General features: G+C 58.9%; 2 protein-coding genes across 2 annotated transcripts; both read left to right on the plus strand.

Annotated features, from left to right (window-relative positions):
* The first annotated feature begins 8,473 nt into the window (after positions 1–8,473).
* On the plus strand, positions 8,474–104,232 carry CFAP46 (cilia and flagella associated protein 46). The gene is made up of 58 exons (XM_030334764.1): positions 8,474–8,561; positions 9,022–9,146; positions 9,364–9,495; positions 10,067–10,131; positions 11,797–11,961; positions 12,822–12,945; positions 13,412–13,506; positions 14,290–14,400; positions 16,928–17,027; positions 23,078–23,176; positions 24,910–25,100; positions 29,848–30,076; positions 30,211–30,331; positions 31,326–31,449; positions 31,627–31,757; positions 32,612–32,739; positions 33,573–33,706; positions 34,486–34,698; positions 36,158–36,323; positions 36,722–36,871; positions 37,242–37,349; positions 37,633–37,799; positions 48,083–48,214; positions 48,607–48,769; positions 53,976–54,060; positions 56,101–56,239; positions 56,571–56,754; positions 60,266–60,425; positions 60,725–60,930; positions 62,008–62,202; positions 62,846–62,995; positions 66,082–66,230; positions 67,023–67,121; positions 67,888–68,020; positions 68,765–68,911; positions 70,784–70,984; positions 71,072–71,178; positions 72,436–72,612; positions 73,744–73,879; positions 81,583–81,771; positions 82,447–82,635; positions 83,604–83,738; positions 83,807–83,986; positions 84,404–84,574; positions 91,346–91,443; positions 91,884–91,960; positions 92,457–92,587; positions 93,086–93,207; positions 94,055–94,134; positions 95,577–95,735; positions 98,790–98,863; positions 98,966–99,026; positions 99,097–99,132; positions 99,730–99,832; positions 100,891–101,003; positions 102,331–102,412; positions 102,952–103,088; positions 103,167–104,232. Exons 1-58 carry the CDS (start codon positions 8,513–8,515, stop codon positions 103,478–103,480), a joined length of 7,941 nt encoding a protein of 2,646 aa, XP_030190624.1. The 5' UTR covers positions 8,474–8,512; the 3' UTR covers positions 103,481–104,232.
* Positions 104,233–122,783: 18,551 nt separating this feature from the next.
* NKX6-2 (NK6 homeobox 2) lies at positions 122,784–124,237 on the plus strand. The gene is made up of 3 exons (XM_030335322.2): positions 122,784–123,186; positions 123,290–123,462; positions 123,773–124,237. Exons 1-3 carry the CDS (start codon positions 122,784–122,786, stop codon positions 124,025–124,027), a joined length of 831 nt encoding a protein of 276 aa, XP_030191182.1. The 3' UTR covers positions 124,028–124,237.
* The last annotated feature ends 549 nt before the right edge of the window (positions 124,238–124,786 follow it).

Here is a 124,786-nt window from a genome sequence, read left to right on the forward strand (position 1 = left end):
TCCCGGGGGTCCCATCCTGCCAGGGCCTCCTGGAAGCATCTCTCTTCTTCCCAGATGTTTCTGCTGAAAGAACTGGGCCGTGACCCAAAGACCTCTCTCCCCAGGGTGGGGCTGGGGCCATGCAGAGCGCCCCCCCCTGCCCCCCGCCAGAAGTGTGGCAGCAGATGTCTCCTGTCTGCAGGACATTTTCCACGGATGATGTCTGAGTTTGGCTGCTTCCTCCACCAAATCCTGCTGTGGGGACAGTGAGGGGAAAGCTGCAGTTCTGGAAGGTTCTCCTTGCCTTGTGCTTTGCGCACAATGAAAACCCCTCTGGGAATCCTTCTCCTGCTTGTTCTCATCCTCAGACCAGGGCCTGAAGGGGAAAGCCATCGGCCCACCAGCTCTACCGACTACAGTGGGCAAAGTCCTCAGGTCCCAGTGGGTGGGGGAGGCAGTGAGCCCTTCCCACACTGGAGACCCATCAGGAGAGAGGGCCCCCAAGTCACCTTCCTGCAAGGTTCTGTAAAAACAAGACAACAGGCCCAGACTGGAGTCGCTCACGCTAAGCCCCGCGTCACCAACCCGAGGCCTGATGACAGGTTAGGCTCCCCCAGAAATGGATCCTCACAGCAGTGAGGCGGGAACCGCCCAGCCCACGCGGGGTAGGTCATCTGATCGGCCCCCGCTGTCCCCTGAAGAAGAGCAACCCACCAACCCGCCTTTGGCTACTGTAACCTGCTCGTCCGCTCCTTCCGCCTCTAAGTTTTCCATCGCATCCTGCCCGTCGGGCGCCTTCCTGTCTGCTGGGTGGGACGCCGCCCAACTCAGGAATCATTGAAGAAACCCGATAAAATCCTTAAATGCACTCAGGTGACGTTTGTTTTTGAGCAGTTCCAAAAGAAGCTGCCATTTTGGGTCCAGGGTCGGTGGCTACGTGGGCGCCTGGTCTCCACGCCCGTGAGGGTGTGCGGGGCGGCCTGCGTTAAACAGGTGGAGAAGTTGTGTCTGCCTTGGACCTCCCACCGGAAACAGCGGGCGCGTCCCCGTTTCGGGTACAGGAGGGTGTGGGGGGCTGGGACTGGGGGTTCCCTCTGGCTGCGCCCGCTCGAGCCTGCTTCACCCCAGCTCTGTGGCTCTGGGCTCACAGGCGGATGGACCCGCGTGCTTGAAACACTTGAAAAAACTGCAGACTCCCTGGAACAGCCGTGCGGAGAAACCGCAGAGAAACTTCAAGATCAGCCACAGAACGGTACCAGGGAAACAAGGCCCGAGGCTTCTCCGCTGCAGCCCGGGGGCCACGCCAGGGGCTCACGTCCCTCCAGCCACGCATCTGCCACATTGCACAGCTCAGGTGACCTTGACTGTGACCACCAGAAAAATGCTCTGCAGATCTCTGCGCTGACTGTCATTGTCCCTGTTTCTTCGCCAAAGGAGTGAAGGAATCAGTGCCACAGACCCACTCGATACTTGAGTAGCAGAGCATGTTTCACAATTTGAAAATCAAGGGTTTTTTTAACACTTTATTTTTTTTTAAATTTGTTTTTTAACGTTTATTTATTTTTGGGACAGAGAGAGACAGAGCATGAACGGGGGAGGAACAGAGAGAGAGGGAGACACAGAATCGGAAACAGGCTCCAGGCTCTGAGCCATCAGCCCAGAGCCTGACGCGGGGCTCGAACTCACGGACCGCGAGATGGTGACCTGAGCTGAAGTCGGACGCTTAACCGACTGCGCCACCCAGGCGCCCCAACACTTTATTTTTAAGTAATCTCTACACGCAAGGTGCGGCTCGAACTCACAACCCCGAGGTCAAGAGTCACACGCTGCCCGGGCCGAGCCGGCCTGAGAATTAAGCTTTTAGACTACATGTCAGAAATTATGGGATCTGTAGTGCTCCGATGCAAGTTCATTACCTTGCTTATATTGACAAGAAAAGGTGAAAATAATTTAATGAGGCATCTGACTCAAGAAGAACCAAAACGTACCGCCAAGTTAAGTGACAAAAGGGTGGGGTAAGAACTAAAGAAGAAATTGATCAACAACAAATTGTAGGATCAGTAAATACACCCGAAAGCTCATTCTTTAAAAAGAGGAAGATAAAAAAAAAAAAAAAACCTGTTAGCTTAGCTAACCTAACCAAGAAGGAAAAAAAGAGACACAAAATAAAGAAATGATAATAAGGAGATAACCCTAGACACAAGGAAACGAAAAACAACCATAAAGACTATTTTGTTCAGGTCTGTGCGTTCTAAAGTCAGGGTGACATAGATGCTTTTCCAGAAAAATACAGGTGGACTTGGGAGAAGCCAACTATCACAGGGAAACAGTCGTCAAGTTTGTGACTCTCCCTCACTCACACTTGGGCAAGAGCACGCACACCTACGCGCACACATATACACAGCCATACACATACACATATACACCCCCCCACATACACACCCACATGTACACCCCCCCACACACGCACACACATACACACCCATGCACACACATATACACCCCCCACATACACACCCACGCACACACATACACACCCACGTGCACACATATACACACCCACGTGCACACACATATACACACCCCACATACACACCCACATATACACCCTCCCACACACACACCCACACACACACATACACACCCACATGCACACACATATACACCCCCCACATACACACCCACGTGCACACACATACACACCCACATGCACACACATATACACCCCCCACATACGCACCGATGCGCACACATATACACACCCACGCGCATACATATACACACCCATGCAACACACATATACACCCCCTGCACACACACACACACGCACACACATACACACCCATGTGTTACACATATACACGCCCCCCACATACACACCCACGTGCCCACATACACAGACCCACATGCACACATATATACACCTCCCCCCACATACACACCCACACACACACATATACACACCCCACACACATACGCACCCATGTGCACACATATACACACCCACGTGCATACATATACACACCCATGCAACACACATATACACCCCCTGCACACACACACCCACGCACACACATACACTCCCATGTGCAACACATATACACCCCCCACATACACACCCATGCGCCCACATACACACACCCACATGCACACATATATACACCTCCCCACACACATACACAGCCACGCACACACATATACACACCCACACCCACATACACACCCATGCGCACACACACATGCACACCCATGCACGCACACATAACCACATGTACACATATCCATGCAAGCCACATGCATGTGCACGCACCCACACACAGCCACGCACATCTACACTCACACGCATGTGCACCCCCCACACGTACACACCTGTGTGCACACACCCACAAACTCACCTGATCAAAACACACGAAAGAACATGTCCAGCGTCACCAGTGCCGGGACTTTAGGGAACAAATGAGTACAATGTTACGAAAGCAGTCCAAGAGCGTAGAGGACTCAAGGACGAGCTTCTGAACTGTTTGAAAAGATGGCACGGCCCCTTTCCCTACCAGTTTGGAGGCACAGATTCTCAGCAACTTGTCAGCAGGACCAGACCCCTCCCGCGGCCCCAGGAGGAGCCAGCCCGGCCTGGCCGCCATCTCGGACGTCTGCCCCGGGCTGCGCGGAGACAGACAGTCCTATTGTCCCAGGCGCCCGCTGTGGAGATACTGGGTGCAGCCCGTGCGGACGGAGACAGCGGGCCTGGGGCCCAGACGCAGGACGCGGTCCCAGTGGCCGAAATGCTGCTGTGAGGGACACGCAGGGGGCACCTTAGGGACCTCCTGCTGCAGGTGGGCTCGGGTGCCGCCCGGAGACCGGCCAGGGAGGCGCGAGGAACAGTGAGGGCAAGAGCGCCCGGAGTGCAGCGTGTCCCTACACGGGCGAGGCCGGACCGCTTGGTGGCGTCGAGCGGCCTTCCCTCGAGGCGTCTGGGGTCAGAGCACGGACAGGGAGGAGCACCGGCCCGGCAGGAGTGGACTTTCAGAAGGAAACACACTTGTTCTCACGCCAAACAGGGGAAAGAGCAGGTGGGGCCTGACCCGAATTGTCTTTACTAAATGGAACACCAGCCAGCAAGACAAGAACCTTGTGTCCCCGCCTCATGCTTAAGGCCCCTGTATAACTAGGAAAATGAGTTTTAATGTTTAATGCTCTAGGACTTGGAAAACCTCTTACTATACGATGTTGGGAGATGCTTCCTTGGGGGATGAATATTTTATAATCGCCGTGCACACAGTGCCAAGTGTCTCTCGGAATAAACAAAGACACGTTTGAGAAGTCCTGTGGGAGCTCGTAGCTGACTAACGGGGACTTGAGCCTTCCACCTCCGAGACGGTGCGTGATTGTAGACCCTGACGAAAATAGGGCGCTTGGGTTTCAGAATCACACCCGGGCAGAATTATCATACATCCCCCCCCCCCCCCACGGACCTCATGTTACCCCGTGTACGTACGTATACGTGCAAGTACAGATGCTTCATCAGGCTTTGAATTTCAAACTTTATCTACGAACACAGACACAATACTTGCCAGAAATCTGCCCTGCGGTCTGCACCGCATCCTAATCTTCAAAAGGTCAGGTTGAAGCCCTGCTGAGGACATCGCTTGGGAGTGTCCCAGGAAAAAGGAAGCAGCAGCAGATTTAACAAGAGAAATGTCTATTTCTTTTTCCCATAAGGCCTCGCAGGACTGAGTAGCTTCCCCACAGATGGGAGAGCCGGGCTTCTCCATCCACTGCATGGAGGTTACTTCCTCATGACACAAAATGGCTGCTCAAGCTCCAGTCCTCACAGCCATATTTCTACCAGCAGGCAAAAGGAAGGACCCATGAAGGGTTGCTCTCCCCTTGAGAATACTCCCCTAAAACTGCTTCAAAGTGACCAGAACCTGGTCACTTGGCCACACTGGCAACAAGGGAGGGGGGAAGTGAGGTAGGCTTGTGCCTGCCAAAAATCAGAGTCTGTTCCTGAGGCAGAAGAATGAGAGGAGAGAGCGTAAAGAAAGATGAACAGTACTCGGAGCAGCATGGACGTCCCACAGTCTGGGAGGCGGGCTGTCCGCGCTGCTCAGCTAACGCTTTAACATTGCTGGACGTTTTCCTCTTCTGTCTGTCCTCCTGGGCTCACCCAGTGGCAGCCCCACACCCTCAGGCCGGTGCCCACCCCCCCCAACATGGCCGGGTCACAGCCTGGTCCTGCTGCACAGGCCGCGGCCGCCCGCTCCCCACCCCCCACCGGCCCCGGGTCCCAGGTGCCCCCACGACCGCCCGCGGGAACCTGCAGGGCTGCACCGACCTCCCCTCCCAGAAGGACCCCATCGGGATCTCTCATCCTGGGGGGGAGCAGGTGGGTGGAGCTCATGGGGCAGGGGCCCTAACCTCGAGGGGGCCTTGGCCTCGAGGGGGCCTAACATCCTGGGGCCTCTGGTTCGCCCTCCTCCGTGCCCAGCCCCGACCGGCAGTGCTCCCACCGCGGCGGACCAGCAACCCCGCCACATGTTCTCAGGCGCCAGAGGCTGGCAGAAGCTCCTGCAGCCTCGCGGGCCAAGCGCCCGCTGCTGCCCCCCGCCCTGGTCCCGCCCGCCTGGCCTGGGGCCCCGCTCCCTCTCAGGCCAGCCTTCCTGGAGCCCGGGGCTTGGCATTCCTTTGGATTGGTTCGTCCTTGAGGTACAACTGAAGTAACATAAGATGCCCCACGGTGAACGGTGACTCCAGGGAGTCTGGTGTTGTTTTATTTTATTTACTAATTTTGAGAGAGAGAGAGAGAAGGGGGGGGCAGAGGGAGAGGGAGAGAGAGAATCCCAAGCAGGCTCCACAGTGTCATCGCAGAGCCTGACACAGGGCTCCATCTCGAAAACCGTGAGATCATGACCGGAGCTGAAATCAGGAGTCAGAGGCTTAACCGACGGAGCCCCCCAGGCGCCCCAGGGGAGTTCTGAGGGGAATACAGCCGGGTGCCCGACACCCCAGAAAAGGTGTGGACTTGCCTGCCACCCCTGAGCGCTTAGCCCCACCCTGATCCCCACGGTCTTTGGTTCCTCCTGCCTGTTCTAGAACCGGGTGGAAATGGACCCACAGAGAGGACTCTTTGACTCCTGGTTCCCTTGCTCTCCGCTGTTCAGACGCATCCGCCTCGGCGGTGGGGTGTCCCCGGCTCAGTCTCTTCCGTGGCTGAGAGGTGATTGTGCGAGCACCCCACAGTTTGTTTACTGTTGGATAGTTGGGCTGTTTCCGCTTTGGGGCTAATATGAACGCAGACACATCATTTCTCTTGGGGAAAGCTCTGAAAGTAAGATCGTGGGGTCGTGTTTAACTTCGTCAAAACCTTTCTGGTTCTCAGCGTTTGTACCATTTTACGCTCCCACCAGCAGCGTGTTAGGATCCCAGTTGCTGTATCTCACCGATGTTCATCATGGTCAGTCTTCAGCAATTCTCCTGGGCCTATAACGGTTTCTCACTTTGATTGGAATGTGCAACAGTTCCCTCATTACTCAGGACGCCGAGCCCCCTTTCGTGTGCTTACAAGATAACCCTATCTTCTACCGTCCTGTGTCTATTTGCTGTCTTCTGCCCAGGTTTTTTGTGTGCTTTTGTCTTTTGTTATTGATTTATTGGCTTTTAAAAAGATAACCTTGGCACGGCTCCTGTGTCAGGTGTACTTATCGTGAATTTTCTCTTCCGATCTGCAGTTTGCCTATTCATTTTCTTAACAGTCTTTCAAGGAGCACAGGTTTTCCTTCTGATGACAGATTTATTTTCTTCCTTTCTGGTTTCCCTTTTCGTGCCCTAGGTAGGAAACTTCCGCCTGCTCCAAGATGGTGTGATATTTTGCTTCACTCTTTCAAACATTTCCATTCCCTCTAAGCCTATGACCCCGCTCAAATGAAAGTTCCGGCCCGGCATGGTGCAGGGGCTGCGTGTCCCCATGCCCACCCACCTCCCAGGGGCTCTGGCATCGTTGCGGAAAAGGCTCCTTTGCCCCATTGAATCAGCACATCTGGTGCCATCGGTGGACTATGGACACGGGATCTGGTTCTGAACTCTGTTCTGCTCCACTGGCCCACACTGTCTTAAATGCTGCAGCCTTCCAGGAAGGCCTGAAATGAAGTGGTGTGAGCCCTCCAACACTGCTGTCCTTCAAGGCCATCTGGCCGCGCTAGTGGCTTGGATCACCCACAGCCTTCACCTTGCTAATCCCAAACGCTCTTTCGCAGTGCTCCTCTTACTGACCTCGTGGCCATATCTGACCGACCAGACCCCCTCCCCCGACCCCGACCTTGGCTCCCAGACCCGGCCCTGCAGTCCTCCCTTCCACCTCTCGGTCCGCCAGCGTCTCCCCTGCAGCGCTCCCTGCTGCTGCAAGGCTGGTCTGCAGCGCAGCTCCGCACCCAGCAGTGCGGCTGTGCGCAGGCCGCACCTCTGCTCAGAGCCGTCCGCTCAGCCCAGCCGGGAGCCTTCCCGCGAACGTGAGCTCGAGTACCTCGGCATCCCGCGTGCCCGGACGGAACGCCCACGACCTGCTCCGGAGCTGCCACGCGCCCAGTCCGCTCCTGGAGCTCCCGGCGCCGGTGCACGCCCAGGCCACCCCCGTAGCCCCAGGGCTTCGGCCTCCTGGCCTCTTTGGCCCCACCCTCGTCACCCAGACCCGCTCTCCTCTCCTGCCCGCGGCATGTGGGCGAGCCTTCACCCTCCCCAAAGACAGTCTCCGCCTGACCTCAGAAAACGCGGAGACCGGGCGCCCAGCGCCCCGGGAGGAGAGGGACCCGGCCCAGCTTGGCGCCCCCGCGCCCCCGCTCCCCCCTCCCCCCCCCCCCCCCCCCCGCAGCCCAGCCCAGCCCAGTCGCCCTCCCCAGCGCCCCTCCCCGCTCCCGGCCTGCACAGGTGCTGTTCTCGTCCCCCGGTGGCGAGCCTCCTCTCCCTTGCAGATCTCTGCTCACCCGTCCCGTGCTCGCGCGACCCCCTCGGGAGCCGACCCCTAGGCACGGCATTCACGGTTAGCCTGATGACCTCTCCCCGCAAGCCGGCTCCCCCGCGCCCCAGCCCCGACCCAGGCAGGGGCGAACTGCCGTCTGTAGGGTGGGTGGATGGATGGATGGATGGATGCGGGAATGAGCTACGGCAAGCAGGAATGCATTCCGGGGTCCTGTGAGCGGGGTCCGCCGCGGCTCAGGGCCAGACTCGGGGCATCCTTGCCGGGCGGGGACGCGGGGAGGCTCGGCTGGAGCGCCGTCCAGGGGGGTGGGCGGGGGCCTCTGAGAGGTGGGGGGGCGCGGGCCAGCTCGGGCACGCCCCCCGGGGCCGCGGCCCCGCCCCCAAGTCCTCGTCCCCCGGGGCTGGGATGAACGCACGTGGGATGGCCGCCCGGTGGCGATTCGCCTCCCGAGTAGTGTGGCCCCGTCGCCGACCCGTAGGACCGGTTCCGCGTCCACCTTGGTTGCTAGGCAACCGCCAGCCACTAGAGGGAGAAAGCCAACCAGCCGGGGGTCGCAGCGCCATGGACCTGGTCATCACGCAGGAGTTGGCCCACGCCGAGAGCCAGCAAGGTGGGCGGGGGCCCCGACCCTCCGCTCTGCCCCGGGGGGGCCCGGTCCCGCCCGGTTCCGAATTCCCACCTTGGCAGGTCCCGCGACCCCTGAACCCTCCCCACCCCAGCGCTGGGACCCCCGCGACCCTGGGGAGCTCCAGCAGGTGCCAGACCCATGACCCTGTGACGCCCTGGGACCCGCCGAGCCCCGCCCCCCCCTCCAGTTGCCGCGGGACACAGTGACCGAGTGAAACCCGCGCTTCTCGCCTTTGGTTGACCTGGGCGACGGTAAACCGAGCCGCCCTTTTAAAAGGAGGCGTTGTCAGGGCCGCTGCTGAGGCTCGGGCTGCTGGAGGGGGCCGGGGGCCGTGCAGGGAGGACCCCAGACCCCTCCTCACCCTCCCGCCCGTCCCCACCTTGCTCAGTGGTGCCAGGCGTGCTTTCCCCAGCCCAAACCCGCCTCCATGTCGACCGCCTAGATGCTGCCTCCCTGCAGAGGGCCTACCAGCTGATCAAGTCGGCCAACCTGGGGAAATCCGAGTTTGACCCCACAGAAAGCTTCAGCCCTGACCTGTTTGTTCTGTGTGCGGAACAGGCCCTGAAGGTACCTACTCCCCAGGGTCCTGGTGGTGGTGGGGGGGGGGGAGCCTTCTGGAGGTCTCTGTTCTGGGTTTACTGGAAGCGGGAAGTGGGGCAGGAAGGTGCTGGCTCCCTGTCGTCAGATCGGTCCTCCAGCCACTCCCTCAGGGGTTTGCTGGAGGGGAGACGGGCCGCCAGGGGCGGATTTCTGGGGCCTTCCATGGTGCTGTGTGGTCTCGCAGATGGGGCAGCCGGACGTGAGCGAGGACTGCATCCAGATGTACTTCAAGGCCAAGGGGCCGGTCACCCAGTTCCTGGGCCGAGCGCACCTGTGCCGGGCCCAGCTCTGCGCCCCCAAGTCCACCGAAAACCTGGTGAGAGGCCCCATGTCCTTTATTAGTGCGTCTGAGCGTGCCATCTTCCTGTGCACAACCTTAGCACGTCAGTGAGACAGGCCACACCACGTGCCCGTTGGCCATTCGCAAATCAGTACCTAATTGTCCCGCTCAGCTCCCCCCCCCCCCCCCCAAACCGCCAGGCTGCCTTGAGCCTCCTCGAAGTTTTACATCTTGTGTCGAAATAGTCAGGTCTCCCCCCGCTTCCAAAATGCGTCGGGCTAGACAGATCCGAAAGTACTCTTCGTGGAGAGGCAGGCGAGCGGCGTCGTGTTCAGCGAGGGGAAACTGGCCGAGTTTCCTGCTTCCGCCCTTTCCCTGAGCTCCCGTTGGACATTTGTGCGGGGGTCATGCCCGGAACAGCCGCCCTCGGGCCAGGCAGAGGGGAACCTGCAGAGAGCGCGCATGCGCCCCAGCCCCGCCTGCCTACACTCGGGGTGCCAGGCCAGCCTGTAGTGCGGTTTGATGGTCACCAAAGGGACCACGAGCCACGGTCGATGTTCTAGTGGCAGATTCAGTGTAATTGTGCATATTCTTTATGTCGTTTTAGGAGGAGTTTGAAAATTGTGTGACTCAGTATATGAAAGCAATAAACTTCGCGAAAGGAGAACCCAGGTAGGCCCGATGGACTCGGCCGTCTCTGACGGGGATTGTGTAAAAGGTACCAAACCAGGGGTCACCGAGCGCTGGCACCTGTTCAGACTGTAGGGGTTTTCCTGGTCCTGGTCTGTGTTTGGGGCGCACGTACGGCTGTGTGCTCGTCTCTAATGTGCGGAGCTGGGCCGCACAGGCGCATCGTCCCCCCCCCCCCCCAGCCTCATCGTTTCCTCTGTTCTGTGGTTTCTGTGGTCTGCACGTGACTTTTGTCTGCCTTCTCTCTGGGAACCTCTCCTTGGCCCGGTCTCCGTGGCTCCCTTACTTTCTGGGCCTCTCTGAGGGTTCAGCCGCAGGGTCCCCTCCCCCTGCTGCCTCCACTTACCTATCCCCCCCCCCCCCCCCCCCGGTGGATGGCCCGGGCCAAGGCCTCGTATCTGTGGTGATTCGGCTAACGCTCCAGCACCGTTTTCTGCTTAATCAGCGTTTCGGTTTGCAAGAACTACTCTCGAAGCTGTTAAGAACTGCTGTTCCTACAACCTACTTAAGTAGGATCCAACATTTAAAGGAGGTTCGGGTGTAAATAAATCCCAGATCCACGCACCCGGTGATCTAGTAGGTGCTGCTCACGGCCCCCTCTGGCAGCCCCTGCTGTGGGTGCTGGGGAACCGGGCCCAGCCCCACAGACCCTCCTCACTGGGGACGTGTGCTAAGGGAAGTGGGTATTTCAAGGGGACCGTGTCCTGGAACCGTGAAGCGGGAGTGGCAGGCAGCCTGCATCCAGGGCATCTTGGGGGCACCTGCAGACTTCCTGTTGGGTGACCAGCAGCCTTGGCGGCTGGCAGGACCGTCTTACCAATAGACGAGGGCGCAGCTTGGCAGAGAACGAGAGGGGCTCCGAGTCAGCCCCTTGAAGGAGCAGACAGCCTTGTTTTGTTGCGGTGCCCTGGGTCCTCCCTCCATCCGGGGTAAGAGCAGGCATCCACGGCGCTCGCGCACCAGGGGAGCAGTGTGGACCGCCGGGCGCCTGGAGTCTTGCAAGGCAGAGCCGGCCCCTTGGAGAGGCCGGAGCGAGAGAGGCAGATCGGCCGCTGTGATTCTCTTGGTCGGCACCTGCTTCCAGCCCTCAGGAGGAAGCCCAGCTTCCGGGGGTGTCCCTGCTCCCCTCTTCCTCCCCCCCTTGGCTCTATGGTGTGCAGGTTTGGGAGTCTTGCTCCCTAAAGGTTTGCTCTCCTTCTTCTGCCTGCTGGACCCTGCACCTGCACTGCTGTCCCGGCTGATTGCTCATCGCAGGTCAGGGCTCAGCAGCACGTTGCTTCCTCCAGCAGGCCTTCCTTGGTTCCCCCTCCTCTTGCCCGTTCTTGTCTACCCCTTGCGAACCAAAGGAGACCTTGCTGACTGGTGCGTTTGCACAGGGAGCTGGTCACTTTTGGGTTGACTGAATGAGTGAAGGGGTCTCTGGGCTCAGGAGTCACGTGGCGGGGTGACCATGGCCGGGGCTGAACTTGGAGCCACCAACCCCTTCTGGGCAGGGCGCCCGTGGCCACCCCAGGGAGGGCTCTGCTCACTCTGGCAGTATGGGCCGGGGGCAGCTCAGATGCCGCTGCTGCCATCTACTGGAGACGCCCGAAGGGGCTGGGGACAGCCTTGTGGCCTAGTCTCAGACTTCCTCTGCTCGGGTCGCAGGTATCACTTCCTGGTATATAACGCATCTGTCCTCTACTGGCAAATGGTGAGGCCGTTTCTCAAGCCGGGATATCATCACCATCTGATCTCCAGCCTCTCCCAGATCGTAAACGTGTTAAACCAAACCGAGGAGGAAGACAAGGAGTGGCAGGCAGAGCTGATGCTGTGAGTGGAGGTGGCCCGCCCGGCCTCGGGTCCCTACCCGACGGCCCCGTGCAGCCTCTGACCTGCTTCCCCTCCCACCTTCACCGGGTGGGACTTACACTGCAGGGTGCAGGGCATTGCTTTGGACTCTGTAGTTAGAAGTGCGTGTTCTGTGCGCTTGTCTAATGATATCTCGGGATGAAATCGCAGCGTGCTGATCATGCGGGTGTCACAAGCTGAGCGTTCAGGCTCAAAACGTAGGAAATGAAAGCTTGTGTCGCAATCCTGGTTCGTGGTTCTAAAAACTTCGTTCCATAACTATTAATGCAGTAGGCATTTTAGCAACGTAAACTCAGCCCGAACGGCCCTATTTAGGGAAGCACACGCCAAGGCATCACCACAGGGACGGCCCTGAGGAGCCACAGTGAGATGTCAGCACGCGGTCTTTGTGCGGGGAGGAGTGAGCAGCGGCCAGACTCACCCCGCGTTTGGGGAGTGCCGTGTGCGGGCAGCGGCCGGGTGGGTGTCCGCGAGACGAGCCAGAGGGTCTGCCCTGAAGTTGGAATCGGGAATCTAGACGCTTTCTTCACCCGCTTTATGGCTACGTGGGGAGCTTTTAAGAGAAAATCAATACGAATATGATGTTTTTTTGAAAAAAGCTTATTTTAAACATCTTAGGGAGTTTCGGTGCGAATATTCCCTTTTTCCCTCCTGCCGGGAGTAGGAGTGCTCTCTCGGCCCCGGTGAGCCGCACCGGGGGCCGAGCCGTGTGACTTCCTGAAGCTTGTGAGATGTGAAAATAATAAATGCATACTAACCTGGTTATTAGACACGTGCAGCAAAAAACGATTCCGTCACATCCAGCATTTTGCATCATCCAGGGAGCTTCTGGAGTGTTATCTACAAGCTGGAAAAAAGGAGGAGGCCGCGAAGTTTTGTGCCACCGCAGCGCCCTTTATAAAAGCTAACGTGCCCCGGAAATACCGACACATCTTTTCTGTTATGGTAAGCTGGCATGTTGAAAAACGGAGGCAGAAGTGATTTTCTTAAGTGTCATTTTCAGAAAACGGTGTAGACAAACAGCCCCGTCCACCCACTGAGAGGCACAAAGGCATACGCACAGTGCACGTGCGTCAGCAAAACAAAACAGAATCTTTTGCTTTCATCGTGATCTTTGAACACTTCACTCGCAGCACCACTGAATTAAAAAGGGTCGCAGAAGGTGTGTTGCGAGAAAGTCGTCGTAAACCCCAGCAACCTGCATGAGGAGCACCACCGACCACTCACTTCCGTGGGGAGACAGCACGGGTTGGCTGTGCACACCGAACATAAGCACAGTTGATGAGAAGACACTTGCTCATTCCAAATACTAGTTTTAAGGGAGGATGTATGTAACATAACAACGGATACCTGGACCTCTACCTAATCTTTTGTTTAAATCATTTAATAGCTCGATTCCGTTTGACAACAGGTGCGCCATGAGTTACTGGATGAGCTTCAGTTAAAGGAAGAAAAGAGAACCTCCATAAGCCTGTCTGTCACCTACCACATGAACGTGCTGAACGCGTAAGTGGTTTAGGAGTTGAGGGGCTGGCTGGTGTCTCTGTGCTGCCTGAGGGGCTGTGGCCGTGCCGGGGTGGCCGAGGCCTGGGCCCGGAGGACGGGACTCTGCATTGCCTCCCTTTACTCAGAAGCAGCCAGAGAGGCTGCCGTCGGTGAGGAAAGTGGTCTAGGAGGAGACAGTCTCCAGCTGGGTGCGACCGTCTGACAGGACCTTCCAGGGGAGGCGTGACATTTGACCCTGACATTGAGAAAAACAACAGTAGGGAATGGGTAAAACCCTGACGGGTGGGTCAGAGCAAACGAAGAGTGGAAATGTACCCGGGCACACACCTGCAACAGGGCTTTAGGAAGGGGGAGATCCACTGTGTGCGAAGAAAGGGCAGTGGGAGACGAGTGTGCGTGAGGGGCAGTGAGTGTGTGAGGAGCTCAGCGCGTGTGAGGGGCAGTGCGGGTGTGAGGAGAGGGCAGATGTCCGGAAGCGGGCAGGTTGCCGACCCAGGGTGCCCGGCAGGGGAGGTACGAAGGGCCAAGCCGGCCCACGAGGGAGCCATCTTCTGGCTCGGGTCCCGGCAGAGGGTCTGTTCAGGAAGAAAGCTTGCTCTGGGAGTGAGGAGGATAAGGAGTGTGAGACGTCCTCTTGGAGAGAGAAGGAACGAAGGAGGAGCGATTTTTCAGGCCTTCTGTTGAGTGGAAAACACAGGCTCGTAGACTTGGGAGTTTCTCTTAGGGTAATTTGAACAAACCTGACATGACGTCTTCGTTATTTAATGTTTGAATACATTCTAGGAAATTGGATAAAAATGAGTTACCTGAAGATGTCAACGCAATTCTGAAGAAGACCTATGAACACTTAAGTTATTACAATCACGAGCGCTTCCCTTCAATCAGAGAGGAAAAGTAAGTGTCTCCAGTTCCACACGTCTGTAATCCCTGCGTGAAACTCGCAAGTGTAGGAAATGTGAGAAGACAGAAAAGGCCGTCCTAAGTACCGTATGGGCCTCGGCCATTGTGGAGGGTTTCATATATTTCTTCCCACTGTCTTTTTTTGGTCTTGAGGTGTGTACTGTTTGGGGAGCATTCGGGACACGTAACTGCATATTGGACTCTAAATCAAATTTGACTTCTTTTTTTTTTTTTATTAAAAAAATTTTTTTAACGTTTATTTTTGAGACAGAGAGAGACAGAGCATGAACGGGGGAAGGTCAGAGAGAGGGAGACGCAGAATCTGAAACAGGCTCCAGGCTCTGAGCTGTCAGCACAGAGCCCGACGTGGGGCTCGAACTCACGGACCGCGAGATCGTGACTTGAGCTGAAGTCGGCCGCTTAACTGACCGAGCCACCCAGGCGCCCCCAAATTTGACTTCTAAGTGTAGGTGCCTTTCAGGTCACTACAGCATCTTACACCCCGCATTTCAGTGTCTCAGTTCTGTGCCTTCCAGAATCCTCTCGGTGCTGTTTGAGTTTAGGATAAGTCCCGGGTCGGATTCCCAGGAGTGGGTAGCTGAGCCAGAGGCTGACAGAATGAACCAGAATGTACTTTGCAGTTTATTCCCGCAGAGATGATGGGTTTGCTTCCCAATCCACTGTCACATTGTCACGTTGACATAAAAGGACGGAGCGAGCACAACCACACCCCGTTGGTGTGGCTGCTGCAGTTACCGTATCGCTTTGTGATCCGTGTGCGCGTCCCCTGGGATCACTGAGGTGTGACCCTCAGCCGTGTCTGGGCCCTTCAAAGTCCCGCTGTTGAGAACTGATCCCTTGATAAATCCCACCGATTTTCTCATCAACTCTGCACTCCGAACACGTGAAACATCCTGGCCATTGTCCACAGTGATTATTTACATACTTTTTCCATCCATCATTTGTTAGTTGACTTGAGGGTGTTATGGGTGGCATTGAGCCCCCCCAAAAGATCGTTCAAGTCCTAACCTTTGCTGCCGGTGAACATGATCTCATTTGGAAATAGGGTTTTGTGGATGTAATCAAGTCGAGATGGGATCACACTGGATGAGGATGGGCCCCGAGCACTGACTTTTGTCCTTATGAGAAGAGGGAGGTTTGGGGCACGGATGCCCCTGGGGAGGAAGGCCGGTGATGATAGGGGCAGACACGGGAGAGCCGTGGCCGCAAGCTGAGGAACACCACGGATGGCCAGCAAACACCAGAAGCCGGCAGAGCAAGGAAGGATCTCGCCCCGGAGCCGTCAGAAGGGGTGTGGTCCTGGGACCTCCATCTCGGTCTCCAGGCCTCTAGAACTTTAGAGATTAACTTGTTGCTGTTAGGCCACGTCATTTGGGGTAATTGGTCCCAGGAGCCCTAGAAAACTCATAGGCGGGGTCTATTTTCAGCTGCTACGTCACAACCTGTCACAGACATGGGGGCTTCAACAGTGCACGCCGATGACCTCCCTGTGCCCGTGGGACAGGGATCCGGGCACAGCTGCCATCGAGGTGTCAGCAGGGCGGTAGCGGTCTCTTCTGAGACCCGACTGAGCAGGGGCATTATCAGCGCCAGCTACGGATTCCGGACTAGCACGGGAAGTCAGCGCTGTTTGGGGTCTGGCCACGGAAGCGGCCTCTGCCCGACATTGTGGGTTCCTGTCGGTTAGAAGCGAGTCTCGAAGGGAAGGGATCACACAGGCCATGGGCACGAGGGTGTGGGGTCACTGGGCATCCTGAGGCAGCTTGTGTCTAGACGGGATGACCGGGGCCACAAGATGTCTTGGGTTCACTGTCACTTCGTGTATGAGCTCCTCCACTGCTCTTGAATTTATACAGAGTTAATGGGCCGGGGGTGGCCTGGGTATGCATTTTTAAAATGATTTTCATCATTTTTTTATTTCAAATTTAACATGTAATAATTGTAGAGAGTTTGAAGATGAATCGATGTCAAATTTCAACATGATCACGTAGGCTTTCACCTGCTTTTCCCATATAAATTGTGAACACCTTTCGGCATCATGAAATACTCTACAACGGAGTTCTCGACATGGGTTTTCAGACCCTCGAGGCGGTCAGTGAGGACACCTCGGGTTGTGTGAACCTCGGGTTGTGTGAACCCAGGCACATACTTTTGAAGGCGGACGCATGTGTGCACATGGATGTGTGGCGTCCCCTCCGGCGTCCTCTGCTAGGGCTGGGCCCTCCCTTGGGGGGTCTCACTACTCATATGAGCGGCCCCAGGGGAAGTTTCTAGAAATGGGTCTCTGGGGCACCCGGTGGTGCAGAGCTGGGCCTCCTGCTGAGCTTGGATCGAGGGGAGGGGCGGGTCCGTGTGGCCGGAGCTCAGGGAGCAACGAGGGGCAGCACATCAGGGGGCCGGGCCTGCCGGAGTCTTGGAGCCCCGGGGGCTGCAAGGTGAGTACGGGGTACGTTCCTGTCACCTCTGTCCATTCATTGCTCCCTTGTTTCTTGGTTTCCAGAATTCTTTTGCTTTTTGAACTGGCTCGTCTTTCCTTGACCTTGAAATGTGAGCAGATCTCCTCTGACTGCATCTCCGACTTGAAGAAAATTGACAGCCAAGTAAGTGACCGATGACTGTGGCACGCGGCGCCTGCTCCCTGGGATCTGAACACAAAAGGCAAAAAGCAGGGAGAGGAATTGGAGCGGCCCTCATGGGGAGGGTCTGGAAACAGGCGCCTGGTAAACGCCTCCCAGTTTTCCTCACACGCACGTCACGTCGCTGAGATGATGCGATGTTTGCATCACACGCTGTTCCCGCCGTCCCTGGCACCGACCCGTGTTGCCACCGGCTGTTTGCACGGTCCACTCGAACGGCTGCACCGTTATTTCGGGATATTCGTGGTCCGAAACTTACTCCTCGGCCGCGTTCTTGGACCTTTGAATCCTGTTATCTTTTGTTCTTCCATGAACATTTTGTGCCTGAAGATTTTATCTGCACTTAGGGGTTTCCCCCTAACATAAGGTCATGACGGGAAATTACTCTGGAAGTTTCACTTTCACGATTTGAAAATGCATATTGTAATATTGCCCTCCAAAGAAAAATTTACATTCCCGCCAGAAGTTTCTAAGCCAGCTTCAGGTTTTAACTTAAGAAACCACAAGGGCTCTCGCGCAGAGCAGAGGCTATTTAGCGGTGGCGTGGGCAGTGTTGAACACGGTGCCCGGTGACCAGCAGAGGCCGTGAGGGCCGCTGCCCGCGAGGGTGAGGAGGTTGGAGGGAGGATTCGCTCGCACGGTGGGACCATTCGCTCGGGTTGGGCGGGGGGCGGGGGGTCACTTCCTGCACTTTCCATTGAGCACCTGCTGTGTTTAGTCCCAGATTACCTGTGGGTCCCAGACACCAGCGGGTCCTTGGGAGTCTCCCTCCAAATAAAGCTCTAGAGTGCCGCCCCTTCCGCGGTGCAGAGAATGGGACACTCGGTTTGGCAGAGGGGAAACCAGTCATGTTTGTGGTTCTGTGGATCGGGAAATCGTTCTAAAAAGGGAAATAAAACTTCATTTGGACCTTGACCGGCTGGTAGAGCGTGGATAGGGCAGTGGGGTGGGGGTGGGGCTGGAGACCGCCAAGGCCAGAGAGCGGGGAATGAAGAGAGCGGACGTACCTATTTGGAAGCACTTCCGGGTTCTTTTGCGGGCTGTTCCTGTCTTCTGTGTCCACACACAGTGGCCCAAACTTAGCATCGGGATCCCACCGGCTTCCGTCACTCGCCAGCTGAGTGACACCCTCGGGGTATAGTTTTTTTCTCTGTACGGAGCCAGCAGGGATGAGACCGCTTTCCTGGGGCCGCTGTCGGAGTCCAGTGCCCTGTCTGTGGTGGGGGGGGTGGTCCTTGTTGCCATCGGCGGCTTCCTGCAAAGGTGGGTCACGTGTAGGCGGCGGGGCCCTCACCACCCTGCTGCCTCCGGGGGAGGTCCCTCAGGGACTCTCTCCCCGACTCTGCCCAGCCGGCCCTGCCCGCCCGAGCTCGGAGGTTTCCTCCCTTCGGGCCGCCTGCCGAAAGCGATCTCCAGCGAGAGGAACATCCCTCCTGGGGGGGTGTCATCTCTCCTGGTGCTGCCATCGGACAGGGTCAGCGGGTGCTATCGGGCCTGTGGCATCTGGAAACGTCCAGTGCCCGTTCTTGTTTATGTAAATTTTTCACTCAAATGAGGCGGGCTCAGCGAAGTGCACCTCAGAGGTCAGCGCCCCCTTTCCTCGCTGGTCTTTCCAACACCCTCAGTATTTATTGGTGCTGGATTTTGTGAATATTCTGCGTGTACTTGAAGTGGATTCCTTCATTTTTTTTAAATGTTTGTTCATTTTTGAGAGAGAGAGAAACAGAATCTGAAGCAGGCTCCAGGCTCCGGGCCATCAGCACAGAGCCCGACGCGGGGCTCGAACTCACGAACTGTGAGATCGTGACGTGAGCTGAAGAGTAGGGCACCTAACCGACTGAGCCACCAGGAGCCCCTAACACGGGTATTTCTAATATCACTTGAGAAAGGGCGCATTGTCCTATGTCATATGTCACCCCACTTCTCAGCGTAATGCCTGGCCCTGGAGAGGTGCTCTGCAGATTTTTGTTGAACAGATGGATGGATGTTAAGATCATTCCAGTCTCTCTAAAGCGGGCACGTTCAGATTCCCATGGTTTGCCAGCTCTTTCTTCGTAGGGTCTCCCTGCAGTGACGGGCAACGTGGTTGGGAAGTCACACGGCTGGGTCAGGCCCGGTCCAGATCCACCCTGGGTCAGTGTGGAGAAGCGGCAGCCGAGAGGGAAGAGGCGTCATCGGGGAAACAGGCAGAGCGAGGTTTCCGGCACTGACTGTAATGCCTGATGTCTTACTATCCTCTTAAGAGGAGAGTTAAACAAAAGTAAAGCAAACACAAACGCGTAGTTCTAGGTGATTGTTCAGAAATGAGTGGACCTTTTCTTAAAAGGGCGAAAGGATACGAAAGGGACATGGCGAAAGAAACGAACTTTTTCTGGCCAAGATGGAATAGAAGGCCCTCAAGCCTGAAACAACGAAAAAACCAAACAGTATGTGAAACGCTACATTTCAGGACCCTGAACAATAGATGATGAAGGGAAGCGAAACCAAGAGGTGGGGAACAGACGGGGTGGGTCTTAGCATCGTCCAGTTTACCGCCTGGAGAGTTTGTAGACTCGGCGGGCGGAGGGGAACACGGGTGAAGCCGGTGGCAGTCTACCGGTTGGAGGACGAGCTGCTGGTCAGGAGGACGAGGCGGCCCCAGTTCACGGACCGAGGACCAGAGAGGAGCCAACTGCACGAAGGGAGCTGTGGAGAGCTCCAGGGGCTCCGTCAAGTCTTCAGCCGCGTTCTGATTAGTGCCCGTGTATGAGGAAACTACACGAGCTGCAGAGAGAATCCCCCAAAAGGAGACCAGGGAGCAATCTTCAGAGGTTACACGGGGCTGAGAGTACTTCCTGGAGTGGAATTTAAAGCCATTAGACCTAGATCCTGGCTTCGTGGCCGCTTAACACACACGTGTGTCACACACAGCATCACCACTGCCAGCTAGCCAGTGCCCGGGCCCCCGGAGCTGCTGTCGCTTTGCAAGCACCCGCGACGCAGGCTGCCGCCTGGGCGCCTGTGCGTCGGACATCGGTGCCACCACCGCTACCAGGGTGCTCGCACCCCAGGCCGGGTGCCAAAAGAGATCCCCGTGGACATACCCTGTGGGAGAAAAAGGGATCGGGGGGTCCCCAGCAGCCTTCACCACCAAAGACTCCAAGAGACCTTGAAACTAGAGACCAGCAGCCTCGACTGTTGAGGAATCCTATAGTCTTCGCCGATGCTGACCTTGGCTGACGGAGCTGCACGGAGACCGTGACGCTGGGCCTTTCCTAGAACTGTAGCCGCCACATCCTGTCCACCCACAGGCGAAGGTCTTTCCCCACCAAAGTCTGGAAAAGATGACTACTTCGTCAAATGCAGAGACGTCAACACAAGGCTGCAAGAAACACAAAAAATCAAGGAAACGCGGCATCACCAAAGCAACACAACAGTGATCTGGTAGCCTCGTCCAAAGAAATGGAGATCTATGAATTGCCAAAGAATTTGAAACACTTGTTTTAAGAAAAGTCAGCAAGCCACAAGAGAACACAGATACACAATGAAATCAGGAAAACCACACGTGAGCAAAATGAAAAGGTCGATAGCAATAGAAATCATAAGAAATAATGAAATAGAAATTCCGGAGCTGAAGAAGACAGTGAATGCAGTGGAAAGTGTAGTAGAGAGCATCAGTAGCAGACTTGATCAAGCAGAAAAAAGAATGTGTAAACTCAAAGGTCATTTGAAATTACCCAGAGGAGGAGAAATGAAAACGAGTATGGGAAGCCCATGTGAATTATGGGACATTAGCAAGCGAAACAGTGTTTGCGTTATGGGAGTCCCAGAAGGCATAGGGAAAGGGGTGGAAACCTGATTTAAAGAAATAATGGTTGAAGTCTCCCCAAATCTGGGGAGAGATATGGTCATCCAAGTACATGAAGCTTGTTGGTCGCATAGGGTTCAACCCAGTGGGGACTTCACCAAAACGTATCATGATAAAACTGTCAGAAGTTTTATCATAGAAATTATTATAAAAGAGAATTCGAAAGCGGCAAGAGACAGTGATTTCATACAAGGGAACTGCCATACGGCTATCAATGGATTTATCAGCAGAAACCTCGCAGGTCAGGAGAGAGCTGGATGATATATTCAAAAACTTCCAAACAAGTATATTTAGAAATGAAAGGGAAATAAAAGGTATTCTCAGACAAACAAAAGCTGAGGAAGTTCATGACCGCTAGACTTGTCTTAGAAGGAATGCTAAAGGGAGTTCTTCAAGCTGAAATGAAAGGACATTAATTAAATATATGACAGTATAACGTTCACTGGTAAAGGTGAGCATATCGTCACGTCAGAGTATTCATTATTTTAATGGTGGTGTGTAAGTCGCTTCCCCTGGTATAGAGTTTAAAAGACAAAATTATTAAAAATAACACTACAATGATTTGTTAATGGATACAAAACGTTAAAAGATGTAAACTGTGACATGAAAAACATAAAATGTAGTGGGGGGTAGTGAAAAGGTAGAGTTTTTGTACGTGATTGGAGTGAAATTGTTTCAACTTAAAATAGATTGACATTACTATACATTTGCAAGGAGCTTTTTGTAACCGTGAAGCACAATGCACCAAAGAGTGAAAGAATCAAATCATCCCACAACGGAGAGCCATCAAACCCCAAAGGGAAGAAAAAAGCAAGCGAGGAAGAAAGAAACACAGAAGTGCAAAAACCAGCCGGGAAGGAAGATGGCAGTGATCAGTCCTTACCTGTTAACAATTACTTTAAATATAAAGGGTTAAATTCTTCTATCAAAAGAGACAGGGTACTGAATGGGTTAAACAACAAACCAAAACAGGCCCGACTGTGTGCCCACAAGAGACTCACCTCAGCGTCAAGGGCACATGTAGGTGGAAAGTGAAGACGTGGGAAAAGATACTCGTGTAGATGGCAACCACAAGAGCGGAAGTAGCTGCACTGATACAAAAGTCGAAAAACGTAATGAGACGAAGAGGACCGTCATATAAGGACGTGATGAAGGATGGAGATGAACAGCCTATGAACAGAGAGAGGGCGAGGTCTGGAAGGGTCCCAAGGGCAGGAACCTCTGTCCCTGTAGAGTGGAGGTGGCTCACCCTCCTGGTATATGGACGTGTTTGCCAACCTCGAGGCTCCCCGAACCCTGTACTGTTGGGACGTTATGGAGGCTTCCTCCCATAGGCGTGATGCAATTAGTAATCCATCTCCAGCCCCCGTCCGCTCTCTCGGGGGTAGAGGCAGGGCTGAGAATCCCAAGCTTCTAATCATGGCTTGGTCTTTGTGTGACCGGCCCCCACCCAGGAGCCCCCCCTCCCCCCCCGGGAGTCACATCTTTAGGAAAGATGCTCCCGGTGCTCTGTCACTCAGGAGATTACCAGGGTTTCAGGAGCGCTGTGCTGGGAACCGAGGCAGAGACCAATGTTGATATTAACTCACGTCGACACACCTACTAGAATGGCCGCAGTGAGCAGACTGACCGCACCAGATGTGGGAGAGGACGTGGGCGGGCTGGAGCTCTCTGTCCGCCCAGCCTCTGGGGACTCAGGGTGGCACACCTTTGGGAAAGCTTGGCAGTTTTGTAAAAAGTGAGGTAGACGCCGCCCCGACAAACCCCGGGCTCCTGCTGCGGCCCGCCTCCGCGTCCAGCGAGCAGGGCACTCTCTTCCTAAGCCGGCAGGGGTTAAGTCAAAGAAAACACGTTTGCCAGACTTTATAAGAGTTTATCTGAAATTGGTGCCATCATGTAAAAATTCGACGTCCAGTGAAATGGGCTCTCTCCCCCATGGTTAAAAAGGTAACCAAAAAAGCTGTTTTTGCTTTCTCACTTGAGTCTTTGCATTTTGGGGGAAAAAGGTTAGGTTTTTTAAAATATATATTTGTGTTCCCCAGAGGTCTTTTTGTTGAGTTTCTACCTAGTACGTTAATATCTTTAAATGGTTTTTGAAGTTAATGAATGTGTGTGATTTCTTTCACTAAAAACCCCCACGTGTACAAAAACTGTGTGTGTCCTGTAGGACCCTGGGAAGCTGATTGAAATCAAATGCTTGGAGTATGAATTAGAAGCTTTAGGACTCGAAAGTAAAGTTAAAGTCTACGTCCGAGCAGCTGTTGAGGTAAGTCCTTGAACAGGAGTCAGCGTCACTGAGCGGCTTTGCACGTGTCCTGGAAGGTCGCTGGCCCCTGGGTGAGGGGGACACGAGGCCAGCCTCCCGTGCCTCGGGTTCCCACCGGTGAACACAGCCTCCCCGGCAGGAGCCCCGCCAGGACGGGCTCCCCCACGGCTCCTGGGCCACCACACAGCAGGCATATCGGGGTCACGCAGCCTGGGCGGGGGGCGGGGCACGGAGATGAGCTCCCGAGAGCCCTCCTGCTGCCCGAGTGGCGGCGCCCGTCCCCGTAGCCCCATGCGCTTGCCCTTGGTCAGGCCTTCGTGTCCCTGTCATGGCTCTTTGCCATCCAGACCCCCGTCCAGGAAGGCAAAAGTCACTCCCTACCACAGCGTGGGGCTATCGGCCACGCGGGGCCTGGAAACCCGAGGGGCTCGGGGTAGGCGGTAAGGTCGTTGCATGCAGTGGGGGCAGGCAGGGATCTGGGGGTGGGGAGACGAGGGTGGCCAGAGGCTGTTGGGGGTTCAGGGATCCCCAAGTGCGTGGGGAGAGGCAGGGGCCCCAGGAAGGGCGGATCCAGGGGACGCCCAGGCGGGCGCGGTGCTCACTCGCGGTGACGGCCCCATCTGGAAACGGCGGACGTGGCTGCTGTGCTCCCCGTCTGCGGTCAGAGAGGAGGCAGCTGCCCAAACGTGGTGGTGACGTGAGCTTGGTTTCACTCTCCCATCTGCTGACTCAACGCGGTGGGATTTGGACCGGCAGCCCCTGCCAGAAAGGGAGTCCAGAGGTCGTTTTAGACCATTCTTTAATGAGAAATTTGCAGCTTAAAAGGAGAAAAAAAGCTGTCGAAACAGAGATTTGGAGCCTCGTGTTGATTGGAGCCAACGCGGGCACTCGTGGGCTTGGCTCCTGGCACCCCCAGGGAGCCTTCGGGCCAGGAGATCGGCGGCCGGGCGCGGGGCCCCGTCCCCCACACCCGCAGCAGGCTCTGTGTGGCGCCTTCATTGCGGCCCGGCGGATATCCGTTGCTCTCGGACTTGCCCGTGTGGCTCCTCTAGCGTTGACCCTCCTGTCCGGCACCTGGTAGGCGCTTGACAAACGCTGTGTAGGAGACGCTTTGCAGGGAACACTTTGGCCCCACGTGTGATCAGGAGATAGCAGCAGACGGGCGGTGCGTGTGGCCCTGGGGGCCGCAGGGAGTGCTGTGTGGAGCACAGAGCAGCTTCGGGCACCGGTTCGTGAGGCAGCATGAGGGGAGGCCCCGAGGGTGCTGGCAGCCAGAAGTGTGGGACATGGCCGAGTTTAGGACCCGTGGGCAGCCCCCGTGGGCTCTGAGCAGACGTGGGGCTGGGAAGCCGGTTCCACGCGTCTGAAAACGCGGGACCAGAGCCTGTCTGGTGGGAAGGGCACATGCAGCACGGAACAGGGGACGTGTTCTTTGGGTTGTAAACGTAACAGGCCGCGGGCCACAGGGCACGTACGAGGCTGAGAAGTGCACTTGGATGGAATCAATTCACGGAAGAGAACCTCATCCACGGGTGTGCAGAGGCCATTCCGGGCTTTTTAAGGGAGCATCTCGCAGACATTCTTACATCCCTTCTAGAAAAGAGGATGCAGGCCGCTGCCACAGACAGGCTCAGACCTCGGGTCCCGGCTGGCCCTCCAGCTTCCGGGCCTCGGGACCAGGCTCCCCACGCGGTACGTGGTGCTTCACGGACCGGTCGATGTGTTTTGTGCAGGCCCAGCTGAATATAGTACGGAGACTGGACATCACGCTGCAGCGAGCCGTGCGCCTGGGCGACCCCGGGGTCATCCACGTGGTGTGCACCACCCAGTGGAACACGTGTCTCCCTTTGCTGCAGCACAACCTGAGACACCACCTGCGGAAGCCGCTGGCCAACGTCGCGGACGTCCTGGAGAAGGTGGACAGGTGGCCTGCGTGTCTTCGTCCCGGGCTGTCCTCTCAGAGACGGGGAAACGTGGCGGGAGGGGGCCGGGGCAGAATCCCTCAACACCGGGAAAAAGATGAAACCCAGCTGACTTCCCCCAAAAAGGGTGCAAGCGGGAAACCCCACCCGCGTTAGAGAGGGCTTGTGCGGCTGCTGCAGGGATGGAGCCATCCGTGTGCCCCGCGCGGGGCTCGGCGGTCCCCCACCGCCCGCTAACGGAGAGCGGGCGCCCGCCTGGGTCCCGGCGCCGAGGGTCCCCGAGCCTGCAGGCACACCTACATCTCCACTATGCTTTCAGTAGGCCAGCCGTGGGAAGTGCTGAGAAGGCAGTAGAGCAGGGAGGGAGGGCGGGTGGGTGTTTAGGCAGGACGGTCCCAGTCGGTCTCCGAGAAACCGAACCCAGACAGAGAGACGGCCCGGGGGCCGGGAGGATGACACCCCAGGAGCAGAGCCCTCCATACACGTAGAAGGGGGGCTCATCAGTCCTCCAGGGGCGGAGGTTGTGCCGGGGGACAGCGTCATCAGAGGACCCGGCACAGAGGAGGTATCGCCAGTTGTCAAATGGCCACCCCGCTGTCGAGAACAGCCTGTGGACAGGGCGGGCGCCGGGTGGCACGGAAGCCGCCGTGAGCCGGGAGGGACGGAGCTGTGGGAGGTGGGCAGCAGGCCCACGGCCCCTTGCACACACCCCCGTCTTGTGCGTCCAGAGCTCACAGGGGTCTCTGGGAAGGTCACCTGGGCTGTGGACAGGGCGTAAACCCAAGGTGGCACCCATTTGAGAGCAGGAGGGCAGAGCGGGCCTTGAAATGCCTAAAGAGACAGGCCGGGCCACGGGAGGAGGACGCAGTCCCGGCCAGTGGTCCCTGGGCTGCTGCGGGGTGGGGGCGACCCTAGGCGGGCACGGGTGCAGGTGCAGGCGGCAGGGGGCGGGGCGGCTGGGAAGCACACGTGCCACATTCCCAGCGTCCTCATTTTCCATCAGTTCCCTCATTTCACAGGTTCTCTAATTCTTCCTTCTCTTTGGCCTGCTTTTAATTTTAATGAGTATATTTCTTATTTCCTATTAGCTTATTTTCATGTATGCCTGAGTTTAGAAAATAACTGGTGGTTTCCCCCTTTTTCTCTGCTAATTCTCCTAAGTGACATTGAGACCCCGCTGCCCCCAGTAGGACGCACGTGTGGGGGCATCCGCGTTGGCAACAGGCCCTTTAGCCCCGGATGGTGTTTCTTCTGCGGCTGTGAAGACGGTCATGTGCCTTTTCTCTCCCGTTCTTACTGCCTGAATCACGCCGATTGAGTTTTGGGGGTTGAACCAACCGTGCACGCTCTATGTGGTCCCGATCTTTTCACTCTTTAATGTATTGCCAGGTTCGGCTTCCTTCCCGTGATCTGTTAGAGGGTCTTATGCATATGTTCATGAGGACATCGGCCTGTGTTTTCCTTCCTTTGTCAGGGTTGACGTCAAGGTCACGCTGACTTTATAAAATGAATCGGGAAGCTAGGAAGTATTCCTTCTCCTTAGAAGGTTCTGGGCCTGGGGACTGTGCCGAGTGGCTGCTTCTGGAGGAGGGTTCCAGGCTGCCACACTCCCCGTGGCAGGTCAACGCCGAGGAGTCCTGGTGGCAGCTGATGGCATTGTCTGTCCTTGTTGAGGGGCTCTTGGCAGCTCCTGTCAGTGTCCCCTCAGGCTGACCCTGAGGCCAGAGTTCCCCTGGGTGCAGAGTGCTCAGCCCAGCGAGTGCCGGCTGGAGTGCGGGCCTCCGGCTCCGAGCCGCCTGGCCTCTGGCACCCCGTGTCTCCCTCAGCTTTGCTCGGCGTGGTCCCAAACACCGCGTCCCGCACGTTTGGGGTCGTGTCTCCTCGTGGCCTCTTAGCTGCTGGTGACCCCCCTGCCTTGAAGGCTCCAGCGTGTGGTGGTAACACCACCTCCCCGGATGCACGGCCTCTCCTTTTCCATCCTCTTAAATCCTGTCCTCTGTGTACCTTGAACGCGCGGAGCACGGCCTGGCAGTGTCGGGTGGACCACTGTCTGTCCGCCTTCCATCACTGTGACCCTCTGAGTGGTGCCTGGAGCCCCGCACCCTCTGCGCTCCGTGTCCTGCTGAGCTGGTCTTCGACCTCACGTCTTTCCGCTCATCCTTTCTCCTTCCTGTGGCTCCTTCCCTGCCTTCCTCGAGGTTAACTTTTAGAATTCTGTCCACTTCCTCGGCTGTACTTTGCGGGGGACGGGGGGGGGGGCGCCGCTCGAGGGCCAAAAATACGGGTCCTCGGGCAGCAGAGTCCGTGAGGGCACCCCGCAGGCAGGGCCCCCGCAGCCCTTCTCCTCCCTCAGCCCGCTCCCTGCCTCCGTGCCGTCGTGGCCGTGGGCTCCCCTCGATGTAGTGTGACGTCTCCCACGTGAAGATGTGTCCACTTCAGCTTTGCAGTGCTGTCGTCTGGTCTTGGCGGCCAGTGGTTTTCTTCAACAAGGAGAACGTTTCAGAGGGAAACGAGGGTGTCTTGGGTTTGCCTCCCTCTTGGCCGGTCCCGCTGGGTCTCTCCTTCCCACACACCCAAGCTCCCACCTGCTCGATCTCAGCCCTAAGAGCTTCTGCCGTGTTGACCTGAAATGGCTTCACCTCGTCCCCATCTTTGAAGAGTATTTTCACCGGTCACCGGATTCTGGGTTCAGGGACAGTTTTCCTCTTCAGACACTTTGAAGACGATGTCCTGCTTCTGGCCGTCACGTTCCTGAGGAAGACGTGCGCTGTTTTCGGCGTCATTCTGTGTGCCAGGAGTCTTTCTGCTGCTTCTGTTTTCAGAGTTTTGGTCGTGGGATTCCTCAGAGCCTTAAAGAACCCTCCTTGGGTTGGCTGCGATGCCCGGATATGTGACCGGACGTCTCAGGTTTGCGGAGTTATTGGCTGTGACTTTGTCCTTCTCACTCTCCGCCTCCTGGGACCTGGGTTTCGAGTGCACCCTCAATACTGCCCACAGGTCCCCAAGTCTCCGCTCGTTTTTACATCTTGTTCAGTCTGTCCCTCTGGTGGCTGATTTCCTTCCGCCGTCTCCTGTGTGCCGTGAGCCCTGAGCAGGAGTTTTCCCCTCACGTAGTCTAGTTCCGAGCTCAGGTACCTCCCGTGTCTGCATTTCTCCACCTCGCCTGAGATTCAATATCTGTTCTGTCCTTAGTATTGTTTTCCTTCAGGTTTTTGATATATTTGTACTTGTATTGTAATACGTGCATTAGTGGATTTATCTGGTAAACTCAACGTGTGGTCCTTCCCGTATCCTGACTGTGGGTCACATTTTTCTCGTCCTTGCTCGCCTGGTATGCACCGAACAGTGTGGGTGATACACTGCAGGGTGCTAGGCTCTGTTGTCCCGTCTGGGGAAGTTGGTTTCTGTTGGAAAGGCGTTGAGTTAACCACGTCTGGTGACGAACAGCCTCCTGGTCGTCCGGTCTCTGGTGCCACAGAGCCCCTCCCTCCTGTCAGCCTAGGACTCCAGCCGCCCAGGCTGTGCTCTGATGTCGCCTCCTTGGCACGGCGGCCCCGCGCTCTGTCCCCCGGGGGGCCGACAATCACGGGCTCGCGCCTGACGCCCCCCGGGGGCCGCGGCCTCGCTCCACCGGAGCCCCGTGCCGGCCGCCTCGCATAAGTGGCCCCGCTTTGTGGTTGCTGCGTGTCGCAGAGTCACTTACCACCGTCGGAGGATTGCTCACTTCTAAGTCCTTTCCGCCTGGTCCCGTTCCTCCGTTGTGGCAGCTGCGTGCCCTCATTCGAGTCACGGCCTCTTCAAGCGAGCCGTCTGCCAGGTCGTTCCCAGAGTGGGCTGACCCTCCGTGCGGCCCCCTCTGCTGTGTGTGGCATTGGCTGGCCTCGGCCAGCTCCTAAGGTGTCCTCTGTAGCCACCCCGGGACCATGGCCCTGGCTGCCGCCCGGGCTTGTAGAGAGTCTGTGGGTGAACCTGGTCCCCCGTGAGGAGCGCGGGCCCTCTCCCGGCACTGACCAGGGCCACGGGGCCTCCCTGCCTCCTCGTCCCTGAGGTCGTAGGCAGGCCACGTGGCATTTACGCCTCCATCTGTGCTCAGTTCGCGGGTCCCGTGGAACTCGCGTTCGGCCAAATCTGTTGGATTTGCCAATGCTGGCGTCCCAGGGCATGACCCCGTGACGTGGGCTCTCTGCCTCCCGTTGATGGAAAGGCTGTGAGGACCCCTCGCTGACACCCGTAGACACTGGCAGAGGTAGGGTGAGGGCCCATGGGGCACGGTGGCTGTTCTGAGCGCGGGGGGTACCCCAGCTGCTAAGACCCGAGCGGGGCTGCCTTCGGAGGGGCAAAGAGCAGGCTTCTGGCCGCACGCTGCGGGGGTGGGCAGGCTGCAGGGAGCAGTGGGCGTTGGGGGAGAGTGGGCGGTGCCCGTGGACAGACCAGGTGGCTGCAGCGTCCCAAGCTTCCCGAGCCGTCCCTGTGCGCCACCCGGCAGGCCTCACTGGCGTGTCCCAGGTCTGCCGGCTTGCTGCTTCTGGGCCTCGGAGCGCGCGCCCCAGCCGCTCTGGCGTCCGCAGGGCCCTCGCCGCTTGTCCCCCCGTCTGAGTCCTCCAGGCAGGCCGGGCAGGGCCTAAAGGATGCAGGAAAGCCAGGAGCAGCCGGAGGCTCACTGCGCGTCTCCCCCTGGGGCGTCTACCGGGAAGCCAGTGCTCCCGGGGCCCGCGTGACGCTGTGCTGTCCCCCCCCCACCACCACCAGCCTCATGGTCCTGCTCCGCTGCCAGGTGCACATGGAAATGGTGCACATCGAGGAGGACGAGGACCGGCTGGAGCCGGCCATGTGGCACCTGCAGAAGGCCATGCGTCTGGACGGCCTGGGCCTCTACCAGGACCAGCTCAGGACGGCCTTCAACCGGCTGTATCTGTGCACCAGGCTGTACCAGTGCCCTGAGCGTGCCGAGGACAAGGCCGTCGTGGCCATCGAGCAGGTGCTGTCATCACGGCCTCTGTGGGGTTGGCCGGGGGGCTGGGGCCTTGCGGGAGCCCACGTGCCTCCTTGGAACAGCCCGGAGACAGTGTCGCTTCTGGCGACGTGAGAGCCCGCTCTTCCTTCCTGCTGCAGGCCAAGAAAGCTGTCCCAAAAGACAGCGTCAGGAAGAAGCGGGCTCTCCTAGTGAACGCGGGCCTGGCCCTGGCCCCCGACACCTTCCAGATTGTGCTCGACAGCGAGAACGAGGCCAAAGGCAGGCTGGCTTTCTCTTCCAGAGCCCGGGGGCCGCCTGAGCCTCGTGCCGTCTTGAGGCAGACGCTCAGCCTGGCGTGTGGGGGCCACGCCGTGCCAGCCGAGGGTCCGAACCTTGACGTGTGCGGTCTGGGCCTCTGAAAGCACCAGTCTGGAGGGGGCATGGCTGCAGCCCCCCTGTGTCTTGCAGGTGGCAGTGTCCTCCGTGCCTTCACCTCGTCCCCGTGGAGACACAAATAAGGCCACATTCTGAGGTTCTGGGGGTTAGGGTTCATCGTACCTTTTGGGGGGCCCAGTTCGGCCCAGGCACATCACATTCTTGAGGACGGCGGCGGCTGGGTGCCCGGCTGGGGGGCCCCACCGAAGGCCGCCCCGAGGCTCCCCCAGCTGTCATGCCCCAGCGGTGGGGAGAAGACGGCTCTGGGACGTGGCCCTCTGTGGCCGTGGGGCTCACTGGGTGTGGCCGCCCTGGCTTTCCGCTGTGCCCTGCAAGTGTCGGCAGAGCCCTGAGGTGCTCCGATCGGTAAGAGCATTGCTGGCCGGCCGGGAGCCCAGCCGGAGAAGGCACCCCGGCCCTGCAGGGTGAGGGGCCCCGGGGGCGGGGGGCTGGCTCCTGGAGGCGGCTGGCGTGTTGGCTGAGAGGGGCACGGCATGTGCCACACGCTCTGTGCAACTGTGCCGGGCAGCCCCGCGCTCGGGGAAGCCAGGCTCTCCGTGGCTTGAGCTTCGTTTATCAAAGGGAGCCCCCGCCACCCAGCAGACCAGAGGGCCAGGCCGCGGGAGGGAGCGGGGGTGTCGGGCAGGGGCCGGCGTGAGGGAGCGCCCTCCGGAGGGGCACCAGCTCACGCCTGTCCAGAGCGCAGAGCCCCCGGGCCGCTGCGTGTGGGGGCGGCACCCCCCTGGCACCAGGGTCCCCGGGACGGAGGTGCGGCCCCTCCCAGTCGTGGGCCCTGGGACACCGGACGCCAGCCTTGCCCTTCCATTTCCGCCCGCAGTGTCTACAGGGAAGACCAGGGGCCGGTTCAGCTTCCTGTTCGCGAAGGCACGGCACCACATCATCAGCGTGGACAAGGCCGCCGGGCACTTGTGGCGTCTGGGGGGCGAGAACGCCAGGGAGCGGTGGGTGAGGCGGCGCCCCCGGCCGGGCTAGCGGGACACCCGCCCCAGCAGGGAGGGGCGTGGGCACCCCCCGCGGGCGAGAAGGGCCGTGGCTCGCGCGCCCCCACGGTGGTGCCGGGTGGCCTGTCACGAGCGACACGCGCACGCGCTCTTGTCGCTTGGCTCCTCGGCGAGCAGAATACAGATCTGGGCCGAGCTCGCCAAAGTCGCCCGGAAGCAGGGGGTGTGGGACGTTTGCCGGACAGCGTGCCGCTTCTGCCTCCTGTACGACGACGTCAGGGCGAAAAGGGCGGCGCGGCTGAAGAGAGGTACGAGGGCCCCCACACGCGCGCCCAGGCGCCAGCCAGGGTCGCATGTTCTCCGAAGCCCGGAGCCGGACCGTGCGGCTGCCCCTGGGCAGGGGCCGGCAGCCCCGATGACCAATGGGGCGGCTCCTGCCGGGGGCCGGGTCAGTGTGCACGTGCTGGAAGCAGGGGTCCTGCGATAGAAGGGACTCCCGAGCGTCACCGTGACCCGCCGGACCCTGTGCAGCCGGGCCATTGTCCCTTTGCTCTTTGGTCCCTCAGGGTCATCGGGGCTCCAAAAGGGAAGGCACCTGCTGTGAGCAAGAGAACAGAGGCCGCCGTGTCGGGCGCCTGGGGGCAGAGGGCAGAGGGCAGAGGGCAGAGGTGACAGTGAACGGGGGGGGGGGGGGCTGAGGTGGGTGGGGTTTTCTCGGGAGTGTGGGTGGAGGACGGCTCCCCACATCAGCACAGATTCTGGGGCTGATGGGTCAGTGGGCAGGTCCGGTGGACGGTCAGGGCACAGGCATGTGCCAGGGGTCTGAGGAGACCCAGGGCAGGGTTGCTGCAGGCTTGGTGGGGCCGGGTGCTTCTCAAGGGGCACAAGCAAAACCAAGAATGTGTTGTCGGGGACGTCAGTGACACGTGAGCTGCGGCTGAGCCGGGTTTGGGGACACGTTAGCCACCCGCCCAGGGAGCCCTGCACCCCGGGGGTGGGGGGGCCTTTCCTCCGGCCCCTTCTAGCAAAGACGCACCTCCCAGAGACCCCTGTCTGCCCCCGGAGCTGGGGGTGAGCCAGGAACCCTTGAGATGTTTTTGTTTCTTGGCTGCAAAAGAAGCACCACGTCTGACCAAGGCTGAGGCTCCGCTCTTTCCCCCAGGGAAGAAGAAGAGGGGCGGAGACAGCGCGGCCCAGGACGGCTGGGGCCACTCAGAAGTGATGTCGCAGCGGCAGGCGTCCCCGAGCCTGCTGCGCAAGTTCGCCGAAGTGGGGTTCATCAACGCAGAGGTGCGTCGCTGGTGGGCCGGCGTGGGCGCCTGTGCTTTGTGGAACACTGCCCCTGAAGACCCGCCTCCTGAAGGGACGGGTGCCGAGTAGGGGCGCCTTCCTGGTGCGCGAGGGCCCCGTGATTGCGTGTCCCCTTTCCTTAGAGATAGTTTCTGCATCGGGAGCCCACAGTCACGTGGGGACTACGCAGTGACCTGCTGTTTTGGGGGGTTGCATCGGAGTGGACGTCAGAAGCACTTTGAGCAAGTTGTAGCGGGGAGAGGTGTGCCATCAGGGGTCAGCACTGGGCCACAGCACCTGCACCTCCGCCCGCGGGGGCCACGCTCCACGGCACTGCGTAACCAAAATCCTTGGAGCCACGTTAGGTCGTTTCTCCTGGGGTCTGGGCAGCCGGGCTAGAGTGCGCTCTGAATTACTCGGGGACCGTCTGCTAAGTGCCTCCCAAATGCCGGGCCGATGCCGTGAGCTGGGGACGCAGTGACGACTGGGGCACAGCCAGTGGTGGCAGGGCCACCTGCCCGGCCGTGCCAGTGCTCTCGGCAGCCTTCAGTGCCTCTGCGCGCTCGTGAGGTGACCGGGGGCAGACGCGGCCGGGCGCTGGCCAACGTTGAGAAGTGACTGTGTCCAAGGAATGGCGTGACTTGTGTGGGGCTCGTAGAAGGAGCCGTCTCTTCCCGGGACACGGTATTTGTGGGTGAGGTGGAGGGAGGACCCTTGAGGCTGAGAGGACCACGGGGCATCACGGGGTCTGCCCACCCTGTGCCTGGCCGCGTGTTCCCGCCTGGCTCTGCGTCTGTGCCCTGTGACTCTGCCGCCCCTCGCTTCCTTCGCAGGCCACCGTCCACCTGCTGCGCTCAGAGGGCGTGCAGCTCAATGACCACCCCACCCCCCCGGAGGACCCGAGCCAGCACTCGGCCGGCTACACGCTCGAGTGCCCCGAGGACAACACACAGTGGGTCGTGTACCGGTAGGTGGCCCGGAGGGGCCCCGGCGTCCCCGGCAGCTGCCAGCACGGCTCAGCCACGGAGCGGGCCGGGTGGCCCAGGGAGGCTGCGCCCACACCAGGGGCGTGGCTGGTGTCATGCGTGGCCGGCGTGGCAGGATGGTTACTCTAGTGTGTTTTAGTAGAATCCACACTTTGGCTCCTTCCAGTTAGCGTATTTTGTTATTAGTAAAAAGGGGATACGATGGGTTGGTGTAAGCAGTGGGGTGTGGAAGGGGAGCGGCTTTCCGTGCGCTCAGAGGACGAGCTGTGGTCTGGGCCTCGGTCACGAGTGTGGGTGAGCAGAGCGCTTCACGTAGAACATCCCAGAAGACACAGCACGTGAAATGGCACGACAGAAACGCTCGTGAATTTGAGATGCTCTGTTAACAGTGATACCAGGGTCTCAGTTGTCTTTGATCTAAAACTAAGTATTTTTAAGAGAGAGTGTGGTAGTGTGTGAATATCGGCCCCATGTCGCAGGAGCCGCACACCGTCTAACTGCCCACCCGCTAACTGGAGGGGCGAGCCTCTGTCACTAGCGAACAGGCTCCCGTGGAGGCAGCGGGCAGTCGCAGCACGGGGACACGGCCCGGCCCCTGCGGGCGGGTCGAGGGGACGCAGTGGGTCGCGGCAGGCAGTCCAGGCCGGGGGCAGGCTCCGCAGACCAGTGGGCCACGGGCAGACCGCACGTTCGGGTCCCTAATGCCCGTTCGGGAAAGGTCTCGTTTCGAAGGAAGAGCTTGACGGGGTGCGTTCTGCAGGACCTGGATTGAGAGTCTGTCACGGGGCGCCATGGACAGCTGGCTGCGGTGCGCCGAGATAGGGCGAGAGATCCAGGAAGGCTGGATCGTGCAGAACGCGGTGGTCTACGTCCTCAACCACAACCGCCACCTCATCGTGGCCGGGAGGCAGAGGGAGCTCGTGGACGCCTTGGACCACCTCCTGAGCATCGTCAAGGCCACGGGCCACAACGGGTAGGTGTGGCTGGCGGGTCCCGCGTGCGGTCCTGACCCCCGGGGAAGGCTCCGTCCTGCTGCTCCGAGAGACCTTGATTCAGGCCCGGGGACTGTGGGGTCACACACGGGTCCGCCGGTGGGGGTGGTGACCCGGGACCCTCCCCGCCGTCGTCAGTGCCATCCTTCCGGGAAAGGCGGGTCTGCCGTTGGCTGGTGTCTGACAGTGATTGGGACGTGGGGACAGGGGGACAGGGGGAAGGCTGTGGGGGCACAGGGAGGGCTGCTCAAGCATCCCAGGCTCCGTTCACTAGCCGTGCACCCCAAGCCAGATGCTCACCCTCTCTGAGCCGCAGGGCGGCCCATAGTGGTGGAGGAAGGCCTCGGGCCCACCCGGCAAGGAGCCCCCCACCCTCACTGTGTCTCAGCACGGAGCCGGCCTGCCCCACTCTGTTCCAAACAGAATGATTCTAAGGAAGGTTTGCTGAGACCCGGATCAGCTGGGAAAAATGGAAGCAAAGAGCGACTCCTTTGTACGAGTCTCATCTGGTTTCACGGAAGGTTGCAAACGTGCGTCTGTGTTTTCTTACATAGACGGATGGGGGCCCGGGAGATTGCTGTTTTCGTGAGCTAAAATTGGAAATTTAAAAGCAAGACAGACCACAGTGTCACCCGACAAGGATGACATTTAAAGACTCTCCTTGTGTGTTTTTTGCTGGTTTGGTTTTTAGTCTGAACGATAAGCTTTAGGTTTTCTCATCAGATACCGAAGTAGATGTGCTAGGCGGGGTGGGAACCAGCAGGCCGCGTGCCGGTTTTCATCAGGGACGATTAATAACGAACACGGAGCCCGAGCTAGAGAGCCCCTCGCTGGGCAGTGAGCAGGCCCTGTGGATGCCCCTCTGATGCGAGCGCCCCAGCGGGGCTCCGCAGACGCCAGCCTCTCCCCTCCCAGCACTGCCGTGAGTTTCCATCGCAGATGGAGCTCAGACTTTGAGTCCCCGGTTCTGGATGTGCGGAGACCGTTTGCAGCAGTTTTCGACGTTTTGGTGCCATAACGTTGCCAGTGAGAAACGTGGGCGTTCTGGCCGAGGCCCATTTGATCTGTTAACCAACCGGTAGAAGTGCCCGGGCCGCGACTGAGGCCTGACGGACGCCCGGCAGCGGGCACGGAGGCCAGATGGGCCTCTCTGTCCCGCCCCGACGATGCCCCGAGGAGCCCGCCTGCCTGGCACGGCGGCGCCCTCTCGCCAGGAAGGCCACCTGTGGCGGGGGAGCCAGGCGTCACCGGAGCGGCCCTCGTCACAGCCAGCTTCCCCTAGGAGGCCTTGGAACAGCTCGGCAAACTGGCGCCGGGACCACCGGCGCCTGTCGTTGGTCCCGGCAAGATGGGAGCCCGGCAAACGCACTTTGTCACGGACTCGTCTGCTTGAGTCTGTGCGTGCGACTGTGTTCTCACCTGCCGGCACGCTCTTTCCAGAGACTTCACTCTGCTGGGGATGCTCTGCAACACTTTGGCTCGAGGCTTGATTATCAACTGGATTCCGACCCAAGTGCCGGAAAAATCTAGAAGACCCATGCGCCCGAACCTGTTTCACGCACCACTGGACTCAGGAGCCAGCGCTGAAGTCAGGACCGCGGTGGAGGTAGAGCCCTCGCTGCGCGAGGCTGGAGGGGAGGGACCCTCACTCCACTAGCGCAGGTGACGGGTGGCCATTAGGAGGTGAAACTGGCTAGGGTTTTCTACTGCCAGGAAATAGGGAGCAGGGCAAGGAGGGGCAGAGAACATGCATTTCTGTAAGAGGAAGACAGAGAGCCGGGTGTTGTCAGGGAGGGGAGGCGGCGGAGCCGGGCAGGTGGCAGGGCCAGCCGGGGGCCCCCCAGGGGCGCGTGGGGGCCAGGCCGCCCAGCTGCAGGCCTGGTGCCTGTTTAAACCCCCGCCGGTCTGACCACGAGCCAGGTCCACTTACTTTTACTAGTTTGGGTCTTGGCTCGGGCTCCTGTTCAGAGTTCAGGCTCTAGAACAAGGCCCCATCTGTGTTAGGTTTGCGAGTTCGCCCTGAACCTGAGCACCGGGACGGAGCCCGAAGAGGAGGTGCCCTTGAGCACCCAGCAGCAGCTCCTTGCCACCTGGGTGAAGGCCCGGCAGCTGCTACAGCAGCAGATCGGGCCACGGCTGGGTGCGGACGAGCAGGTGCCAGGGGTCTGGGGCGCGGGCAGCGTCTGGGAGCTCCCGGGGGCTCGGAGGGCTCGGCGGGCCGGGGCCTGCAGGGCGGACGCCTCCTGCTGAGGTCTTCCCTGGTCTCCCGCCTGAAGGGGGACAAGCAGGGACCCAGAGAGGAGAGCTCCCACAGACGTGGGCTCTGAGGTCATGGGCGGGCCCTGCCCCACCCCCCGGCCAGCCCAGCCACCAGACCTGCTGCCTCGTCACTGCCTGGAAAGGGACCTTGGAGAGAAACCGACACACCAATGGCTCTGGCTGTCGCCGCGATGCCCGCGTGTCCCAGGGCTCCGGGCCCCAGCGTCCCGGTACCCCCGGGCTGACGGGCGCTTCCTTCCCCCAGAGTCCCAACGAGGACGTCAACTCGGTGACCAGAGTTCTCGTTGCTCTGGAGATGTACTCCTGCAACGGGCTGGGCCTCATGGACTTCTCCGTGCCCCCCTTGGCCCAGGTAGGCGCCACCGGTGCCCAGAGCCCCCAGCCTGAGGCCACTCGTTCGGGTCAGCTGCTCAGACTCAGAGCCGGGGTCAGAGGGCCTTGCCTGAGGCGGCAGACTGGGTGCCCTGTCGCGGGACCCCGTCCTCACCACGGCGCTCACCTGCCCCTCGCAGGGTGCCCGAGCCATTCCACGTGGGAGCCACCCGTGCGCTTCCTCTGCAGTCGGCTCGGGGCGGGGACCCCGGGGGTGGCACGTCAGCCGCGCTAACAGACGCCCCTTCTCCCCTGCCCGGAAGGTGGTGGAAATGGCTTCCGAGTGCAACTGGTCGGACCCCCTGGTGGAGCTGCAGACCCTGACACGACTGACCCACTTTGCCCACATGGCCCACGACCACGAGGTCGCCATGGCCTGCTCGCAGAAGGCCATCCAGATGGGCATTAGGCTCCTGAGGATGTTTAGCCGGTAAGTAGCTGTGGACCGATCCCCCTGAGGCCAGGAGGGGTCACCGGGCCCGAGCGCCAGCCCTGGGTCATCCCAGCACGTGTCCCGGCAGCCGTGCCCGTGTGTCCGTGCGCCTCTGCCTGCCAGCTCCTCGTCAGCCAGCACGACGCCGTCAGCCACGGCTCCAGAGGGCCGGGTTCAGAAGGGTTCTGAGGCCACACGAGGCTCACTGGCCGTGAGCGTGACGGTCACGGGCACAGAGGCAGAAAGGGGCTCCCGGGTCACCATCTGCCATCCCCGACAGACAGAGCTTTGATGAACGTAGTTCTGAGTGGGCAACACAGACGTGCCACATAAATTCAGAAGTCACCGAGGAGGTGTCCCAGTGACAAGAAAGCCCTCCGGCCCCTGTCGCCCTGCCCGCTGCGGGCCGCTCGCTCTCCGGGGGCCATGGCTGCCGGATGTCGCGGCACGAGCTCCCGGACCCCTGTCCCCGTGCGGCGCTGGACGCCCGCTTTCCCTCACAGCTTCCGGCGGCTCTCGCGTTCCGACCTCCGATCGGGAATTGTGTTTCTGCGTCTTTCCCCTCGTTGTGAGTGTCAGGCTGTTTTAATTTGTTTCTACTGTGAGTTTTTTCTGTGGTGACGACCGTTTTCCTTGAGGGTCTTGTGGGTTATTTCCTGGAAACCACGAAATCACCGACTCGAGGGTATGAAGAAGACGTTCGTAGTGAGTCCGCAGCCAGGGTGGGCGGGCCGGACCCAGGCGTGCCGAATTGCCACGTGAGGCCGACCTCGGGCCGCGTCCGTGTCTCGGGCTGCCCGCTGTGGCAGCGTGATTGGCAGCGTGGGGGGGGGGGGTCTGTCCCCGACTGAGAACCCCAGGGACACGGATGCGTCCGCCATACCTCAGCGGCAGTTCCGGGGCCTGCGTGGGACACATGCAGCGTGTATTTGGGGGCCGACAAATGAATGCCACCTGAGATGTCTTAACACCGCCGGCCTCCAAGTGGCCAGGGTCTCAGATGCGCGTGGGGTCCCTCCGAGGACCCCGCGGCACCACCTCAACCAGCTCTCTGGTGGGTGCCACCGTCCCCATATTGCAGGTGAGGAAACCGAGGCAGGCGCAGGCCACGTCTGTGGCCGGAGGCCACCTCCCCGGCAGGCGGCAGAGCCGGGACCGGGCCCAGGCGTCCGATTCTACAAGCCCACGCTCCCAGAGACCCCCGGATGCAGCCTCTCGGACGCGGCCACGCGCCCATTCTGTGGGCAGTAGCACGCCAGAAACTGCCGGAGGAGTCAGCCGCGATCCCTGTGGGTTCACGTCCCTGAGACGGGCACAGCACCCGGCGACGGGAGCCCCCAGGACTCAGGGCAGCAGGAGAGGCCCCCTCCCGTGGGTAGGGCTTGGGCCCAAGTAACAAGGTCCATTGCTGAGAGGTAACGGGGAGCCTCGTCTCTGGCTGGTCGCCGTAACTTCCTCAAGAATCGGATGCGGTTGTGGAAGCCTGCGTTCTGAGGGCGTGCGTGGGTCCCAGCTGCCCCACGAACAGAAGACCGCGTCACACACTGCAGCAGCCGCCTTTCCACCGCACCCCTTCTCTCCAGGTGGGGTGGTGCGTGCCCGCCAGGACTTGCCCTCCTCAGACGGGACGCTCAGGCACAGAGGCCTGGTGTGGGGCAGTGGCGGGTCGAGGGGAGACCCGGTGGCTCTCGTGCCAGCCGGGGGGCTCCAGCCACACGGGGGCACAGGAAGCTCCCTCCGAGGGCTGCAGGGCAGGGAGGGGATGGACGCGTGACTGAAGAGTCCGGCTGAGGACCCCGGTCACCGGCCCGAAGTAGCAGGTGGGGTGAGACGGTGGCCCTGCGAGGAAGGTTGGGGTGGGTTCCCAGGACCGTGGGCCACACGGCCCGTCGAGACAGGGCTGCCCTCGAGCGACCCCGGAGCTCAGGGCAGCGCCTCCGAGGCCCAGGGGTCCGTAGACGCAGAGGCAGAGATTTCTGGAAGAACACCAGAGCCGTGGATGTCTGTCGGGATGAGGTGGGGCGGGACGAGGCTTCCCCACAGGAGGGGAGGAGAGGCGGCCGGCGGAGGGTGAGGGGAGGGCCGTCGGAAGCTCGTGGAGCCGGCAAGTCGAGGATCGGGCAGTTGACTAAACCCTCTGAGGAGCCGGACGTTTGGGGCAGGTGTCCGTCAGCCTTGCCCGAGGTACCCGTGCCCACCGACCTGAGGCGGTAGCCGTGGGGGCGTCAGAAGGGCTCCGTCTGAAAACAGAGTAGCTGAAGCACAGCCGTGACGGAGCCTGTCCGTTCTCACCGCCAGCGCTGAGGGTCATCACGAGGGGCCCTTCCTCCGGCACAGTGTGGACTGACCTCTCTCAGAGGCTACGGGTTATTTTCTCTCAACAGTCTGTCCTGAGAGGTACTTGGCTTCCACAAGGGAAGCCTCCCACGCTCTCTGACTTCCCACCCCAGCTGGGGGAGACCGAGGGGTGGTCCCTGGTCATGCAGCTCGGTGGCTACCGGGCGCCCACCCGCTGTTGGCCTCCACCCACGAAGGAGCCCAGCGCACTGAGGCGGGACGTGCGGCCGCCGTGCACAGAGCACCTGGCCGCCTGCCGGGACGCCTGACCCCGGGCAGGGCACCAGGGCTCCCCTGCTTGCTACCGGCTCCCCACCAGCATCTCAGCCACACTCTCAAATAGGGAGAATTCCTCGGGATACGCAGATTATGCGACAACCAGAGGAGAACGTTAAGAAAAACCCCTCAAACTTACTTGAGAAGTTGCGGCATTTAAAAAGTGTGTAGTGTTGTGGAAGAAGGAATAATCAAGGACTGGAGATCCCTTGAGAAGAAATTGAGTGAAGATTGCAGCGTGAGGAGGGGCTCCTGGGCGGCTCAGTGGGTTGAGCGTCCGACTTCAGCTCAGGTAACGATCTCACAGTTCACAAGTTCGAGCCCCGCGTCGGGCTCTGTGCTGACAGCTCGGAGCCTGGAGCCTGCTTCAGATTCTGTGTGTGTCTCTCTCTCTCTTTGCGCCTCCCCTCTTGTGCTCTGTCTCTCTCTGTCTCTCAGAAATAAAACATTAAAAAAAAAAAAGGTATCAGTGTGAGGCAATCTCTCAGGAAGTAGATGAGAAAGGACGCACACAGAAAATGTGACGGAAAAGCCAGGAGCCACACCGGAGCCACACAGGAGGTCCAACGACTAACCTTCAGAACCCCGGGAAAGAACAGAGAGTGTGCTTCAGAAAGAAGTTTGAATGCGGATTGTGATGCAGGACAGCCTCCAGGGCAGACAACGCCGCCGCCTGATGGACGCTCTCACCAGCAGCGGGCAGCAGGGGAACGGAGTCACCCTCACGTGCAGACGCACCACAGGGACACGTCTGGTCATCACAGATGAAGAGAGTGTCCGAACCGCCTTTAAAAGAAATCCACCTGCACCTCAGCAACTTCTTACGAGACACGTCTCCAGAAGCGAGGGAAACAAAAGGAAAAACGAACTACTGGGACCTCGTCAAAATAAAAAGCTTCCGCAGAGCGAAGGAAACAAGCAGCAAAAGTAAAAGGCAACCTACGGAATGGGAGAAGATATGTGCAAACGACATATCAGATAAAGGGTTAGTATCCAAAATCTATAAAAAACTTACCAAACTTAACACCCAAAAAACAAGTAATCCAGTGAAGAAATGGGCAAAAGGCATGAACAGACACTTCTCCAAACAAGACATCCCGATGGCCAACCGACACATGAAAACACGCTCCACATCACTCCTCCTCAGGGAAATGCAAATCAAAACCACAATGAGATACCACCTCACACCTGTCGGAATGGCTAAAATGAACAAGTCAGGAGACTCTGGATGCTGGCGAGGATGTGGAGAAACGGGAACCCTCCTGCACTGCTGGTGGGAATGCAAACTGGTGAGGCCGCTCTGGAGAACAGTGTGGAGGTTCCTCAAGAAACTAAAAACGGAACCATCCTACGACCCAGAAACTGCACTACTAGGTATTTATCCAAAGGGTGCAAACATGCGGATTCAAAGGGGCACACGTTTATAGCAGCGCCATCGACAACAGTCAAATTATGGAAGAGCCCAGATGTCCATCGACTGATGAGTGGATAAAGAAGATGTGGTATATATATATACACACACTATGGAATATTAATTACTTGGCGATCAAAAAGAATGAAATCTTGCCATTTGCAATAATGTGGATGGAACCAGAGTGTATTATGCTAAGCAAGATAAGTCAATCAGAGAAAGGCAAATATCACATGATTTCACTCATATGTGCAATTTGAGAAACACAGCAGATGAACATAGGAGAAGGGAAGGAAAAATAAAATAAAAACCAGAGAGGGAGGCAAACCGTAAGAGACTCTGGAATATGGAGAACAAACTGGGGTTGCTGGGGGGAGGTGGGTGGGGGGTGGGCTAAATGGTGATGGGCCTCAAGGAGGGCACTTGTTGGGACTAGCACTGGGTGGCGTATGGAAGTGATGAACCACTAAATTCTACTCCTGAAATCATTATTACACTCTATGTTCACCCACTTGGATTGAAATAAAATTAAAAGTTAAAAAAAAAGAAAGAAATCCATCTGCAGAGTCACAGGAAACATCAACGCAACAGCCTTTTCCAAACACTGGGAGGCAGAAGAAAAATGGCGCTCTCTAGGTGGAAATAATTCGCAGCCTAGATTTTAACCCACTCAGACTTTGAGTCAAGTACGTGGGGAAGGAAAGCCATTTGTAGGCAGACAGGGACCCGGAATGTATGTTTCCCACACGCCTGTTTGTGGGAAAGTCACTTGAAGGATATGCTCCAGAAAAACAAAGGAATAAACCAAACGAGAGAGAGAGATGTGGGATGCTTGGAATAATAAATACATTCCAGAAAAGTTGTCACACTGTGCTGCTTGCTGGGAGGGCTCCCTGTCTGAACTGGAGCAGGACGGAGGGGGCTCTGGAGCGAGGGCAGGGAAGACAGAGGACCCGGGGTTAGGTTCGGAAGAGTAGAAAAGGCACGGAGCTAACTGAAAATCGTACAGTGGAGAAAAAGCCAGTGGGAAGCTCTAGGAGACACAAAACATTTGCGTTATCGTGGTGTTCACTGATCCTTTAGTTTTGGGCTTAACAATTGTGGCTACTTCACAAACGTGGTACCAGTTTGGGCAACTCAAAAGCCAAACGCTTTTGCAGGGGAGGGGAGAGTCCAGAAGAGAGGAGAACGGCTGTGACAGCAGCCTCGCCTGAGAAGGTGAGCGGTCAGGTGTCACTTGCTGAGGGCCCACGAGATCTGAGCTGGTATAATGTTTTAAAGAATAAAGATAATAAATAGGGGGATTAAATTAATCCTGTAATCATCTATATTAATAAGTTGAGAAGAGGGCAAAAGGAGGGTCTGAGTAGTTTAAATTTTTAATTTAAAATTTTTTTTTTCAACGTTTTTTATTTATTTTTGGGACAGAGAGAGACAGAGCATGAACGGGGGAGGGGCAGAGAGAGAGGGAGACACAGGATCGGAAACAGGCTCCAGGCTCTGAGCCCTCAGCCCAGAGCCCGACGCGGGGCTCGAACTCACGGACCGCGAGATCGTGACCTGGCTGAAGTCGGACGCTTAACCGACTGCGCCATCCAGGCGCCCCAAAATTTTTAATTTTAAAGAGAGAGCATGTGCAGGAGGGAGAGGGGCAGAGGGAGAGAGAATCTGAAATCTTGTTTTAAAATATCTATTTATTTATTTTGAGAGAGAGAGAGAGAGACCGCGCGAGTGGCAGAGAGAGAGGGAGAGAGAGAATCCCAAGCAGGCTCTGTGCTGTCAGGGCAGAACCTGACAAAGGGCTCGATCTCACGACCGAGAGATCACAGCCTGAGCTGAAATCAGGAGTGACGCTCAACCGACTGAGCCACCCAGCAGCCCCAGGTCTGAGTAATTTAAACTTCATCTATCGTCGTAAGAATTCCACAGGTGATGTGTGCAGCTGATAACGTTGGGAAGTCAAGTTAGATGCCAAGTTTTAGAGGCAAGCATATGCCTACTAGAGGAGAGGACTAAGCGTTTAGAAGTCATTCCCTGCAGGGAACAGCGCTGCGAGCTGAGTAGAAGTAGCGATGCCTCCCCGTGTGCAGGTACCGTTTTGATAAAAATTGACAAGATATTTTGAAAAGAGAAACTGCAAAGATATTCTTCTAGAAAGAGTCAGCGCCTGAACGCTGCTGCATAGTCGTTCCGTTGTTGGGTTAAAAGTCGCTTCGCTGCTGGTGGCGGGCGGGCCAGGAGGACTCGGTCAGGGCGGCAGGGTGTAGGCTGTAGGAAGTGGGGCCTTGCCATTCTTCTCCAGTGATTCTTAAATTGAGTTTCATTTTAGAATGAAAAATCTTATGTAATACAATAAAAGAAGATAAAAATAGAAATTTACGCCAATAGTAATAGGGAAAGTGGAGGTACCATAAAAATGTAATTTCCGCTTCAACTTTTGAAAGCTCATTTATATAGCATCACTGCCCTCTAGCGGCAGCCGGAGTCACTGCACTCAGCGGGATTGCCCCTCGTACCTGGGTCTGACTGTGGTTCTGACCGTTCATCCAGCCTGCTGGCTTGCTAGCTGTGTCCAGACATGCTCCTGGGTGCTTGGCAGCTGGAGAGACACGGCCCCTGGTTCTGGAAGAGATGCCCACTTGATAGTGATCTTGCTGGCCACTCAGAACGTTGGACCTTGTGCCTGGTCAGGCAGGATACGTGGTCACATTCAGCCACGTGGCACTCGCTGCAGATGATTCACTGTTTAAAGAAAATGACACGTATTTCAAACGTTTATGCTAATCTCTCCACTTTGCAATTTATAGGTAGAAACTCTAGTGTGGAATTGGTCACAAAGTAATTTTATAATAGCGATGCACAGTAATAGTAAATTTTTAGCTCTTGCTGAAAAATAGTACAGTTTCTAATCAGTATTTTCATCGCTGAGTGTTTAATTACGAGAATAATTTTCACATTCACACTATCAGTATAAAGGAATGTCCATTAATAAGAAATTTCATGCAGATCGTTAAAACAGACACAAAATAGATTAGATAGTCTAATTCTAGATAGTCTAAGGTTATTTGGGACATCTCTACTTTGTTCAGCATTTTCATTTAACATAATCATCAATGTTGGGTCTTTATAGAAATTTATATAATATATACAATATATTTATGTAATTTATTAGTAATTTATATATGTGTATATAATATTTATATCTTACATATAAATATGTAAGATATTTAATATTATATTTATTGTATATTATATCTATCTATAAACTAAAATAAGTATATACTATATAATAAAATAAGTCATTTACAGAACATGTTTATTTATATGTAAAAGTCCCTTTTCCTACCATTTCTCGCCATTACACAGTAACAGTTACTATACTCTCGTGCTGTGAGAAAAAACGGTAAAGCTTGGCAAAATACATGAACCAATCATTGCCAAGCATTGGACAACAGATGATCCAACGAAGAGATTTCTGTAAAAGGGAACATCAAACGTGGCTGCACGTTCACCCTTGCTTTCTGTGGGGGGGGGGGTTGGAGGGGTGTTCAAACGTCAGCGTTGGGAAGCACAGCCCAGACAGAAGACATACTGGGACGAAACAAGGACCCGTGCCTGGGGCTACTGAGACAGCCGGCATTTGTCAGATATGATGTGAGAAAAGAGATTACTGGACAGAGCTTGTATGTTCCCAGGCACTGAGGTGTGATTTCTAAGCTGCACAGAGATGCTGGAAGCCATCCGTGTTGAGGTGTTTGAACCAGAGTCAACTTGCCAGGCGTTCAGAAAGACCGTATGCCTTAGGAATAGGGCTGTAAGGGCCACTCTAGACTTACCCCACAAAAGCCTTATTCAAATCTTCATAGGATAAACTGAGGCACCAGTAAATTAACTGCCCGTCAGAATGACCCCCAACGTCCCATTAAAGGAAGGCAGCAGCATCCACTCTCGACAATACAGCCCTTGCAGTGTCCAGCATAAAATAAAAAAACTACCAGACGTGTGGAAAAACAAGAAAGTGTTCTCCCATACCAGGAGAAAATACAGTCAATAGGATAGAAACAGTTAACAGACGCAGATATGACACAAAGTTTGAAAATTAGAAGACAACAAATTTAAAACTTAAAACAGCTGTTATAAATACAAGAAAGCATTTTTAGTGGAAAAATTAGTGTACAGGTGGGGAATTTCAACAAAGAAATGGAAACTGTAATAACTAAGTGGAAATTCCAGAACTAAAAAACACAACATCTGGAAATGTTTCACTGGGAGAGCTTAACATCTGAATGCTGAAGAAGTGGTAAGTAACTGTGAATGCAGCTCAACGGAGTATTGAAACCAAAGCACAGGGAGAAAAGACGGAAAAGCGAAATGAACAGAACTTCAACGACACGTGGGGCAGAATCAAGTGGCCTAACCCAAGGGAAACAGGAGTCTCAGGACAGAGGCAAGAGAGGGAGGCAGAGATACGTATATTTGAAGATAGAAGGGTTTAATTTTTTTCCAAATTGAGTTAAAAACATCAAGCCAGAGATCCAAGATTTTCAATGACTCCGAGCGGGATAAACACAGAGAAAACCACAGCTGTTTTCACCGTAGTCCCATTGCTGCCGGCCAAAGGCAAGAAATCATTGGAGAGAAGTCGGAAGGCAAACGGGTGCGTTGTGTGTAGGAAAGCAAGGGTGGGACTGCAGATTTCTCAGCAGAAACAACGTGGACTGCCTACCATTTTAAGGGTTAAAGAAAAGAAACCTGTCAATCTAGGCCTCCTGTGAGAAGAGCCTGCAAAACATGAGGGCAAAATCAGGGCATAAGGTAAAGTACAGGTAAGGTAGGTACTCCATTCCGCGAAGAGATGCCAGAGGAAATTCTTCAGGCTCAAGGAAGATGATAGGCGGAAACGTGGTTGAAGAAGCCGGGAGAACACCGAGGTGGTGAATGCGTGGGGAGCGCAAATGACTCTCCCCCTCGGTTCTTAAATTCTTTAAAAGACATGTGCCTTTTTAAAACGGAAGCGCATCGCGTGGTGGGATTCTTAGTAAATATGCAAGTAAAGTGCGTGACCGTGAGAACACTAGTGACAGGAATGAGGCACGTCACAGAATACTGTTCAGAGGTTTCCCACCGCCTGTGAAATGATACACTAACCCAAGCCACACTGTTAGTTAAGGATGTACGTTGTAATCTCTTGAGCAAGTACTGAAACAAGAGTAAACAAGTATAACTAAAAATCCAACAGGGGACACAAAATGCAATACTGAAAGGTCATTCACTTAGCCCAAATGAGGGGGGAAAGCAACAACACACGGGACAAACGAAAGCAAATGGAAGATTCCGCCCCAACCACACCGTGTATGTACCAAGCGGAAGTGAGCCGTCACTCCAGTTAAAGAGCAGGGTTTGGGGCGCCTGGGTGGCGCAGTCAGTTAAGCGTCCGACTTCAGCCAGGTCACGATCTCGCGGTCCGGGAGTTCGAGCCCCGCGTCAGGCTCTGGGCTGATGGCTCAGAGCCTGGAGCCTGTTTCCGATTCTGTGTCTCCCTCTCTCTCTGCCCCTCCCCCGTTCATGCTCTGTCTCTCTCTGTCCCAAAAATAAATAAACATTGAAAAAAATTAAAAAAAAAAAGAGCAGGGTTTATCCCACGGAATACAGGAAGCGTCTGAGGCCCAGCCAGAGGCCACGCTCTTCAAAAATAAAGACTCAGGTGGCCCGTGGAGGGAGGCTGCCCGGGAACTGTGTGTATTTCTCTGGGAATAAATCCAGGGCCCCCCGAGCTGGGTGTTGGGGATCTGGTCCCCTCCAGCACGGGATCCCCCTCCCGGGGGCGATGTCTCCGTGTGTGTGGTGTTACCTATGCGCAAGCCACGGCGAGGCCGGGGTGGCAAACGTTTCGGGAGAGGGTCTGGCATCCTTGACACAGCTTTGAGTCGAAACCGTACCGGACTGAGCTCCCGGCACGGAGCGGAGGCCTCTGAGACCAGCACACGGGGGCGCAGGGAGCGGAGCCCCGTTGCTCCCGGCGGGGCTCGGCCCTGCTAGGAGGGGCTCGCTGTGCCCACCTTTTGCTGCTCCCTTCGCAGATTCGTCATTCAACACGCCAGTTCGTGGTTCTGTGGGTTGAGTGCGCTCAGCCGGTTAGCTGCGGTTTGGGGGCTCGCACGAGGCTACTCTGGATGCCCCCAGGGCTTGTTCCCCTCTCTGCACGGCACCTGTCTCCCCGAAGAGCCCTCCTGCCCTCGTACTTCTCTGTCCGCAGGGCGGAGACTCAACTGGTGGCCGAGATGCTGAGCACCACAGCCTGCATCCAGGGCAGGAGCACCCTGGAGAACCTGAGGGGCAGAAAGCAGCTGCGCCTGGCGGCCGCGAGGTCCTTCATGGCGAGCGCCAGGTGCGCCATGCCGGGCTAAGCGGCCAGTGTGACCGCGTGGGCTGTGGGCTTGGCGTGCGTGCCGCCCGTGGGAGGTAGACGGACCGCAGTGCCGTGGGGTGAAGGGTACGGGGCTCAGTGGGGACGGCCGCTAGGGCTGGCCCTCCTTTGTGACCCTGTGGCCGGGGCCGTCTCGCCCCTTGCGGTCACATCCGCTCCGCCCCACGTTCGAGAGGCCCTCGGGCACGAGTGGGTCGCCACAGGCCACATGGCCATCGGGGGGAGGGAGCGCCCGCGTCCGGGGTGCTCCGTGGCGCCCAGCCGTGCCGGCTCCCCGGTAAATCGAGAAGCTTCCCATGTCACTCCCGCATCGTTGGTGTCTACGCCGCTCCAGCCCAGGGATTCCCTTTCAGGTTCGGGGGCATTGCGGGGAGCAGCGCCCTGGTGATGCTGGCTGTGAGGCAGTACTGGAACGCCTGGCTCCCGCTCCTGTCCTCCGCGGCCAACAGGAGGAAAGCCAAGACTGTCGTTCAGAGGCTCATCGGCATCATCAATAAGACAGAAGCGAAGAAACAGGTGTGCCATGTGGGGCCACGGCGGGGCAGGCGTCCTCCGGAAAGGGAGGGCGAGATCCCCAGGGAAGACAGACCCCGGGGAGCCGTGGAAACCAGGAACACAAGGGCCAGCAGAGGAGGGGGCCCAGGGGACAATGACGTCCCTGAAGCCCGGCAGGGCAGACACGCAGACCTCTCTTTCCTCCTTCCTCCCCTCCAAGGGGACACTGACCGTTCCCCAGAGAGCCCCAGCAGGGGAGGGGAAAGGACAGAACGCTAGGTTCAGATGGCCGAGGAAAACCACAGAAACCTCTGGGCCAGAGCCAAAGTCTCGGCCTGACCGCACCCCACAGGCGCCCCGTCGCCAGGGCGTGTGTGGTCTTGGTAAGTCACCACCCGCGGCTGGCCCCCTCTGTTCACCTGGGCGCAGACCCAGCTTCAGAGGGCATGCGGCGGTCAGTGAGGGCTGTCCCGCCTGCTGACCACGTGCGTCCTGTGCCCCGGGACTCGGCTTCCCGTGGGGACTCCGGCACCTTTCCCGTCCGCCCAAGAAGGCCAGGCTCAGACCTAAACCTGCGGTTTTCAGCAGGGCCTTTTTCTAAGGGAAGGTCTGCAGGTCAAAGGCTTTGGCAGACAGAGGTCCGTGGTCAGACGGTCTAGGGTAGAGCCCGTGGGCGGAGCTTCGTGGGCCCTCAGTCCGGGCCCCAGCAGAGCCCTCGGAGGCCGGCGGCCAGACGAGCTGGGGGAGGTTTGGGGGGACGGGACGAGCTGGGGGAGGTTTGGGGGGACGGGACGAGCTGGGGGAGGTTTGGGGGGACGGGACGAGCTGGGGGAGGTTTGAGGGGACGGGACGAGCTGGGGGAGCCGCCCTCTGTGCTGATTCAGAGCCAGGCCTGTGGCAGGAGGGCCCACAGCTGTGCGTAAAATCCCCAAGACTGTCTCTGGTCGGGGAGACTGCTGTTCAAGAGACAGCAAGAAGAAAATTGAAAATCAGAGCCTCATAGAAGAAATTGGCTGATGCTTCCTATTTTCTTGCAAAGATACTTATGACCTCTGATGGCCTAAGCCAGGTGTGGGCAACCCCCGCCCAGGGGCCAAATCTAGCCTGTCTCCTATATTTGTAAATAAAGTTTTATTGGGACGCAGCCACGCCTGATCATTTACATATTGTCTGTGGCTTGGCTACAACAGCAGAAGGGAGTAATTGTGACAGAGACCACGTGACCCACAAAGCCAGAAGTGCTTACTCTCTGGCACTTTACAGAAAAAATTTGCCCAGCCCGGGTCTAGACATTTATAAAACTCACCTAAAGTTCAGTTCTTTCCAATGGGCTTTTTAAAAAGTTGTGATCAAATGTACATAATATAATTACCATTTTAACCATCCAGAAGTATATGATTCAGTGACCTTAACTATATTCAGTGTTTTATGGCCATCCCCAGGGTCTGTGCCTGCAACTTTTTCATCATCCCCAACAAGAGCCGTCCCCATGGAACAACAGCCCCACTCTCACCTCTATGAATGGGAAGACCCTAGGTTCCTCACTGAACAGGAATCACACAGCGTTTGTCCTTCTGTGTCCGGTTTATTTCACTCGGCATGGTGTCATCAAGGTTCATGTAGCAGGTGTCAGCATTTCCTTCTTTTTTACGACCGAACGATACTCCGTTGTGTGGATGGACACCATTTTGTTTATCCACTCATCTGTTGCTGAGCATGATGGCTTCATCCCTTCCACTGTTGTGAATAGTGCGGCTACACACGAGTGTGCAAATATATTTATGTCCCTGCTGTCAGTTCTTTCGAGTCTACACCTAGGAGTAGAATTGCTGGGTTATATGGTACTTCCGTGTTTAACCTTTGAAGGAAATGCAAAGCTATTTTCCAAAGCAGCTGCTCCATTATACATACCCACCAGCAGCGTTCCAATTTCTGCACATCCTGTCAACACTCGTTGTTTCCGATTAAAAAAAAAAAAATTATACCCATCCCAGTAGGTGTGAAGAGATACCTCATTGTGATTTTGATTTGTATTTCCCCGATGACAAATGATTTTGAGCATCTTTTCATGTGCTTATTAGTTATCTGCATATTTTCTTTGGAGAAATGTCTGTTCAAGTCCTTTGCCCATTTTTGGATTTTTGTTGTTGTTGTTGAATTGCAAGAGCTCTCTATATATTCTGGATATTAATTCTTTATCAAACATCAGATTTGCAGATTTTTTTCTCCCATTCATTTGGTTGCCTTTTCACTCCCTTGATGGTATCCTTTGACACACAAAAGTTCTTAATCTTGACAAAGTTCAACTATATTTTTCTTTTTGCCTATGTTTTTGGTGTCACATCCATGGAGTCATTGCCAAATCCAATGTCATGAAGAATTTTTCCAGTGTTTTCTTTACGAGTTTTATAGATTTGGCTCCTATGTTTCAGGTTTCCCCCACCCTCACTTTGAGTTAATTTTAGTATGTGGTGTAAGATAGGGGGACAGTTTTATTTCTTTGCCTGTGAAAATCAAGTTTTCCCAGCACCAGTTTTTTTTTTTTTTTTTTTTTTTAATGTTTATTTAGTTTAGAGAGAGACAGAGTATGAGCAGGGGAGGGGCAGAGAGAGAGGAAGACACAGAATCCGAAGCAGGCTCTGGGCTCCGAGCTGTCAGCACAGAGCCCGACACAGGGCTCGAACTCACGAACGGCGAGATCATGACCTGAGTCGAAGTCGGACACTTAACCGATTGAGCCACCCAGGTGCCCCACCCAGCTCCAGTTGCTGAAGAGTGTTCTTTGCCCGTTGTATGATCTTAGTGTCTTTGTCAAAAGTCACTCACCATATATCTGAGAATTTATTTCTGGGCTCTCTGTTTTATTCCATTGGTCTATATGTCTGTCCTCGTGCCAGGATCACACTGATTCGATTCCTGTAGCTTTGCGGTAACTTTTGCCGTCAAGAATTGTGAGCCTTCCCACTTTATTAATCTTTTTTGAGGTTGTTTTGGCTACTTGGAGCCGCTTGCAATTCCACATGAATTTGAGGTTTGGCCTTTCCATTTCTTTGGAGAAGGGTGTTGGGATTTTGAGGGATTGTATTGAATCTATCGATCACTTTGGGTGCTATGGACAGTTTAGCATTTTTCCATCCATGAACAAGTGATGTCTTCCCATTCATACAGACCTTGTTCACTTTCTTTCAGCAAAATGTTTTCATAGTTTTCAACATATATGTCTTTCACCTCTTTGCAAGCATTTAATTCTCTTAGGTGATGGTATAAATGAAATTGCTTTTTGTCTCAGCTCAGGCGGCCATAACAAAATGCTGGGTGCCTGGGGGGCTTAAACAGTGGAAATTTGTTTCTTACTCTTCTGGAGTCTGGAAGGAAGTCCAAGATCAGGGAGCCAGTAAGGCCAGGCCCTTGTCCCGTCTTGTATACATCTGCCTTCTTGCTCTCTCCTCGTTTGGGGGCGTGTGGAGATCAGCAAGGTCTCTGGTGTCTCATCTTATAAGGACACTAACACCGTCATGAGGACCCTACGTCATGACCTCATCTAATCCTAATCACCTCCCAAGAACCTCATCTCCAAATATCAGCGCACTGGGGATTAGGGCTTCTGCATGGGAATTTGGTAGAGGAGGGACACAGCTAAGTCCACAGCACTTCCTGGTTTTGTTTTCAGACTGATCACTGCGGGTACATAGAAAAACAACCGACTGTTGTATTGTTGTGTCCTGCAACTTTGCTGCATTCATTTATTTGCTCTAGTGGTTTTCTTGGGGATTCTTTGGGATTTTCTATACCTAGGATCGTATCATCTGTGACTAGGGACAGTTTTACCTCTTCCTTTCCAGTTTGGCTGGCTTTTATCCTGTTTTCTATTACTCTGGCTAGAACGCCCAGTAAAATGCTGAAACTCCCTCATCTTTTTCCCGATTTTAGCAGGAAGCTTCAGTTTTTCACTGTTGAGCACAGCATCAGCTATGGGTTGTTCTCAAATACCTTTTATATGTTGACCAATTTTCCTGTTATTCCTAGTTTTCTGAGATTTTATGATGAAAAGTTGTTGGATTTTGTCAGATACCTTTTCTCCATCGGTTGAGATTATCGTGTGGTTTTTCTCCTTCATTCTGTTAATGTGCTGGATTAATTACACTGATCGGTCTTACGTGGAACCACCCTTGTATTCCTGGGAATACGCGTGGTCATGGTGAATCATATTTTCACTACGCTGTTGGATTTGATTGGTTAAATTTTGTTGAGCATTTTTGCATCTATAGTCATAGAGTATTGTCTTGGTCTGTAATTTTCTTGTGATGTCTCTGTCTGGACTTGCTATCAAAGTAACGTTGGTGTCAGAATCGCGTCAGAATCGGCACGGAAGCATTTCCTCCTCTTCGGTTTTTGGAAGTTGAGGAGGGTTACTGCCAATTGTTCACGTTTGGTAGAATCCACCCATGAGCCTTGCGTCCAGGACTTGTCTTTATTGGGAGATTTCTGATTACTGATTCAGTCTCTACTTGTTTAAGTTTGTTGACGTTTCCCATTTCTTATTGAGTTAGTTTGGGCAATTATGTGTTTTAAAGTATTTTTCCATTTCTTCTAGATCTAATTTGTCGGTATGCGCTAGGCCACAGCCTTCTCTTAGAATCCTTTTTATCTCTCCAAGGTCATAATAGTCCTACTTTCACATCTGATTTTATTTTTTTTTATTTAAAAAAATGTTTTAACATTTATTCTTGAGAGAGACAGAGAGAGAACGCGTGCACGCGCGCATGAGTCGGGGAGGGGCAAAGAGAGAGGGAGACGCAGAATCCGAAGTAGGCTCCAGGCTCCGAGCTGTCAGCACAGAGTCAGGCGTGGGGCTCAAACCCGTGAACCGTGAGATCATGACCTGAGCTGAAGTCGGACGCTTAACCGACTGAGCCACCCAGGCGCCCCCAGAAGTCTTTTCTAATGTGCTTTTGGTCCCACTGATTTCAAGCTCTGACACTGATTTGGATGTGTTGCGTCATTAAAAAGGGTGCAGGCTGCGTGAGGCAGTCCCTGTGCGTGTTCTCGTGTGCACTGGGGGGCCTTTCCTTAGGGGTGAGATGTGACTTCAGTGTTTGCGGCTTAGTAGTTCAGGAACTTGGCTTCCGTTTCTGTATTCAGATACTGAGGCAAATAAAAATCAAAATGGTGAAAGAATAAATTGCACCTTTGCGATATCTGCACGGTTTCTTTGTTTTCACCTTAGGAAAAAGGAAAAACCCTGCTTCTGCACCAGTGGCCTACAGCGGACTTCCAAAGCGGAGGGACTCCCGAAGGGCATTTTCTCCCAGGTTTGTAGGCACGAGACGCGGCCGCAGCACAGAGAAAGGGAGGTGCCGCGTGCTGTTATTCCTTGCACTAACGCACAGACCGCTTCATCACGACAGTAACGGCTCCTGTGTGACGGGCACAGAGTGCTGTTTGTGAACAACTTCCTGGAACCTGCACTTTGCGTGCGCGCAGGGAAACCGAAGCCCGGAAGGCCCCCTCGTCCGGCCCCTGGGTTCAGGGCAGGGCTCTGGGCGGGTGGTGGCCGTCTCTGTGGTGGCCGCCGGGGGGCCCAGCCTCTGGGTCGCTCTGGCAGATAAGTCGTGTTCTTGTACTTCCAAAGCCAACGTAGAGACGGACTCCTGCAAAGCAAAAGCAAAACACAAACTGAACTTAGAACAGTAAGACCGTATTTAAGAATTCATGTTTAAAGAAAGAAAATGATGATTAACCGCTAAAACATCATCATTCCTGTTACCGTAAGGTCTCGGTGTGTACTGGGGGCGTAAATGCCGTGGGCTGGGGCAGCGGGCCCCCTCCCCGAGTACTGCGGGTCTGTTGGGAGATAAAGTTGATTTAAGATAATGAGCAGACAGTAGGACCCTGTGTGATTGAAGAGTGAGTTGACCACCACGCTCCAGACGGCGGTCCGGGCTGTGGATCGAGGCTCCTGGCGGAGTATGGCTTGGGGGGGGGGGGGGTGTGCAGGCCCCGCCCACGCTGAACTCCACGCACCGAATGATCGAATAGGTCAGTTTAGTAGTAGCGAGAAAGGCGGATTGTAGGGGGAGGATCGGAAAGTACGATTGAGCCAAGCAGGTGCGTCGTGGGAAGATGACTTCTTGAACTTTAAAGTGAGTCAGTGACTAACTTCTGTGACACGCAGTCGTGTTGGTCAGGACGGGCTGCGCTGCGGGAACAGACTCACGCAAGCGCCCAGAGGCTTGCCTCCGCACAGCACTTTCCTCCCTGGTGGCGGCCCCGCCCGGAAGGACCTGCGGGGAAGGGGTGGAGCGGGAGGGGGCCCGGCGCACAGGCCCCCGACGACGACAGCTGCAGTACCTGAGGGGAGGGACTGGGCCGGGAAAGCGGTGGACGGTCCAGGGCCGTGACGGTGACGGTGACCGTGAGGGCAGACCAGGGAGGATGTTGCCCCTTGGCACAGATCGAAGAAATGCAGAGCCAAGGGCGGGACCTGAGCCAGTCGGGACTCAAATGGCAGACCCTGGCGGTCCTCGCCGCCCCACCGTGAGGCCCCCGAGTTGATCGGGGTTGACCGGCTGACCCAGTGCCTGAATCTGCCTGGTCCCGGGTGTCCTGAGAGCCCAGCACTGGCGGTGCAGAGGCCGCGCAGGTCCCGGGCAGTGTGTGCTGTGCTGGCCGTGTGGCCGCGTGTGTGGCCGGGTCCTTGGGCCTGCTTACACGGGACAGGGGGACGCTGAAGCACATTTGGTGGCAAGTCAACGGGAAGGCGTGGTCTCCGTCCTTCAGCCCGACGCCGCCACCTGCCGGGCCTGGCCAGCAGCCACGCCCGGCAGTGCGGGTCAGGGCTTTCCAGAAAGGATTCTTCTTCCCTCACGAGGTGGAAAAGTAACGGGAGTCCGAAACAGAGACAGGGCTCGGAAAACGAAAAGTCTGAGCCAGCTCAGGTGTGGAGGGTGTGGAGGCCCGGCCGGGGAGGCGGCGGGGGCGCTCAGGAGGCACCCACCCCTCGAAGGTGAGCCACGCGGAGGCAGGAAGAGCAGTGGGGCAGCCTGGGGGACAGTGAGCCCCTCACGAGCCTCTTCGGCGCGGCTGGTCCTAAAGGACTGCTGTCGTGCGGCCCTGCCCCCCCCCCGCCCCCCGCGACCGGACAGCTGTCGCGTTGGCCCGGGGGTCGTCGTCAGGCCCGTGGGGTCGCCGATGCGTGTGACAAACCGGGCGCACACCGCCCTCAGGGACGTCCGCGGCTTCCGGGCTCTCACATGGTGCCGGGAGCCCTCCCTGTGGCGCCCCGAGGCCCGCAGGCCGGGGCGGCCTGGAGCCGCCCCTTCTCGGAGCCCCGAGCACCTCTCCTGCCGCAGGTGCCGAGGACGACCTGACGCTGCGCGCCGCGCTCTACGGCCTGCTCTTCCGCTGCCACGCGGACCGCGGTGACTGGGAGGGAGGCCTCAAGGTGCTGGACGAGGCTGTGCAGGTGCTGCCGAGGACAGCGCACCGCCTGTGAGCGCTCCCCCCTCCTGGGCACCCCGTCCCCCCCCCCGCCCCGCCGCGGCCCCCCACCTGCGTCTGCCCCCCCTGCCCCGCCCTCCCATCTCCAGTGGCGACACCGTTTCCCCTCTGGGAATTCAACACGAGAAGGGAGGGGACTTAACACACACAAGTCATGACAAAGGAAAACACAACGCAAAAACCCCCAAGTAACTCAGGTTCCGTTTCGTTTTGTCTTTGTACGTAGGAAAACGGACAAACATTTCTTAGTTTTGGGTGCCTTCTATATATTTGTTTCTCGCTCAGTTCAAGCATTAATTTCTCTTTTGCTTTTTTTTTTAAGCCTGATTTTCAAACACATGGTCATCGTGAAGGCCAAACTTGGCCAGAATTTTACGATGGAAATACAGAAATTCAAAGATGAAAGTGAAGATTACTTGGCACACATGTGGCACCGTCTGGCCTTGAACTCCAGGAGTGTGCGTGGCGAGCTGACCTGCTATCACAACGCCATCCAAGCCTTACAGGTCTGCCCGGGTGCTCGTGACGTCAGCCTCTCAGTTGTGGACGCGGGCCCGAGGAGGGAGGCCTGGGGAACCCCTGGCCCGGCGGAGGCGTGGGGCACGGCCACAGGGAGGGGACGCGCCCTTCTCACGAGCGCAGGGGAGCAGGCAGACAGACCCCTGTCTTCCGTGGCACCTTCCAGCGTGGAGGGAGAGGCCCTGCGTGGGTGCAGCGCCCGCACTGCTGCCCCGGGGGACGGTTGTGGGGGAGGGGGTGAGGCCCGCAAAGAGGGGGTGCCCGAGGCCGGACCGGGCACAGAGGAGCAGGCCGTGTCGCCTTCTGCGATTCGGGGGTCTCGGTCTCTCCCCACGACGAGAATCACGGCAGACATTCGTCTCCATGCACCTGGAGTGAAGCAGGGCAGGTTTGGGGAGGGGACGGCGCCTCCACGTGGCCCCACGGCAGGTGGGGGCTCTGCTGGGGGGCAAAGCCGCCCCTCAGTCACGCCCTGAGCTTGTCCTGAGGACGCCACCAGCGCCAGGTAACTGACGGGGCTTTTCTGTTACTCGGAGTGTCTCTCGTGGAGCAAATCCTGCCGTGAGGTTTGTCGACGGAGCCAGGGGTGCTGTGTCCCTCGGGAAGGAGTTAACTGGGGACTGGTCAGGACGCTGCTCTGGGTCCAAACACAGGCTCTGTGTGGTCAGCGCTGAGCGGCCAGTGAAGAGGCTCCTGGGACCTGGGTCCCCACCGGGTTCAAAGGGACCGGGCAGTGTGGACCCCACCCTCCAGGGAAAGGCTTCCCCGGCACCAGGCTTCTTGCAAAGGCTGTCTGTCCCCACCGACCCCAAGTCCCCTCGTTCCTCGTTTCTGGTTTCTTGGGGTGCAAGGTGTATCTTCGTGAACTCACAGGGTCACGTAGCCATCACTGCCATCGGTTTGAGGACGCTTCACCACCACCCAGAAAACCTGGCCCGTTAGCTCCCGTCCCCTCACCCACCGCCGGCCAGCGGTCCCCTTTCTGTCTGTGTGGGTTTGTCTGTTTTGCATGTGTCGCACAAGATGTGTCCTTTGTGCCTGGCGTCTTTCATCTGGCATAACGCGTCCAGGCTCTCTCGGGTTATGGCTGTGTCCGAGCTTCACCCGTTTCTCTGGCTGGTAAGGCTCCACTGTGTGCAGACGTTGTCAGGAAACGTTTTGTTGACGGGTGTGCGTGTTGTTTCCACGTTTAGCTCTCGTGAAAGACGCTGCACGGATGCCCCGTTCGTGTCTCCCGGGCACAGACCTAGCAGTGTATGCAAGGTGCCCGGGGAGCTCTACTGGACCTTCCGAGGGGCGGTCACGGCTCTCCAGAGCTCTTTCCCACCAGCAGCGGCGGGGGCCCCAGTGTGGCCGCACCCTGGCCCGCACCGCCCGCTGGCTTTCTGACCTAGTGTCCCGGGGGGGACGGTGCTGTCCCATTGGGGTTTGACTTGTGCTTCCCGGGTGACTCACACATGTGTGTATTTTCTTCTTCTTTCTTTTTTAATGTTTATTTATTTATTTATTTTTAACGTTTATTTATTTTTGAGAGAGAGAGAACGAGCACGAGTGGGGGAGGGGCAGGGAGAGAGGGAGACACAGAATCTGAAGAAGGCTCCAGGCTCTGAGCTGATAGCAGAGACCCTGATGCGGGGCTTTAACTCACAAACTGTGAAACTGTGACCTGAGCCGAAGTCAGATGTTTAACCAACCGAGCCCCCCAGGTGCCCCCCTTTTTTTAATGTTTATTTATTTTTTAGAGAGAGAGAAAGCAATGTATTTTCATGCATGTATTGGCCATTTGTCTATCTTTTTAGCTTGAAAAAAAATTTTTTTAATGTTTATTTACTTTTTGAGAGAGAGAGAGACAGAGACAGAGACAGAGGTGTGAGCGGGGGAGGGGCAGAGAGAGGGAGACACAGAATCCGAAGCAGCTCCAGGCTCCGAGCTGTCAGCACAGTGGCTCTCGAACCCACAAACTGAACCGTGAGATCATGACCTGAGCTGAAAAGTAGGACGCTTAACCGACAGGTGCCCCCTGTCTATCTTTTTCAGAGAAATGTCTATTGAGATTCTTTGTCCATTTTTTAATTTAGTTGTTTGTCTTTTTATTGTTGAGTTGTAGGACTTCCTCATGTGTCCTGGGCACAACCTCTGATGAGATAGGAGATTCGTATATGTGTGTTGTCTTTTCACGCGCTTTTCACTTTGTTGGTGATGCGTTTATAGCACAAACGTTTGTAGTTTTGATGAAGTCCACTCTGTTTCTTTTGTTGCTTGTGTTTATGGACCGTGTCCCCGGAGCCATCTCGTGGTCCAAGGTCACGAAGATCCACTCCTGTGTTTGTTGTAACGGCGTCATTGTTTCAGCCCTTACATTCAAGTCTTCGATCCATTTTGAGTTACACTTTGTGGCTGGTGTGAGCATGAGGGCGCCCCGTTTTCCCAACACCATTCGTTGAGAAGATGGTGTCCGTCATGAACCCCACCCAGGCTCTGGCACCCCCCAGCTCCCTTGCAAAGCTCTTGCCAAGCCCCCAAGACCGCCGTGGGCACCCTGAGCCCCCCCTCCCCGACCTGCCCCTGCCCTGTCTGGCTTCCTTCTCTGGGCTCCCAAGTCCCCCTGCCTCCCAGCCCAGCCACCCCCCACCCCCTGCCACCGTCAACCACTTAATGGGGAGAGGGCGGGACTCGGGGCTCCGATCCCTCCATCCACGACTCCCCTCCCACCCCCGCCAGTGATCTCAACCAGAGCCAAACCCCACCTCTACCCTGAGTCTCCTCACAACTTCGTGTCTGGCCTGGACCCCCCTCCAACCTCACCTCCCATGACCCGTCGCCCGTCCCCCTCTGTCTTCTTGCGTGCCAGCCCGACACCCAGAGTCAAACGCCTGCTCCTCAGCGCCACCCTCCTCTGTCCTGCCTTCCCCAGCCCGCGGATGGCGGCCCCCCCCCGGCCTGGGTGTCAGGCGAGGGCTGTGGGGTTGGGGCGAGCGTGTGGGGCCCTGCAGGTGGACCCGACATCAGTTGGGCTGTCTCTGCTCCGGGAGGGGTGGGAAGCGGCAGCCCTGTCCCTCGTGCAGTGAGTTTCGACTCACTTTGTGCGGGGTTCTGGGGCTGCACGCTGGACGGAACAGCCTCCTTCCCCGACCCCGGAGCCCTGGGTAACCACAGACCCGTCCAGAGAAAGCCTCGCATACACATTTGAATGAGTGCCCGGGGAGGCACTAAGCTGAGCACAGACTGAAGGCAGGCAGACTCAGGAGGGCCGGCGGGCGCCCGCAGCGGGTGGGAAGGGGGCCGGGAGACTGCCCGGCTTTGGTCTCGTGACAAGACCATCAGCAACGGAAAGGTTGTGCACGAGTGTGGACGGCACTGGGTCCCATCAGAGGGTCCCGCGCCGCGAAGGTGGGTTGAGAGCCCTCCGCCCGCTTGCAGCGACGCGCTCAGTCCCAGCGTTTGGGATGCCGAGGAGTGAACACATACCCCTTCTGACCTTTTTGTTCAATCCCAAAGAAGCCAGAGAGTGACTGGCAAAAAGTAGAATACATCCTGGAATTCAGCGAGTGGCTGTATGACAAACAGTTTCCCATGGAGGACGTAACTTTCCACCTGACGTGGGCGATTCACATCCTGCTGGCGATGACACCTGCCAGGGACGCCCCTGAGCTGGCAGGTGAGGGTGGGCTCGGACGCCCCTCAGTGGTTATCTGCTCTGGTTCGCGGTCAGCTGCTCAGTGCGCAGGGCCGCGCCCTCCCCGTGGCACCGGGGTGCTTGGGTGGGGGGCTCCCTCTTGCCTGGGACGGGCGTGTCCTCACGGCCCCCACCGGGACCTGCAGCCCCCAGCGGGCAGCCCTGTGGTCCGCTGGCTGGGGGAGGAGCCCTGGACGCCCGTGCCCCCAGGTGCCCTTCAGAAGGGCCCACGCCATCCGAGTGTGGACATGCTCGTGGCCGTGGGCACCCCTGTCTTGCAGAGGAACAGCTGCCCACTCAGACAGCCCCTGAAAGTCCAGTGTCTGAGGCTGCGGGGACAGTCTCCTTGGAGAAGCTTTGGAACGTGAGGCAGCTGGAGGCGCTGGCCCGCGCCCACACCCTGCTGGCCCTGATGGTGTCCCCGAGCGCGGCCAGCTACCAGGACTACTGCCTCATGGCCTACACGTTCCTCAAGCGCATCTGGCAGGTGAGGCACGAGGCTGCTCCCTTCTGGGTCCCCAGCTCTTGACGGGAGTCCGAGCCTCTCCCTGGAGCCCGTGGGCCTCACCTGCTCGAGAAACCCCTCAAGGAAGGCCCGCTCCAGTGGCCGAGGCCGCTCGTCTGCGAAACCCACCCAGCACCCTTGTCCGTCCGCCCAGAAGTTCCCCGGCGGGGGCGCCCACAGCCCGTGCGAATGGAACGGCCGGCTGGCCCACGTTTGCATCTCCCTGCCCCTCGGTGGCCCAGGCACGGCAATCCTGAACTGCCCTGCCGCTGGGCTTCCAGAACCTTCTGTGCACGGCCTGTCCCTACCATCTCTTTACAGGGCCCCCCACCCGGGGAAGCTTTTGGAGCCTCTGGTTCTTGAGGACCTCCTGCGGGCAGTACCCCCCCCCACCCCCCGCCCCTCAGAAACGTGCTGGGAACCTTGGCTGCGGGAAGGACGGGCGGGACTGGGAGAGCAGTCTTCAAGATGCCCCAGCCCACTGTCCCACCACCCATCAAACAAGGATTCTTTATGCTTCTTTTAGGAGAACTGCTAAGTTATGTGTGTTCTATTTTATTTTTTTAATGTTTTTTATTTATTTTTGAGACAGAGAGAGAGCATGAGCAGGGGGAGGGGCAGAGAGAGAGGGAGACACAGAATCCGAAGCAGGCTCCAGGCTCTGAGCTGTCAGCACAGAGCCTGACGCAGGCTGGAACCCACAAACCTCGAGATCGTGGCCCGAGCTAAAGTCAGACGCTTAACCGACTGAGCCACCCAGGCTCCCCAAAGTTATGTGTGTTCTTAATTAGAGACATGAACTCACTTTATAGAGCTGACAAGCCCTCCTTGGAGGTCAGCCCCGTGTCCCCATCCTGGAGGCCAAATGCCCCACTCACCAAGGGATGCCGCGGTAACCCGTGCACAGGGCGGGCTCACCGACGTGGCCCTGGCACACGAGTGGCGTGAGGTTGCCACTCGGGAGCGTTAGGACCACTGGCCGCCCTCAGATCTGAGCGTGTGCGGGGGCGTGTTCGCGGCTGTTCCTCATGTTGCAAACCTGGATTTCATTTTTCACAGGTTTCTTTGTTAACAGCAGGAAGGTCAATTTCAGAAAGCAGAATTCTAGCAGCAACAGCTAGCTCACATTTGCTACTGCCTAAAAAGGAGAAGGAGAAGAAGAAGGAGAAGGAGAAGGAGAAGGAGAAGGAGAAGGAGAAGGAGAAGGAGAAGGAGAAGGAGAAGGACAGAGAGAAGGGCAAAGACCCCAAGCAGGTACCCTGACAGTGGGGCTCCAGGCCACAGACTGGGGCCATGCAAGAGGGCCTGGACCCACACCCGGGCTGCCGGGCCGTCGGGAGGGTGCCCCAGGGTGTGTGCCCCCCACCCCCCGGCAGAGGGTGTGCGGGTGGGAGGGCAGCTCTCTGGAGGAGCGGGAAGACAGCTTCCTCGTCACGTGGGGCCCCCACCTCGCCTGCGTGGCAGTCCTGTCCGACTGCCCTCCGGAGCGGGCGCTCCCCCTGGACTCCGGCCCCACGTCCCCCGTGCTCTCCTTTACGCGGCGCTGGCCGGGCCTGGATGTGCCGTTGGTGGGGTCACCGCGAGCCGGGGTGCCTCCGGGTAGACTCTGTTGGGCGAGGGGAGAGAGCACCGTCTTCGTGCCCTCGGGAGTGACGTCAGAGCGGGTTTTGCCTGTGAAACCGAATGTGGCTCTGGTGTGGCTCACAGCCCGGGCGCGGACCCCAGGGAGGACAGACGTGTGCAGGGGTGCTCTCGGGGCGGGGCGGGGCGGGGGTGCGGGTCCGGGCGGCACCCCGCCCCCAAGGGTGCCGGGGATGCGCTGCCTCCTCAAGGCTCACCACCTGTCTGCTCGAGCTCAGCCGGCTTCCAAAGCGAGTGCGCCGTCCCCGCTTTACAGCTTCCAACCGCGGTTCCTGGCAAACGGCTTGAGGACTTACCGGCCAGCACAGAGGAGTGGGCTTCCTACTCCTGCCCCGAGGAAGCGATATCTGTGTTTAAACAAGATAAAAGCGACTTTACCATCAACGCGTCAAGCATCCAGAAGCCGGTGAGTTGACTCAAAGAAGTGGTGTGGGCCGTGGCCACGCGCCCACCAGCCTGCGTTCCCGAACCGTCTCCCCGAGCTGGAGCCTCCCTGTCGTGAAGTACGCCCAGAAGAGGGGTGGGGACAAGGCCTGGCCTCGCGAGGTGCCGAGGAGACACCTGTGGGCTGCCGCCCAGGCCAAGGCGCGGAGCACGTCAGGCCCGGGGACCGTCCCCAGGAACGCGTTCCCGGCCGCCGCTCTCCCCAGACGACTGCCGGTGTCCGCGGGAAGCACTTCCTTCCTTTTGCCACACACCCCCCCCCCACCCGCCAGGAGCACCCCGAACACGCCAACGCAGCTGCGTGTCGGGGTCTGTGGCCGCCGTGGCCGTGGCGGTCGGCACAGGCCGGGTGGCAGCAGCCTCCGACGTCTCTCCTCTCGGCTGCGGCGCCCAGGCGTCCAGAGTCCGTCTGGCCCGGCCCGAGTCAGGGCGTCAGCGGGGCCACCTTCCTGCGGGGCTCTAGGGGAGGGACTCCCTGCCTCGCCCAGCTCCCGGGGTCCCGGGGTCTCTGGGTCAGGGCCATGTTCCCCCCCCCCCGTCTCTGTCTCCGACCTCAGGGTCCTCTCCTCCGTGTCACGTCCCTCCCTGCTTCCCTCTTACGATGACCCGTGGGGTGACGTCTAGGGCCCATCTGCCTAACCACGAGAATCTCTCCTTCTCAGGACTTTTTTTTTCTTTTAAGTCTGGTATATGGTAATGCACGATTTCAGTTATTTTGTCCATTAATAACCAATATTTGAGAACATTTCTAATATTAATGGAGCTTAATCTAAGGGAAGTTCAACTTTTTTACATTTCAGTGTTGGGTATTAATTAAGAGAAATAGTAAAAATAATTACGGTCAAAATTATTACGTCAAAAATATAATAAATGCTTGGTGTTAAGTCTACATACAATTCAGTTTTTGGCATCGGGTTCTTCGGCTGCGGTTCACATCATTAAGGGAATATTCCTTAATGCTGGGATGGGCTCTTGGTATCTCTTCTGCTGTTGACTCTTAGCAGAGTTCTCTGATTGTATGAATGGAGTTGAGTGGAGAGGTACTGATCGTGTCTATTCCAAATAGGAGTACATACGTGATTACTGTCGTGACGAGGAGGCAGGCAGGCAGTGCGACCTCTCTATATTTTTGAGGCCAGTAGGCTAAGCCTAAGGAGTTTAGCCGAGACTTAGGAAGAAAAGCCCATACAAGATAGAGTATGAAGCCAAATTGGGAGCTTAAGAAAAGAACAAAGCTGTAGTTGCCCTTTCTGGCAATGGGGGCAGTGAATTTTCCACCATTTTCCCTGTGGCTTTAGACAACCTTTCTGACCTGGGACGCCAGAGCACAGGGTCAGCCAGAATGTTCCTTTCACCACCAGAGAAGATCCCCCCTACACACACCTTTTATTTTAACTATTCTTGGGGAGCATTTATATAAGATTATTTGTTATTTCTTCCTTAAATTTGGTAGAATTCCCTGGTGAAAACCTTTAGGCCTATTCTATAAGGGAAGGTCATAAATTATGAATATAGTTTATTTCATGGTTATACAGATCTTCAGATTTTCTGTTTCTTCTTACAATTTGATGGATTGTGTTTTTCTAGGACATTTTCACTTAATATAAAATTTCAGATGTATTGGCATAATGTTGTTCTTTTTTTTTTTTTAATTTTTTTTTTCAACGTTTATTTATTTTTGGGACAGAGAGAGACAGAGCATGAACGGGGGAGGGGCAGAGAGAGAGGGAGACACAGAATCGGAAACAGGCTCCAGGCTCTGAGCCATCAGCCCAGAGCCTGACGCGGGGCTCGAACCCACGGACCGCGAGATCGTGACCTGGCTGAAGTCGGACGCTTAACCGACTGCACCACCCAGGCGCCCCAACATAATGTTGTTCTTAATATCCTTTTATTATCTTTTAGTGACTGTAGGGTCTGTAGGGATTTCTGTGTCTTCCCACCCCTCTTTCCTGATCAACCTCACCAGGACTTACCAATTATTAGTCTCTCAAAGAACCACACGTTTTCCAGGCCACCCAAAGACCACTGGGTTTCAATGAAGTTCCTGAAGGGGCTGCTTTACTTCTAGATCACCCTTAACTGTAAGGTGCAGCCCTTTGGGAGCCAGCCGGGACATGTAGCTTTCAGTGGGCCCTCAACTCCAGTTTTTTGCCTCCACCCTACAAAAAAAAAATCAGAAGCATCATTCAGCCTCCCAGCTTCCTCTTGAATCAGCAGACATTCCCAGGACAAATGTACCCCAATACGCGAGGCTAATTTCTCTGGACACCCATCGTCTTCCAGGTCTCGGCCCAGTGATTTTTCCCAGCATTTCCCAGTTTTCAGTGCTTTTAGTGCGTTTTAAAAATAGTTCATCTAACTTCTCTAATTTTACCAAACCTAGTTCGTCTTTGTAAGTATTAGTTCTTCTCGATCTATATTCAATTTTAAAGCAGGTGTTTGTGTTCCTAAAGAAAGTCTGTTTTTAATGGATCAGTAGTTTTTAGTGGAAGAAATCTAACAAAAACATTAATTTGAGTAAATATGTAAATGGATTGTTTCTTTGTTTTTAAAGTTTACTTATTTATTTTGAGAGAAAGAGCACAAGTGGGGGAGGGACAAAGAGAGGGAGGGAGATGGAGAATTCCAAGCAGGCTCCATACTGTCAGCACAGAGCCCGGTGTGGGGTTCAAATTCATGAACTGTGAGATTGTGAATTGAGCTGAAATCCAGAGTCAGCCGCTCAACCAACTGAGCCACCCAGGCACCTCATAAATGGATTGTTTCTTGTGAGGCCCTTTAACTGTACTTGGATGTTGAAGATTGTGGGTGATTTCACATGACAAGATAAAAGTTATTAGTGAAGGAGAGGAGGAAAGCACATCATTCATTCATTCATTCATTCATTCATTCGTTGTTCAACAAACACTGTTGAACACCTGCTGTGTGCTTAGAGCTGTGCTTGGAATGGAGAAGGATAGAGGTTTTTGTAGAAAGACCCTAGAAGCTAGTGGTCTAACGTTCCTCCCTTCTTTGACCTTACATGTTTGTTGTGTGTTTATGTAGACATACAGTTTGTATTATCTGGACCACTTGGTCAAAGCCCTGCAGAAGATGTCCCTTTACGAGCTCACCATCCCAGTCCTGCAATTGGGTGTACTAATTGCAGCCTCCGTGGTAGACAGCAAGAGCCTCAAAGATCTGTACCATCTTCGGTCAGTATAGCTGTTTTATTTTCAGGGAAACTGGGGAGCATTTAGGTGGCTAAAATGAAAATTTCCCTGAAGCAATATAAAAGCAAACAGCGTTTTCATATATTAATTCTGTAGTCAACTATTTCTATAAATAATAGTGCCTATGATTTGTAAAACCAAATCAATCAATATATTTGAACATAAAATAGTAATTTTATTTTACAATTTCTACCTGGTCTTTAAGAGAAGATCATTGTTCTAAGGAAATGAATGCACACTGAAGTGTTAGAATAAAGGGCCACTGTGCCTGTAGCCGACACTCAAATCATCCAGAAAAAAATATAGGGTGTTGGGGGAGGAAGAGAAGACGGTAAAGCAAATGTGGTGAAGTGTTCACACTGAAGGAATCTGGGCGAGGGGCGTATAGTAATTATGGTATTTGTGCCGCAAGCTTGACATCATTTCAAGATACAACCATTTTACACCAGAATCAAAGTGGAGCCTCTCTCCTTGAGGGGGGAGGTGGTCAGAGCCCCAGCCACTGTGCCGGAGTTTTACCTCTGAAGGTGACCCTGAGACCATAAGTAGGTATTGAGTAAAATACATGAATGAGTATTAAAATTTTCTCTGCCTGAAATTTGGTAGAGTCACCTGTGTAATTTTGCTTGGGTTTAAACATTACTGAAAACCTCACTAGATTCTACATTTCTTTTTCCGTTCACCACTTTTTATCAGGTCCCAGTACAGCCTGACTCTGATCCACCAGGTCCTGTGTGGCCCCATTAACTCTCCTCATTGCCCCCCTGCCCCTAGACTTGCCCTAGTTTGTTCCGATTTGAAGTTGCAAGAAGCAGCGACTTACCATGAAGAGGTGGTCGGGCAAACATACCTTTGTGACATGGAGCAGGCCAGGTACGGCGCGTCCCCCGGCTGTTAGGTCTCCTGTCGGCGGGACACGCTCCCCTGTCCAGAAGGGACGATTTGGCCGACCTGGGGCTGCTCTCGGCTGAGTCCCCTCCAGCCCCAGGCCCCATCCTTCATCACAGCCGGACGGTGGGCTGTGGGGAGACCCTCGGCCTTGGAGGCTGTGCCTGGGGGGGGTGCAGATCTGCGCCTGGGGTCAGTGCCTGGGGTGGGGGCTGTGCCTGGGGGGGGGGTGCAGATCTGTGCCTGGGGTCAGTGCCTGGGGTGGGGGCTGTGCCTGGGGGGGTGCAGATCTGTGCCTGGGGTCAGTGCTTGGGGTGGGGGCTGTGCCTGGGGGGGTGCAGATCTGTGCCTGGGGTCAGTGCCTGGGGTGGGGGCTGTGCCTGGGGGGGGTGCAGATCTGTGCCTGGGGTCAGTGCCTGGGGTGGGGGCTGTGCCTGGGGGGGGTGCAGATCTGTGCCTGGGGTCAGTGCCTGGGGTGGGGGCTGTGCCTGGGGGGGGTGCAGATCTGTGCCTGGGGTCAGTGCCTGGGGTGGGGGCTGTGCCTGGGGGGGTGCAGATCTGCGCCTGGGGTCAGTGCCTGGGGTGGGGGCTGTGCCTGGGGGCAGTCATGGGCATTTTCTATTACCTGTAATCTCGATCTTCCTGTAGCTATTTTCATTTGTATTTCTTGACGACCGATGAAGTTGGACATTTTCAGGTATTTCTTGGCCATCATATTTCTTTGGCGTATTAGTTGTGTTACTTATGTTAGCTGCAGAAAAGAAATCGCCTTGAGAAAGGAGAAAAACAAGGAACTGCTCTCCGAAGAAAGTCTGACGATGGTGCCCGAGCCCGTAACTGCGGTCCAGAAAGCAGAGACAAAGCCGCTCATAGCGAAGGATAAGGTACCCACTCTGCCCGCAGCACCGTGTTCCTGGCTCGGCAGGGACGGTGCTGAGGCTGCAGCCCGAGCCACTGGCCAGGACCTGCCGTGACTGCGCTGCGCCCAAACCCTCCTGCCGGGTTTCCTGTGTCCCCTCCCTGTGGGTCCCGGACGTCTCCGGGGAAGACGGGGCTACAGACCGCCATGGAGTGCTCCCCCCAGGGGCCTGGGCAGGACTCCGAGAAGACAGGCTGGGGGTGGCACAGAGGGCCCACCAAGAAGGGCAGTGGAGGCCCGGGCAGCTAGAGAGGCGGCCCCGGAGGTCTGACCACCAAGCAGCTCTCCCCTCCACGCAGTGGGCACACTTTGGGCGGTCTTGCCCCCGAAGGAAAGTAACCATCCAGGCCACCATGCTTGGGACACCGCTCCATACTTGAGACTCCGTTTGTGAGCCCCCAGAGTCAACCGTTTGGGACACTTGGTAGGAACGTGCCAGGAGCCCCGGTGTCTTGCTGAATTCAAGGGCTCGGTGACCCCTCCCGTGCTGGTGCGGGTGCCGCGTGGTACAGGACAGCGGGGCCACGGAGCACGGGGCTCGGGCGGGAGCAGGGGCCACCTGGTGCTGGGCGTGCTGGGCGTGAGGCAGCCGGTCAGAAGACACAGGCCCCGGGAGACTGCACGCGGTGGAGACAGGGGGCCCGGCCCGGCGAAGCGGGTCCTCCTGGCGTGGAGCCGCGGGGGCACACGTGCCTGCCATGCCTTGCAGATCTTGAAGATAAACGGAGAGACCGGGACTGGGCTGGAGGGGACGTCCTTTCCCCTTCTGTGGACCCTCAAGGCGGAAGTTCTGCTGGAGGTGGATCTGTACCAGCCTGCGAGGCTGCTGCTGTCGGAGGCCTACCTGGCCTTCCAGGTGAGAGGCCGCCCTGCCCGCGGGGACGTGCGCCCTCTGCTGGGAAGCCAGCCTGCTGCTCGCCATTCTGGAACGCCCATCTTGGTTTGTATCTGAGTCTCTGCCCTTTGCCTGACGTTCCTCTGGTTTCCTTGCCTTCTGTACACAGAGTTTGCTAACATCCCTGCTTCCCTTGGCTGCCGTGGGCCTGATTCCACGGCCGCTTTCTCTTGGATGGTAGGGCTCCTAGCGGGCTGTTCAGCATTGCGTTTCCTGCCGTTGTGTGCGGAGGCTGAGAGCCTGGAGGCCCGGGCTGAGCCCCCCGCCCATGAGTTCTGTCCTGTCTCCTCAGGTGTGGGCCCTGCAGGTGTCTGGGGCCTCTCCAGGGCCTCCCTGGAAGCCTGGGGTTTTCCGAGCCCCCTTGGAAAGGCTAGCACTCAGGCCTGGCTGTTCAGATCTTTGCTCGGCTCCTTAGGCCCCACTACTCCGTCCGCTGGGCTTCTGGAACCTGCTCTGTCCTCGAGCACAGATCTTTGGTCCTCCTGGTGTCCCCCATGAGTGGCCCTTCTAGTGCCTGGAGACCCCAAGCCCAGCCTCCCTTCCCAGCTGGGCCCTTGCTTTTCTCCTGGGCTGTGTCCCCAGGAGCATGGATGCCCACGTGTGCTCCCCTCCTCGGAGATCGTGGCCCTCCAACACCTGCGGATGGGCGGTTCTACCTGCGTCCGGCTCTGAGAACTGTGTCCACTGGGGAACCAGGCAAAGCTACAGAGCCAGACAGGTGGTCAGAGACAGAGAAGTCCCCGATAAAGGCACAAAACTTCAAGGCGTGGGAGGTTCAGGCAGTGGGGACAGGCGTGTGGGTCTCGGCCAGCAGGAGAGCTGTGTGCAGGCCTGGCGGCCAGATAGGCGCGTGCGGTCCAGACTCCAGGGCCAGGAGGGGTGCGAGGGGTGGGGCCCGAGAGGCCGCAGCACCCTGCTGGCCACGGCCTCTTCTGAGAGCCCCTGGGGCAGAGTCAGTCCCCAGGGCGTGGCTGGGCCACCTTTGCCGCCTCCAGAACCTGACACGGGTCCCACGTGCCCACGGGTCTTTCCCTCCCGGCCATCCACTGCCCTGAGCCACCCACCCCATGGCCGCGCCTCTGTGGGGCCATAGCAGTCACAGCCCGGTGACATGTCCATGGGGTGTCTGCAGGTACAGGCCCCGCTTCCATCCACGGCAACTCGCCATCAGCCTCTTTGCCGTGGCTCCACCGGCCAGCCCCACCCCCACACGTCCGCCTCCCGTAGGCACCTCGTCGCCCTCCCCGCCTCCAGCCTGTATTTGCCGTCCAGAGCCCCGGCTCTTGGGACAGCAGGCCCCAGGCCCACCAGGCCCTCGGTCTCTTTGGGCTACGTGCCAGCTGCCCTGTCCGGGGCCACCTCGGACTGCCGCTGTTCCGGCCTGCGTCCTCCTGCCGGCTGTGGGTCAGAGGCCAACAGCGCCCCCGCCCCACGCCCAGGCCACCTGCGACCATGCGCAATGGGTGGGGGATGAGACAGCCCTGGCCAACTAGGGTGCAAAATCTGCTCACCTGCCGGCCCTTGGCCAGCATCTGGACGGGGGCTCCTGGGCAGCGGGGGGGGGGGGGGGACACTGGAACCTGCCGCTAAGGGGAGGGGGCTTCCCAGGGCCCTTGGCACTGTTGGAACCCTGAAAGTGGTTTTAGCACAGGTACAGGTACAGGCCTCAAGCCCCCCACCCCTGTGCCCTGAGGGCAAATACGGGGCCTCCTTCAGAGGTCAGGGAGCAGCCCAGTGGACACGGTGCGGGAAGGCCTGGCGCCCGGAGCTGCTCTCTCTGTCTCTGTCTCTCTCCCCCTCCCGACCCCCCTCCTGTCTTTCTACGTCTTTCAGGAGCTTGATGATCCTTGTGCCCAAGCAAGATGCCTGCACCTTCTAGCGCAGTTGGCGAACAAGGAAAGAAACTACGGACAAGCTAAGCAGTTGGTGCAGTGGGCGCAGCGCCTGGGGGGCAGCGAGGAGTTCTGGTACAGCTCAACCCTGACCCTGGCGGACACGCTCCTGTCCATGGAGGGCGAAGGCAGAGAAGTGGCGGTGAGGGGGCCGGGTGCGCTCGAGAAGGGCCCGTGGCCGGTCCCGGTGGCCGAGGGCCACACGCCGACGCCACGTTGCCGTCCCCAGGTCTGCCAGTTGTTTCAGAGACTGATAGACACCTTCAAGCTTCTGCAAAAAGAAAGACCGAACCGAGTGCCCGTCTTGGAGTTTATGGCCACAGACCTAGAGGCCAGGTAGTCCTTTGTAAGAAAAGCTTAATTCGCGTGACGGTCGTGGCTCACTTTGTCCTTTATGCGGCATCTCAAACCTATCGCGTGCAGGGAGTCACGCGGAGAGCCCTCCGCCCACAACCCCCTACCCAGGCGACCTGCTCTGGAGCAGAGCCTTCCCTGGGACCCCCCTGCCTGCTGCACGCGGCCCCTGGGGGAGGGAGGCCTGGGGACATCTCGGGAGCCTGACCTTCGGCCTTCGGGCTCCTGGGGGCAGTGTCTCTTTCTTTCCAAAGTGCCTTTTTCTTGGGACGGGGGTGCAGGTGGCTTGGTTTGTTCCTAAATTCTCAGGGGACGCACGCTTCTGAGCAGACGCCCCTTATGCTGAGGGGCGGGCCCAGCCCCGGTTGGGGGCTGGCTGCGGGGTCTTCTCCACCCTTCACCCTCCGTCAGTGTGGAACTGCGTCTGGGAGCAGACACCTCCCTGGGGTCTGTCCTGCTCCGTGTTCGCCTCTGTTCTGGCCGGTGGTTCTGCGCCTCCCGCCCAGGGGGCAGACGGCAGGTGCACTGGGGACAGAGCCTCCAAGAGCAGCGCTGGGTCTCCTGTGCTTACCGGTCTTGCAGACTTTCAGCTTGTTTTTGAGCCAGCTTTCTGGTAACTTCTATCCTTCTAGAAAATCGTTTCCTCCGGTTGTGTTAGTAGACGTGTTTCTGGGCTCTTCCCCTGTGACTTCACAGAGCGTTTCTCGTAGGTCCCGCTCCTCCTCGGCGCCCTCACTCTTTTCCCAGATGAGACTCCACACCCACGGCTAACTGACCCCAACGAAGAAGCAGCTCTGGCTTTCTTGACCAGAGCAGCCAGGACTTTGTCGTATTTTGGTTTTCTTGATTTTCTGCTTTGTCTTTGTTCAGTTCTTGGCTGTGTATTTGAGAGGCGCTGTCCTGTTCCATTTTCACTGGTCCCGTGGGTCATCCAGCCTGTCCCCCCTCCCCCGGCAGGCGCCCCTGACGCCCCCTGGCAGCGGCCCGCAGGTCTGATGTGCGAAGACCGCCCCGTCCGTGTGGGTTTCTGCCCCTGAGTCAGAGGAGAGCGGTTTTGAATTTCCAGAAGCATGTGATGGCGGGGCGCGGGCTGCTACCTTCCGACTTTATCGCGTTGTGACGGAGGCGTGTGTGTGGCCCGTGCGGTCTCTGCTCTTCCAGAAGCGCTCCTCAGGTGTTTCCTCCGGCAACGCTGGTGACACTGCGGTGGCCACACGTGACGGCCCACGTCCCATACAGGTGCGTGAGCCTCCAGATCAAGGCCGCTCAGGAGTCAGCTGATGGCGAACCTCCCGGATGCTTGCTTCTGCTGAACAAAATGGACGATTGCTTGATGGAAATTGAGAAAAGGTTGATCACCTGGGGCTACAGAGACAATTGTGTGGATATAAGACTAGAGCGCGCCAAGATAAAGAGGTGAGCGGCCCTCCCGGGCCCCGGAGCTCTGCCCGGGCCGGCGTGCCGCTCCCCCCGTGACCGCGCACTGCCCCCGGGGCTGTCCAGGCCATTCTCCTTCCGGCCCCCTCCCTGCCCCTGCCCCCCAACTCCACGTCCTGACCACAGGCCCAGCTTTCCTCCTGGGTCAAGCCCCCACCGGCCCCTGTTGCCCTCCAGCAGAACCTCCTCCTGGCCCCGCCCTGTGGCCGCGGGCACCTCCGTCCAGGACAGCGGCACAGGGAGGTGTCCTTGCTCTCATCCAGTCCCCCCAGTGTCCCACCAGCTCCGTCTCTGCACACACACGGATGTACACTCACAGCCCCACATGCCGCCCCACCCACGCACGCAGGCACACACGCACACCCCCACAGCGTTCACATATCGGTCACACACACGTGGGCACGTCACCCGTGATCACTCACAGGTGTTCACACACAGCCTCGCACACATCGACCCCGCACACCCCTGCACCTGCTCACACTGGCTCTGGCCTGAGGAGCAGCCCAGGCGCTGCCCTCCAGTGGGGCTCTGTCACCCTCCCCCATGTGACCTCCCGAAGTCCCCACTGTCATCACGGGTAGGCGCTGGCCCAGAGGCAGAGGAGTGAGGCTTCAGTAAATGCCCTCCCCCTCCCACCTCCCCTCCACCCACCCCGCCCTGGCCACCCGCGTGCTTGGGGTGCACACAGGCATTTCGAAGCTCAAAACCACGTGTAAGGTACTAACAGCGGCCTTTGTGAGGGAGAAGGAGCCTGCACACAGGCTCACAGTGTGCACAGTGTGAAGGGCGGCCTTTGGCCCGTCATCACACAAGTGACACGCGGTCGTGGAAGAACTTTAAAACATGCGGAAAAGCACCAATGGGAAGATTCGGTGGTTGAATGAGCACAGTTAACGTTGGGTTGGTTCGTTGGTCTGTCTGCCAGGTGTAGATTTAACTTTGACAAAAGCAGTACAGGGCGCGTACTTATTTTTGTATCTTTACGTATAAGACATCTCATCAAAGGGTTTAAAGTACTAATAAAAATATAGTCACATAGAAATTATATACTCCGCACTTCGTTAGTGCTTTGAGATTTTTGTTCTGAATCCCACTCTTGGTCTTATAAAGATTATGTGCCCAGAACGAGAAAGACCAGGAGCAGAGAACCGCGTATTACTTGGAGGCACATGACTTAGTCCAGAGAGCTGTGGCCGATGCAGAGGAGCTGTTCTGCAGCGTGCGAGCCTTACTGTCCCTGCAAGAGGTGAGTCTGTGCCCTGGGCCCCCCCCCCCCGGAGCCCGGAGCACCCCCGGGGCACGCACAGACGCCCCCCACTTGCCTTAACCAAGCCGCCGGCTTCCACTTCTGGGAGTGACACTGACTGGATTTGCCCTCCCTTCTGAAATAACCAAAAAGTAGACAAAAACGTGAAGCAGATGTTCAACACACTAGATGTCAGCATCCGTGCCGTCATCCTGAGCAGAGGCGGCCCCACCGCCGTCCACACTCCAGGTGGCCGAGGGGCACCCAGGGGGACAGGTACGGGGCTGGGCCCCCACTCAGGCTTGGGGCAGCGCCTGCTCCCACCAGCGGACAACCTCGTGACCCCGAGGCCAGTCGGGGATGATCCGGCCCTGGATGAGCCCTGCCCCAGATCAGCCTGCAAAGTCATCCAAGTGTCTGCGCACTGGGGTCCCGGGGCAAAGGCAAGAGCGGGGCACAAATGTCCATCCGCCAAAAAAGCAAGATGCGCCACGTCTGGCAAAGGGTGAGAAATCACCGTGCCAAAATCCCAGTCAAAACTCGCGTGCGAAAATCACCATGCCCAAGCAGGAAATACACCTCAGAACAGTCTGTGAACTGGCACAGATACCAGAGTTCAAAGGCAAGGATGTTAAAAATTACTACTGGCTGCATTCCTCAAGCTCCAAAGGCTAAGTGGAGATACAGGAGACATAGAGAGAGAGAGCGAACTGACAGAGGTGAAAACCACGTGTGTGGGGAGGCACGCACCGGATGGGTAGGGGAGCAGAGACTGAGAGGGTCGGAGGCGGCCGCGGACAAGAGTGGAGATCGCCAGAACACCTGTGAGTCGACATGCCGAGAGCGCAATAATCGGAACCTTTCGAGGAGAGGAGGGCCAGGAGGGGACAAAGGCTGTTTGAGGAAATAATGGCTGAAAGCCACTATGAGCCTACTGGAATCCAAGTATGCCAAGGGCACGTTGTGACCCAGCTGTCTCCGGCCGGTGGCTGCGAGGGCTCTTCGAGACGGGTCGGAATTGAAAGCACACGGTAAGTGCAGAGCAGCCGACTTCGACAGAAAGAGTGCCGTCTGGAAGACGGTGACGCAGCGTCACGAAGAGCCTGGAGCGAGAGCCGCTGATCGGTACCCAACAAACACGTCTCTCGAGGATGAAAACGAAGTAAAGACTCCCCCGGGCCTCCAAGAGCCGAGCGCGTGGCAGCAGACACGCGACGGGACCGCACAGTTGTCCTTGAGGCGGAAGGAAATCGGCCCCACGTGGAAATGTGATCTGCACAGATGAACGAAGGGCACGGCGAGTGTGAGCTACCCGGGAAAACCTGTGACGATTTTCTCCCGTTATTTAAATCTCTCCGCGGGATAGCTGACTGTTCCGGCAAAATGATAACAGCGTAGCATCAGGTCGGTACCACCCGTGAAAACAAGACGTGTGACAAGAGCAGTGTGAAGGAGTTTTGTGCTCTGAGTGGAGCGGCAAAATATACTCTAAACCCCGAAGGGATCACGAAAATCTCAGAACAAAGAGGCATGCCTAATAAGCCAAGAAGGGCTTAGGAGATCCTAAAAACCATTCACTTGTCCCTCAAGAAAGCGGAAAAAGGGGAAAGAGAATAAAGAACAGCGGGCCGTACGGGAGACAAACAAGTCATGTCACAGTCCCGCGAACCAGAATGGTCTGGATCCCCAGTTAAATGACAGAACTCATCAGATGGTATGAAGAAGCAAAATCCAACCATGCGCTGCCTACAGGGAAGCCGCTTTACAGACATGACTAGGCCGGAAGTAAAAGGATGGGAGACGGTACACGATGCTGACACACAGTGAAGGAAGCCGGGCGGCCCCGCCCGCCTCAGGCAGGCTTCGGAGGAAGAGCGTCTCGGGGACGAGCGGGTCGGTGTCATGGCGTAAGGGGAGCCGGTAACCACGGAGACGTCATGTTCTGAACCCTAAATACCTAATAGCAGATCGTCCAAAGAAACGAAGGAAAGACTCGTGACGTTGCGGCGGAGAGGCAGACAAATCAGTATTAACAGGACAAGAAGACCTCAGGCAGAGAGCTAGGTTTGTGCACCACCACCGACCAGGTTGCATAGTGGGTGTTTATAATGCATCTCCCCAGCAGCAGCAGGATCGCATTCTTTTTGTTTTGTGGGCACACGACACAGTCTCCACGATAGATCATATTCTGGATCCTAAACATAGAACAAGTCTCAATAAATATAAAGAGATTTAAATAAATTAAAAAAAGATGGTGTACCAAGACTGCCATGGAATTAACGTAGAAATCAAAAAGCAGCATAAAAGAATAGTTTAGCCCATGGAGGCAGAAAGCTGATTCGTGGTTGCAGGGGAGGGGCTGCGAGGCCATAGAGAAGAGATGGCTGTTGAGTGGGTAAGGGGTTCCCTTTTGGAATGACAGAAACATTTTGAAAGCAGAGGAGGTGCCTCCCGAGGCTGCGAACACACGAAGCACCACCGAGCTGTGCACTTTGAAACAGTTAACTTCACGTTATATGAACTTTACCTCAATTAAAAAAACAAACCCAGAAAGCTATGGGTGGAATTGCCCAGATACATGGAAAATGAGTAGCATCTACCAAAATAACTATGAGCCAGAGAGCAAATCAAAAGGGAAAGTGTTTCTGAACTGAAGGGGGGAAAAACACGTCAAAATGTTTAAGGCATCTCTAATGGAATGCTTAGGGGAAATTTTGTGACACTAAATGACCGTATGACAAAAGAAATAAGATCCCAAATTAATGACCTCAGGCCTCACCATAAGGAAGGAGATAAGGAACCAGCTCCCCAATGAACAGAAGAAAGGAAATCAAAGATCAGAGCAGAAATCAGTAAAATAGGAAACATTAAATTAGAAGGTAAAATCAATAAAACCACAAGTTGTTATTTGAGCAGATCAATAAATACACACACTTCTGCCTGACTGATCAGGAAGAAAAGAGGGAACGTGAATAACCAATATCAGAGAATAAGAGGTGTGACATCACCGTTGATCCCACACATATTAAAAGGATAATAAGGGGCTATCCTGAACAACTTCACGATAATGTGGAAGATTCCTTGAAAGACACAAACAACCAAAACTCACTCAAAAGGAGACAGATCATCTGAATAGCCCTCCATCTGTTACAGAAACGGAATTTGTAGTTTCCACAAGGAGAACCTCGGACCCGGAAAGCTGTAGCGGCAAATCCCAGCGGACATTTAAGGGTAGCATAACACCAATTCAACACAAACCCTTCTGGAAAACTGAGGAGAGGGGAGCACCCTATGAGGCTAGTATTACCCTGATACCAAAACAAGAGCCTCAGATAGATGCCTCTCATCACGAACATAGATGCAAACGTTCTAAACAAAAATTCAGCAAATTAAATCCAACGATATGTAACAAGGAGAAGACATCAATGTCAAGTCGGGACTATCCTCGGAATTTTTTTTAATGCTTTTGCTGTTGTTGTTGTTATTCTTTTTTGTTTATTTATTTAAATTCAAGTTAGTTAACATACAGTGTTGTCTTGGCTTCATGAGTAGAACCCGGTGATTCATCTCTTACGTATGATGCCCAGTGCTCATGCCAACAAGTGTCCTCCTTAATGCCCATCACCCATTTAGCCCAACCCGTCACACACCTCCCCTCCAGCAACCCTCAGTCTGTTCTCTGTATTTAAGAGTCTCTCATGGTTTGCCTCCTTCTCTGTTTTTATCTTATTTTTCCTTCCCTTCCCCTATGCTATCTGTTGTGTTTCTTAACTTCCACATATGAGTGAAATCCCGTGATATTTGTCTTTCTCCGACTGCCTTATTTCTCTTAGCATAATACCCTCTAGTTCCATCCACGTTGTTGCACATGGCCAGATCTCATTCTTTCTTCATCACCGAGTAGTATTCCATTACGTATATAAACCACATCTTCTTTATCCATTCATCAGTCGATGGACATTTGGGCTCTTCCATAATTTGACTGTTGTCGATGGCGCTGCTATAAACGTGTGCCCCTTTGAATCAGCATGTTTGTATCCTTTGGATAAATACCTAGTAGTGCAGTTGCTGGGTTGTAGTGTAGTTCTGTTTACAGTTTCTTGAGGAACCTCCACACTGTTCTCCAGAGCAGCCTCACCAGTTTGCATTCCCGCCAGCAGTGCAGGAGGGTTCCCGTTTCTCCACATCCTCGCCAGCATCCAGAGTCTCCTGACTTGTTCATTTTAGCCATTCCGACAGGTGTGAGGTGGTATCTCAGTGTGGCTTTGATTTGCATTTCCCTGAGGAGGAGTGATGTGGAGCATATTTTCATGTCTCAGTTGGCCATCTGGATGTCTTCTTTGGAGAAGTGTCTGTTCATATCTTTTGCCCATTTCTTCACTGGATTACTTGTTTTTTGGGTGTTGAGTTTGATAAGTTCTTTATAGGTTTTGGATACTAACCCTTTATCTAGTATGTCATTTGCAGATATCTTCTCTCATTCTGTCAGTTGCCTTTTCGTTTTCCTGATTGTTTCCCTCGCTGTGCAGAACCTTTTTATCTTGATGAGGTCCCAATAGTTCATTTTTGCTTTTAATATTTCTTTTATTTTTTAGAGAGAGAGAGAGGCAGAGAGAGAGAGAGCGCGCGTGTGCGCATGAGCGGGGGAGGGGCAGAGAGAGAGGGAAAGAGAGAATCCCGAGCAGGCTCCAAGCTGTCAGCACTGAGCCCAACACAGGCTCAAACTCATGAACCACGAGATCATGATCTAAGCGGAGAGTCATATGTCCAACTGACTAAGCCACCCGGGAATTGTGTAACATTCAAAATCAATCAGTTTGGCTCGCCATGTTTTTTTAAAATTAAAGTAAAAACATACGATCACCTCAGTAGATGTGGAAAAGCATGTGACTAAACCCAACACTCATTCCTGATTGAAAGAAAAATACTCTCGGCAAACTATTAATAGAAGGAAAACTCCTCAAGCTGATAGAGGGCATCTGTGGGACCCCCGCCACACCTGGGTGGAAGTCCAGGGCTAGGACAGCGCTATGTACTCTCACCCCCTTCCTCCTGAGTTGTATTTGAGTTGTAGCCCACTCAGCAGGCGAGAGAAGGAAATTCAAAGTGCCCTGTTGGGAAGGAAGAAATACAGCAGCCTTTGCTTTCAGACAGCACAATCACGTGTACGGAAAACCTCACGCAGGCTACAAAAGTGATAACAATAATAAAGCTACTGGGACTACCAAGCAGTTGCACCAAGGCTTCAGGACGCAAGGACAAGATGCAAAGATTCATTTTGTATTTCTGTATACTCCCAACAATTTACCAGATATTAAAAATTCAAAAACAAGGGCGCCTGGGTGGCTCAGTCGGTCGAGCATCCGGCTTTGGCTCAGACCGTGGTCTCGCAGTTCGTGGTTCGGACCCCACATCATGCTTTGCGCGGACAGCATGGAGCCTGCTTGGGATTCTCTGTCCCTCTCTCTCTGCACCTCCCTCACCCATGCTCTCTCTCTCTCTCTCTCAAAAAGAAACATTAAAAAAATTTTTTAAATAAAAAAATTCAAAACAATACCATTTGACAGAATGAAAATGAAATTTGATAAAAAAGTGGAAACGCCTACCCTGAGAACTGTAACACATTGCTGAGAAAGTGAAGGAGGCCCAAACGGATGGCGGGATATACCATGTTCATGAGCCAGAAGGCTGGATATTGCTAAGATCTCAATTCTCCCTAAATTTTCTGTAGTCCCGACCAAGAAGCTGCAGGTTTTACAGAAATTGACAAAATTATTTTAAAATTCATATAGAATTGCAAAAGACGTAACATAGCAAACACAACTTTAAAAAAGAAAAACTAGGGGCACCTGGGTGGCCCAGTCGGTTAAGCGTCCAACTTCGGCTCAGGTCATGATCTCACGGTTTGTGAGTTCGAGCCCCACATTGGGCTCTGTGCTGACAGCTCAGAGCCTGGAACCTGCTCTGGATTCTGTCTCCCTTTCTCTCTGCCCCTGACCCGCTCACACTCTGTCTCTGTCTCTCTCAAAAATGAATAAACATTAAAAAAAAGTTAAAAAAAAAAAAGAAAAACTAAGTTGGAGATCTAACACTATCTGATTTTAAGACTTATTATAAAGTGACAGGAACCAAAGCAGTGTGGTTTTAATGTAAAAGTAAGACATGAGATCAATGGAACATAACAGAGAATCCAGAAATAGACACACTTTACAGACACAAAATTGATTTTCAACAAAAGAGCAAAGGCAGTTCAGTGAAGAAAGGCTACTCTTCAAAACAGTAGGCTGGGGGTGCCTGGATGGCTCAGTCGGTTAAGCCAGCGACTTCAGCTCAGGTCATGATCCCATCGTTTGTGGGTTCGAGCCCCGCATCGGGCTCTGTGCTGACAGCTCGGAGCCTGGAGCCTGCTTCGGATTCTATGTCCCCCTCCCTTCCTGCCCCTCCCCCCGCTCATACTCTGTCTCTCTCTGTCTCTCAGAAATAAATAAATGTTAACAAAAATTTTTAAAAATAAAATAACTAAATAAAAATCGGTGCTGGAGCCACTGGAAATGCACACCCAAAACACAGATGGAAGGACTGAGCTCAGAGCAGATCATAGACTTACAGGTAAGAGCTGAAACTACAAAGCTTCTAGAGGAAGACCCCTTCGGGACCTTGGGTTCAGCAAAGATTTCTCACCTATGGCAACAAAAGCATGATCCATGAAGGAATCAATTGATAAATTGGAGTCTGCTCTTCAGAAGACACTATTCAGGGAATGAAAAGGGAAGGCACGGACTGGGAGAAAATATTTGTGAACCATATGACTGACAAGATTTGATCCAGAATATAAAACACTCTTGGGGCGCCTGGTGGCTCAGTCGGTGAAGCGACTGCTCCGGCTCAGGTCACGATCTCGAGGTTCGTGGGCTCGAGCCCCGTGTCGGGCTCTGTGCTGACAGCTCGGAGCCTGGAGCCTGCTTCGGGTTCTGTGTCCCCCCCCCCCGCCCCTCCCACGATCCACTCTGCGTCTCTCTCTCGAAAATAAATAAGCATTAAACATTTCTTTTTAATTTAAAACACTCCTAAAACTTAATAATAAGAAACAACCCAATGAAAAGGGGGCAGTTGAGCAGACACCCCCAAGGGGAACGTGTGGATGGTGGGCGATGACGTGCAGAGATGGTGAACCCACCAGTGAACCAGCGAGACGCTGACGGTCATGGAAAACCACAGCACGCTGTGACAATGGCTACAATTGGGAAGACTGAGCATACTGATCGTCAGCGAGGACGGGGAGGGACAGACCTCCGGCCGCTCGGCTGGGGGCGTAGCACGGACCACACTTTGGCAGTTAGACACAGTCCACCGTGTGAGCCGGCCCCGAGTGTGAGTGGATAAACGCCCCGTGGCGGGTTCTCCCCGTCAGTTAACGGGCACGAATGCGTGCAGCGATGTGGACGGGCCTGAAATAATTATGCAAGGGAACAGCGCCGGAGAGAGCACAGGCCGTCAGCCCACGGGCACGAAACCCTAGAAAACGCAAACCGGCGCAGAGTGCTGGAGTGTGGCTGGTGGCCGCCAGGAGGGAGGGACTGAGGGACACGGGCGTTATTTGGCTGTGGAGACGGCCCGTGACGTCTCACCGGAGCCGATGGAAGCACGGGGCATGGGTGGTCGCGGGGCCTGCCCGCGCCCTGACTGTGTCTCTGCGCGCCCAGGTACAGAACGTCAACACGCCTCTGAGGAGGAGGCTGGCGCAGCTCCGACTCCACCTGGCGGAAGTGTCTCTGGACCTGCTGGAGCTCATCTGGGCAGAGGCCCTGGCCCGCCAGTTTGAGCAGAGCCCCGTGGAGAAGCTGCTGCTCAGCTACCTGCAGAGCGTCAGTGACCACACCTCCGTCAGCTTGGTAACCGTCCCCGAGACCAAGGGGCCTCCCCCGAGTGCGGGTCTGCGGGGGCCGTGCTGTGATGGCAGGGCCACCCGGGGGCGGCTGGCGGGACGGAGCCCTGGGCCTGGCGGGCCCGGGGGTCTTGCCGAAGAAAGCCCCCCCCGTCTGACGGTCGGTGGGGGGGTCTGCTGGCGGACTGTGCACGAAGCGCTGTCCTCCCCAGGGCGTGCGTGTGCTTTGCCCAAGCACGTCGGCACGCTAAAGAGCTCCTCAAAGCTGCATTCGCGTTGTTAAAGAGCAGTCGAGTTTGCAAAATAGCTGAAGGAAACATATTCTGCCATTTTTAGACACTTTCCTAGATTTCATGTAGTATGAGTCAAATTAATTTGACGTAACTATGGAGACGTGGAAGACAGCCCTGAAACTGAACTTGAGGCAAACTAAATTATTTGTTGGTGAGCCCCACCTCCGGGTTCTGCAGCCAGGCTTCCGTGACCTCCCGACGCCTCAGCCCCGGAGACCCCCCCCCCCCAGATGCAAAAGGGAGCGTTTCTCAGAGTGCTCGGATGTTGTCCCTCCCGGGGGCCTGAGACCAGGGACTCCAGGGGCGCGACCCGGGGACGCGGGGGCGGGAGGGGGCCGCGCCTCCCAGGGCCGGGCGAAAGTAACCGCAGGCGCTTTGTGCTCCCGAAGAAATGGTTCACCCTGAAGCGGACCCTGGCCCACGTGGTGCTGGCGCAGCTGGGGGCCCTGCACTCGCCGCGCACCGGCCTCGCGGAGCTCCGCGCCCGGCAGCTGGGCCTGGCGGGGAGGGCCCTGCGCCTGCTGGCCGTGCAGGCGGACCCCGTGCGCCCCACCGTCTACTGGGAAGAGGGCCTCTCGGTACGCGCTCCTGCCCTCAGCACACCCCCCCCCCCCGCAGACCCCTCACCCTCGCTCGAGAACAAACCGTGTATCTAAGACTCACCTCCTCTCAGTAAGAACCGGGATGTCAAACGGGCCTCGAATTGTCCCTGGTTGAGAAGGTGGTGTGGCCTGGGGCGCCTGGGTGACTCAGCCGGTTAAGCCTCTGACTCTCGATTTCGGCTCGGGTCACGATCTCACGGTCTGTGAGTTCGAGCCCCGTGTCAGGCTCCAGGCCGACGGCGCGCAGCCTGCTCGGGATTCTCTGGCTCCCTCTCTCTGCCCCTCCCCACCCCTCAAAATAAATAAATAAACATTAAAAAAAAAAAAAAAAAGAGGGTGGTGTGGCCTGAGCGAGGGAGAAAAAGGCAAGAAGTGGTCTGTCCGGTGTGACCAGCCAGCGGGAGAGAAACACAGACTGCTGGGGGCAGACTGGAGGGGGGGGGGGCAAACACACAGGTGGTCCGAGGGCAGGACGTCCCCGGCAGCGGCCCGCGGTTCCTGGTGTCCCCCGCACCTCAGCAGCTCTCCAGGGAGTCCAGGGTGCGCCCAAGTGCGGGTGCAAAACCCCCGCTCACGTGCAGCAGGGGACCCGAGCCCCCTTCCTCCCTCCCACCACCCACACTGCCTCGTGGAGCCGACACAAGGGCTTGTGCCCCCGCACTGGCCGCGTCGTGCACGCAGGCCCACACCCTTCTCTAGGGCCCCTGCCAGGCTGCCCCGCAGGCCGGGTGCCCCTGGGGAGCACCCCACCCCCGAAGGGACCCTGCTGACGCTGCTGCAGGGCTCCAGGCCACCGTCCTGAGTGCCTCGTACACACCCCTTCTTCCATCTGGAAGGCACCTGCCCAAAGGCGAAGGCAGGCTCATCCCCACAGACCCTGCTCTTCTAGGAAGACCCCCAGCCCCAAGCGGCTGAGCTGGCCGACAGGGGTGCCTTCTCCATAGGCAGGTGCTGAGCTGAGCGGCCATAAGCCTCTGGAGACCATTCTGGAGGACCAGGCCGGCGAGGATCGCTGCAGGGACCCGGGACCCTCCAGGGCCGCCTCCCAGGAGCACGGCAGGAAGGGCTGGGATCTGCAGGTACGGCCCCTCCCACGCGCCCCGCGACGCCCCGCCCGCAGCCCCGGCCTGAGCCTGTGTCCCTGCAGAGAAAGATGAAGCTGGCCCAGCGGTACCTGGCCCAGGCGTCCGAGGTGCTGCTGCAGTGCGTGCGGGTGGCCCTGGGCGGCTGCCTCCCGGACATCGCGGCGGCCGCCAGCCTGGAGATGGTGGAGTGCAGCGGCACCCTGGACCCTGTGGCCACCTGCCAGTTCCTGGCGCTGTCTCAGGTGTGGCTCTGTGCCCCTTCCTCCGGGCCCTTCTTGGCCACCTGGGGAGAGAGCGGCCCCGAGCACCCCGCGCTCCCTCCCGCCGGCGCCCGGCCGGTCTCTGCCTTGCGAGCGCTCAGCCGGAAGAGGGCGCTTCCGGCCACCGGAAGCAGTAGGGAAGGCCGCCCCCCACCCAGGTTCCCCGAGCCGCAGCCCCGGTTACCGACATCCCCGGTGGCCCGGCAGGCCTCGTGCTCTTGAGGCTCAGAGCAAAGGGGTGGGCGGGTGCCGGGAGCGCGGTGGCGGAGGGCCAGGAGCAGCACGGCCTCCCAAGAAGCCGGTAGCAGGAGCGGCCGTGCAGCCCCGTCCACCCTCGCGCGTGGGCGCCACCGGCCCAGGGCAGGGCTCAGGCCCCTGGGCCCCTCCTGTCTGGTTCAGAGCTGCTCGGCCTCAGAGATGATGCGGGACGTGCTGTTCACGGCCACGGACGACACCGGCAGCTCACAGCTGGCGGCCCTGCTGCGGCTGGAGCACCAGCTGAAGCGGAAGGGGAGGACGTCCACCAACTTGTTCGCGAGCGTGAGGCAGAGGCTGGCGGTCATTTCCAAGGTGAGCGAGCCCCCCGAGCCGGCCCCGTTCTCACAGCTGTGCTGCGTCGCTCTGCTGTGGCCAGCCTGACCGGGGAGGATTCGGGCCGGGTCCAAATCCTGGCTCCCCTCCTGTCAGCGCGCGGTTCTGGGGTGCCACTCACCCTCTGTGACCTCCTGTTCCTCGAGGGCCTCGTGGGGATGAGGGCCCGCCCCCTCGGTGACCCTACATCCCAGGCCCGCGGCAGAGGGCGGGAGCGACAGGACCCCCGAGGGTCCTCCTTCAGCCGCCGCGGAACGCTGCAGTCACCACACCTCCTCGTGCTGGGATGAGCAGCTGTGAAGAGGGGTATTTGAAGGAGCGGGACTCGGTGAAAACCTAGCAAGTCGGGAAGCAGCCTGGAGCCCTCTGGCTGGTCCCGCTCCCCTCCTTCCCCGTTGCTTCTGTGCACCTGTGTGGGTCTGACCTCGTCCCCTCCCTCCACGTCTTCCTGTCTCCCTCCGTCCCCTGTCCTGCTTGCGGTGGGGCGTCCTGTGCTCCATGGGAAGTTGAGGGGCGCCCCTGCTCTCTTCCCACCAGATGCCAGTAGCTCCCCCTCCAGTCGTGACACCCCGAGCTGTCCCCAGAACCGCCCCCTGCTGAGAGCCAGGGCCTTAGCCCCCGTGCTGGAAAGCCTCCCTCCTCCTGAGGAGCACTGCAGGCCCCAGGGGGTGCAGGGACCGCAGGCCGGTCCACAGGCAGGCCGTTCCCCACAGCCCAGCTGCCCACCTTTGGAGGACACGTCCGTGTGTGTCACTGTGGCTGGGGTGATGGTGACCCAGCGCTAACTTCAGAGGAAACCTGAGGGACCATATGCATCAGTGCACGTGCAGGGCTGAGGACAGAGCCAGACGCAGGGGGCGCAGGAGCTCGGTCCAAGACGAGACCCAGTCCGAGGTGGGATGAGGTCCAAAGTGGAACAGGGTCCATGGTGGGACGGGGTCTGAGGCGGGTCGGGGTCCATGCGGATCAAGTTCGAAGACAGGATGGGGTCCGTGGTGGGACGGGTTCCAAGACAGGACAGGGTCCATGGTGGGACGGGGTCCGAGGTGGGACGGGGTTCAAGGCGGGACGGGGTCTGAGGCAGGACGAGGTTCGAGGAGGGACGGGGTCCATGGTGGGGCAAGTTCAAAGACAGGATGGGGTCCATGGTGGGATGGGTCCCAAGACAGGACAGGGTCCATGTTGGGACGAGGTCCGAGATGGGATGGGGTCCAAGACAGGACAGGGTCCGAGGCGGGATGGGGTCCAAGACAGGATGGGGTCCATGGGGACAGGGTCTGAGGCGGGACAGGGTCCGTGGTAGGATGGGGTCCGAGGCGGCCATCTCTGTCGCGGGTGTTGTGTCAACTCCTCCTCCTCCTCCTGTTTCGAGGATCCTTGTGGGAGACCTGCACTGACTCTGGTCACAGACTCGGGGGTCGGCTGCACCTGGGGGTGGGGCGCAGAGCACAGCCAGGCTACCGCAGCGGCCACAGCAGGCGCCAGGTCAGTGGCACCAAACGCTGCCTTTAAAGGCCCAGCTGTGGACACACTGAGAGCAGGCTGAGCTCCAGCTCCCGAGAGGGGACTCTGTCCCCGTCTGTCCCCGCATCACTGCCGGCCCTCTGGGACATGTGGCAGGCTCCTGACGACGTGCCTGGGGACAGCGGCTACATTCTGGGCCGTGGGGAGTTTGCCTGAAAGCTCGTGGAAGGTGATGAAATCCATCGTGGTCTCATGGCGCCTGGGAAATGAGGGCCGTCCTGGGAGGAGGTGGCCTCCAGGACCCCAGTCCCTGCGAGGTACCCCCCACGTGAGGCCTCTTCAGAGAGCAGGAGCACAGCACAGGGAACACGGACCGGCAGAAGGCAGTCAGCCGGAGAGGAGAGGAATCGAAAAGACAGAACCAGGGATGAGCGCCATGGGAGGAACTCTCAGTAGGCCAAGCACACTCCTAACCGGAGTCTCCGAAGCTGGGAGAGGGAAATGCGGCCCCAAGGCGATACTGACATGACCCGATGGCCTCGAATTTCCCCAAGCCCACGAGGCCCATGAGGCCACAGGCTCGGTACCGCCAGCAACCTTGCACGGGACAAACACAGGAAGCCGCACCACGTCCATCCGCGTGGAACTGCTAGTGCCCAGGACGGAGGCCCCGAGGGCAGCGGGACCGGAGCCACAGGCCCCTGAACACAGGCCCGAGGAGACCGCGGCCCGCCGACGTGCAGTGGAGACACGCTCAGATGCACAGAAACCCAGGCAGTTTGCAGGTATCCTGCAAGAAAAGAAACAAGGAGGTGTCGGACAGGAAAAGTAAGTCCCCAGAAACACGAGAGAACCAAGAATATTCCAAAGGCAAACGTTTAGTGATAAGAAATAAAATTTGACTGCATAAGACAGTAATTCTAACATCTTGTGGAGCTGAAATTATTTTGTGGAATTGATAGGCAAGACAGTAAAACAAAGAGCAGGAAAGATTAGATGAAGGATTAGACGATGCCGAGGGTCTGTCACTCCTCGGGAAAGGTAAAGTTACATCTTTATTAGACTCTAATGAGCCAAAGGTGAATGTCTTAGTTCCCAGGGTAACCACTAAAGTAATGTGTGACTAAGTTAATAAAAAGGAAAAAATCAAATAATAGTATTTTATTATCCCAAAGACAGGCAGAAAGAGCGGGGGGAGGTGAGGGAATATAAAAGCATGTGGTCCCAGTGGGGAAAAGGCAGAGCAAAGTAGACAGAAACCCAACGGGTTTGTGGTCATAGTAAGTACAACAAGCCGAAGACCAAGACTGTCAGAGTGGATGAAAAGAAAAACAAAGTCCAATTACGTGCTGCGTAAAAGGGGTACGTTTTACACACAAGGACCCGGAAATATTGAGCGGAAAAGATGAGAGAGAGCATCTAAATCATGAAGTTACTACTGACACGAAAGCCGGGTGACCCGGAATCAGTCAACAGGGAATCACAATCCTAAACCTTCACATACGATGATGGAGATTCAAATACCCAAAGCAGAAGGGATAGAAATAGAGGAGCCCTGGACAGGCCCACGTCTGGCGGAGGACCCGCGGCCACGTGGACGGCTGGACGGAGCGTGTACCAGAAGGGACCAGAGCCGGGCCGTGGCAAACCTGAACACGCCAACAGAGTGAGATCCTCCCATTTGTTTTCCAACCACAGTGAGATTGAATTAGAAATGATATAGCTGAAAGATACCGTTGCTTTGAGAGCATCATCATCGGTTAGTCAAAGAAGGAATCACAATGAAATTTAGAAAGTGTTTTAAACCGAGTTAGAGAATGAAAACACTACCTATCAAAAGCTATGAGACTTGTCTAAAGCAGGGCTTAGAGGAAAAATACAGCCTTGACTAGAGGGAGAAAAATCTTAAAAACGGTAACTAAGATTTTGATTTCTAGAGGCTGGAACAAAAACACCTAAGAAAAATAGAAAATAAAAAATAAGAAATACAGCAACAGAAATAGCGAAATTTGAAAACAAACATACAATAGAGGAAACCAACGCTGATAAAAGGGCTCCAAAGAGAAGATTGATAAAGTTGATGAGCATTTAGGAAGACCCAATAAAGAAAACAAAAAAAAGGAAAAACAAAACAGTAAGATTCCAATATCAGTACCAGAAAGACATCATAGAGACCCTTTGGACATTACAAGGCTCGTAAGGGAATATTCTCTTTAATCTTACTCCAGTTAACTTGACGATTGGGATGGAATAGACAAATTTCTCAAAAAATACAACGTACAAGCTGACAGGACAGAAAATCGGAATAATTTATTAGCTGTTAAAGAAATTGAATCCTTTATTAAAAACATCCCCACGAAGAAAATCCCAGACCCAGTTGGCTTCACCAGTAAATTCTGCCAAACGGTGAAGGTACAGATAACCTCCCCAACGCTTCTAGAGAATAGGAATACTTCCTCTTTCTTTTCTTTCTTTTTTTTTTAAATTTTTTTTCAACGCTTTTTATTTATTTTTGGGACAGAGCGAGACAGAGCATGAACGGGGGAGGGGCAGAGAGAGAGGGAGACACAGAATCGGAAACAGGCTCCAGGCTCTGAGCCGTCAGCCCAGAGCCTGACGCGGGGCTCGAACTCCCGGACCGCGAGATCGTGACCTGGCTGAAGTCGGACGCTTAACCGACTGCGCCACCCAGGCGCCCCACTTCCTCTTTCTTTTAAGGTCTGCTAAGTCTCCATACTGGAAACCTAGTGGTGGCGCTACAAGGAAGGAAAATCTCTCTCATCGGCAGACACGAGACATTGGCCAGCCAGATCCTGGTCGTGCGTCAGCGTCAAATGGCCACGTTTCACGTGGCTTCATATTAAAAACATCAACGTAATTCACCATATTGACAGAACTTGATAAAGGACGTCCTTTAAACCCCGAGCAAACCTCAGCGTATCTGCTGAAGGGTTGAAAGATTTTCTCCAGCCGGGAGTGTTGGCGCCCCGGAGGCCGTGAGCGCTTCTGTTCCGCATCGTCCGGTGAGGCCAGAGGTGAAAGGAGGGGGTGAAGGAACAACAGCACAGAGGCCGGGAGCCCAGCCCGATGCGCCCATTTCGCAGGTCGTTAGAGAAGCGTCAGCTGCACTCCGCGTGCCAGGTGCAAACAAGCAGAAAAGGAAAATACCTGAGTGACACTGTCTTCAGTAGCAGCAAAACAATCAGTACCTGGGGGAAATCGGACACGAGATGCCCCTGGCCTCTCCCCTGAAAACTACAAACCTTCTGAGAGAAATCCGAGAAGATGTGCACAGAGGAGGTGGGCTGTGTGTGGGCGGAAGGCTCCGTGCCGTTACGACGACCGTCCGCTCTCTGTGGACAAAGGGACAGGTGTGTGTGCTTTCCTCCTTGGGCTGACTCTGGGTGTGTTCCCCCGAGTTCGTAGTCAGTATCGCTTTCTAAGAAAGTAGCCCGTGGTTGATGAGCCAAAACCACTTGACAGGTGATCCCGCACCCGCCCTCTGTGGAGCTCATTCCCACGTACCTGACGTGTCACTGGGCGGACAGGAGTCTCCGGGAATGGTCCCAGAGAGAGGGGTGCCCAGCACCGACCTGTCCTGATTCTCCTGGGCGGCCTTGTGAGCCTAAATGCCAAGTCACCCCAGGAAGACGTCCTATGGGCCATGAATCTGCAGTTGCCACAGAAGCCTCATCAGACTCCCAGCAGGCGTTTACCTTTGTAAGAACTGACGATCCAATTCTAAAATTTGTGCAGAAATGCCCACTTGCTATACAAGGTATCAGGACCTTGTTATTGACGCGATCGGCATGTTATCGACACATAGAGAATATATACACATACAGAGACAATGACCAGCGGCACAGAAGAAAAGTCTGGAAACAGACCCATCCACATAACGTCCAACATATGTCAAGGGTGACCCCGAGGGGCGAGGGGCACCGTGGTGCAGATCCCGGTGACGGGACCGAGGAGGGCACCTGTCGCGATGAGCCCCGGCTGCTGCGTGGAAGTGTCGAATCACCACATCGTACACCCGAAACTAGCATAGCAGCACATGCTGTACTTCAATACAAACTTAAACACAAGCAAGCCCGAGAAAAGGCCCCCGAGCTCACATCCCGTGGTACTGGGGATGTGCTCCCGTCAGTGAGAAAAAGACACTCCCACAGGAAAGAATGACAAGAGTGGGATTTCACAAAAGATATCCAAATGGTCGATAGACATTTTTAATGGCCCCCAGCTTCATTAGTTATTAGTGGAATGCAAAGAGGCCTGCATTCAGATGCTGCCAGACCCCCAGAGGCGCTAAAATGGATCAGGTTCAGCAGGACCCGGGTCACACGGGTGGGGTGGGCCTGCATCCACGCAGCAGCCCCTCTGGCGTCGGGGTCTGTGCTCAGCTGCACCTGTGTCCCTGGCCTGCACCCCCGTGGAATGCCCCCGCGTGGTCCCCAGGGAGCACACGCCCAGGGCCCGACACGCAGCTTCCCAGGTGGCCCGAGTGGGACTGCCACTGCCACTGCCGGGAGAGGACAGAGGCTGGTGGCGGGCTCACTCCGCTCTCCAAGAAGCCAGTCTGGTCCCCAGCAGGGGGCGCTCCGCGCCAGCCGCCCTGGCTCCACCTCTGGGCGGGTGGGTGTGGCTGGGTCATGCTTCCGCTTAGTGCCTGCTCCGCCTGTAGGCTGGGACGTGAACGCAGACACCGGTGCTCGGATGTGAGTGCAGACACCCGTCGGTGCTCGCCAACCCGAGGCTGGTTTCAGGAGCAAGCGGGGACCCGTGCTTGTGGGCCGGTTCCTCGGGACGGCTGCGGAGCGGGATGCGCCTCGGAGCCGGGGAGGGTGAGGGGGTGGGCTCGGGGCGGGGTGCGCGCCCCAGCCAGATGCGCCTCGGAGCAGGTGCCCTGGGAGCAGGGTGCGCGGAGGGCAGGGGCACGCGTGTGACCACGCCTTGTGGCGTTCAGGGGACCGGGCGGAGGAACAGAGGGAAGGCACTAGGCTGCTGGTGGATCTTCCGTTTGTTACTTGTTTGGGTTCTTAGGCCTGCATGGGTAGGGCAGGTCAAGTTTGCGACAGAGGCCAAGAGGGTGCAAGCTGGGTGGATCCCAGTGAAGGCCGCGTGCGCCCTCTGCCCCCTTGTGGCGGCCGCGAGTCCTGCAGGGGTCACGCCCCAGGCCGGCCTGGGCAGACCCCAGCCAGAGGCCTGGCACAAAGCGTCTGAGCACAGCTCAGGGACCGTGCCAGCATCCGGCGTGGTCCGTTGATTTCTGTCTGTCACACGCAGGCTTGGCAAAATCTCTGGGTCACTGAGCAGCATTTTAACCACCTGAATGAAATGCCGCCTACCTTTCGGATTCTCTTTCTGCAGCACGGGCGGGACAGGTAAGGCCTTCTTGTCCCTGTTCTGGGGACGTTGGCCACCCTGTTAAGAAGTCTAGCGGAGCAGCGTGGACACGGCACTGTCACTGGGGGCGGGGGGGGGGGGAGGTTGTCACCATGCGGGGCATGTCATGGGTGCACCGAAGGCCCTGGCTGGACAGACACAGGCCAGCAGGTGCTCCAGGCTGAGAGGGGGTGGGTGCGGCGTCCCACCAGGCTGGCATGACAGGGGGACACGATGCCCGTGCACCTGCCGAGCAGAGAGAAGTCAGACAGCTCACGGCGACGACTGTGCCCAGATGGGTCTGTTTCAATTCTGCGTCTTGACTTGGCCAAGGCATTGGTGGGGAGGGGGCCCCGCCAGGGGGTGTGTGGCCCGCTGAACGGGCTCCCCGAGGGCCCCACGAGCTGGGCTCTGACCCTGCCCCGTGTCCTGGCAACAGGACCCATCTGTACGGCGCTGCCTACGAGAGACCCAGGTCCGTCCCTGTGGCCAAAGGGAAGATGCTCCAAGCGGGCGGTGAGTTCCACTGCAGGAGGCGCTCCTCAAACACGGTCCTCAGCAGGGGGGCAGGTGGACCTGCCTTTCTCTACCGGGGGGGGGGGGCCTGAAGGGGCGGGAGGCTTGCTGGGTGGGGGTCGTCGAGCCTGTGAGAGACGGGAACTCGGGCAGAGACGTGTGTTTCCCGGGCCGGACCCCAGCCTCAGCTGCCCTCGGGGCTGGTGATGCTCAAAGTCCCTGGGTGGCCCTCACTCGGCTCCACAATCTCTTCTCCCAGGCATCACTACTTCCCCCTTTCTTCCTTACACCTCAGGCACATAATTCCACTTCCTGTTTCACTAAAAACTGAGGAAGGCTGTAGACTGGGGGACACCCGCCTGAGCCCCCACTCTGACAGCCACCATGAGTGCCCGTGTGTATCGACTCCCAGTGTTCATGCACAGCCCCCTCTCTGTCTGTCCTCAGCCCCTCAGACTATGGGGGGGGGGAACAGCGGCAGTGTCGGTCTCCACAGGCTTCTGCAAGGTGGCACGGGTGGCCGTGAACCCAGCCACCTTCTCCTGCCTACTGGCCGATGCCCAGCAGTTCCGGGAGCTGACCCAGGTGGAGGTGACCAATGAGGACATGGCCCTGAACTCAAGCACGGTGAGACCCCGAGCCCAGCTGCCTGGGCTGCTCTGTCACGTGGGTGGCACCAGGACCCCGGCCCGGCTGCAGTGAGGTGAAGGAGGGGTGCTAGGTGAGCGGCACTGGTCATCCGGACCCCAGGCGTTGCCGGACGCCCGGGTCGGGGTCCCGGCAGGATGGCCGATGCTTTTCGACTCCTTGAGCGAGTCTGGTGCAGGTGCCTCCATGATGTGAGCAGAGGAACCAGTGGGGCTGGGGGCACCAGGGCGGGCCCCAGAGGAGCGGGCGGCTGGGACCGGCAAGGAGTCTGGGGTCCTGTGGAGCCCGGTGCCTGGGGCAGGCCGGTGGGGTGCAAGGAGCCTGCTGTGCAGCTGAGCCGCGCCCCTGGCCACCAAGCTTTTTTCTGGAAGGGCGGGTCCTGCAGCGTCTTCCTCACTCTGTGCGCTAACTGGGCTGGGATTTTATGAGGCCCCCTGAGACACTTCTGATCACGGCCTGATGTTTGGGCTGAGGCAGGAATTGGAAAATGCGCCTCCTGAGAGGGAAGGACACTCTCTGCGGAAGTTTGGGGAAGTTCTGGCGTCCATGGAGGGGTACCTGAGGCCGCTGTTTCCAGTGCTCGGCAGCCCTGAGGCCAGGTACCTGTCGCGGGCTGATTGCGGAAGTGTTTGCTGTCCGAGCAGCTCGCGGCACGAGGGTGCAGGCCACGGGGTGGGGGGGTGGGGGGGGACAGGGCGGTGCTGCTAGATGTCGTGGTCCAGGTGGGGGCGGGTTTCGAGCACAAAGTCCAGGACTCTCCTCAGGACAGGGAAGGGAATCACCATCTCTCTGTCCCCGGAAGTGATGACCGAAGGTGCTGGGGGCGGTCAGGAATAGGGGCCTGGGGGCCAGGTTGGCCAGGGCGGGGGCTCAGCCTGCAAGCCAGCTGTGACCCCAGCCTCCCCGAAGCCCAGCGTGAGCTGAGTGGCCGGCGGTGGGCTGGGTGGGCGTCATTCCCACGTGGAGGTCCGGGTCTCTGCTGTGAAGTTGATGAGCTTTGCTCTGCCCTAAATCAGACCGTGCTGAATTCAGACGGGAAAGGCCAAAGGGCCCCTCAAATCCAGAATGCCCGACTCGGGGCCTCTGTCATAGGGAAAAAGTCCCGACTCTGCTGAAAATCTTTTCTGGGGGAACATCCCCACCACTCAGGTCCCCTCCGCCCCATGCCCTTGCAGTGCCTGGTGCCCGTACAGGGTGGGAGTGGGACACGTGGCCTGGGGTCCTGAACCCCTTTGACTTATTCTTGGTAGGGAAGGCAGAGGCCTTGGGCGGCCTTTGTTTCTGTCTGTGCCCAGTTATCCCTGCCCCCGTCTCAGTGAGACCGGCCCCCAAAAGTGACACTCCCTGCCCTGATGTGAAACGGTCCAGGGAGATGTCCTTTACATCCTTAGTACGTGTGATTTTCATGTGTTTTTAAAAACCTGAGGACGTGCCTTTGGCCTCCAGAACACAGGTGCCCACCGTTGTCGCGGATTCAGGGAGACCAAAGGGCAAAGACAAGGAAAGGGAAGTGTCCCTGCCCCAGGGTGAGTGAGAGCGCGCCGGAGGGGAGGCTGGGTTGGGGGAGCCCAGGTGGGTCAGAAATAGGCGTCCCCTGAGGGTCTCCCAGGGCGCTGAGCGCCCACAGGGCGTGAGAAAGTCCCCTCAGGGGTCTGTGCGCCCCACGTACCAGAGCCCGGAGCGGGGGCTTCCTGCACCCGCAGACCCGCCCCTCCTGGGGGAGCTGGTGGCCCGCGTGGTGGCATACTGCCCGTCACCCTCGGGAGCGTGCGCCCCAGATGACACGAGGGCGCGACCAGCTTCTGCACAGGGACCTGCTGGCTCCCGAGTGAAGGGCGACGCGTGCTGGTCTGGCCGCCCCTGGGGAGGGGGCACCCGGCGCCTGAGCTCCGGAGGCTTCCCGGTCGTCTCCACGCAGTCAGGACAGCCCCTCCGGTTTCCCACTCGATGGGCCTGAAAATGTGGGAAATGCGCTCGCGCCGTCCTCCCAGCCCCGCGGCCGGAGCGGGTGTGACCACGAGGCGCCCATCTCCCACCCGGCACCTGCGATCGTATCCATCGCTCTTGTTCGAAGGCATTTTCGTCTGTCTCCTTTTCTGGGGCCCACGCGGGGTCATCGAGCGGGAGGGAAGGGAGCGCGCCCGCCTCGGGTGCTCTGACCTGGCAGGTGCTCTGACCCGGAAGCCCCGCTGGTGCCCCCTCCCCACGCGGCGCTGCCACCGCGCACACCCACCTGCACGCACTCGCGGCTCGCGTGTCGCAGCACCAGCGGCTCCGCAGCCGGACGACAGATGAGGGCGGGGGGTGCGTGCGGCTGCGGGGCAGGTGGTGGTGCTTCCCGCTCCAGCTGAGGGGCCGGAGTCGGCCCACCCGCGGTCACCTTTGTCCGCTGGGATTCGGACTTGAGATCCCCAGACGCAGCCCTCGCTCACCGCAGTAATTTGTTTCCCTTCGTGCGTACGGTAAATTCGACCGAGGGGTCTAGGGGCCTCACCCTCACTACCATTTACGCCTGTCGGAAAGGGCAGGGTTTCTCTAACTGGCCAAGCAGGGCCCATGTGATCCTCCGAGGGTTCCGTGGTCACGTGGAGAAGCTGCCACATCCCAGGTGCAAGGCTTCGTCCTCTGAGAGGTGGCTCCCTGGTTAGGAGTCGTGGATTCCAGGACCTGCTCCGGGAGGCAGGCCCTCAGACCCGCGGAGGCCCGGCCATCCTGTGACCTAGGCTGCGTCCGGCTCGGAGCCGTGACCCAGCTGTGCCGTGAAAACCAGCGTCCTTCCCCCAGACGCCCCCGCGCGTCCTGCCGCCCCCCTGCCCCCCTCCCGTCACAGGCTGAGCCGAGCTCAGACTTCTTCCTGTGTCTCCAGCCGATCGGCATCAGCGGTGACGGGCAGGCCCGCCCAGGGGTTTGCGCGTCCTCGGGAGCTCGTCTCCTGCGGCCTCCGTAGCTGGTGCTGCCCTGTCCACAGTTGAGCCCGAGGCTGCGAACGACACCATCCTCATTGCGGACAGGCATCTTCTGGAGCTGCCGCTGGAAGGTCTCTCCGTGTTTGAGGAAGGGGTGGACTCCGTGGCCCGAGAGTTTTCCCTGCAGATGCTGTGGAGCCGCCTCCGTCGAGAGGAGACAGGTGAGAGGTGTCCTGGGCCACAGTTAATTTCAAAATGGGACTAAGTTACCTTCACGTGGACTCCTGGCAGACGGTCATCATAGGCCGTGGCAGCACTTTTCTAGGCACGCATGGGTTCGAGGTATTGCAGAACCCCTGGTGTGTGCCAGGTGTCGGGAGTCGCGCCAAAGAGGGCATTGAGCGTCGGCCGTGGCCTCGCACGCTTGGGTTTGAAAGGAAGGGATGGCAGCCAGCAGCCGGTGACGAGCTAGTCACGGACTAGGTGGCGAAAGGTGATGCCCGGAGTTTCGGGGGCCGGGACGCGGGCCTGGGGGCAGCTGCGGACTCTGGCTGACCGTGGCCTGTCCGCGGGCGCCTTTCACGCAGGTGCGCCAGGTATGGGAAGGCCCTCCCTCCGTGCCGTCCCCGGCAGACATGCTGTATTTCAGTGAGTAGAAAGGGAAGCTAAGAACAAATAGTTTGCACCTTCACCTGCATCCCGGATGGAGCGACAAGGGCCGCATCTGCCCTTCCAACTGAAAGCAGGGAAAAGGCGACGTAGAGGGAACAGCGACTTTGTGACGCCAGAGAGCGGGCACGGAGCCTGAGCCCCGAGAGGGAGCCACGGGGGACGCGGGGCCCAATGCGCCAGGCCCGAGCCCTGGGAGGGGAGTCCTGGGATCAGGGACCGCCAGTGTCCCCCCAGAATTGGACAAAGACTGTAACCCCGTGTGTCCAGAAGTTTCCAGAAGCCCCCAACATGAGAAGCGGAGCGGAGACTCCAGGGAAGGCGGTCAGACTGATGAGCCCCCCGGCGGCATTTTAACGGCGTCCAAGGCAGAGCAGCCCCTTGCAAGATGGAGGCAGGAGGTCACAGACAGATGGGAGGAGGCGGTGCTGCTGCCTCTAAGGACGGGGCGGCGCCCGAGCCCACGCTGGAAAAGGTGGAGCCCGTTGTGCGCAGCCCCGGGAGGAAGCAGTCCTGGGCAAATCGTCCGCCAGAAGGACTCCTCTGCACAAGTGTGAGAACCACGTGTGTGTTGCTTTAAGTCCCTCCACTTGTGGTCACTTGTTACAGCGGCAACGGTTCTCACCGTGGAGTGACAGAAACACTGGCTAAATGGGAGGTGAGCCTTCCTGACGCATGGCCGAGGGGTGACAAGCAGAAGCGTCCAACGGCCCAGGCTGGAGACAGGTTCTCTGTGCGGTGAGTACTCCCAGTGCACGTCTGCGGACAACCACAGAAGAAGGGAGTTTCCATACAGAGTCCACGCTGGTGAAGAGGGAAAACGAACGAGAGAAATGACGCAGCCGTGGGGAGCCGGTGACAGGGAAGCGCACACGGATCGTGGGACAAACACAAACCAAACAGTGGGGCGACGGGAGTTAATCTGTCCAGATCATAAGTAAATACACAAACGGGCCACACACCTGCCCACTGAGTGACGGCGTGGACAAGAGGACGTTGCGCACACAGGTGCCGTGTGTACGAGACACGTGGCTAAACCAAAGGACACCCCGCGTCAGAAAGAGATCGTCAGGGTGACCGGAAGGGACAGCTGCCACTGCCATGTGGAACAGCCTCCACAGCGTCACACAGCGGTAACGGTTGACCGCCTCAAAACACGTGGAGCAACACCCGGAACCATCACAGACGCCAGCGTGGTCGGCACGGAAACCACTACCAAAAGGTGGCTTTCTTGAATCCCCATTTGGAAATTTAAAACCGCACCCCTGCGTATCTCGTGGGACTCAGGAGAAGTGATCACAGGAAGGCCCCAGACCGCTAGTCTCTGGGAGCGTAGAAGTTGAGCATGGGATTTATGGAGTTGGAGCAAGAACACAAAAACCTCAAGGCAGAGGAGAGGGGGCCGCAAGCACATGAGCAGACATCAACAAAGAGACAAAAGTTTTTAAAAACTCGTGAAATAGACACCTTCCAGTGAGAATGGTCAAGAAAAACGTGGATGGGGCACAAATGCACAACGTGAGGAGTGAAAAGAGACTCCGGCCCTACAGATGCATCAGAGATCCGAAAGATGGTAAGACAACGCTACGAGTGACCTTACCAAGTATGTTCAAGCGCGCAGCCGAAGTAGGCCGAGGCCTAGAAAACACAGCTCGTGGACTCAAGAAGGAAAACTCCGCGTGCTCCCATAACCAACAAAGAGGGGAGATCAGTGGACCTACATCTGCTGTTGAAACCGACCGGGTAGACTTTCCAGAAACAGCTGATGTCAATCTTAACAAATCTCCCTGAGAATAGGGAAAAAGGGCCACCCCTCCAGCCTCTGTTGGCCCCACACCCCCGAACTGCCAAGAACGGCACAAGAGAGAAAAATAGGACTTTCATCACCCATTCTGACCTTGAAAGTTATAAGCGTCATTAAATTAGACCAAGGGAAAACGAACTTAATAAGCATCTTAGTCACTGCAGAGAAACAGCATTTCTTAAAATGAATGCGTTCGTAATAGAAATTCTTAGCAAACCGGCTGGGAATGAACACCGCTCGCCCTGGCGGAGCGTCCATCCGGGTCCCCAGCAAGCCGCCTTCTTGATGGCACAGCACACAGGATGCGGCCAGAGCCTTGCTCTTCCGCCCGTTCCCTCCTGGCACGTGAGTGCACCCACAGGAATAAGAGACATGAGGGCCGACAGAGAGGAAGTCACCTGTCACTATTTCCAGAACTTGCGAAAGAATCTACAAGCCAGCAGAGCAGTGAGGGGTAAATGCTCGCGCAGGAGGCAGGGAGCCGGCAGGGTCCGGCCCTGCGACAGGGCCGCTGCAGCAGGCACACTGGCGGGTGCCCCGCGTGGTGTGTGAATGGCCAGCCAGGTGGGCCTTTGCCAGTCCTGCGAGCCTTTACATGGGAGAAATCGCTGCTTTCACAACTTCAGAAAAGTTAAAATCAATCGTTGTCACCACTTCTTGGGTTTTTTTTTTATTGAGGTGAAATTTACGGAATGTAAAATTAACCCCCTTAAAGTGAACAGTTCGGGGACATTTAGTGCGTTCATACTGCCTCGTGCTTCCACCTCTACTGGCTCCAAACACCTTCTTTTCTTGTCCGCAGCCGACGGGGCCGTGAAGAAGGAGGGCAAAGGCAGACAGTTCAGGAAGAGAAATACAGCTAAGAAGGGACACAAGGTGGGCAGAGGAGGCCTCGCCGGCCACAGGCAGAGGGCCCGGGGAGCCCCGGGGTCCGCCTGCGGGCCACAGGGCCCCTAAAGACCCTTGTCTGTGGAGCAGGACGCTGCGCCCCGGCTCATCCCCCCCGACTGCATCGTGGTCGACCCCGACAACTTCAAGTGTATCCTTTATCGGCCCCACCGCCCGGGACACCCAAGCCTGTGGGCTGTTGCTCCTTAACCCAGACCCAGTCATCGTGGACCCCTACGAGGAGGCCCGGGTCATAGGCAAGTGCCTCTCACGGGCCCTCGACGTGCACACACAGGCCACAACCCCCCCGTGGGCTCTGGCGCAGCGTGGCGCGGGCTCAGCGCTGCGGCCTCTGCTCTCGGCTGCCTCCCGTTACCCCGACCACGCAGGGGGAGTGGGGCCCTGGGGCCCGGACGCGCACCTGTGCTCTGCGGCCCTTCCTGGCCATCAGAGCCAAGTCAGGACGTCAGTTGTACGACGAATGAGCCCCTGAAGCGAGGTCCAGTGACCCTCAGGGCCCGAAACGTGACTTGGTGCCGTCCCCTGTAGCTTTAGGTATTTAGTCCCTTGGGTTTTTCTTTTGCTAAGTTGGTTTTCAAAACCTCTTTAGGAGAGATTTAGGGAAGGGAAGGAGCGCTGACATTTCCACAAGTGATAGATGTCGACTCCACCGTGTCCCCATCTGTGCGCACCAGGTCCACCACAGCCACACGAGGGCCACGCTAGGTGCGCACCAAGGGACACGCCAAGGCCACACCGCGGTCACACCGGGGCCTGCTGCTGCCTGTAGCCCCTCAGGGTTCCACGTGTGAGACAAGCTCCTGTGTCTGGTCCCCATTCAATGTGTGTTGCAGACATGCGGACTCCTGTCTCCGTAACCCGGGAAATTTTGGAAAGATTCCGAGACTCGTTCACTGCTCTGTGGGTGGGACATCTGGGAAACACGCACTTCCCGAGGTCGGTGTCTGGTGTCTGGAGACACGGTCCCCCATCGAGCCGGTTTATGTGACCCACCAGAGGGGTGCTCCCCACACTCGGGGGGGTGGGGGCGGTGGGACCACTGGCTTCCGTCTCCCCCTGGCCCCTCGCTTCTCCCTGTTTCCCTCAGCCTCCCCCCAACCCTGAACCCCCATTTTATCCCGGGAACCACACTCCCACCCCACCCCCAGAGGCTCCTGTGGTCTGGCCTTTGTCATCACGCAGTGGGCTCCTGGTCCTCAAGGTGCCTCGATGGCGGCAAGGGCGGGGGGGGGGGGCGAGGGGGGGAGGGGGGGAGGGGTCATTGTCTTTGTCCCACTTTACAGATGAGGACCTGGCACCCAAGGGTGTACTTCTGCCCGAGGTGCAGGGTGTGCCCCAGGCTCTGGCACTTGGTTGAGGGAAGGCAGGGGAGAACCTGCTGGGGGCAGGGGTGGGGGGTGCTGGGCGGGGCTGTGGGTGGGCGGGGCCTGCGGGGGGAGGGGCGGGGCTGCAGTGGGATTGTGCCCTGGGGTCTGCTGGGGCGGGTCCTCCAGCAGATGCGCAGGGGCGTTAGTGGGCGTGGCCTGGGGGCGTGGGGGGGCGGGGCCTCCGGGAGTGGTGCAGAGCGCTGGCTGGGAACAGGGATGCTCACCTGGGGGTCCTCTCAGAGACCTGGGAGAGGTTGGCCATTAGGGAAGTGTCCTTCCAGCACTTTCCAGAGCCGCTGCACAGTGAAAGGAGGGTTCATTCCAGGGACGGGATGTAGCTTCTCAGGAGAACCACATGGGTAGAACCCAGGGTTGAGGGCACCAGGGGGCACCAGGAGGGTGGACATTAGTTCTGCCTGAGCGGAGGGGTGGGACAGGGAGCAAGGAGCACAGGACGGGCTTTGCTTTAGAAACACGTCCCGAGAGTTTCTCCTGCCCGCAGCTGCAGCCCTAAGGCCTCAGGACAGATCCGGTCCTGGCTGCCGCGGCCAGGACCCCCCGGGACGCCCTGGGATACCTGCTGCCTGCCTGGCTGCATCCACCGGGCCACCCTCCTTCCCTTTGCAGCCAGGCCGAGTGGGAGCAGCTCCTGGGCAGCTGCAGTGGCTTTTTCTTCTACGGGATGGAGAGCTTCCTGTCCCACGTAGCGGTGGAAAGGTTGGCTGCCACGAACCTACAAGGTGAGAGAGCCCGTCGGCGCCCCCAAGCCTGACTGTCTGCCAGGACGACAGGAACCAGCACAGACACGGAGCAAGGCCCCCACGTCTCCATCAGGCGTCGCCTGTCTGATGAAGGGCTCCGAGGGCTGGGGCCTCCCTAGAAGCACGGCAGAGCTGTGGGGGAAGCCCCTCCTGCCCTCACCCCCCTCTTGCCAGTTCCGAGCTCTGGACCTGGCAGGCCCAGCCAGAGTTAGGGCCTGGGTGGGTCATCCCCCGGGGCTGTGCCTGCAGAGTCCGGGAGGGCTGGGGTGGGCATTTCCGGAACACGCTGGTCACGCCCCCACCACTCCTTCTAGTGCAACTGTGGGCTCCCTGGGCCTTGTGTTCCCTCTGGCTGTCCCCTGAGGGCTTCTGAGTGGTGGTCTGGCTCGCCCTGGAGTCGCCTTTTCCTCAGCGGGTGGCTGGATGACTGACCGCCCTACACAGTCGCTAGGAGAGCCTTTTCAAGGACCCCTCGGAGATGCCCTCAAACTGACCTGCTGATGGCAGCACGTGGACACTCGTCCCGTGGTCAGGGCACCTGAACACCGCCCCCCTCCGCCGCACACGGTCACCTGGTACCTGTCTCCTTCCCAGCCCCCTGGAGATGGGGGTGAGGCCAACACACCGCCCCATCCCAGAAGCCTGTCACCCGGCAGAGTCCTCGCCCCAAAGGGCAGCAGAAACGAGGCCTCTCAAGCTTAACTCCAAGCCTTCTCAGACGAGATGGTGTGCGAAGTCACCATGCGCGCGTGGGGCCGACAGCACCCTTGGTGCCCCCCCCCCCATTCCCGACCAAGGCTTGTCCTCACGCATGGGAGGTCCCGCCTGCCCCTGGGGCAGCCCCCCCGAACCGCCCTCAGCCAGGCCACCGTAGCAAGTGGGGAGTCCACCTCTGTCCCGTGTGGCCCCCTGCACATCCATAGCCAAGTGTCACACTTCAGGCACTGGCACCTGTTTCACGGGCCCACGGGGCCAGGGTGACCGACTCTCACCATGTGTGTCCACCTCCCCCCCCCCAGCCCCCCCTTCCCCCAGCAAGACCGGGGCCGAGAGCCTCTGCTGAGCAGGGGGGCCAGGCCATGGCCCAGAGGGCGCCTCCCAGCCCCCCTGCCGCCCAGCCCAGCCCGCTGGCACCAGGGGCCCGTGAAGGGTGCGGGGTTCCCGAAGCAAATGCTGCGCCCGCGGGCTCAGGTGGCCGGGGGGCCTTGGAAGAGGGCCCGTGGACGTCAAGCCCCAGCCGGGCGAGGCCGCTGGCCTCCTCCACCTGGGCGTGCGGCGGCTGAGCTCTGCCTCCTGGGTCCCGCAGGGTGCCAGATGATGGTCCTGCTGGACCTGACGAGGTCCTACGCGAGCATGCAGCGGCACGCGGAGCGCTCGGACAGCAAGAGGTGCCCGATGTCCCCCCCGCCCCCGCCCCGTGCCAGCAGCCCCGCCTCCACATCCCTGACTGGGGGGCTCGTGGTGGGGGCCGGGGGGCGTGGGGGGGAGACAGAGCCCCACGAGGGAGCCGGGACTCCGCAGTCTGCCCCGACCCCTTCCCTGGAAGAGTCTGGCGGGGGCGTCGTGGAGGCGGGAGGGCAGCCCCAACGCGGACCCCGAGGACAGAGGGCGGCAGCTGGGAGGGTGCCCTGGCTTCAGGGCTCCCCACGGGGCCCGGGGGGCCGCCCCCGCCTCACGACGGATGCCGCGACTCCTGGCTCCACTGCCATGCTGGGAGTGGTCCGGAAGGATCTGGCAGCACTCTGGAGGCTTCTTGTTAGATGACGTTTAATCTGCCGAGGCGGGCGGGGTGGGGGTGGGAATGCGTTCTCGATTCTTCCAAGAACTCGGAGAGCTGTCCGTCGAAGGACACGTGCCCCACTTGGTGCTATTCGGGCTGTGCACTGGGGACGGTTCAGGCGGTCACACTGGGTCGTGGTCCCCGCAGTGTGGCCCAGCTGTCCCTGGAGAGGCCCGTGGAGACTGCCGTCCTTCTGAGCCTGGTGGGGGTCAGGAGCATCCTGGCAAACCAGTGGCCGACCTTCCTGCAGGACAACGCGCTGCGGGCCAGCGTCCTGTGGGAAAGTGAGTGGGCGCGGCCGTCCCCTCCCCGGGAGCCTGCCGGCGGGGTCCCTGGCCAGCCTGAGGATGTTTCTTTCCTAGACCTGTTGACAGCCGGCAGGCCCATCGGGAGGGCCGCCCATCTCCTTCGGCGGACGGGAGCTGGGGACACGAACAACCATGGTAACGGAAGCTGTTCCACATCCCCGCTCATCCTCTGCCACGCAGGGCCACCTCCCGGCCTGTGTCCCCGCCCCTCGTCTCTGCCAGTGTCCCTGCCCGCAGCCCCGCAGCCCCGCAGGCTAGGGCGTCTGCCTCCTGTCTCTGCACAGGCTGACAGCAGCCTCAGGGACGCCTGGTGTCCTAAATCCTTAAGGGAGGCACCCTGGCCGTTAGAACTGCCCGTCTGTCTTTAGAACCGTCCAAGTCACATAAGTTCTGAAAGCCCAGGTGTGCTCCCTGGGAGCGGGGGCCCCGGGACTTTGTTCTTCAGAGCAGACAGACACCCCTTCACACCTTCACGTAAGGTGCTGGGGCTGAAAATAAACACGACACCAGCCATAGCTCGAGCAGCGCGTTAAAGGAACAGTCTGCCGTAACTAGGAGAGGTTTATCCCAGGGTGACTCACCACGAAGTCTTCAGACAAACAGCACGAGGGGTTACGTGGTCCCCGGTGCCCAGAACGCAGTGCCAAACGATAAGCGCGGCTTCAGTGGATGGAGGAGGGAGGGAGGGCCTGGCGTCAGCAGGTGCATGAAGGTCGATGGCGTCTAGAAAGAGCCGGTGGCGGAGGAGCCGCTGACTTGCGCTGGGGGCGGCAGGAGAGGAAGCCGTGGCTCCTGCGTGCTCCGTGGTCCCGCGTTGATGCGCATTGAAAGGAAGGGACAGCACCGTGATTGTCATGCACGCCCTGCCCCCAGTTAGTGGTGGCGGCCAGCTGGTGGCAGGAGGAGGCCCCGAGCTGCTGGAAGCTTCTGGACGCCTCGCACTCAGAGTGGGGAGGTGGTGCGGAGGGGACGGGGGGTGGGGACACTCGGTGTCCCGGGTGTGGGCGTGCGGCAGGGCCCGTGTTCAGGGCTACGTCTGGAGGCAGGGTCGGGAGCACCCCCGCCCCCCGCGTGCGTGAGCCTCTCTCGGGGCCCCGGGCGTCCTGCCCCCAGTGAGCTGTGCCGTCCTCAGATGAGTCTCCGTGGACCTCCAAGGACCAGCTGCCGTCCTTCCAGCCACAGCTGCGCGGCTCCGAGCGGCTCCCCGTCGCCCTCAACTCAGTCCTGTATGGGCTGCCACACCTGGCCATTGGGTGACTCCCCGAGGACACGGACCTCGACGGCCCCTCTGAGGACCCACCGCCCACCCCTCCCCACCCCACCCGTAGGCGCCCCTCCTCCAGCGGCCTTGTCCCCGAGTCCCAGTTCTGCGCAGGGTCACGCCAGGGCCTCCCGGTCCGGCTGCCTCTGGGGCTGCCTCCGTTCCCCCCCCCCCCGCATGCACCGGACCCTCGTGGAGGGGAAGGGATGCCTCTGGGGTCTCCGCAGGGTGGGTGGGGCGAGGGGTGCATCGGGGCTGGCCCCGCAGCTGCCCGACCCCCAGATCCCTCCCCTGCCCCGGGCGTTCCCAATAGTCCCGTGGTGGGGGGGGGGCCGCCTGGACGCGGGGCTAGGGGCTGGGACAAGGGGTGGCCTCTACCTCCCACGGGTCCTCAGCAGCAGGTGGGCCCTTTGGAAGACAGCCTCCCTGGGGTGAGGCTCACGGTCCCCGGAGGCCCACCCTGGCTGCCGCGCCCTGGCTCCTGGAAGTTTATGTGCTTTAGTAAAAACGACTAAATCACTGTGGTGTGGCATCTGTGGTGTGGTTTCTGTGACCCCGGGTACGCAGCTTGGCTCGAGTCCCTGGAGGGGGCGCTCGGTCTGGCACCATGCTGTGGCGGGGTCCAGCCAATATTTGCTGAGTGAATGCATGAACGAATGAAGTCAAGCCCGGAGGAGGCCAGCAGGAGGTGCCCGTGGACGTGCCCTTGAGGCCGGGCCCCCAAGGAGGCACCCGGAGGCTCCGTGTGGGGCAACCACATGTGCGCTGGAGTTCCCCAGTGTGGGACACACAGCCACGTCACCTCCCCCGAAGCTGGACTTCCAGCCCCCCCCCCCCACCGTGGGCAGCACCACACGCAAGGACGGCCCCGGGAGAAGCCACTGTCCCAGGGTTGGACACCCGGCCAGAGTTGAGGGTGGCAGGAAGACAGGTGCCGTCCTGGCCCACGGGGAGCCTCGGGCAGGAGGCTGAGTGGCTAGGACCCGTGTCCCAGGGGTCTCCCAGGCTGCGGCCAAGGGGTAAGGGAGAGCCAGCTCCATGTGTCTCTGGGGTGAAGCCAACCCCGGTAGAGGGTCCGTGGGCGGGGCGGAGGGGGAGGGTCAAATCTCCCCAGGCACTGCGTCCTGGCCAGCAGCCCCCGGGACATCCGCCAAGGCCAGGCCACAGAGTGTCTTTGTCCCCAGGAGCCCGGCAGCAAGGCCCGGGCACGCTGGCCCTGGGGGCCACTGAGAACGCCCTCTCCAGGCCTCTGAGCACTGGCTCTGGGGCCACCCGGGAGCCAGAGGCAGCCACCCAAAGGCCAGAGGATACCAGGTCTCAGGCCAAGTGACCACTGGTCACCATCCGGGCCGAGGCTCGGGAGCTAAGCAGACAGACACGGTACAATGCTCGAGGGTTTGTCCCCTGGCGCACGCGAGGCAGGCAGGTGGTTGTACGTCCTCCCGACCCCGAGTCCTGGACGCTGGTGGCAAACCTTTGCCCGCAGCAGCACGGCCTCCCTGCTCTGGGCCAGGGGGGTCAGCACCGGGACCTCCTGGGTTGGGGCCTAGGACAGGCCAAGTACCGAGGCGAAAAGCACGGGAGACGGCCACCGCGAGGTATCCCAGTGCACCGACCAAGGCTGCTGAACTAAACAGTAGTGGCCACAGCAAATGCTAGGGAAGGTGTGGGGAGACGGGCGGGCAGGTGGGACGGCGCAGCCCCTCAGGGCGACCGTTTCCCGGGAACTCTGCACACGGTCAGCGCGAGAGCGCGTCCCAGAGACGCGAGGCGCCGTGCACACACCCGCGCCTGCCTGCTTACGGCGGCTTCGCTCCATTGGAGCAAACGCTCGAGACCGCCCGAGTGTGCCTCGCCTGTGAAGGTTAGACCGGCTCTGGGCATTTATCCCTGGAGCTCAAATGAGGAGGGAACCACTGACCCCTGCAGGGACTTCAGAAGCACCACGCGGAGTGCAGGAGCCCCTACCAGCGAGGTCAGACACCAGAAGGTGCCATTTACGCAACGCTCTCAAGGTGACAAAACCGCAGAGCGGAAGGACAGACTGGTGCTGCCGGGGGGGGGGGGGGGGACGGGCACACCAGTGCCTGGGGGGAGCACGAGGGCGTCCGGGAGCGGCCAGAGATCTGTGCGCCAGAAACCACCGCACAGAGCTGCACACACAGGAGCTCCGGCCCCTGCCGACCCGGCCCAAGGGAGCGCGGTCCGCGGCCCGTGCGCGGTGCTGCGCCTGCGGGTCTGGTCTCCGGTTTCAGCAGCCACCCCTGGGGAAGCGGTGGGGAAGGTGCCATCGACACCATGTTCACGACGGCCTGCGCATCATCATTCAGCACAAAAAGTCGAAAAACAACTCATCTTTGATAACAGCGAGAGGTGGTGATTCCCCTCTTTTTGGTTAATTTTTTTTTCCTTTTCTCCAACACATACACATACTTCTTCCAGTTAACAAAAGAAGCTAACTAATGATCGGGGAATAAATTCAAATCAGGGCAGCCTTGGATATATGAGCTTCCTTCTAGAAAGATGTTGGCACGCACCCAAACAACAAGAATAAAAGCCTCTGGAAATATTTCATCCGTGCAGGACCACATTTTTTTCCTTCTGGTGCGTCTGCTCCCGTGAGCGAGATGGAACGTGAGCGCCGGTCCGGGCATCGGAGGCTGTGAAATAACTTTCTGAATTATGCCCCAGCAACATAACAAATCACATTATCAATTAGCTTCTGTAACACAAGTGGCATTCTGTAATATATTCGAGCATGAAAAAATTGCAAAGGTGGAATTTCTGTAACCCTAAAAACTATAAGGAGAGAAAGGATCACTCGGAATTTATTGGTGATAAAAGACAGAACGTAATTGGAACCGGACAGCCCTCCCAGGAAGTGGGACCAGATGTGCACGTTCGGAATGTCGCGAGGGCCCTGAGGCTCCAGGAGACCACTGTGCCCACGCCCCGGCCCTGCCTTCCCTGCACGGGGTGACCCTCGCGGGGCGGGGGGTGGGGGGCGGCCAGAGGGGAGTCTGACCTTGAGCCGGTCGCTCTCGTCTCGAGCCCCGTCTTCTCCTCTGGGAAGCACAGCTCCAGGGCTTGGACCTCAGACCCGCGTGTCGCCCCCCGGGCCGGCCGCAACGGGGCCCCTCACTTGCAGCACCTTGCAAACTCCGACGTGTTCTCGGCTTGTCAGTCGCCTTTTTAAAAGTTCCATTTATTAATTTACGTCTTGAAAATGGTGGTTTCCACGTTTTCAAAACGAGGACTTTTTTTAAGCAGTATGTCCTACTGTAGGGAATTTGTACTCACGGCGCACACACGACGTTCGGACGGACCACTGGATGTCTCTCCAGCCCGCTCCCGGCGTGCGGTCAGCCCGTCTCCTGTGTTCTCCCTCAGCACCACGCAGGACCCCCCATTTCAAGTTGCGGAAATCAGAATTCTCGTTAAAGCGTCTCCGCCCTCCAACGGGCCGCTTGCCAACGCGGGAGACCCCGCACGGCCGGACAGGGGGGCCTCTGCGCACGGGGGGGGGGGTCCCCGCAGATGGGCCAGGGCAGCGTGGGGCTCCCACCTCACCGCGGACGTGGGCCCGGGGCCCGGGTCGGCACCTCGCTCCGGCCAGGACCCCCGCGGGGCTCGCATCCGTGCCACCTGTAAGGTGGGTCCCGCGGCCCCGGGACCTGTGTCAACCTCATCCCCACGGAACAGCGTCACCCAGGCACAGCCGAGGTCCATCCTCTGTGATGTGGCCGCCACAGGCCCCACTTGCCTCAGCACCCACCGCCTCCCCGGCCTCCGGCCATCCTGGCTGGTGCTCTGGGCTCCTGGGTCCCTCCCTGCGGCTGCCAGCCAGTCCTCCTGGGATGGGAAGTCCGTGGTCCCAGCGGGCACCCGTCTGCCAGGGCCTCGGGCACCAGGCCGGCCCTCCTCCGCAAGCAGGAAATTCACAGTCACGGCCGAAGCGGGCCCCCCAGGTGGATGTGGACGAAGAAATTAGGCGGGTTAATAAAGCTAAGACGTTCGCAGACCCTTGTGCGTCAATGTCTATTAAGCTCCCTCATCCAGCACCGGTCTCCAATAGTTTAATTTCTGTATTAAATAATTAAAACTCTATTTTCAATTGCCGTGAACAATTGTTTTCCTTAATGATCTTCCCAGAGGAGCCAGTAATTTTGTATCTTGTAAAAATGATTAACTGGCATCATTATCCCATATCTCTGAAATATAACTGAGCGGCTTCAGGGAAGGCCATTTGTATTCAATTAACGCTCCCTTGCATTAAGACGGACAATATTACTTCACGCCACGGGCAACCCTGCTGTCCCCTCGTTTTATTATGACGATGATGGAGATAGAAACAACCAGTTTAATTATCCCATTTCCAACAGAAATCAATTTTCAGCGTGTCCTCACCCTCACACAGAGGAAGAGGCCACAGTGCCATTCCGGGGAAGGGCAGGCCTGTCGTGGGTCCACCCGCCCTGCCGCCCGCGCCCGGCTCTGGGCCCGGCCACGCTCACAGGCACGGGTCCCCGCGAGGCTGCAGGCCTGGACCTCGGGGGGCCTGCAGACCCTGGGAGGACCTGCTCCCGCCTCCCTGAGCGTCGCCCCTCCTTGTCACCCCTTGTCCCGCCCCCCCCCACCCCCCGGCGCCCGGGCCCCCAGCCTTGGTTTCCTGCCCCATGCTGCTGACACTGGTGCCCGCCGTGAAGGCGGATTTATCGCCCCGCACGGCTGCCATCGTCAGGGTGATTCAAGGGACGCGCCCTGCCTCGCCGCTCAATCACTCCGCGCTGTTGGCCAGTATAATCTAATTGTTTGACATTTTTATCACAATTCATTGAGACCAGAAGGAGATGACTAGATTAATACCCCCGTGCGCTTGGCTAATGGCCGGGATGAAGCCGATGGGCCAAATTACAGGGGACGTTTTCTTATTACAGAGTTTAATTCTTTGTGACAAGAGGCGGGAGACGGTGTTCAGACGGAGGCGGCTGCCCTCAGCCCGGTGGCCCGAGATCCGGGGTCCCCCAGGCCCTCCCCCTTGCCTGGGCCGGGGACACGGGAGGCGATGGGGACGCCCAGCCCCGGGCGATAGGGGACCAAGGGCCATGGGCTGAGCCAGAGGCTCCCCGGGGAGCCTCCAGTTTGAGATGAGGGTCCGTGGGGGAGGCCGGCCGAGGTCGGGGAGCAGCTCCTGGCCTGCAAGTGGGATTTTCTCCACCCAGGAGGCAATGTGTCCCGCGCCCGGTTGGATTTCCTGTTCATGATTTGTCCCTCTGCTGGGCCCATCGTCTTCCCTTTCTGCTATTAGCGCCTAGTTCTCTCCCATACGGACACTAATCTTTTCTGTCGCAGACACTGAAACATCCTTCCCAGCTGTCCATTCGCCGTGGGGTCTGTCTTACCGTGATGGGTTTTGCCCCGCAAACATTTTACACAGTTTTCTGGCATCACGTGTGACTTTCGTCTGTCATCATGGTCAAAACGCCAGGTTCTGGATCCAAACCGCATGGAGTCAGTCCCACCTCTCCAAACGGCAGGCCTGGGGGGGGCCAGGTGAGCACGGAACTGGCTCACGGGGGGCCGGGAGGAGCACGGGGCTCAGGGATGGTGCCCGCGGGCTCAGGGGCCACCAAGCGACCAGCAGATGCCGCAGGACTGCCAGGTGAGGGGGGCTCGGGCCAGGTGGGTGGGAGGGGCAGCGGATCCCACGCCGACTGGCCTGGGCCCTGCACGCTCCTGGCTGCGGGACGCAGAGCTGGCCACCTGCCGTTCTCCCTGGCCCGGCCTCCAGGGTAGCAGGTGCAATAGCCCAGGGGCTCTGGGTCCCTGGCACCTTCCTTCCTCTTGACGCAGGAGCAGAGGTTCGAGGCTGGCTTGCTGAAAAACCACAGGGTTAGGGGCTGGAAGCCCAAACGGAAAGAGGCACATATGGGCTGGGGAGGGGCGGAGGCCCGGGGGAGGCAGAAGAGGGTTCGGCCTTCCCCCCACCCCCACCCCAAAGTGGTCAGGCCCAGGGCATCGTTCACAGGGCTGCCCCTGGGGCTGAGACTCCCACTCGGAGCCCCAGCTGGAGAGCCCGATGCCACCCTGGGTCCGCTCCCTCGTCTTGGGGGGAGACGGGGCTGTGGACCCCAGCCTCTGGGTCCATTCCATGCGGCAGGGAGGGCTGATCCCTCCTCAAGGTCTCCAGGATGACCGAGACGTGACCCAGCCTGGGCAGTGCAGCCTGGGCGGCCCTGGGGCCCAGGTAAGCCTGGAGGCTTCTGGGAGCCCCACCTGAGCACCCCCTCCCGCCCTCCCCCACGTATTCCCAGGCCACTTGCCCCAAATGCCCAGGGAGGCTGGTGCCTGCAAGCGTCCGAAAAGGGCAGGCCTGAGGATCGTGAGCCGGCAGCCCCGACTCTGAGGACTGAGCCGCGTGCGGGGACAGAGTCCTTTCACCCTCACCCCTTCCCTACCGCCCCCAAATGGCCCCTCGAGGGGCCCCAGGAGCCCCACTCAAACCCGTGTTTACAGAAACAGCCCTTCAGTAAGTATACACACAAAACGTGGGCCTCACAGGCCCAGGTACGGATCCAGCCCACCCAGGCAAGGGCACTGATGTGTCCCGCACTCGGGCCTTCGGCTGGGGCCTCCTCCCCGTAACGGTGCTCGGACTCCCCCTCTCCTGCGTGCACCGCACGGCCCTCAGCCCCAGAGGGTTCAACAGCTCTGGCCGCCACCTGTCCATCTGTGCCCTGGGACAGTGAATCAGGGTGACTGTGTTGGCACTGTGTACCTGGCCGTGGATGAGTATTTTAAACCCAAATTGTTCAACAGGTATAATCTAAGGAGTCATCTTGAGCAAGACACCATGTGACATTCCCCGTAAGCGCACACACGGAGACTGCGCACTGTTGTTTAAAGTAGGTCTTGTCTTGTTTGCTTGAAGCCTGGCACCCGAGGCCGTTACTCCAGATCACAGGGACACTGTCTTCTGAGGTGCAGATTTAGCCAGAAAAAGACGTCACAGGGCCAACACGTTCACAGCACAAGGAATAGCGTTTGGTTTCTTTTTTAACTTCTTCAAATTACTCCTGTGGGTATGTAAGTGGTTAACAGATCAATATTCTTTCTAAAAGGCAATTGGAAAAAGATCTCACACCAATAAAATTTTAATAGACCTTATAGTCTGTTTAATTTCCCCCAGAGGCAGACAAGGTGTATCAGGCAGTTTGGTCTGGGAGTATATTTATCACACGGGACCTGCCATCGGCTCTCGTGGAAGCCGGGGGACCGGACGAGAAGGTCAGGGGTGGCTGGGGCGGCCGGGTCTCATCAGGACACGCTCGGAGGTAACCTCGCGTCCCTCATGGGAGAATCCCCGAGAGGCCCTGAGCGGTTTGAGGATTTCCCTGAACTCCCAGGATGCACTCTGTGCTGCCCCCACTCTTGCGAGAACGGTGGGAACCCCCATCTTCGTTCTTCTTAAAAAATTCCCGAGAGGCGTAATCTGGAGTAATTCTGTCCCCCTGAGCCCTGCCGGCGACCTCTGCCCGCTCGGGGTTCGACTGTTCCGCGTCCCTGCGTTTCCCTTGGGAAAGGCATGAGCCAGACAGGAAGAGGCCTGCTCTGGGTTCTGTCCCCATCGGCCGCCACCCGTCAGGAACCCAGTGGCTGTCACCTGCCACCCTGCAGAAGTCATTCGGGGTCAGGCTGCACAGTTAAACCCCGGGGTCCCGAGCCACTGCCCCAGCGTGGACACGGCTGCGTGGTCAGAACGAGCAGCAGAACTGGAACCTGCTGGCTGAGGCTCATGGGGCCTGGGCTGGGTGGGGGTGGGGGTGGGGGCTCCCCGTGACTCCCAGGCAGCCCCACAGGGCACCTCCAGAGTGACCTGTCCGGGCCAGACACAGACATGACCGCGGAGATGCACAGGGCAGTCCCGGGCAGGATGGCCATCCTCTCAGAGCGGCTCAGCCGGGAGACATCCCAGGCTTTGTCGTGTGGGGACCAGGTCTCGCTCAGGTGACGCGCCGCTGGCCGTGCTCAGGTGATGCGGCGGTTTCCACGTCGATTTGGTTTAGCCTCTGATGCCCCAGGTGAAGCGCACGGTTTTGGAGGCAGGACCCCCGCCTCTGCTCGGTCACAGGTGGCCTGAGCGTGGGGCGTGGGGACGTGACTCCTGCCCGGGACAGGTCAGCAGCCTGAGCGGGGCTGGCCCCGGGTCTGGCAGGTGCCCTATTCTGTCCGTGCGCGAGCCGAACAGGACAGTGCCCGGCGCCCCCTAAGTGCTGCCTTCTTCCGACCAGCCAGCCTGTTGGCTCAGAAACCCAATGGCACCAAACTCAGTGTTCGCACACCCAACTGCTTTAAACACAGTCCAGCAAGGGGTACGATTAGCCACTGAGGGTTCGCCTGTGCCCCACACCCCGCACCCGACACCCCAAAAACCACACCCGACACCCCACACCCCACAAGCCGCACCCAACATCTGCTAGTTGACAGGACTGGGCCTGGGCTGCAGGAGCCCTGGGGGGGCATCCCCTCTCCTGCCTCCCCCTCCCCTCTCCCTGCCTCCCCTTCCCCCCTCCCCTCTGTCTGCCTCCCCCTGCTCCCTTCCCCTCTGATGGGACCTCCCCCTCCCCCTCTCCCGGTCTCCCCCTGCCCCCTCCCCTCTCTCTGCCTCCCCCTGCCTCCCCCTGCCCCCCTCCCCTCTCTCTGCTCCCCCTGCCTCCTCCTGCCCCCTCCCTACCTCCCCCTGCCCCCCTCCCCTCTCTCTGCCTCCCCCTGCCCTCTCCCCTCTCCCTGCCTCCCCCTGCCCCCTTCCCCTCTCTCTGCTCCCCCTGCCCCCTCCCCTCTCTGCCTCCCTCTGCCTCCCCCTGCTCCCCTCCCCTCTCTCTGCTCCCCCTGCTTCCCCCTGCCCCCTCCCCCCTCCCTACCTCCCCCTCCCCCCCTCCCCTCTCCCTGCTCCCCTCCCCTCTCCCTGCCTCCCCCTGCCCCCTTCCCTCTCTCTGCCTCCCCCTGCCTCCCCCCTGCCCCCCTCCCCTCTGGTGGGACCCCACTCAGCACTGTGTGTCCATGGGCACAACCCCGCCCAGAAATTAAGTGTGTGCTTTCCCTGATCAGCCCTGACCAGCCCTGGAGGGGCCTCGGGACACACATCCTAGGAGTGGCCAGGGTGGATCTCGGGCCCTGTGCTCAGCAAACCCAGAAACTAATGGAAACTGCAGCCAAGAGTGGAACCAAACACCGCAGAGATGCGGCAGCTGTGTGGCCCAGCGGGTTCCTTCTTCCCGTGTTAGGAGCCAAGTCAGAGGGTCTGTCCTGCCACGTCGCCGACTTACTCAGAGGACCGAGGTGTCACGGGCACCCGGCTCGGGTCAGAACCACCTGGGTGACCTCTCCCCTCCGCCAGCTCCCAGGGCGGGGCCTGACCCGCCAAGGCCTCTGCGTGTTCGTGACTTCACGACCGCCCCAGACTCTTCTCCGGGATTCTTCTCTGCCCTGGCTCACGCGGGGGTCCTGCCCCGCACACACAGGCCAGGTCGTTCGGAACTTGCCCGACCCCAGAGAAGCTGGTCGCTGAGGGCTAGCGGCACCCCCAGCGCCTCGGTCAGCCCAGACACGACGGCCGCCTGGCCTACACTCGTACCCGGTGCGATTTCGGGGGATTTTACAGCGAAAGCGGCACACGCTCCTGGGGAAAGAAGCCGAAACACACCGGGGAATACGAGAAGGAAGAGGGGCACTGGACCCCCTTCCCTCCGCAGAGGAGGGTTTGGGGCCCATGGGCCCTTCCAGGTTTCTTCTCTGGAAGGAGCATGTTCACACGTTCCACGACGAAATGGCATTGATTCACGAAACAAGATTCGCCTTTTTCAGGTCGGCTTCACGCCAGGCAGGCTCTCACGGCAGGGTCTCCCCTCGTTACGCTGCTGGGGACACCTTCTTCGTCACACACACCCACGCGCCGTGGGTGTGAGCGGTGCGCCAGCTCTGGTGACGCCGCTGGTGTCTTGTGCCCGTGTCCACGTGGGGCCGAATGGGAGCCCACGAGCACAATCGGGTTGCCTTCTGCCTCTTCACGCGCTTCTGTCCCTGCCAAGGATTGCGGTGCGCGTGCGCCTTCGGAACGGCCAGCAGCCCCCGCCACCGAGCGCGGCTCTGTCTCAGGCGGAGCCCTACAGATGCGACCGTCCGACCGTCTGGCTCGCGATTCCTACTGCCTGCCTGCGTGTCACACGCGAATCACATGTTTGTCAGGGACACGCCTGCCCCCTTCACCTGGACCTCCCGGGGCTTCGCGGGGAGACGGCTCCCGGCCCCCACCCTCCACGCCCGGAAGCGAGACTACAGGTAGAGGGGTGACGGAGGGTAAGAAGCAGGGGACGCGGGAGAAAGGGGGCAAAACACCAAGGACATGCTGTGGGACAACGATGCAGCCGGCCACGGGCTTCCCGCCAGGTCCAAGACCTGAGGGGTAACCGAGGGGGCCTCAGAGGTTTCAGTGGGGGAGGGGGCGCCCACCTTCCCTGACAACCAATCACCAAAGAGGTCAAGGCCGCTGACCCAGGGCCAGCAAGGGCACCCCTGAGGGCAGAAGCCTCATCCCAGACCCTGCGGCGGGTCAGCCTCTATCTACGGCCGCTGGAGCCCTCGGAGCCCAGATCCGGGCGGCATGGAGACCGTCTTCTTGCCTGTGGGCGAGGGAGGGGTCCGCCGAGGAAGATCCCAGCGGCCACGCAGGGCAGCGTCTAGGAGCAGGGGGGCCTGGGCCCACCCCTCCCCTTGGGCCCTATTCACTCGGATGCCCCCAGGCCGCCTGTGGCCTCCAGATGGGCCCTCCCTTGAGCGGACGTGAAATCCGGATCCAGGAACCTGTCACTCGGGGAGCACGGCTTGGGGCACTCAGGCAGGCGTACAGAGGTCCCCCCACCCCGCCCTGCCCCCACCAGCCTGCCCTGAGGCTGAAGCAGCCGCCCAGCCCCACACGCACCGCCTTGGCCTTTCCATCCGCGTTCTGTTTGTCTTACTTTGGGGCCTTAAGCACCTTCAAGGACCATCACCGGGTGGCAGCACCCGCTCGTGGACTTGCCCGGCCCAGCTGTGGAGGGCAGCCTCCGGGTGACCCGCCACCCCCATGGACGCCTGGCTTTCTGCCTTCCGGCCCAGGCGGCGGTGAGGCGGTCGGCTTCCGTGGGTTGGTCCAAACTTCCTCCGGTGAACATGCTCTCTCCGCCCTGGCCTCAGAGTCCTGGGCGGCTGGACAGGTCGCCAGACCCCCACCCACTCGTCCGTCAGGGGCTCCTGGTCCTCTACGGTGCGGGAAATGCCAGGGTACCGGGCACTGCCCGTGTTTGGTCCCCTTTCCTGGGTCTGTGAAGTCTTTCCTTGGGAGCAGCAGAGACCAACCCCCTAAAATTCCTACCTTCCCGGAGGCTCAGCTCCATGTTACCTTCTCAGGGAGCCTCCAGGATTTCCCCGGGCCCCTACTTGTCCCCAGCATCCTGGGTGAGCTGCCCCGGTGTCCTTTCCCATCACACCGTGCCCGCCACTGGAGGGCAGGGACAGGTGTCAGCTGTCTCAAGTGTCCAGGGAAAGCGGCAGTGAGGAAATCACAAGGACCCTCCAGTGTCACCCAAGTGTCGGTCACAACCAGAGGCCTCAGGACATGGATCATCGTCTTCCGTGGGGATTTGGGAAGAGCCCCTTTGTTACTGTCACGCACCAGCCAGCCTTTGTCAGTGGTGCCAGATAACAAACATCTCCCCCCACCAAAGCCCAGTGGCCGATTTCCCCGGCTAGCCTGCCCTGCTCCTTGGGTCTTCTCGCCTGGAGCTGGTCCGAGACATGCCTCTTTGCAGAGGGAGAGAGCTGGAAAACTGGCGGACACACGGGGCTCTGAAATTTCCTGCTCAGGCCAGCAAGTGTCCCCTCCGCACACCTTCCCTTGGGCCACGGCGGTCATGTGGCAGCTGAATAATCAAGAGGCAGGTACAGTCCTCCCCAGAGAAGCAAGGTGAGCCCCGGGGCTCGGGTGGGAGGGCTCTGGGGGGGGGGGGATCTCCTTCCTTATATGAATCAGCACCGGGGGGGGGTGGGGCTCATGTGCCAGAGCCGAGCGCTCACTCCCCTCCCCGGCCCCACTGAGCCCACTGCCCACAGAGGCCAAGCCGGGCAGCAGGCAGCCTTGCGCCTGGAGCACAAGACCCTCACGCATTGCAGGGAGCGTGGGGGGAGCATTGCCTCACATGCAGACCACCCCCCGCAGCATCAGGGGGCCTGTTCTCCACGGCCTGGAAGCTCTCCACTCACGGGACCCAGGGCAGGGTGCCCAGGCTAGAGCAAACACGGTCTCTTACGTGAGGCGCCAACCGGAGAGGCTTTCCCGAGACAGAGGCCCCTGAGCGCCCCAGCCGCGGGGGGAGTGGGGACAGGGCCCAGTGGCCGGGGTCCAGGCCCCACCCCCTGGTGCTCAGTGACCCTTAAAATGCAAATCTGCCCTCATAATAGACAGCTCCTTCCTCTGCTGGACTCGGGCCCCTCCTCATCTGGTCCTGGGTGGCCCCCGGCTCCCTCCCAACCTCCTGTCTGCTGGGACGCTGCTGGGACGCAGCAATGCGCTGACGAGGCCTTAGCAGGAGCGCCTCGGTCACCGTGTGAATAACCGGAGCACACAGTTGTCACTTAGGGTGTCGTCTGCTTCCACCCCGACAACAGGCCTGCGATGGACAAAGATGTTCAAGCCAGGGAGCCCAGGCCCCGCACGCAGGGTGGGGCAGAGACAGCCCCGCGATGGGGTCAGCCCCCTCCCACGTGGCCAAGACCGCTGGACACACATCGCCAGGAAGGGGCACCCGAGGGGCCCGTGGAGGCCACCCATCCCGGGGCTGGTGCTGCCGTGGCACCGCTGGACCCTCACCCGCCGGGAAGCCCCACAGAAGGGGCCAGGGCCGGGCTGGAGTGTAGCCAAGAGCCCTTCCGGAAGCCTCCACCTGGCGGGGGCTGGTCCCGTCCCATCCTGGGAGCGTGGCCACGGCAGCCGAGCAGAGGCCCTAACACAAATCTTTTACGCGGTGCTCAATTAGTGCGTTTGGCACGCGGTCAGACACCCCCAGGAGAGCAGCCCCCGGGGGAGAGCTCATTACCAGCGACTGCTCATCTGGGGCCCGCGCGGCCCTGGGGAACGAGCGCTGGAGCTGTGATTTACGGCCGCCTCTCTTTGTCCTTTCCTGAAGGAGACAAGATTCTTAGGACCCCAGTAGAGGGCTTCTGAGACACCGTGTGACGATCGCCCTGAGACCGGCCTCGGTGGTCCTGTGGTGGTGGGTCGGCCCCTGCTGGGGGGCCCCCTTGTGGCTGTGATTCAGGTAGCTTTGCAGAGTCCCCCTCGCCCGGATCCCGTTTCTACGGGGCACTGGAGGGGGGCGGCATGTCCCAGCGGGGCCCTCCTCAATGGCGGTCCTGCTCCCTGGGCCCGTAGAGGGCGCTGGGGCCTCGGCCGACCCAGCTCGGATATGGCTGCAGGGGACGGTGGCCACAGGTCTCCAGGAGAGCCAGGCGCATCTCAGAAGCAGGACCCCAAACAAAGCGGGGAGGCGGGCCTAAAGGCTCAGGTCTCTTGCAGGGGGGACCACCCCTCCTGGGCTCTGGGCTGAGCTGCCTCTCTGCAGGGGAGCTGTTTATTCAAGCTCTTTGCAGCCACCGGTGGGCTGGTGCCTGTGGGACGTCTCCATGGAGAGCGTGAGTCCCAAGGGAGGGACCCGGGAGGCAGAGGAGGCAGACCAGAGCCCAGAGCGCCTGCGCCGGGAGGGGCCATCCTGGCTGGAGAGGTCAGGTAGCCACAAGTGAGTCTTGGCGCTCTGGCCAAGGAGGTGGGAGGTGCCAATCTCTTGAGAGGCTTTCTCCAGAAGCTAATGATAGACACTGGCTGTGCATCAGCAGAGGTCGCGGGCACGCCTGTCTGTGGGCACCTGCAGCAGCCACGAGGGGCCTGTGGACATGTGTCTCCCAAGCAGAGATGACCCACAGTTGTGTGGCCGGGTCAGAAGAAGTCACAGCCTGCACAGAACCCATGTAGAGGGCACCCCCCCCACACACACACGCTTATTCTGGGAGACGGGTGTGTGTGCAAAGGTCCCCAGCAAGACGGCGACTCCAGCAGACCCAGGGCGGCGGGTGGAGCCGAGCCGTGCAGGCTCCGGAGAAGGGAAGTGAAGGCTGCAGCCAGGCTGTTAGGGACACGAGGGTGACGCTCTACGGCCGTTACATTTACCAAATAAGTAACTTTTGAAGCAACAAAGGGGCTGGAGTCAGGGGAGAGGAGCTGGGGTGGCGGGAGGGGCAATGTGGGAGGGGCCTGGTGGGGGGGGTCCCCACGCTGGGGGAGGAGCTTCGGCACAGGAAGCAGAGGATCTGCGGAGGATGGGAGCATTCGTGCGGCTGGGGCCTGGTGCCTACTGAACCCCGGGGGAGCACAGAACCCCTCCCCCACCCCGCCAGGGGCTCTGGAACCCCCCCCCCCCCGCAGGTGGGGCCGGATGCTGGGCCATTCCATTCCATAGTATTTACTCAGCCCCGAGGCACCTGAGCGTGGAGTCTCCGCTGACCTGGGTGCTGACAAGGTGACGGGCTCAGAGATGACCCCTCGGCGGGTGCTGCTACCCGGAGGGGGCCTGGTACTCACTGGGGAGCGGCCCAGGCCTTAGCGTGCAGGCCGCAGAGCAGAGCAGTGCAAGTGGGGGGAGGGGGGAAGGGGTGGGGAGGTGGAAGGGGTGGGACGGGGGCGGCCTCCTCTTCCAGCCCCTCCCACCTCAGGGCCTCCTCTGGCAAGGCTCCCGCACGCAGGGTGAGGCCACTAGAGGCTCGGGGAGCTCGGGGGCTCTGCGTGGGGCCCCAGGGGTGTTTGCTGAGGAGGGTGGGACTTGCTCCTGCCCCTCCTCCTGTGGCAAAGGTCGGCCTCCTCTGAGCGGCCCAACCGCGTGGGTCCGGGCTCCCGCACCTCTTCCCTCGCTCTGTGACCGGGACGCTGCAGGGGTTACATCCGGGCACCTCCGTGGTCTTCTTAGGCTCGCGGACCCCTGGGTTAGCTCAGCAACCCCTGAGTCGGACCCCCGTGAGGCCTCATCGTGCGAGGGTTTGAGGATCATGGGCGCAAAGCAAGGGCCCTTTGCAGGGGTGGCCCCCAGAGTGGCCATGGTCCCGGCGGGCCGCAGCTCAGCGACCACGACGAGCGGAACACAGACGGAGGACCGCTTCGTTGATAAAGTCTCCGAGGACTCGATGGCTCCTGAATCCAAGCTCCATTCCTGGGCCCGCCTCCCCTCCCGCCTCCGCCCAAGGAGCCGGCTGCGAGGACCTGACCCCGGCCCGCCCTCCGCAGGGGCCCACCCTCCCGACCCGCCTCCCCCAGCGAGCCGGTCCGTCTGGCAGACACTCCCCAAGCCCCCTGTTAATCGTTCGTTACCCACCCGCACCGGCCAGTGCGCGAGGGGTCGTGGAGCGCGCTGCGTTCCCGGGCGCGCCCGGCACGTAGTAGGTGCCGAATAAATACGATCGAACGCATGAGGGTCTGTGCCAAGTAGGGCGCTCTGCGCTTCCCGACAACGTGTAAGTTCGCCCCGAAAAGCGCTCCTTTGTAGGACGTTTTCTTCAAGACCAGGAGATGGCATTCTCGAACCTCTCGGCTCAGGCGGCGGAGGTCCGCCCGAAGCTGGGAGCCCAGAGGCGCTGCTTCCCCGCAGGCCACCTTCGCCGGAGGAGGGGCTGCGCCAGGGGGCGCCGAACGGGGTGCGGGTGGGAGCCCCGGGGAGGGGGCGGCGGGGACGCAGGCCAGAGACGGCGGGCAGGGAGGACGCCGAAGTCCACAGGCCTTCACCCGCGGGACCCGGGCACCGGGGGAGGGGGGCCCGAGGCGCGGCCTCCAGGAGGCTGGGGACCGTCCGGGGCGCGGCCTTGGGAACCCCGGAGCGCCGGGTAGACGCGCGGCCCTCGCCCCGCGCTCTGGTCCCGCACCGCGGCCACCGGCTTCCCGGGGAGACGCGCGCGCTGAGGCCAGAGGACACTCCAGCCGCAGCGCAGGGAGGGCGGGGCGACGTGGACAGACCCGGGGTCGCTGGGGCGCAGGACAGCGACTCGGGATCTGCTTCCTCCGCGGTGAAAGACGGCCGGGAGGCTCTCGCCCAAAGCGCGGCGCCGGGAGCTTGGCGGGTCCTCCTGCCTCCGAGCCAGGGCCGCCCGCACCGTTCGGAAGGACTGCGCGCCCCTGTGGTCCCGCCGGGCGCGCCCCAGAGGCCCTTCTGGCCGCCACCGCCCACCGTCGGGTCCCGAAGAGCAAAGGGCGTGTCCGGAGGAGGGACGTGGCCCCGCCCCGCGCAAGGCCCCGCCCACCTGGTCTCCTCCCCCCCCCCCCCCCCCCCCCCCCCCCGGAGTCCGAGCCTGGGCGGCGGTGCCTCGGCCTCTGGGGCCCCATCCTGCGGGCAGAGTGCCCCCGCGGCCAGGCTCTCAGGGCGCACACGCGGCTGTTTGCCCCGGGGACGTGGGGTGTGTGGCAAGCGAGGCCGGGGAGGGTGTCCTGGGGGCCGGGCCCCGCTGGGGCAGGTCACCCGGATCGGGCGAGTGCAGCCCTGGCCCAGGAAGCGGGGAGGCAGGAACCCCCCGTGCGCCCGGGGCTGCGCCGCACACGGAGCGGAGGGCCCCGCACGTGCCGCAGCCTCTCCTGGGCAGCACGGCGCGCGCGCACGGGACGCAGGGGCGACCCCCAGCCCTCAGGCCCGCGCAGCCCAGCCGGCCAGTGGCTTTCCAGCCGCGATCTGGCGTAGGGACTCGCAGCGCCAAGACCTCGCCGCTAACGGCACAAAACGAAAATGGACCCCCGAAGGTCGCCGTGCGAGGGGACGCTGGGTCCCCGCACAGAGCCGGGAGGGTCGCCTCCACTCGCACCATCCAAACCCTGGCGGCCCGGGGGAAACGGGAAAGTCGTTGCTAACGGAAGCGCACCAGGCCCGAGACAGGCGGTCCGTTCGCCCACGCTGGGGTCACGGCTCCCAGCCGGCAGCGAGTAACAGTAGCGGCCGCCACTTACGAATCAGTGTGACGCCGCCCAAGAGACTAGAGGCGACAACGGCCAGCGTCTTACTCAGCGCTTGCTCCTCGCAGGCGCGGAGTCCGCCGCGATCTCACTGAATCCCCCCAGCAGGGCCATGGGCGGGGGGCTTTTCGTAGCAGGGGGGACGGCTTGGGCCCCGCGTGTCCCGTGAAGGCGGCGCTTCTGCCCGCTGCGCCTCGGGAGCGCACACAGGTCAAGGCCCTGACCATGGCCCACGCGCCCTGGGTTCGGGGCTCTGAGCCGGCCACGTCGCTCTTCTCCACGAGACAGCAGCGGCACGTGGGCTCGGTCGTGGGCTCCGGGTGGGAGTTCGAGGCCGAGGTGGCCTTCCGGGAAACGCGGGGCCGGGAGGCCCGAACCGTCCGCGGGCCCCAACCCTGCAGAGGGCAGTGCCGCGGGCTGGGAGGGGACAGGGAACTGCCCGCCTGGCAGCGCGCGAGGCCGGCCACCTCGCTTGGGGCCCCCGGCGGGTCTCGCCAACCGCGCCAGCAGAGCAGATTCGCGCTGGCCCCTCGGCGCGCGGGCTACGAGGTCCAGCGTCCTCCACCCGTCTGCGTCACAGGGAACGTCCCCCCCTGCCCGCCCCGATTGTTCGCGGTGCTCCCCGAAACCTGAGCCCGGGCCGGCGCTCTGGCCGTGTCCCCACGACGGTGCCAACCGGCTCCCCGCGCCCGCACACCTGGGGGCTCTTCGCCGAACGGGACGCACAGAACGTGCCGAGCGGATCCTCAAATCTGCATTCTTTCGAGCGATAAAATATGTTCTCGTATTTTTTCCCGATTCCCCATTAAAACCTTTGCCTAACTAAACTCCCATCCAACGGGATTTATTTCGTCCCGGGGGAGATAAATCAGGGGGCAAATTTACAGCCGGGGAGGCACCTGCCGCGCTAATGGGCCCTTCATGGAGTGCGCGGCCGGCGGGGGCGCGCAGACGGGCGGGGCGCTGGCCAATGGCCGGGCCGCGGGCGCCCGCAGCCAATCAGCGCGCGCGCCGCTCGGGGGCCCCCGCGGTTATCAGCGCGTCCGGCCCGCGCGGCGCCGCTCCGATCGGCCCCGGAGCCGCCGCCGCCGCCGCCGCCGCCGTCGTCGTCGTCGTCCCGCTGCTGCCCCGCCGACCCCGCGGCCGCCGCCCAGCCCCGCGCCGGAGCCGCCGCCCTCGCGCCTCCCCGGGCCGTCGGCGCCCGCGCTCCGAGCGCCCCGCTGCAGCCGGCGCCCCGGGCCGCGCGCGAACTTCCCGGGCCGGCGGGCGCGGGCGGCGGGCGGCGGCGGCGGCGGCGGCGGGGCCCGGATGGGCGCCCGGGCCGGCGGCGGCGGCGCCCATGGACGCTAACCGCCCGGGCGCGTTCGTGCTGAGCAGCGCGCCCCTGGCCGCGCTGCACAACATGGCCGAGATGAAGACGTCGCTGTTCCCGTACGCGCTGCAGGGCCCGGCCGGCTTCAAGGCGCCCGCGCTGGGCGGCCTGGGCGCGCAGCTGCCGCTCGGCACCCCTCACGGCATCAGCGACATCCTGGGGCGGCCGGTGGGCGCGGCGGGCGGCGGCCTCCTGGGCGGCCTGCCCCGTCTCAACGGGCTCGCGTCGTCGGCCGGCGTCTACTTCGGGCCCGCGGCCGTGGCGCGCGGCTACCCCAAGCCGCTGGCCGAGCTGCCGGGGCGCCCGCCCATCTTCTGGCCTGGCGTGGTGCAGGGCTCGCCCTGGAGGGACCCGCGCCTGGCCGGCCCGGGTAGGTGGCGCGCGCGCGCGCGCGCGCGCGGGGAGGCGGGGGTCGGGTTGCGGGGCGCGGGGCGGCCGGCCGAGCTCACCGCCGCCGCCAACCCGCTTTGCAGCCCAGGCCGGCGGGGTCCTGGACAAGGACGGCAAGAAGAAGCACTCGCGGCCCACCTTCTCGGGCCAGCAGATCTTCGCGCTGGAGAAGACCTTCGAGCAGACCAAGTACCTGGCGGGCCCGGAGCGCGCGCGCCTCGCCTACTCCCTGGGCATGACCGAGAGCCAGGTCAAGGTGAGCGGCCGGGAGCGGGGCGGCCTCCCGCGGGCCCGGCTGCGCGGAACGTGGTGGCGGCGGGAGGGGATCCCGGCGCCCGCGTCCGGCGAACGGCGCGCGACCGGCCGCCAGCCCGCGCCCCCCCCCCGCCCCGTCCCCCCCCCCAGCCTCCCGCAGGCCCCCCCCCCCGCCCCGGGGGCGCCGCTGCCCCGCGGCCGGGCCGAGGAGCTGCCGCCCAGGGCCCTGCGCGTCCACGCGGGCGGCGGGGGTCTCCCCCGGGGACCGGCCTGACCGCCCCCCACCCCCACCCCCCCGCTCCCCGCCGCAGGTGTGGTTCCAGAACCGCCGGACCAAGTGGCGCAAGCGGCACGCGGCGGAGATGGCGTCGGCCAAGAAGAAGCAGGACTCGGACGCCGAGAAGCTGAAGGTGGGCGGCTCAGACGCGGAGGACGACGACGAGTACAACCGGCCCCTGGACCCCAACTCGGACGACGAGAAGATCACGCGGCTGCTCAAGAAGCACAAACCCGCGAACTTGGCGCTGGTCAGCCCGTGCGGCGGCGGCGCGGGGGACGCCTTGTGAGCAAGCAGGGTCGGGGCGGGCCGGCGCCCCTCGCCGCCGCCCGCCCGCGTGTATATATATTTTTACAGAATAAGTTATAAGGCGGCCGCGCGTCCCGGGCGGAATCACTTTGTATAATCAATAAATTATTTAACACGTTCCCGGCGGAGCCGCGGCTCCCGAAGCTGCACCGCGTGTGTCTTCCTTCTCGGGAACTCCGTTCCCCGCACGCCCCGCCCCCCCCACTTCCCCGCCCCGCGGGTCCCCCGGCCCAGGCTTCGTCCCCGCGGGGGCCGGGCTGGCGGCGGCGGGGGCGCGGTGCGGCCCCGGCCTCCCCGCCCCGCCGTGTCCCCGCGCCCGGGCGGCGGCAGCTCGTAGCGGCGAGGGGACCGCGAGGGCCCGGCCCCGCGACCCCTCGGCCGCCCCGGGAGAGCCGGAGGAAGGAGCCGCGACGCCAGCGAGCGCCCAGCGGAGCCGGACGGGGACGCGGACGGAGACGCGGCGCGCGCGGGGCGCGGGCGGCAGGCGTGCGCGCGGCGGCAGGTGCGGCGCCCCTCCGACCCGCGCCGCCACCTGCGCTCGCGAGCGGGCGCGGTCCCCGGGGCTGCGGGGCCGGCTCAGTGGCGGAGGTCTGCGGCAGGTGAGCGCCCCCCTCCCCACCCCGCGCGCGCGTCCTCCTCCTGGGAAAGCCGGGGGGGGGGGGCGGGCGAGGGGCGAGGCCTACGCCGCCGCTGGGCCCCGCGGCTCGGGCCGACCGGTCAGGTCTGGTCTGGCACATCC

Source organism: Lynx canadensis, chromosome D2 (genome assembly GCF_007474595.2).
Source record: "Lynx canadensis isolate LIC74 chromosome D2, mLynCan4.pri.v2, whole genome shotgun sequence".
Classification (NCBI taxonomy): Eukaryota; Metazoa; Chordata; class Mammalia; order Carnivora; family Felidae; genus Lynx; species Lynx canadensis.

Coding starts and splice junctions, on each gene's coding strand:
- CFAP46 (XM_030334764.1), top strand. CDS start 8,513: ATGGACCTGGTCATCACGCAGGAGTTGGCCCACGCCGAGAGCCAGCAA. Junction 14,401..16,927: donor CCTTCAATCAGAGAGGAAAA/GTAAGTGTCTCC, acceptor CTTGGTTTCCAG/AATTCTTTTGCTTTTTGAAC. Junction 30,332..31,325: donor CAGCGAGAACGAGGCCAAAG/GCAGGCTGGCTT, acceptor TTCCGCCCGCAG/TGTCTACAGGGAAGACCAGG.
- NKX6-2 (XM_030335322.2), top strand. CDS start 122,784: ATGGACGCTAACCGCCCGGGCGCGTTCGTGCTGAGCAGCGCGCCCCTG. Junction 123,187..123,289: donor CCCGCGCCTGGCCGGCCCGG/GTAGGTGGCGCG, acceptor CCCGCTTTGCAG/CCCAGGCCGGCGGGGTCCTG. Junction 123,463..123,772: donor TGACCGAGAGCCAGGTCAAG/GTGAGCGGCCGG, acceptor TCCCCGCCGCAG/GTGTGGTTCCAGAACCGCCG.